At 34.4% G+C, this 130,594-nt stretch overlaps 2 protein-coding genes and 1 long non-coding RNA gene across 6 annotated transcripts; 1 reads left to right on the forward strand and 2 right to left on the reverse strand.

The window, feature by feature from the left end:
* Positions 1–18,818: 18,818 nt before the first annotated feature.
* LOC143233516 (insulin-like growth factor 2 mRNA-binding protein 1) lies at positions 18,819–80,814 on the reverse strand. Of its 3 annotated transcripts, XR_013018198.1 has the most exons (15): positions 80,470–80,814; positions 74,872–74,929; positions 41,198–41,304; positions 38,626–38,692; positions 37,067–37,231; positions 35,218–35,304; positions 34,414–34,456; positions 33,911–34,005; positions 30,761–30,877; positions 29,782–30,217; positions 25,568–25,654; positions 24,520–24,648; positions 23,827–23,940; positions 23,094–23,203; positions 18,819–21,546 (listed from the first exon to the last, which is right to left on the reverse strand). XR_013018198.1 is itself a non-coding variant. In XM_076469815.1 (14 exons), the coding sequence occupies exons 1-14, from the start codon at positions 80,645–80,647 to the stop codon at positions 21,442–21,444; spliced, it is 1,788 nt and encodes a 595-aa protein (XP_076325930.1). In that variant the 5' UTR covers positions 80,648–80,812; the 3' UTR covers positions 18,819–21,441. The 3 variants fall into 3 exon arrangements, 2 of the variants coding, with proteins under 2 accessions (XP_076325930.1, XP_076325931.1); XM_076469815.1 differs by lacking the exon at positions 23,094–23,203 and having other exon boundaries at positions 80,470–80,812; XM_076469816.1 differs by lacking the exons at positions 23,094–23,203; positions 74,872–74,929; positions 80,470–80,814 and adding an exon at positions 48,086–48,237.
* A 37,526-nt stretch (positions 80,815–118,340) lies between these two features.
* Positions 118,341–122,581, forward strand: LOC143233518 (uncharacterized). Its single transcript, XR_013018199.1, has 2 exons — positions 118,341–118,397; positions 121,727–122,581. It is a non-coding gene; the product is annotated as an uncharacterized LOC143233518 (long non-coding RNA).
* A 195-nt stretch (positions 122,582–122,776) lies between these two features.
* Positions 122,777–129,892, reverse strand: LOC143233517 (ADP-ribosylation factor 1-like). Of its 2 annotated transcripts, none has more exons than XM_076469817.1 (5): positions 129,763–129,892; positions 128,274–128,446; positions 127,422–127,532; positions 124,968–125,092; positions 122,777–123,580 (listed from the first exon to the last, which is right to left on the reverse strand). In XM_076469817.1, exons 2-5 carry the CDS (start codon positions 128,419–128,421, stop codon positions 123,419–123,421), a joined length of 546 nt encoding a protein of 181 aa, XP_076325932.1. In that variant the 5' UTR covers positions 128,422–128,446; positions 129,763–129,892; the 3' UTR covers positions 122,777–123,418. The 2 variants fall into 2 exon arrangements, with proteins under 2 accessions (XP_076325932.1, XP_076325933.1); XM_076469818.1 differs by having other exon boundaries at positions 129,720–129,812.
* Between the last annotated feature and the right edge of the window lie 702 nt (positions 129,893–130,594).

A 130,594-nucleotide genomic window follows, 5' to 3' on the forward strand; every position in this document is an offset into this window, starting at 1 on the left:
AATCAGTGAACGAGATATTTTTGTTCTAACACAACGCAATCAGTGAACGAGATATTTTTGTTATAACACAACACAGTCACTGAACGAGATATTTTTGTTATAACACAATACAGTAACTGAACGAGATATTTTTGTTCTAACACAACACAATCAGTGAACGAGATATTTTTGTTATAACACAATACAGTCAGTGAACGAGATATTTTTGTTCTAACACAACACAATCAGTGAACGAGATATTTTTGTTATAACACAACACAGTCAATGAACGAGATACTTTTGTTCTAACACAACACAATCAGTGAACGAGATATTTTTGTTCTAACACAACACAATCAGTGAACGAGATATTTTTGTTCTAACACAACACAGTCAGTGAACGAGATATTTTTGTTCTAACACAACACAATCAGTGAACGAGATATTTTTGTTCTAACACAACACAATCAGTGAACGAGATATTTTTGTTCTAACACAACACAGTCAGTGAACGAGGTATTTTTGTTCTAACACAACACAATCAGTGAACGAGATATTTTTGTTATAACACAATACAGTCAGTAAACGAGGTATTTTTGTTATAACACAACACAATCAGTGAACGAGATATTTTTGTTCTAACACAACACAGTCAGTGAACGAGATATTTTTGTTCTAACACAACACAATCAGTGAACGAGATACTTTTGTTATAACACAATACAGTCAGTGAACGAGATATTTTTGTTCTAACACAACACAATCAGTGAACGAGATATTTTGTTCTAACACAACACAATCAGTGAACGAGATATTTTTGTTCTAACACAACACAGTCAGTGAACGAGGTATTTTTGTTCTAACACAACACAATCAGTGAACGAGATATTTTTGTTATAACACAATACAGTCAGTAAACGAGGTATTTTTGTTATAACACAACACAATCAGTGAACGAGATATTTTTGTTCTAACACAACACAGTCAGTGAACGAGATATTTTTGTTCTAACACAACACAATCAGTGAACGAGATATTTTTGTTCTAACACAACACAATCAGTGAACGAGATATTTTTGTTCTAACACAACACAATCAGTGAACGAGATATTTTTGTTCTAACACAACACAATCAGTGAACGAGATATTTTTGTTATAACACAACACAGTCAGTGAACGAGATATTTTTGTTCTAACACAACACAATCAGTGAACGAGATATTTTTGTTCTAACACAACACAATCAGTGAACGAGATATTTTTGTTCTAACACAACACAATCAGTGAACGAGATATTTTTGTTATAACACAACACAGTCAGCGAACGAGATATTTTTGTTCTAACACAACACAATCAGTGAACGAGATATTTTTGTTCTAACACAACACAATCAGTGAACGAGATATTTTTGTTCTAACACAATACAGTCAGTGAACGAGATATTTTTGTTCTAACACAACACAATCAGTGAACGAGATATTTTTGTTCTAACACAACACAATCAGTGAACGAGATATTTTTGTTCTAACACAACACAGTCAGTGAACGAGGTATTTTGTTCTAACACAACACAATCAGTGAACGAGATATTTTTGTTATAACACAATACAGTCAGTGAACGAGGTATTTTTGTTATAACACAACACAATCAGTGAACGAGATATTTTTGTTCTAACACAACACAGTCAGTGAACGAGATATTTTTGTTCTAACACAACACAATCAGTGAACGAGATATTTTTGTTCTAACACAACACAATCAGTGAACGAGATATTTTTGTTCTAACACAACACAATCAGTGAACGAGATATTTTTGTTCTAACACAACACAATCAGTGAACGAGATATTTTTGTTATAACACAACACAGTCAGTGAACGAGATATTTTTGTTATAACACAACACAGTCAGTGAACGAGATATTTTTGTTATAACACAACACAGTCAGTGAACGAGATATTTTTGTTATAACACAACACAGTCAGTGAACGAGGTATTTTTGTTCTAACACAACACAATCAGTGAACGAGATATTTTTGTTCTAACACAACACAATCAGTGAACGAGGTATTTTTGTTATATAAGACAACACAGTCAGTGAACGAGATATTTTTGTTATAACACAACACAATCAGTGAACGAGATATTTTTGTTATAACACAACACAGTCAGTGAACGAGATATTTTTGTTCTGACACAACACAATCAGTGAACGAGATATTTTTGTTATAACACAACACAGTCAGTGAACGAGATATTTTTGTTATAACACAACACAGTCAGTGAACGAGGTATTTTTGTTCTAACACAACACAATCAGTGAACGAGATATTTTTGTTCTAACACAACCTTCTGGCTAGTCGAGTTAGTGGCCTGGATTATCTCTGTAATGAAGTTCTAAATTTCGGAGTTACTGAGACAGGATCCGAAATTGTACGAAATTACAATTTTTTTCTCGCTTTATTCTGTTGGTGCATTACAAAAACGACAGTCATTTCCTTAGGCTTGTTTTATCACTGGATAGTAAAACAAAAAGTAAGGAATGACCGACATATTAACCATTTAAGTAAACGTCATCAGTCCTTTCCAGAAAGACATTTACCTATCTTCCTATGTAATTAGTTAAGCCACTTCAGCGATAACAAGTAATTAATCCTGTCGTTTTTTAAAATATCTAGATTTTTGTAATTATTATGGGAAATCCATTAATAATTATTTATGAATAGTATAAAGTAATAGTTTTAATTCACAAATTGTAAAAAGTTTAGTGTTTTGTTCGATCGACATTTAATGAAAAGCGTTTCAAGAATATGCTTGTATACTTCCTGATATCGACCGAATCCTTATGAATGAAACCTGAGTAAAAAGCTAATTCCAAGAACTTGCCTCTATCTTTCTGCGCTAGTGCTGCCACCTACAATCACAGAATGAAACTTTGCTTTCAAAGATGTTATTTTCTATAAATCAACTTGCCAATTAGAACGTTTTCGTGAGGCTTAATTTTCATAGCTCGCCCTTTTGGCGTTATAATGTGATGGCCAATCTATCATTTCATTCTGAAAGAGTAGTCCAAGAGTTGGCGGTGGGTGGCGTTGACTATCTCGTTTTCTTCTAGTCTATCTCTTCAGAATTAGTGACGGCTAGCGCAAATATCATTTGAGTAGCTTTGCGTGAAATTTAAGAGAGATACCTTTAGTGTTAAGGTTATTAGCTGTAGTACCCAATGATCTGTTATCGGTATTAAGTTAAATTAGATCACTTGTGTAGCTGTGTTGTTGTATTAAAGTTGGACTAGACGGCGTCTTGTGCAGCTGTCTCATTGTTAATCCTATTTACACAGATCAGTGATTTCTCTCTGCAGTCTTACACCGGTTGTTCCTGAAACGTATTGTATGACTACAACTAAGAACGTGAATGACGAATTTTCTGTTTCGTTTGTTTCACTATTAGTGTACTTTCAGTGAGTTCCTGCTTCTTAAACATACTAGAACGAAACGGTCTGCTTAGTTAGTCCTCTATGTACTTACATCGATTGCTGAGTTAGATGAAAACACGTGTCACTTCATTACACTGGGAGATTTTAACGTTGCCGTAGTAACAAACAGAAGCACAGCTAAGGTGAGTTGGTTACGGTTATATTCAGTTCACTGAGTTCCGAATTACCGTCGCCATAGTAACAAACAGAAGCACAGCTAAGGTGAGTTGGTTACGGTTATATTCAGTTCACTGAGTTCCGAATTACCGTCGCCATAGTAACAAACAGAAGCACAGCTAAGGTGAGTTGGTTACGGTTATATTCAGTTCACTGAGTTCCGAATTATCGTCGCCATAGTAACAAGGTAAGTTGGTTACGGTTATTCTTGGTGACGAGAAACCTACTTGAAATAAAAATGTATCTCAGAACGGCTGGGATGAATATTAACACTTTTATTGATTAGGATTGTTTTGTTTGTTTGTTTTGGAATTTCGCACAAAGCTACTCGAGGGCTATCTGTGCTAGCCGTCCCTAATTTAGCAGTGTAAGACTAGAGGGAAGGCAGCATCACTACCCACCGCCAACTCTTGGGCTACTCTTTTACCAACGAATAGTGGGATTGATCGTAACATTATAACGCCCCCACGGCTGAAAGGGCGAGCATGTTTGGCGCGACTGGGATGCGAACCCGCGACCCTCGGATTACGAGTCGCACGCCTTAACACGCTTGGCCATGCCGGGACTATTGATAAGGAGTGAACAACGTTTGACCTTCGAAGGTCGTCTTCAGATTAAGAAAGAGTTTTGCAGATGACGGTTATATTCAGTTCCCAGAGTTCCCAGATCACGAGAACCACAATGTGGAAATTAATTTCATAATGAATCCAATTGGACCTCATATTCGACAGAAATGTCCTGTTACATTTTTCTTGAGGTATAAATACATCCAGATGTCATAACCAGTTTACCTAACAAGCGCCATCGAAGTTTTCTGTTTGATCCTAATAAAGTATGTTTAGTGAATAAACGGTCAGCTTGTGGGCTTTAATGCTGAAAATAGGGGTTTGATCACGCAGCAGACAGTGTATATAGTTTTTAGTGTCATCTGGGGTTCGATTCCCCACGATTTATTGAGTGCATATAGTTTATTGTGTCACCTTACCCTACAACAAACAGGTTATAATAATAAACTATCTAATTACATGTCCACTTGTGTCAGTATCAACTCTAATTGTCGTGTGGTTTTTGCACCAAGAAAACAACATTAGATAAAAACAAAGATTCAAGTAATTAATGGATAGTTTTACGCAGCTGTGTTATATTTATTATTACGTCATTACGCGAGCACGGGAATGGTGAGAATCAAGTGTGGGCAGGAACTATTGTTACAATACCGCGTGCCACATGACGAAACATGCTAACACTGCTCATGTTTCTTCACACGTGTAGTTCACGCCTCGTAAATTAATTGCGTTCAAATTAAACTGTGGGACATAAAGGATTATCGATTAACTTTTTTCGCATTGTCTTTTTATTGTTACTTCGTACATTAGCTTAACCCTACAGTTCGGGGCTGGAATCTCACGGTGGACACAGCGCAGAAAGCCCATGATGAAGCTATGCGATCAAATAAGATGAAGTGTGAAACATTATCTTATTATGAAACCTTGGATTTGTACAAGCAATGCTGTGAATAGCCGAACTGTTGGTCCTGAGTTTGGAAATTCTCGAAGTGTGAATATTTAGACAACTAAATTGAACTTTTGAAAATATAGAGCATTTAGTAGTTCTGAGAGAGAACTGATCACAATGAAATGTAGAGTACAAGTGTACTGAAAATATAGAGCATTTAGTAGTTCTGAGAGAGAACTGATCACAATGAAATGTAGAGTACAAGTGTACTGAAAATATAGAGCATTTAGTAGTTCTGAGAGAGAACTGATCACAATGAAATGTAGAGTACAAGTGTACTGAAAATATAGAGCATTTAGTAGTTCTGAGAGAGAGCTGATCACAATGGAATGTACAGTACAACTGGTACCAAATTATTAATTAAATAGATCAATTACAAGTACATCGCTTTGTTTCTACAAGATCAGAAAGAACTTACACTGAGAAGTATCAATATTCGAGATAAGTCAACATACTGAATGTAACCATATGTTGAATATCTATGTGATGAACCTGCATACCGGATGTAACCTTCTGTTGAACGTCTATGTGGTGAGCCTATATGCCGGAATGTAACCATCTGTTGAACATTTGTGGGATGTGCACCATACCGGATTTAAACATTTGTGGTTTAAGCCTACATACCAGATGTAACATTCTGTTGAACATCTCTGGGGTGATCCTAACATGCCATATGTAACCACCTGTTGAACATCTATGTGTTGAGCCTGCATGCCGGGACGTTAAACTGTGTGAACTAATTGTAGGCCAAATTAACCTGAATACAGGCTAATTTAGGGTTACCTTATACAAACATAATAAGTGTGTACTTCAGTTGTGGTTGAAATAGAGGCTGTTCGTGGGTTAACCTTAAGATCATTGTACCCCCCTCCAGTTGTTATTAGCAACTTCTGAATTGACAATATAAACAATTACATAACCCGATATTTTAACAACTCCCAGTATTAGTAAATTTGTAGACTTTCCATTTCTTTGCATTAAATTAATACAAAAACAGTAAGAGAAAGTAAACCATATTTTTAAACACACCCATGAAATGTATTTTGTGGACGGTTTTGTCTCATATTCTTACACTTCAGACTCAAGATGATAAGGCTTATCTCTTAAGCTGTTTTATTCGATGAAACTGGTTATGTGATAAACGTCTCTCGAATTTTTTTTTTTTAAGTTAATGGTCCGTTACGAGGTTATAAGAATAAACGTTCTTTCCTCAATAATACAATTTTGTAGCAGTTGTTACCAGTGCTATACAGTTTCCTAATGTAATAAACTCTGGCTGTGGCTACTCGTTACCCGCAGTTGTGGAGCCGTCTAGCCTCCTTTCTTTGTTAGTATTGTTCCGCGTGACGAATAATAGATCGTTAAGTTTAATATCTCTGTCATCAGTGAGTGCACGTGAGAGTCAGTAGAGAGCAGTAAAACCACAAGTTACCGTATTCCACAAAAGGTTTAGATCCGTTCTCCCGTCTCTTCTTGTTTGTCTTCTGTTGTTTATTACATTTAGTCTGGAAAGAAGTACTAGCGGTCATAAATGTCGAAACAATAATTATGAAACAACTATCCCAGGATGCTTTCCTTAAACAACAAATTAAGTAGTGAACTGCATAACTGCTGTTTTTGTACCAAGTGCAGAGAAGATAAGAAAAGTGCACCCTGGCTATGTTAAGGAATTTTCAAAGGTGAAAAATCACGGATTGAAATGTGTACCATATTGCAACGTCCATCAGGGGTCACTGGTCATTGTTTCACGTATTTATTTAAATTGTTTGTCGATTTTCATTTTGAGATGGAAATTAGACCATTTTTAGTTTTGTTATCTTTGTTAAACAACAAAATGGGCTAGCTGTGCTGTGCCCACCACAAGTATCTAAACCTGGTTTCTGGTTATATCGTTCTTGAAACTTACCAATGTGCCATTAGAGGGGTTGGGAAAAGATTCGTGACTTTTTAGCTGTTCGGTATTTACATGCAAAAATGAAATTCCACAAAATTCAATTCCCTACTACGCGTTGAACGAGAAATACACAAAATTGTTAGAATAGCTCCTGTTATGGAGTGGCCAGATGGTTAGGGCGCGCAACTCCAACTCGAAGGGTCAAGGGTTCGAATACCTCTCCCACAGGTAGCCCTCGTATTGCTTTGCGCGAAGTTCAAAAACAAACAAATTCTTAGTTAAATCAATGGTTTTCTTACTTTTATTTTCCTCACTCACACTTTATTGTAATTCTAAGAAACTAAAACCTGGTATCTTCCTGTTTAAGTTTTTATCTACGATTATGTCTTCCTAACATGATGTAGGTTTAGTGCTTACCGTGTCTCAGAAAACGTGTATCTCAGGGTTCTAGGTTCACCTTCTGCATGACCTTTAACTGTACATTGTTCTCATGTTTCATATATTCTTCATTTCTGCACAGTCACGTGCATGTCACACTTACAACCTGGACGGCACGTCATGTAATACATGCTGAAAGACCAGGTAAGCACCTCATCAGTCAGAAATACTCTATGTTTAACCGAATAGCGCTATGACAATTGAAAGCGCATAGAGCATTTAGAGACTCGAACCTTAAGCTTCCGACACACAAGCCAATCATGATGGTTGCTCACCAACGCTCCTGTACTTACATTTCCAGCACTGTAACGTAGTGATGTTATAATGTCCAAACTTAACATTCCTATAAATGCTTAGTGCGTTACTATCTCTTACATTCACCCCGCAAAGCTAACACAGCCCACCATCATCATTGCACATACCTAGTATGAGTCTCTTGAGGGAAAATGTAGAAATTCATCGACTAGTTGATCCTTTGTATCTGATTGATTCGTTTTCCTTGTAATGATATTTGTAACTATTGAAAATGCTAGCACAAAAGTTCTTTCATTTCAGGTAGGTTACGACAGATGAGGGAAACCAGTCCCAAGTGCATCAGACACAGGCTTGTCAGTGGTTGCTAGGTTAAACATATTAAAGGAACACCATTGAGAGTATCTAACGTGGTACATATTTATTCAACAGTTTTCATTTATGTCTCCTGACACTATTATATAGTTTTGCTTTTGAATTTCAGGCAAAAGTACACGAGAGCTATCTGCACTAGCGTACCTAATTTAGCAGTGTAAGACTAGATGGAAGGTAGCTAGTCATCATCATCCACAGCCAACTCTTGGGCTACTCTTTTACGAACGAATAGTGGGATTGACCGTAACTTTATAACACCCTACGGCTGAAAGGGCGAGCATAGTTGTTGTGGCGGAGATTCAAACCCGCGACTCTCAGATTACGAGTCGATTGCCTTAACCACCTGGCCATGCCGGGCCGGTTAAGTACCATCTGAGATAAGATTCATAACACTGTACTTGTTAGCCTCATCGGTGTTATGTAGTTGTCTTTGTCGTACAACACGGCGTTGGTTGGGTGTTACAACATGTAGGGTGTGATTTGTCTGCTTAGCCTTGGACAGATTCGTTTAAGAATGCAAAATATTATTAACTCAGGTGTCATATTAGACTTAGAAATTTTTTTTAAAATTCCATTTACATCTTTTCATGACAAATTCACCCATGATCTCTCCTCTGCCACATACACACTGTTATGTTCTATAGCTTATTTGAAAATAGCCGGAAATTTTAATTATAATTTAGAAGTTAACTGAATGTCGATATGTATTAAATTTATGACATTTGCCAACAAGTGATGTCGAGAAAACCCACTTGTAAAGAAATATATATGTAAAAACGGCTCGTTTGGGTTGAGAAAATATTATAGTATAGACCTTAGTTTGGCAAAGACTAGTAACAAAATATGACATTCCAGTTAATACCAAATTTATTCAAAAACCAGGCAAAAAATTGAGGTCTATACTATGTAAAAACTACACTGACAAACACCACACCAACATTATTTATAAAATACAATGTGATAACTGCCACAACTTCTATAATGGAGAAAAAGTAGAAAATTGGAAACCAGATTCAAAGAACACAAAAAGTCATCTTCACACGTTTTCGAACACTGCAAGTCAAATAAACACAACATAACCATAGTAAACACTCAAATACTAAATAAAGAAACAAACATAAACAAACGCAAAATTAAAGAAGCCTTACTTATACAACAACTTAAACCTAAAATAAACCTATACAAAGGAACACCTTTATATCTATATTAAAAAATAATATAATAAATAATATAAAATTATATATTCAAACATCTAAGCCCGCCCTCTACATTACGACACTCAGTTACACAACCCCTTTCAAACATGTGGTCAGCTTCCGGTCAGTAACCTCTCTCTTTGTGAACCTGACGATGACTCGAAACGTTGTTCACTCCTCTACGCAAAAAAAAAAAAAATTCTCAACCCAAACGAGCCGTTTTTACATATATATTTGTCAACAAGATTGATACTCTCAGTTTTATTTCTTAATACATATATTTTAATATACAAAGAACAATATAATTTATAGTAATTGTTACTACAAGTAGTTGCTACAAATAATGATTTATATATAGAAGTTTTACAAACTTACAAACAGTACTGATCTTCTATATGGTCTGAAACTGAATATTTTATCTACGGTTCACAATGAGTGAATTAATTCTATGTTGATACACAGGTACACTTCACTTAACGGGAAGCCAGCTAGCTTCTTTTTTCACACATGAGCTTTTTGTGCTAAAGTTATGTGATATCTACATAGAAATATTAACGTTTGAAGTTAATTTTTAACGTGAACACCATTTTATGCTCATATAGACCAAACAGCCATTTCAGAGACCCTTAAAGTTCATGTATAATAATTTCAAATTTTGAAGTACTGACCATAAGGAGGTCAGTAATATTTACTGACAAAATAGTGTTAATCGGCTGGTAGATCTATACAATATGATTATCATTTGACCGCAGCTGAAAATATAGAGAGCATTAAACCTTGTACCTTTAGGTCCGTAGTCCAGCACAGTAACCATTATACCGCATAAAGCCCATTCTTAAGTACAGAAATATTTTGAGATGCGTAAACATATACTTTGCTAAGTATCATGTGCTTGGTTTTAATGGATGATGATATACAACTTTACAATGTATTTGGTCATGTCTTATGTTGTTATGTGGTTTTATGATAGATGAAATATACTCACTCATAGATTGTACAACCATACAATACAATTATAAGTGTGGTGTTAATCTTTTTATAGAAGCACCTTGTAGTGTTATAAGTGGGTTACTTATGAAACTTTATTCTAAAGTGTCTTCACATATATGCCACTCTGCTGTGCCTGAAATCTTGTCTCAACCTAATTCCTTGATAAAAGAGGTGAGCAAAGTTTCAGGTGTGTCAGTGTTGCAAGAATTCGTTTTACATGAGTCATCATGTGAGATTGACAGAACAACATGAATCAAAGAATTGAGTCAACGTGTGGGGTTGACAGGACGACATGAATCAAAGAATTGAGTCGACGTTGACATGTGGGGTTGACAGGACAACATAAATCAAAGAATCGAGTCGACGTCGACATGTGGGGTTGACAGGACCACATGAATCAAAGTGTTGAGTCAACATGTGAGGTTGACAGAATGATTTCATCTGTGTACAATTTTTCTGAAGTGATCTTATAATGATGAGATAGACAAGACATCATAACAGTGGTTTGTGTATTCTGTGTGTATTTTGACACATGGAAAAATATATAAATTTATGCTGTAGGTTAATTTTATGTTAACTCCATTTTGTGAACCATTTTAATCAGAATCAGTAATATATTTTTGAAGGAAAATATTTTCATATAAAAATATGAAGCTATTTTATACTGCTACAATAAACATCCCATAATTCATCTGTTGTTACATTATTCACACTTTTGTTTCCCCTGATGGTGTTACAATAGCCATATGAATGTCACACATGTTGTCGATATCATAATCATTTATACGTCACTTACATACTTTCAAAGATTTCCATTATTAAAAAAACCACACCAAAAAACAGTTTTATATAACTGCTAAAAGTGATAACTTTAGTAGAAGATGGAATTTGTTGAAAAGTTTCTGAAATATTAAAAGATTGTCAGAGATTGGAATCTTAAAATATAGAAAAAATTGAAGCATTACAAAACTCATATTAAATCTATTAAAAACAAATGCCTTATCCAAAATTTTGTTTTTTACTAGTTATCCAAAAGTTTATAATATACCTGCTTCTAGAAAGCTCCTGTAAATATTAAACAGCTTCCCGAAGGAACTTTTAGTCCACTGTAGTTCTCTTACTCCTCTTAAAGATTCTAATGGCTTTATCTCTAAACACTACTTTCAAGTACTGTACAGAAATATTCCTATTGGAAAAATTATTCTGAATATTATTAATTGCTGTCCTTGGAAGTCCTATAAGTGATATAAGTTTGCCCTAAAATAAGTCAATATTTTGTCTTAACAAATAACTACTACTATGTCCATGATTTATTTTCTATGTTAATAAATTACGCTACTGTCTTTGGTTAATTAAGCAACTTTAGTTTCAGATCAGAGTGAATAACTTCTTCATTGGGTTTACACAACTTCAAAGAAGGAAAACATACACGGAGGTTTAAGGTTAACCATTATTCCCAACATTAAAACACACACGGAGGTTTGAGGTTAACCATTATTCCCAACATTAGAACATTCACTGAGGTTTAAGGTTAACCATTATTCCCAACATTAAAACATTCACTGAGGTTTAAGGTTAACCATTATTCCCAACATTAAAACATACACTGAGGTTTAAGGTTAACCATTATTCCCAACATTAAAACATACACTGAGGTTTAAGGTTACCCATTATTCCCAACATTAAAGCATACACTGAGGTTTAAGGTTAACCATTATTCCCAACATTATAATAAAATGCACAAAAAGTGATGAGAATTGCTATAAGTAATTTGTAATCACAAAACGTTGGTTCTCAAGTGAGAGCTCTCTTCTGTTTAGAGGGCTGTGCTTTCCATAAGCACTGAGCACTCATCTATTTTTATTTGTGTTGTTTTCATAATAAAGATAGCTTTTCACTTCATGTTCACATGATGTTGGTCTCAATAAGAAATTATGATTTACTTTCACCTAACATCTTCTCCCATTACTGTGATTAACATCCTAATCTAAAGGTTTAAGAACTGACAAAATTGAATACCTCAAAGTATTTCAGTTATTTTTAAGAAATGTCGTACTGATAGCTACTTGCAGCTGTACATCTGAAGGATTGTCTCAACCTGTATTTTTAACCAGGTGAGCAAAGTTTCAGGTGTGCTTATAGCAGGTACTAGTCCACCCTATCTTTGTTCCACTGTAATAACAGCAAATCATTCATATTATATATAAAAAATAATGATATTTGATCTGTTTACTGAAAACATTTAATGGAACATGTGCTAAAATAAACAACATTCAACTTGCTGCATAAACAATAGTTGTTTTCAAATAAGATATAAAAATGTTTCTTATTTTCACATTTTACTATGAGGAGCATCCGTGTATGTGTTAATCACAAAACTATTTGTCACTGTCCCTCATACTGACCAGAGAGAAGACAGCCATTAACAGCACACCATCCATGCTAATGATTCACTGCTACTCTTATAATGTACTCAAAGCTTAATGTACAGAAAATATTTTGTGGAATCACACAGATTAGAATTTTGCTCGATAGTTCTCAAATCTAGAGCTATGCTACGGGCTTAGTCTCCACCCCTACAGACTGGATACCATGGGATCAGCCTGCACCTCCTACAGACTGGATAAACAGATAATACAGGAGCACTGTGTACCCAATATAGTTTTGTTTTTGTCTGTTTGTTTACGGAATTTCGCACAAAGCTACTGTGTTAGCAGTGTAAGACGAGAGGGAAGGCAGCTAGTCCACCACCACCGCCAACTCTGGTAGTTGAAAGATTGTTATCTTTATATCGGTTGTGTTCCTGCCATATCATCTGGTAGTTGAAAACAAATCGGTAAAATTGTTAGATTTATATAGTTGTGTTCCAACTACATCTGGTACTTGAAAGATTGTTATCTTTATATAGTTGTGTTCCTGCTACATCTGGTACTTGAAAGATTAATTGTTATCTTTGTAAAATTGTGTTCCGACTACATCTGGTAGTTGAAAGATTAATTGTTATATTTATGTAATTGGGTTCCTGCTACATCTGGTAGTTAAAAGTTTAATTGTTATCTTTATATAGTTGTGTTCCTGCTACATCTGGTAGTTGAAAGATTGTTATCTTTATATAGTTGTGTTCCTACTACATCTGGTAGTTGAAAGATTGTTATCTTTATATAGTTGTGTTTCTGCTACATCTGGTAGTTGAAAGATTAATTGTTATCTGTATATAGCTGCGTTCATGCTACATCTGGTACTTTAAAGATTAATTGTTGTCTTTATATAGTTGCGTTCCTGCTACATCTGTTAGTTAAGAGATTAATTATTATCTTTATATAATTGCGTTCCTGCTGCATCTGGTAGTTGAAAGATTATTTGTTATCTTTATAAGTTGTGTTCCTGCTGCATCTGGTCGTTGAAAGATGTTATCTTTATAAAGTTGTGTTCCTACTACATCTGGTAGTTGAAAGATTAATTGTTACCTTTATGTAGTTGCGTTCCTGGTACATCTGGTACTAGAAAGATTAATTATCTTTATGTAGTTGCGTTCCTGCTACTTGAAAATGAACTGTTTTCTTTATTAAGTTGTGTTCTTGCTACATCTGGTAGTTGAAAGATTGTTATCTCTATACAGTTACGTTCCTGCTACATCTGGTAGTTGAAAGATTGTTATCTCTATACAGTTACATTCCTGCTACATCTGGTAGTTGAAAGATTGTTATCTTTATATAGTTACATTCCTGCTACATCTGGTAGTTGAAAGGTAAATTGTTATCTTTATATAGTTGTATTCTTGCTACATCTGGTAGTTGAAAGATTGTTATCTTTATATAGTTACATTCCTGCTACATCTGGTTGTTGAAAGGTAAATTGTTATCTTTACATAGTTGCGTTCCTGCTACATCTGGTAGTTGAAAGATTAATTGTTATCTGTATATAGTTGTGTTCCTGTTATCTCTGTTAGTTGAAAGATTGTTATGTATATACTAGTTTTGCTGCATGAAACGATACTTTAGCATTTTTAAGTTTGTTTGTTTGTTTTTTGGAATTTCGCACAAAGCTACTCGAGGGCTATCTGTGCTAGCCGTCCCTAATTTAGCAGTGTAAGACTAGAGGGAAGGCAGCTAGTCATCACCACCCACCGCCAACTCTTGGGCTACTCTTTTACCAACGAATAGTGGGATTGACCGTCACATTATACACCCCCACGGTTGGGAGGGCGAGCATGTTTAGCGCGACGCAGGCGCGAACCCGCGACCCGCGGATTACGAGTCGCACGCCTTATGCGCTCGGCCATGCCAGGCCTAGCATTTTTAAGAAAAAGGAAAATGAATTTGATCCTTTCTGTATATTCTGTGCTGCATCAAATCTGATTATTTTTATTTGAATGCCATCAACCTGTTTCTTATCAATTTGGTTTCTATTTGTCAGATTATAGATTGAAGGAATAAAACTGACTGATTCCCAGAGGTAGAAGTGTTAATCTTCTTAAAATATGTTTTTAAAAAATACTCTGCAGGACATAATTTGAACTGAACATTATAGACAATTGGGTTTTAATTAATTGTTATATGAAAATGGAAGGTTAACACCTTTTTGTAATCATTTCTTTAAAATGTTGCCCGTTTTAAGTGAGAAACAAATATAACATTTTAAAACAGTGCCCGTTTCTTTGTGAGACACAAAGACAACTTTGTTGTTTATTTACCCAATCACTTATAGTTTTCTAAAGTATCTTTAATACATTAGTGGTGTTTATTTAAATCAATAATCAGAAACTGAAAACATTTTTCAAATAATACATTATTCAGTGTTATCTTTGCCAGAATCTGCAGTTTTTCTTTTTCCAAACTCTTTGCGCTATTCAAGTTAATATTTATACAGAAGCTTTACAACCATTTTTCTATATAGAATATGTTCAACTGACTGTGCAATGAATACCACTTCTAGAAACACAAATTAAGTTTAGAAATGGTAATCACAATAAATAAACATATGCAAGTTGAAGAGGCGTGAGTGTAGATTTTTTATGTAACTTTGAAGAACATTCACCTAACTCGAACATTTCTTCTTTTGTCTCACAGTGCTTCTGAACAAAGGTGAAGTTTACAGAATTTTTAAACTATTACAAACCATTATTCTTGCCTAATACGAAGAGAAGTTGGACATTAACATGAAAGGCTCATTACGGCCACAGAGAGAGCTATTACTAATTTCGCTGTTATAAAACTTTAGCAAGATATACATCATGAGTTTTAGCCTTACATGCAGATTAGTATGGTCTCTAAGGAGAACATTCACAGTTAAACAGCTTTAAACATTTCTCTGGTTAGATATAACTACAAGTGATAGCCGAGTTGATCATGCTATAGGATCTAACCTTACACTTTGATTGAATGCAATAACCACGGGTTTTGTGGGGAGATTTTACTTAGTAACTGATGCGGCATAGGGCATTTGAGTGACAAAGGTACATGTTTGTAAACGCATTTAATTGTATTCCTCAGGAATGTTTTACAAACAGGTTAAGGATACTTTAAAAAGATATGATATAGGAATTAAAACCTCAAAATATATGGGTTATGGATTGAATTTATGGTGGGAGACTTCCCCTGCCCTATGGAGAAAAATAAAACTACACTGTTACACTCTTAACAAACACTGACACGTTCCCCTGCCGATTATTTGAAATACCACTTAAACTTTTAAAAGGAATTTAAAATGTTGATACCTATTAACATACAGAATCGAACTCTTTCTTTGTTCTTTATCATGAATCATAAAAGAAAATTCAAACACTATAATAGTCCTTTGTGCTGCTACAAATATATCCAACATTTATAAATATTCTTTTCGAAAATAGCTAGTTTATACTAAAACCTTGAACATATGTTTTATATAAATATTGATAATAAAAGTTATTTCAACGTGTGGTAACGAATTCAGAAACAATCCTTCCTTAGCTTAACAAATCTTTAGATAACATTTGTATTTTGCATAAGATAAAATTATTAAAAGCTTTTGTATGGAAGTTTGTAGCAGTAGAAAGTTTACGGGATCACAGTGCTAAATCCAGAAGTTTGATTCCCTACAGTGGCCATAGTGCCGAGATCACATCAGGTAACTTTGCTCTAAAACAACATTTTTGGTAAACTTAAGCAAGTTCTTGAAACAGAAACTTGGATTACTTGGAAATTATTATGTAGCAACAAATATAACTGTACGAAATGTTTGTGGAATGAAAATAACAAATAATTGAAGGTGCAGCATTATCTCAAAGTCTAAAGCTGACGAAAGGAAAACTGGAGAACAACATTTTGGCTAAACTTACTACTTTAATTACCAATTGGAACCAAACAACCTGAATCAAGTTTCTTTTATTATCAGTGAGAGAAGGTTTTGAAGTTTTCTATCTTTTCACATTTGTCGGCCATTTCCAAGCCCAGTTTTATAGAACCAAGTGCTTTCACCTTGATATAGTCACATTATAACATGCATTTTAAACGTTTCTAAGTAACTTTTAAGGATTTCTTCAAACCATAATTCAAAATAACTGTACTTCTTTATAAACACAACATTGCCACTATTTCAACTATGTGTGCAGTATTTTATTAAAGGAATATATGAAAATAAGTAATGGCCTAATCAGTTAGGCCTAACTTCCCACCATAAGACAAGCTCTTGAACAATTTAAGTTTTTAAAAAATATGACAAGTGTCTGCCATCAATTTTTGTTTACTAGAATAGATTACCAAAGTTCTGCGGTAAGCTTAATAATCATCTCTTTTTAAAAGCAACTAAATTTAAATTAGATTATCAGATTTATTCTTTTTTAATTATTTCATTCTCCGATTCTCATATTCCAAACTTTTTAAAATAATTTTCAGATTTGTATTTTTCTTCTTATGTTTGTGTTGAAAGAGTATTTGGTAGAGAATATCCACATACTGTTCATTCAGCAAGCGCGAATTAGACGAAAAACAGATACTGTTCTACGGAACATCAAGAAACAGGATTATGGGGCTAAAGGGCAAAAATTGCCTCCAAATTTTTTAGTCAAATAAAAACAAGTAACAGGTTCACATCCTTTGAAACCATCGTAATATGCGTTAAAAGTTTCAAGTCGAGGTTGTTTTTTTCTTGTAACTATGACGGTCGCACACACAGGCTCTTATTATTATACATAAATGACTTGAAATTACAAAAACCAAATACTGTAACTTTCACTTTTTATTGTAATTTCATTCATGTGTGACATACATCTAACTACAATTTATTAGTCTTTAAACTTGCCTGTAGTTCAGTCAACCAACAATCAAATTCCTCACAAAATATTTAGAGTGAGTGAAATTTAACTTGTACAAAATACGCGAACTGTTGATGGTGTGGCACATTTCAAAATTCATACATCAACTGCAGTAACTAGTTTGTATTTTCTGTAGTTAATATCATTAATTTAATATAAACATAGCCCATTAAAACCAGACATTTTACGTTTTTAAAGTAAACAAAATAATCCTTGGATGGGGCAACCGAGTACCCATGGTCTTATAATGTATTTAGGTCAATCTTGTGAACAAAACTTTCAGTTTCTAAGATAAAAATAACATTGGTGTGATACATTACTACTATTATTTTCAATTTAAAAAGATGGTTTAAAACAGTATTTAAAATGTAAAAATGCTCCTCATTCGGAATATTTAAACGAAGTCATAAGTAATTAATTTATGTTTTTTGCTACTTTTTTTTCAAATTAAAATATTTGTTAAACTACTTTGGTATCTGGATGTTTCGGCTAAAAAGAAAACAACATTCTGAAATGGGTGAAACATCTCCAAAAGAACTTTCACCGAAGAAAGAAGAGCCACCTGTGGACAATAAAATAAAAACTGTAGAATGGTGCAGAAGAAAAGTGGTCATTAAAAAGTTTATTCACTTTGGGTAATAATAAGAAAGAAAGCTTTAATTGGACTGTCCTATATTAATGATTTGTTGTTAAGACTTAAGACTAAATTGTACGTTAAGCCTAACTTTTTCTTTTGTTATTTAGGCCCGGTCATTCGTTAGTAAAAGAGTAGCTCACGGTGGTGGTGATGACTAGCTGCCCTCCCTCTAGTCGTACATTGTTAAATTAGGGACGGCTAGTGCAGATAGCCCTCGTGTAGCTTTGCGCGAAATTAAAAAACAAAACAAAAACAAGACAAGTATCAGTCACCTATTACTTAGTTAGACATTGTGAAGAGATGGAAATCGAGACCAAATTTGTTTCCAATGTTAAAACTTTCAATTTTCACTTCATTGAATATTAAGAACACTACTTGGCAGGACTCCAAGTTATTGAATTGTCATTAAAAATGTAGAATTTAAGTATTATACGTACAAATATTTTAAGACTATATCATCTTAAACCTAGTAGGTATTTTGGTATTTATTACGTCGTTCAACAACAAAAGTTTTTTTGTGATCTCTGAAGAAATGTTAGAAGCATGTCTCTGCTTTCGTATTATTATTTTGATAATAAATCACAGAAACATTGACACCTTTACTTATAATAATTTAATTTCTCCATACAAAAGGTGTACACGTACGTAGGGTATGAAAGTCATGCCAGTAATTAACAACCTTTATTCTGTCTATCTGGCAGACTCAGTACAGAGAAACTGATGCGATATTATGTAGCAGACTCTTCTCAGTCACAGAGAGTTGAAAGAAACCAAAACAGTTACAAAACGATGAAAGGTTGTGTCAGCCATAAATGTTTTACTCTGGAGTTTTAATGTAAGGACTTCCGAGGTCTTGATTTCATCAACAACAGGTAGCAGAATGCAGTTACCCGTGTTTGAATCAACGTATCACATGGGGTTATGGCACAAAACCAGCTTATCAAACTATAGGTTATCCATAACACTGATTTCAGACTTTAGTCCTTAAGTAAGCTTTTCACAACCAGTCACAAGAACATTTCAAACTGTAAGAACTTAAAAAAAAAAAATGCAATTTGTAATTTATAAATCAGTAAATTTTCTGAATATTTTTCAACACATCAGAAACGTTATGTTATAATGTGAACTGTACAGCCACCATATTTTAATTACATATAACTAAGTGTGAACCATTAAAGTTCTGCTATCTAAATGACATCTTTTTGTCACAAACAGAGCTTTTAATCATTTAAATTCATCATTTTCTAACTTTTGAAAACAAGCTAACTCAATAAAATGCAACTAATTTTTCAGACATAACTGAACAAAACCAGTAAGAACTACACAGATTGTCAGTCCCTTTTCAGTGGGTATAATTTTCTTTACCGTCATTCAGCCTGCAATCATGAACACAAAAAAACACACAAAACTATTTCCACATCTATATACTAAACATGCAATTATTATTATTATTTTTTTTTATCTATTCCATATCCTAGTTCGATATTGTAGTTTTATATCTAACTTGTTTCTTCCTACAGGTGACAAACTAGGGAAATTATATCCAAGAATAACAGACTGATCAAGGAATTGGGAAACAGTTTTCAACAACAGCTGAAATTACCTGTGGCCCATTTTTAAGGCAGATCCAATCTGATTGATTTCTAATAAAAATAATATTCAAAGTACTTGGTTTTTCAAGACCTTCCAATGCTTTAGCCGTTTGAATTGTAAAACTATATATTCTGCAAATAACAATGATAGGCTAAAAGCCAGTGTGTGTAATATGAATGATCAGATACTGGGTAAACCATTTATATTATCACTTAATTATGTCCTTCATACTTCAACTGTTAGAGCAAGGTATTGTTAACTGATTCTTTAACTTCAGGTAACCACTCGGAGTTGGCTCTATACTTATTATGTAGTCTTCAGTCGTAGCATGATTCTAATTTCAGTAACACTGGCTAGACAGGGCACGACTCACACAAGCCACACTTGAAATAGAAACGTCAAAACAAATGAGGTAGTAGGCATTTTGGGAAGCCAGTCTAACAAGAAATAAAGATGGCTGCTTCTTCAGTCAACTGGACTTTTCTTCATTTGCTCAAGTCAACTGTTATTAAGCTGTTAAAAAACTACAGATATCAAAAGAACGTTACCGTCTAATAGATCTTCTCAATTTTTGTACGAGTTGTAACAATTACAACTTTACACAGAAAAATGCCTTGGTTTCAGTAATTGGTGTAACCACCAATCATGATACAATTGATTATAGGGTTCATTCTTCTTACACACTTAGTAAATAATGTTCTATGAATCCCTGGAATTGTCTATAACACAAAAGAGACTTTTAAAAAGAACTGTATGACATCACTACTATTATACTAACTATATAAATCTTTTCAAGGCATCCAAAGTTGTACTTTATGGTTACCATCCATTCTCTGGTATACCTTACATTTCGGTTAACAACAAGTTCTCACCTACTTACGGCTTTGTTTGGTTTTAGGCATAACACATCCCAAGTGAAATTAACCATGTGAAACTGTGTTAATAATAGAAACAGAAAGCAGTAACAAGTTTGTTCTATTGTCACTAGCTTAGTAGAAGGTTACAAGAATTTTTGTCCCTTTTGAGCAGGTTTCTTTTATTAAAAAGAAAAAAGTAACTATTTCAACGAATTCTGACTATATCAATTCTTATTGGAGAAACTTGAATGTCATATGATATAAATGACCTGATTGGATGATTTGGCCACCAATGATGAGCATTTTGATAAAAGGTTAACAAAAGTTCCTCCAACAAGTAGCATATCAAAAATATATATAACAAAGACCACAAAATTCTTTCACAGTTATGGTCCTATGGAAATACTTTAACAAACTGAAAACGAAATAAAATATTATACCTTACCCCCCCCCCAAATTTCCACTTTCATCTTTAAATTTTTTCCTTAACTCAGTATTCACAGACGTTTTAAAAAGTGTCTAAACGTTTTTTAATGTAATGTTTAAGCCTGAAATAAATTTTGTGAACTGGGAAAAAAAACGTTTTTAAAACCAAACAAAGCACACTTGTGTGCCATCATAATAATGTTACTAATGAAATTCATGTGTTCCCCTCCACAATCGTTAAAAATACCCCCCCTCAAAAAAAAAAAATGTTTTCCCGTTTTCTTCCTGCCACTCCCTCTTTGGTTTAAAGTGAGGTGTAGCAACATTGCTATGGCATACAAAGAGTTAGTTGGTCTGGTTGGTATGAGGAGGTTGAGGTGGAGTTGTTATAAGCCCACGATATCCTGGCTGGCTGCGAGCTACCAGGGCTCGGATGTGGCACTGAGCAGCCTAAAATAAGTAAAGCAATCACCATTATTTTCAAAACTTTTATACTATTACTACACTAAAACTAAATGTTTTCTCAAGAATAAACCTTTACGTAAGATATACTTTCAGTAGTATACTGTAATTTCAACAAAATTAAATATCCCAAAACATTGTTGACATGATTGTAAAGGGACTCAAATTCTAAGGATAGTAAAAAAACAATCAGAAGCATTCAATTTTAAAACAAATAAAACAAAGCCAGTTTTCCATCTAGCTTAATGAAGAACCATACAACCATTTACCATTCTGTGGCTATAAGAATTTCAGCTAAACAGAATGAACATTTTACATAAATGAACAGAGTTAAACTCTTTCCCAACTAGTAACAAGTCAAAGGTCACATTATCAAGGGTTAAAAGGCCCTTTCATCATGTTTGTTGTTTTAGTAAATTTGGTATCAAATTATAGACTACAAATTAAAATTTTTGTCTTGTACATTATTTAATTTCTTAATTTATAGTAAAAAAAATCAAACAAACACACCTAAACATCAAATTTTGTTTGTCATGTGGCATATTGAATGCAGCATTGGTTCAAATTACGTTTGTGATGTTAGAATACAAAGTCTATAGTTTTGTACAAATCAGAAACTCAAGTTGCCGATATCGACAAGCTAGAATGTGAAATATATAATTGCTGAGCTATCGCTATATTTAGTGAATCAAACACAGTGGTCCCCTCACTCACTTTTGTATTTTTGGAAATGGCCCCTTATACTCACTTCTAAATAACCAACTGAAAAGCTCAATGTCCCCTTAGCAATTTCTTTCAGTCACTTTCAGACATAATGGTGTCTTCGATCATGTAATTTATAATTTTGTTGGTTATTCAATGTATACATAAAACCTAAACAAATTATTTCGTTTCACATCATCTACATTTGAAACTTAAGGTTTAGCTAGTTACAACAGCTGAGTACAAAAGCCATAACTAGAAGAAATAATTGTTTCCTTTATATTTTTTGATTTTACGTTTTAAGAAAAATAAGCTTGTAAATCTTAATCCATATACACATGGAATGTATATTAACAGAATTGTGATCGTATTTTATTAAATACTAGTCCACTAAAACACAGCCAAGATTGTTTACTTTGTAAAACTGACCTTTAGTCTTTAGTGGACTAGCATTTTGTAATATAGTCACATTTCATTTATCACACACATTATATATGTATATAGATTATTAATATTCAGAAATAAATTATGAAACTTGTTTTTCTTAAAATAGAGAACAATAAATAAAGTAAAGCAAACAATTATCTCTTTTCACTACTACCTTTGTACTCAGTTGTTGATGGACATAGATTGCTATGCCTTTTAAAATTTGGCACATGGAAGATATAAAACTTATTTTTGTTAAGGTTTTATATACATAGTTGGATAACCAAAAAGTCATACAACATCACTGATACCGAAGAATTCAACTATAATTTATTAATCTTAGTAACTAAGTTTTTTTTTAATTTTATAAAATATGAAACTTCAAGTACACTAAAGATACAACTTACCTCCTTGTAAACTTGGATTGAAAGAATATGGAAGCCTTTTCAAAGATTAAAATGGCAGGAAGACCACTCTAGGGACATTCTAAGCTGTCACTGGTTATTCACATCATGTACTGAAGTAAGATTAAAAAAGGGACTGTTTCAAAAAAAAAAATATGGAAAAAGTTGAACAGGGCCACCATGTTTGATTCAGCACGTAAGCCATATCTCGGTAAAATAAAAAGGTTTGAGGTTCTTATTTTATATTCTAACTTGTTAATATTAGTAATTTGAATTCCTAATTTGTATTAAACTGTAGACTTAATATTTTGACATCACAAACGTCTAATTTTAAACAGTGCTGCATTCAACATACCATGTGACTCACTAGAACCTATATTTAGGTGTATTCTTTTAATATTTACTTTTAAATTAAGAAATTAACTCATATAATATTAAAGTTTGAATTATAATCTAAATCTATAAAATAATTCAATACAATTTTGAATGCAATTTAACAAATGCAATGACATGATCTTTGACCCCTGACCTGTCGCAATATGGTTAAAGAGGTAAGCCATCAACGTAACAAAGTTCAATAAATGTTATAAATACGTCTCAGGATTATAGGCTTGCAACAAGCATGAGGACACACACACACACAGTATTGGTCAACTTCCCAGAAGCCTTTAACTTTGGCAAAAACAAACCACACTCATTGAAGCTTATAAACAATAGATGATGTAGTAAGGCTAACCTGTGAGCTGTAAAAATCGCCAGTGATGTGGACGGCAGTTTCTTCTGCTTGGGAGTTTTGGCTCTCTTCTGGTAACTTTATCACTGCCTGAGTTATCCGCTGTATTTCACGAACCTTGAAAAACAGTTAACTACATAACTGCAATTGCTGGACACATACATTTTAAACTATCCAGTTTCTAAATTAACTATTTCTTGTACTTACATAAAAATAACAAGGTTGAAACTGTATGAATTAATGTGGTACAAATTAATAATATTTTTCAGTTCCTCCTGTCTTTCGGTTCACAATTTATTTAGTGTAAAACCAATAAAATAATAACAATTACCTACTTCACATCAATTTCGAAAGCCAAAAATAATTGTGTGAAAAGATTGCAGTAGTAGATTCATTATTGGCCCTCTACTTTCCCATTGAATCTCTTAGATTTGTTAAAGCGTTTTCAACCTAGTTATTTCTCAGGTTAAGTTGCATAATTGTTGTCCGAATAACTTAAGTTAAACGTGTTTTTATTCTAATATTATCTGTTCTTCTCAGATTTTACTCTAAATTTCTCTAAATGTTTACAGTGATCTGTTAAAACTTTAATCTTACTATACACAACCAGACTTTGTCAAACCTTATTTAGACAGTAAATTACACAAATGTGGCAGATAATAACTATAAATATTTCAATTTTTGAAAGCTACTCACTGTCTGGCCTCCCTTCCCAATAATACGACCAACTTGAGATGTGGGGACAAAGACTTCCACTCTTAGATGCGCCTCCTGGGGTCCAACAAAACCTTCACAGCTGACTTTCTTAAAGATCATGAACTGAGCCTGTAACATGAAATAATTGAAAACAAAACATTTATCTATAGAGAAAATCAGGTTTGAATCTGATAATAGCTTGTTATCTCTTCAGAAGTATAAGAGATACAACTTAAAATTTGAGGACCTTCAAGAAACCAGAATATATTTTAATTTGGGAGTTATAGAATTTGACACAAATTGCAGTAAATAAAGTTTTATACCTGTACACTTAAAAATATTAAATTTAACAGTTAAGTGCAATTTGTTAATAAATATACATGTCATGCATGTAAATATTGTAAAACAAAGCCTAAAGTTTGACTTAACCAAGTCACCATAAATTTATAGTGTTTACTGTCACCTGATGATATAATTTGGGGGGAGGGGATGTCAGTTTTAATATGGATAATGGTTCTTGTATATCTCAAATGCAAAATAAACATATTTATATAACACTTCTTCCTATGTAACCTGGGTTTCATATAACAGGATCTATAACATATCAAGGCATACGTGTCTGTTCATCTATTTCAGTGAAAGTTATTCTTTCAACTTCTAATTAATAAGCTAAACTTTTACTTTACTTCTATATTAATTAGCTGCATAAACTATTAAATAATAGCAAGATCAGTTAGCAAAGATTTGGGTTCATCTTGACTGAAGCTGTTGGGTAAGTCACTGAGCACTAAGAAAAAAACAGGTAAGTCATTAATCTCTAACCATGACTGTCTTGATTTAAGTGCTACTACTGTCATTAGTTTTCTCTCCATCCCTCACACTCACCGAGTGATTATTTACCGTCCTTCTCTGGTTTTACACCATATTCAAATTTGACATTTTTTACAGTTTACCCAACTTCAAGATAATTAATATTTCTTCTTGCTAAAACAACACTTGAGAAGAAAAGAATCAAACATCTCTCTACAAAGTACTGAAAGTTACTTACCTTCCACTGTGATTCAGGTGTCCCTAATATGGTTACTTTTCTCTCTGTTTGTTTTTCTAAAGGTTCATCTGTATTGGGTTGAGCAACCTTGACAGGATTAATAAATAGAATATGAAATTGGTGATGAAAAAATCCACTTGTAAAGAAAATTATACTTAAAAACGGCTGGTATGGGTAGAGAAGGCACTAATAGAGGAGCGAACAATGTTTCGACCTTCTTCAGTCATCGTCAGGTTCACAAAGAAAGGGTTACTGACCAGTAGCTGACCAAATTTGAAGGCAGTTGTAACCATTATATCTGAACTAGCATACCTTACACCACTATTAACAGTACACACTCATACGATCATAAAGAAACTAAGAAACTTAAACCAAAAAATTATCATAGAAGAGCGAACAACGATGACTGAAGAAGGTCGAAACGTTGTTCGCTCTTCTATGAAAAAGTGTTTCTCAGCCCAAACGAGCCGTTTTTGCATATAAATTTCTCAACAAGTGGGTTTCTCGTCATCACTGAAAAAATTATCAACAGAAGAAATGACATCTATTTCATTCAACAATGTAGAAAGGAACAACTAACCCCTAACTTTGTAAAGGTAAAACTATCAAAAAATTTTCATCAATACACAAACATTATCCAAAACTTACAGAAAAAACTACTTAAAGCCACACTGAACACGAAATACTAAAAACTACATGACTTACAGAAACAAAAAATGAACCTAGACCATCAACTGGCATGTTGCATTAAACCAGAGATTTACAGACTTATGTCAATGAAACATAAACCAAATCAACACTAGGAATGACAGGAACAAACAGATCTGCCACAACAAAAACTAGAAAAACTAAGATGCAAACAACAGAAAAGACACCAACATGACGGTTCTATGACATTTCACAGCTGCAATTTTGCAGACTCTTGGCAGCCAACATCACAATAGAACTTAGTTGTTCATTTCCTTAAATTTTACATGTTCAAAATTTTTAACTTCTAACAAGATATTTTAATTTCATTTCTATCATTATGTATTTTCACAAATGTTTAAGCGACAAGATACATGTTACAGAGTAATACCGAGTTTATCAGAATACCCGAGTTGATGAGAAAGAAACAGAGACTAGCTCACGTGCTGGTAATTATCCTCCAAACATAATATGATAAATGTATCATCTAACCTGCCCTAAGTGGTTCACCAATAAATCTTAGTGCACATACTACTAAAAATTGGGTTAAACGATGGCAGTGGACACACCATAGATAGCCCATTCAGTAGCTTTGTGTTAAATAAACAAACAAAACGACCGAGCTTATATACTGAGGTTCGACATTAGCAGTGTAGCTATCACAGCCCAGTCAACCACAAACAAAAATACAAACGTTCATCGACATTCTCGTAAACATAATTGTTTTAAACAGTCTGTTAACAAGAAATCACAGAAACAATGGATTGATTATAAATTATGTAACATGAAGACTATTATGTTAATAACATTATGAAGTGATGAAAACTATAATACGAATAACATTATCAAGCAATGAAAAGTATGATATTAATAGCATTATTAATATCATAGTTTTCATCATTAGATAATGTTATTAGTATCATAGTTCATGTAAATACTCAGCTGGGTAATCATCTGCTGCCAATTTTCCTGGGTGCGAAATTGTCTGCTGCCAACGAGCTTGGCTGTCAAGAGTCGAGATACCAAACATAACAAACCATTGACTGACCTCGTAATTAACAGATCCGACTGACAATTAAACACAGATGAGATACATCTACTTAACAAAAGGACTTAACTTTGCAATAGTACCCTAGGTACATCCCTTAGAAATTAAAGCATGTTTAGAAGACCTAGCCAGGAGACTTGTGATACTTTCCACAGAAAACAAAAACAATCAACTGAAAGACAACTTCGACAATTCTATTGACATCCAACAGCCAAACTTCCCAGAAAAAAATTAAAAATTTGTATTTTCCAGAAAAACCTAAAAACATCTTAAACAATTTTTTTAAAGAATTTTCTCACAAAACCATCAACATAATTTCACAGAACAGAAATTTTAAAAAACTACCTTACAAAATGAGACATTAATTCCATTAAAAACCTAAAACAAGAAAAAAAAAAAATTCTAAAAACAAATAAAGGAAATGCTATAGTCATATTGAACACGAATGAATACATCCAAAAAATGACAAACATTCTATCAGACACAAAGAAATTTAAACCAACACACAAATCAAACAAAGACACATAAAATGCAACTAAACAAAATACTACTAAAAATGATAAAAGCCAACACAATTTCAAAAACACTTTATTCCTACCTATGCAAGACCGACTCACGCACACCACAAATATACGGCATCCCCAAACTTCATAAACCCAGACTGTCCATTATAACTAATAATGTCCACAAATGAATCGTTTAATTACAATCTTGGTAAATACATAGCATGAGCATTCTCCAAATGTAACATCAGCCAGCTCATTCATCAAAGACTCTTTTAATTTCAAATCTAACCTTAATCAACTTAATCATAAAGCCTTAATGGCCAGTTTCAATGTCATACCCCTCTTTACAGAAGTCCCAAATACTGAAGCCTGCAAGATAGCTTTAGAACTCTATATCTGAGACCCTAACCCATCTATAGACATTCCCAGCAACCAATTAGCAACTGTCACAGAATTCACCACGATGAAGACAAACTTCATGTTCAACAACCACAACTATATACAAACAAATGGCCTAAGAATGGGCAATCCAGTGTCACCAGTTCTAGTCAATGTTTTTATGATACAAGTTGAAACACAAGCAATTAACACAACCTTACATCCACCACTATATTGGTACAGATATGTAGACGACACAATTGCAGGATTCACATTTACAGAACACAATTTTTTCAATGACATTAACTCTCTACATCCCAACATTAACTTCACATGTGAACAAGAAGAAAGCAATCAAATATCATTTCTTAACCTCAAAACTACAAGAACCGATACACAATTTAAAACAGGAATCCACCAAAAAAATCACCCATACTGGACTAGACGTTCCTTGGGACTTAGCACATGAAACAAAACAAAAAAACTCAACATACTAAGAAACCAAATAAACACTGCCATAAAACTATGCTCATCAGATAAAATTAATGACGAATTAGACAAAATAAAACAATACTTCATCAACATCAAAAAGTTTCCTCCAGAAACCATAGAAAACACACACACACACACCTTGACAAAAAGCAAAATCAATTAACAAAAGTAAATATATCCCATGAATTAAAAGAACACAAAACATATATTCCTGACATCAGCAGAAAAATAACCAACTGTTGGCAAAAACTAGTAACAAAATATGACATTCCAGTTAATACCAAATTTATTTAAAAACCAGGCATAAAACTGAGGTCTATACTATGTAAAAACTACACTGACAAACACCACACCAACATTATTTATAAAATACAATGAGATAACTGCCACGACTTCTATATTGGAGAAAAGTATAAAAAGGGAAACCAGATTCAAAGAACACAAAGTCACCTTCACACGTTTTCGAACACTGCAAATCAAATAAACACAACATAACCATAGAAAACATCAAAATACTAAATAAAGAAACAAACATAAACAAATGCAAAATTAAAGAAGCCTTACTTATACAACTCAAGCCCAAAATAAATCAATACAAAGAAATGCCTTTATACCTATATTAATAAATATATCCAACATCTAAGCACACCCTCTACATTCCTACACTCAATTACACTACTGCCTTCAAACAAGTGATCAGCTACCAGTCAGTAACCCTTTCTGTCTTTGTGAACCTTATGATGACTAAAGGAGGGCGAGCGTTTGCTCCTCTATTAGTGCTTTCTCTACCCATACCACCTGTTTTCAAATACATAAGAATATGAAATCAATAAGAAAAACCAACTGTGTTCTTATTACTACCTCATCTAACAGTTTCTGATAAAGAAAAGCATGTATACCTTAAACTACCAGATAATTACAACCACTGATTCTATTGTTCTGAACACCAAAGCTTACATGCAGATGAGAATAACTGGACAGAATCAAGCACGTAGTCCAGGATTAGAACTACTTAAACCAGTAGGTTTACAATGGTTCTCTCTCATGTAGCCAAATGAAACAACCTTATGTCTTACACTGACCAGAGAGAGAGTTCAACTAACCTTTATGCTGGCTCCAGAGGAGTTAATCATCTCCCTGATGCTTGAGCCTCCTGTACCAATGATGGCACCAACAGCAGAGTTTGGAATGTACAAGAACACCTGCTCCTTTACTGGGTCCAGCTGCTGTGAGGGCGGAGGTCCTGAAGAATAGTTCTTAGGCACGTAAGGAGGGGGAGTGTTATACATACCATAAGGTGGGGTTGCCGGTCCACCACGAGGAGTGAGAGGGTATCCAGGACCTCCCATAGTAGACATCATGGCCATGGGGTGGACCCCCGGAAACATGAACGTCTGGGGAGCCATAGCAGAAAGATCATTCTCATAGCTCTGGCGAAGCTTTGCACTTATCATCTGTTCAGCTTTAGAAATATTTTCTAGGTTACCCACAATGGTAATGGTTCGTTCCATGTTAAAACTAGTGACATCATGTACGCTACTGTTGAAGAACAAAATATAAAAATATAATGAACATCTTGATTTGTCAATTTAATATATGATCAAAAAATTTTTTTTTTCAATAAAGATATTTTTCCATCTGATTTGCAAAACAATCCAAGCTTTTCAAATTATGGTTACACTATAATACCAGAGTACAGTGGTGATGAAAAGCTGTAGTTGCATTACATTTTCATAACTTTCTGAAAAACATTGTGAAGTAAACTCCTGAAACAAGGCAAAAAATATCAGACAATCCATATTTTATTTCCCCCTTCCTATAAACCTTAGTTAAACTTGACAACTGTGCCATTCACAGAATAAAATATATGCCAGTTGTCTAGTTTCAAACTTTGCTCTCTTACCACATAGATGTTAAGATTCAGTATAAAAATAAAAGGAAATAAACAATACATTTTTAACAAACAAAAATAGCCAGTAAATTGTCAGCAGCAAAAATATTTAAAACATTATTAAAGTATTCATACTTACATACTATTCTCTACAAATACTTTAGATTTGGAGGTGATGAATTATAACTTACCTAGAAACGGTGATTTTTGTGTCTGTTTTCTCCATTATTCCTTTAATAGTGTTGCCGTTTTTACCAATAATACGGCCTATCAGGTTATTATGAGCCAATATTTTCAAAGGGATGTCACTAGAAAGATAGAAATATATGTGGATATTATATTATCTCTCAATTATTTCACTTTTCCTAAGGTAGTAACTTATGACAGTTTATTGTTTATACATTGATACAAATTAATATCACCACCTTATCAATATTAGCTTTGAAACTATTTCAACACAACCATTACAAATGCATTCACTATTTATACTTTCTATAATTTATGATAAAGGCCCAATGTTGGCACAGTACAGGTTCACAAAGTACACCGTATATAAAATATGATAAAGGCCCAATGTCAGCATGGTACAGGTTGACAAACTATACTGTATATAAAATATGATAAAAACCATGGTACTTGAATGCATTTGAAAGGTTAACCTATCTTCTCCAGGAGTAAATTGGGATTGCTAGTGTAATTGTATGAGTGATAGTTAAAAGGAATTGGTTATGCCATGAAAGTCATCCAGTCTTTCACAAAATGTTTAGTCTGTTATTTCATGTACTGTTGTAAGTGTTTTATTTCTGGTTCAATGTGATTTATGGTTATTGAAATGTTCTCTAAAAGAACATATTGATGGTTGGTTGCATTTAAGGGTGGGTCTATTATAATTCTTAACAAAGATGTTAACACTGATGGACAGTTACCATTTGACAGTCTTCTACAAGGAATGTGTTTCCTCTATACAAATACTCCACATAATGAAGGAATGGAAACTACAAATTATGCATTAAACCTTTCTAACTCAAAGTCTCAAACAGCAACTGCTCTTGCAAGTCTTTTATTGACACTGAACAACTTTGAATTCAATAACAAACAATACCTTCAAGTTCAGAGCACTGCAACAAGTACAAAAGTTACTTTCAATTATGCCAACATTTTTTATGGGTTATACTGAAAGCCAGTTTTAACACCTAAGTCCTGTACAACCTCATACAGCCTGTCCTGAGTCACTTAAAGAATTTATGATGCATACTAGCTCCTTTCACAAAACAACGAAGTTAACCAGATTAACATTCTCATTAGCATTAAAACAGGGTTCAAACCTAAAACTTAGAGAAATAAAACAAGCTTATTGGATTACCAATCTAAACGCTGTTAATGAGCATTTTATTACCATTACCTCACCCCCTGTGGATGAATCTTTACCAAATGTGGTATGGAGGTTCATTGGAAGATATATACAAAGTTTCCTTTTGCTATTTTTTATCACTACTTCACCCCTGTTCATGGATCTTAAAATTTGATATCGAGGCTTTAGCTTCGTACAGAAGTTTAGTATTTTTTCCCCCCTGATCTCACCTCCTGTGGATAGGTCTTCATCAAATTTGGTATAATAGTTCACTGGGTCAAATTTTCAGTTTAGCATTTTAGGTTTTTTTTTAGCACATTTTGCATTTCTTATCACTACACTTCACCCTCCTGTTGGTTGACCTTTACCAAATTTCGCAGGAAGGTTTGTTTAGTCCATGTAAAGATACGAGCAAATTTATGGTTTAGCACTGTGTTTGCAGGTTTTATGAGTGCTTTTGAATTTTTTATGATTATATATAAGAGAAAAAACCTTTTATGCCTCAAAATCGACTCTCATTAATCAAGTATTTACACAGCTTCCATCCAGGTAGTATTCAGGGACCCATTATCAACATAGAGATTTACAAAGGCTACTGTATACAACACACTGCAGAATCCATTAGATTGTGATTCCCTCATAAGTATTACATTTAAACACAAGCTGCCATTTGACTGGCTATGACATACTGTCAATTTCAGTTGTTTTCAGTGATAACATTTGAACAAAAGTTTGAGAGTAATAAATTACTCTCTCTTACACTACATGCAAAAAACTACACTATAAATCACACCTTACAGAACACACTTCACCATGGCACAGTCGAACCAACCCTCGACACCTTACAAAACACACTTCACCGTGGCACAGTCGAACCAACCCTCGACACCTTACAAAACACACTTCACCGTGGCACAGTCGAACCAACCCTCGACACCTTACAGACCTCACTTCACAGTGGCACAGTCGAACCAACCCTCACACCTTACAGACCTCACTTCACAGTGGCACAGTCGAACCAACCCTCACACCTTACAGACCTCACTTCACAGTGGCACAGTCGAACCAACCCTCACACCTTACAGACCTCACTTCACAGTGGCACAGTCAACCAACCCTCACACCTTACAGACCTCACTTCACAGTGGCACAGTCGAACCAACCCTCACACCTTACAGACCTCACTTCACAGTGGCACAGTCGAACCAACCCTCACACCTTACAGACCTCACTTCACAGTGGCACAGTCAACCAACCCTCACACCTTACAGACCTCACTTCACAGTGGCACAGTCGAACCAACCCTCACACCTTACAGACCTCACGCCACAGTGGCACAGTCGAACCAACCCTCACACCTTACAGACCTCACGCCACAGTGGCACAGTCGAACCAACCCTCACACCTTACAGACCTCACGTCACAGTGGCACAGTCGAACCAACCCTCACACCTTACAGACCTCACGTCACAGTGGCACAGTCGAACCAACCCTCACACCTTACAGACCTCACGTCACAGTGGCACAGTCGAACCAACCCTCACACCTTACAGACCTCACGTCACAGTGGCACAGTCGAACTAACCCTCACACCTTACAGACCTCACGTCACAGTGGAACAGTCAAACCAACCCTCACACCTTACAGACCTCACGCCACAGTGGAACAGTCGAACCAACCCTCACACCTTACAGACCTCACGTCACAGTGGCACAGTCGAACCAACCCTCACACCTTACAGACCTCACGTCACAGTGGCACAGTCGAACTAACCCTCACACCTTACAGACCTCACGTCACAGTGGAACAGTCGAACTAACCCTCACACCTTACAGACCTCACTTCACAGAGACAGTGAAACTAAACACTTCAACTTTTATAGAACTCACTTCACCAACAGTCCCAAGTTTTGTTTAACTAATATCCAATTATATTTTTATCATCTTATGAATATTTACTTCACTAAGTAAACTGATTCAACAAGTCTTACCCCCGGCTAGTACTTTCAGCTTCTTTCTGCATCACCTCCAAAATCTTCTGACAAGCTAAAGAACAGTTTTCTGGGTTTCCATATATAGTAATTACCTGAAGGAGTACAAGTTATAAATAAACAAACAAGGTACAAATAAGCAAAAAACCAAAATAACTTAATATTTACAAAATCTGGTTATAGCTAAAACATTTCTGAAATAATTACCAAAGATCATGAGAAACTTGTAAAAGCATGTTGGTTATCATGCTATAAGATACTGTAATCTTAAGATATTTCTTAGTATTTAATTATTAGTGTTACATTCCTGAACCATCTGTATTAGTTTATATATATAGTTTAATACAGATGTGTTAAGCATTGTGTGTGCACGTGTGTGTGTGGTTTTCTTTTGTTGCTTACTTCATACTATCTACATTATGGAAAAAAACTGGTTTGGTTTTTTATTGGAAAAAAAAAACAACTTGTAATAATGAGAAAAGACAAAAATGAGAGTTACTGACCTTTTCCAAGGAGCCGGCATTTTCTTTACGGTGTATATCAACCCTATTTAGAAACAAAAATAAATAAAAGGAAAATTATAATAATAATAAAATATTTCTTACACGCACGTTTCATAAAAACTTGAAAACTAACGACTCTTCGGTTTCTTCTAATTAACCCACTTATCTTCCTGTAAAGTTTTGTTTTTATACAACAACGTAACACATTTAACCCATATTTCCTTTTAAGTGCAAAAATCTATCTCAAGTTACGAGTCAATAACAATATCTATCAAATGTAGGTTAAGAGTCAATATTTAAACTTTTTTCCTAAGAAACTTCTCTTGATTAGGACACAATTATATCCCTTCCCATGTTGTTGTTGGTTCTTAAGCATAAAACTACACAATGGGATAACTATATTCTGTCTACCATGGAGAACTGAATCCCAGACTTTAATATCTTGCATCTGGAGGTTTACTACTGACCTATGGAAATCCACTACTCATTATTATTATTATTAAGAAACACAAGCAAAGTTCTAATAACTTTTTCAAAGTTGTAAACCCTAGTAAGAGGGGTACTAGTACTCTGTTAGAAAAATATTACGAGCCATTCTGCATTAATAAGGTTTAGCCATACAACAATTTACATGTTCAATAAAGTTGTAATTAACTTGTAAACAACGAATGTAATATTTGTTTGTTGTGAGCAGCCATTTGTAACTGACATCAACTTCAGTTCTTAGAGCTAATTAAATTTGTATATGCTAAACAGAATGTAAGATAACTTCAAAAATTTAGTAAATAAAATAGTTTTTCTCACCTGGCCCTTGACTGCTGAGTTATTTGTCTAATGGTACCACCAGCTCGCCCAATAATTGCACCAACCATGTCACTAAAGACAAGTATCCTAAAAAAAAAAGAAACATAAAAGTTCCTAATGTAACACTAGCTGGAAATACTTTTCACAAAATCATAGTTATAATAAATACACAAAGTGAAAAAAACGTGGGGTTTGTTCAGCAAAGAATATTCTAGAATAACCAACAATAAATTAATATTTCTCAACATTAGTTCACATCAAAAAAGACGATTCTTCTTTAATAAAATATGTCCAGAATAATTAATCTAACTTCAAGCACCTATTTATTAAATCCATTTTTTTATACAATAGTACTAAACTCTCAATATATGACACTAAAGTATGTTGTATTATTTGTAGTTTTATCAAACATTTAAATTTATCTAAGTAAGCTTCAAACTACAAGTGATGAATAACAAAAACGTTTTTTTTATATTTCAGTTTTTATCTTCCTTGAAGTTTTTTTCGATGCACATTTTGTCTTCCAGAGTTTCTGTTTGTTTGTTGTTAACTAAAGCTACACAATGGGCTACCTGTGCTCCATTCACCACAGGCATCAAAACAATTTTTAGTATTTACAAGTTCTTAGGCTTATAACTGATCCACCAAAGGGCTTTATTCAATAGACAATAATATTAGATTTTGGTTTGTTTGGAAGTTTGTGGAAAATTACACAAGAACTATCTGCATTATCTGTCCCTAATTTAGCAGTGAAAGACTAAAGGGAAGACAGCTAGTCATCACTAGCCACCAACCAACTCTTGAGCTACTCTTTTACCAATGAATAGTGTGATTAACTGTAACATTATAACACTGCAGTGGCTGAAGGGAGAAAACACGTTTGATGGGACAGGGATTCAAACCCATGACTCGCAGATCACGAGTAGAGTGCCACCTGGATATGCTGATGTTAGAAAAAACCAAGTTTAAAACAAATCTAAGCTAATCAAGGTAGTTAAGTTTTTATAACTCAGGCCATGCTCAGTTGATTAATCTTATCTCACCACTAAAACATGGAGATATTATTTATAACAGAATAATTATACAAAGATATAGGAGAATAAATATAACTAATTATAAATATTCCATCACTAAATGTATTACTTTAGTGCTTGCATGCTAACAAATAATTGTGGTTAATGTTGTATAGATACTGACCTTAACTTCATAAAACACAATATTTATGTCACAACTCAAGGTTAAAAATAGTTTCATACATTTCACAATAAATTGTTTATTCAACAGAAAAAGAAGTTATAAAGTATTAATTAAAATTCACAAAACAACAAAATAAAAGAACTATTCTGACAGTATCTTTAATATTGAGGAAATTCTCATCAAGTGCACTTTGACTAAAGTCGAGATTCTTGTAAGCTGCAATTGAGTGAGAAATATTGAGGAAGTGTTACTGACTCATGAATCAGTAAAGGCCATCTTATCAAATACATTTCATATATGAAATCTCATTATTGCTAATATTAAAAAAACCTGCCTGTCTTTTAAACAACAATCAATATAAAATTCCAATTTATGAAAACAAAACCTTATGTTGATAACTTCTCTTCAGGACTTCTACAACCTACTACATGTACATATTTATAGATCTAATACACTGCAAGCATACACTACTTTTTTTTTTATACAAGGAAATGTTATAGCCTTCTTGAACCAAGCTTTAAGTAGAACATCTGTAACATTTCTCATTTTTTATTAAATAGGTAACATTTTATCCTCCACCAGTAATCCTATGATACTAGAATAACTTTTAAAGTGCTTCCATTCTCACTGGAAATACAAAACTATGACTTACCGCAAAGGAAAATCTGTTGGGTGTAGAGGATTTGGTGAAGTCCCTGAGTAAGGATAGGGGCGGAAAGTGCCTCTATTTGTACTGCCCCCACGACTTTGTTCCATTACAAAATCTACTTTTAAATGAGAACTTTCAAATTCTAATCCGTTAAGTTCAGTGAAAGCTCTGTGGATTAAAAAAAAAATTCAAATATAAATTGTACCTAAGTTCATGCATTACAAATATTGTCTTAAAAATCATGATGGATTAATAACACTTGAAGCTATTCAATTTACTCAGTGGTTCCTATTCAGGTGCTACTAGTACTGAACATTCACTTTCTAAGGTAGGAGAGAAATAACAAAGTACTACCCAGAAATAACGTCACGCTCAAACACATGCACACAAGTAGTACTGTAATTAGGGAACAGATGACAAGAGCATATTTTCTCTTAAAATGAAACAGTCTAGTGCAGTGTTGTACTGATACAGTACACTGTGATTGGGTGTCAGCCAACCAAACCTGATAGAATCAATTCATCACAAGATTGCCTATACTTACATAATCTAAAACTTTTGGTGAACATGGTAGCTTCTGGAAAATAAATTACATGTGACAAACATGTACAGAAACTCCCCTCCAATTGACAGATCACAGCCCAACTTCATGTTTCAGTTAGTATTATACGAAAGACCCTGAACAGTGTATGTGAGACTGGTACTGTTAACAAGTGATGTAAAGTTTCTCAGAGTATCTTTTCTGGACAGAGATCCTATGAATGACCATAAGTACAGACTTTAAAAAAAATAAAATATACATTAGTCCACAATGGTTTCAGTGGACATGTAGCTACTGGTAATAACCAACAAAACAAAGATAATGAAACAGATATAAAACAGTAGGATGTTCAAACCTGGAAAGAAAAATGTTCTTTATAGACGAGTCCAAGATTGAACTGTTTGGAAATAACAAACAGTAGTTTGTTTGAAGGTAGACTGAAAGGTAGTGTAACAGTCAATGTAGTTCTGCTACAGTAGTGCACAGAGATAAAACACGTGGTGCTCTAATCCAAGGGTGTTGGGGACTGACAAAGTTAATGTTGAACATATAGAATTAAGTTCTGATCCACTATGCCATCAGGCACGGTTTCATCTTCACAATAACTCCAAGCATACACTAACTTAATGAAAACCTATTTGAAATATAAAGAGGCTGATGCAACACTTACAATGACGTCATGGCTTTCACAAAATCCCAACATCATCAAAACCATATTGGTTTATGCAGATGGTAAGGATGCTGTTATATGGCAACCAAACATCTTCAATAAAACCTGCTGTTATAGGATACTTAGAACATCCTTAACTAGTCACCTACTAATAAACTGTACAAATGAGTTAAGTACAATATTGAACTAATTGGCTCACATACCAAATATTAACATTATGCATAATGTATTAATTTATATCTGAATGCTTGTCAAATATGATTTACACTACACACACTGTCATGTGTTTCCATACTTATTACCAATACTTCATATAAACAACTTTAATAATATCACATTTATGCGACTTACCGATATGCCTGGTCTGAGGTGTCGTATCTTACAACAACGGTGAGAGAGTTCTCAGAGTCAGCCGGACCTGCACAAAGTAAAACTTTCGTATCTTACCAGGTCTTAATTTTCTCTCAACAGTTAATAATACTCGTTGTCAATTTCTGAAATTCAATTAAACCAATCATCAAGTAATTTATCCAAAAAAACATTAAAACTGAACTTGTTAATATTTTAGCCAATTAAAAAAGAAACTGCACAAAAGTTTCCCTCTCTCTCAAAACAACTCAAAACCAAATTATTCAAACATTAGCATTTCTTCTATGATACATTCAGGGTAATATTGGGTTGAGGAATAATTCGTGAGCGTTTTTTCAAGTTAAAAAAATATATTCATAAATGAAACGCTTTCGCAAAATATTTCATGTCATTTGGTAGATAATTTTTTGCTCTAATAGATGGTGTGTTTGATTTTCATATGTCTTTAATTTTTGCTTTCATTTTCAGCTCATTAAATGGAATGTCAAGTGGAGAAAATCGAGCATTTTCGACACCATCTGCTTTTGCATTTAATTTCTTGCAATTTCATTTCAAACAATGCATACTATATACCTAGGTATTACATGAAATAAAGTATCATAATAAATGTTTTGGGTGTAATGTGTTCATGCATTGAAGTATTGTATAGTCTTGCATGTAATGCTTGAATGAAATTATTTAAAAATGCTCACGAATTATTCCTCAACCTAATATATACTGATAATAGTATTTCTACAAACTTAGAGTAAAAGTAGTGGGGAATAAGTTAACCATGCTTCCGCATCTAATGCCAAAGAGGTGCTCAGCAGGTCAGATGGGACACAATAGATGTGGTTTGGTTTTCAATTTTGCACAAAGCTACATGAGAGCTATCTGCACTAGCCATCCCTAATTTAACAGTGTTAGACTACATCACCACCCACCGTCAACTCTTGGGCTACCCTTTTACCCCCAAATAGTGGGATTGACAGTCACATTATAATGCTCCCATGGTTGTAAGGGCAAGCATGTTTGGTGTGACAGGGATTCAAACCTACGATTACCCTTGGATTACGAGTCGAGTGCCTTAACCACCCGGCCATACTGGGCCCAATAGATATGGTAATAGTCTCAGCACAATGTTAACTGTTTATGGTTTTGCACAATTTGGTATCAACCATCACTTTACAATTTACTTTCACTGATTTTATTAAAAAGACTGTAGATGGTGGTAGATTGTTGTAAGTTTTAATTTCCTGTAATGAGAAATATATAAATGATGAGGCATGAATAAAACCCAGTTTTGATGGGGGTTTTTTCATTAGAAATTTTGAGTAGACAAACTGAACTCTAACTCAACCCTGCAAATTTTAAAAGAATGATTTTTGGAAGCTCACTTTTCCATTGCTTCATACAAAAAGACAACTAATACAGTTAAACACTATAAGTAGCATCCCATGTTAACTTTTGTGTGAAGCAAGTGCAATTATTTGTGATTTGATAGATATACACATTACAGGATTAATGTTAAAAATGTCCATTACTAACTTTACAATATCATAAATGATCACAGAACTGGCACAAACATTCACATCAATAATGAAAAAAATTCTTATCATCATGCTTGTGAAAATAACAAATGACTGTTGGTCTCTGTCCCAATGTTCTTAGGCATGCTGTAGTACACGATGGTCACAGTGTGGCCATCAATACTGATAACTGCCCAGGTCAGAAATGCTACCACTAATATTTTTCCCATGAATCTCAAAGCTGGACCCAGCTCCAATCACTCTCCAAATATATATACTTTTGTTTTTCCTGTGGCTACAGTGTGAAATATCATTTCTTTGTAATTATGACTTTTGGCCACATCTCATTTGACCACTACAAATGTTCCTGATTATTACTGTTTGGCAGAAATAAATGTGGAATGGGCTCTCCAACCTTTCAACTCTTAGTCTTACCACAAATCATAATCAAATCCCAAATAAACTGGATTAAACTGTGACTGTGGTTTTCTTCAGTGGTACAAGGGCATACCTCAGGAGCTAGCCCAAAGATTTATGGTTTCTCTGACTTAAATGTCAATCTTACAAAACTTGATGCTAACCATTTGAATACTTAATTGTCACTCACTACAAAACGTTGATTCAGCTAGAAAACTGAAGACAGCAGTTTATGGTAGACACATACAGTTGGACAGTGGTCATCTTGTCAATAATGGTTTACCCTGTTCAGGTCTCCAACTGTATTTGGGTGTGAAAGCAAATCCACATCTAGCTAACTATACTCCCTAAGACTTCTTGTAATCTAATCAAATTGTTTCTCACAAAGTCACAGTAAAATGTCTGTACATTTTTGTGTTCACCCAATTATTGAAACCACGTTTCCGTCTCTTTTACTTACCATTGAAATACACATACAAGTCCATAAAACTCTTATATGACTAGGGGGTGCTACTGACATTTCATAGCAGTAGTTGGGCTTAAATACAGATACTATCGCCACCTCTGTACAAATCCCACACATATAACAGTTTCTGACAAGTTAACTAATATTGTGCGTACCACAGTACCTCTATCACATTGCTGAACTTCGCCAAATGTTGCCAATAATTTTGTGATGTCGTCCCACTGAACATGGCTGGGAATGTTGCTAACCTGGACCTGGGTCGTGCGATTCCTGTATGAAACAAAGTTATCATAATTAATGTCATCTACTTTTTAAACAAGGGTTTGAAGTTTTAAATATAATTTTAAAAAACATTTTCAAAATCAAATAATAGGAAAACGCCATTTCGTCAACCACACTAGAATACTTCTCTTATAAACACGTGCAACATTAATACTGAGTAAAACGCCCAGGAATTCGTTTGAAGACAGTATAATTCGCAAATAAGAAAAAAAATTCATAATTCGAATAAAGTAACTTAAGTCTCTACAACTTATCTTAAAAAGAAACAAAATTCTGAAATTATACTTCGCGTATATTTCTTACTTTCAGACACTGCCCATTCAAAAACTGAGTCTTGTTTACAACAGAGACATCGTTTTAAAGAAACTCAAGTATTTGTAATTCAGTCGCTTGTCTGACCATTGCATTTTAAAATATCAAATTTAGATGTAAAGCTTCTTTCAAACTCTACTCATTATAACAAACCACTCTTATACATGTTATTTTCGGCCCGATGAAGTCTCGAGTTTCTTCGTGAAGCCTGATATCGACAATGTACACGTACGAAGCGCACAAACTGGTTTTCATGGGACCAACTATCTGAGAATTCACAATACACGTGTCATGATATTACGCTTGCGCAAACTCCCTAAGTAACGCGTTATCCTGATAGCTTTTAATACACGTGTAAAGCGATCCGTGCATGGGAAGAGGCAATGACTTAGTGCGAACCAAGGACGAAACTTCAGGCACCTGGTTAACTATCGCAGAATTTCCAACCTAGAAGTTGCTGCATAGAAGACCAATTCTCTGCATCTAACCAATTAACTTTCAGATTTTCAAACAACGGCGCCTAACGTCAAAGCGGAACTTTTGCAGTACACGATATCCACATCAGGTTTTCTTTTTAAACTAACAGTCTAAAACAGTAACACCTTGAACATAAACAAAAAATACTAAAGTTCAAAAATGATTTGCTGTATTCGAGTCCTCGTTTTTGCTGATGGTTTTACGCGTGTAACAGAATTAGAAACAATCAGTTTTATTATTGTAATGCTGGGTGAAAATAGCATGTCTTTCAATGGTTGATTTGGTTGGTCGATTAAAGAACTATTACCGTACTCCATAGTTGTGACTGAACGTAAGATACGGTTAGTTTTCACACATTAGCCAGCAAGGTCTCGCGAGTTTTTTTTTGTTTGTTTTAAAAAATATTATTTTATAGTCTATGAAATTACGTTCGTTTTTTGCTTCAACGTGGAAAGACGAAAAGCGTATGTCAACAATGATTTTTACAACACTTGCATCTAATTGGTTATGTTCGACCGAGATGCACTGATACGGCTGACTGCGTAGTTTCTACGCAAAAACTTTTTTTTTTAAATAAATCATACAAGTTTTCAGAATCGAGAAGGGAACACTGGACATGCAAGTACAATGGTCGTAAGCTTAAATTTGATTTACAGTGCGAGTCGTCATAATTGTTTGATTTTGTCACGGTTACTTGACTTCAAGTATACACACCAAACCAATATTATGTTTTATATAGATATTTATTAGAAACTAGTTGCACACCCGCTCAGAGCACAGGAAAAATATTGGGGGAAGAGGTCAGATCCGAACTTATCGGTGGGGAGTGACGTAGACGGTCAGATCCAAAATATTTAACATACCATGTTACTTCTGGAAGAAGGGGTCCTAAGGCTAAATGTCAAGTTTGAAGACAATCGGTAGATATAGAGATGTAAAACAGCTAGCCAATTGTGTGTTTTGTTGTTCTAACAGACGAATTACAAAGGTCTGAATGCAAGTTGTATCACTGTTTATGTCTATCAGTCATATTAATCTCTGTATTTATCAGAAATTTGCAATTTAACATTGACGAAATTTTCTGAGGATATTTTTCAGAAAAATAATCAGATTATCATTCTTAGCAAAGAAATTCCTATGTAAAGTATTAATGATTAGTTAATTAATTAAACTTGCAAACAAACGTACAAAATAATTAACTCGCCGAAACTCATTAACAAAACACCCTACGTACATTCTATTCAAGTTTTTTGTTTTTTTATAATATAGGTTATGAACCTTAAGAGTGCTTACAACTTTGAGGCGGCCATTATTTAAATTTAGATCAGAGGAGAAATTCCCGAATCAAAACACATGCCAAAAAATCGTAATTATTTCTCTAGTAAATTTGTGCTTCATCCAACAGAGCACAAGCGACGCTAAAACAGCAACCAAAATACGCATGTCACGACATACTGAAAAAAAGTTGGTATGTGAAACAAGAAAATATACCGCCAAAATCCACACCTCATACATACCGATTTATTCCAAATGCTGTTAAATAAAAGTTTTATCCACTGCGCCCATTTAAACCAGGAATTGCAGCTTTACTGAAAAAAATTGTTCAAGTCTACATTAAACTATACAATACTGTAATTATGATTCACTCTTATGCTGAACATTTAATAGTTTGCTCTACTTCAGATTATGTAAAGGTTAATCTATTTTGAGGTGTAGGGCTCTTATAACCTTGATATAAATAAGGTGGCAATCTAAGAGGCTGCAGACAATTATGTCCACAAATATTTATAAGCACCAGAAGTTTTGATTTTTGAAACAGAATAGTCGAATGTTGACAGAATGATTGTTATAATTGCATATTTTCCACATTTCTCTTTTTAAACAAAATGTTTAGTTAAAATTTATTTGCATATAACAATTTTAGGCTTATCGGTTTTCAAATATTTCATCGTCTTTCCGAACTTACATCGTACCATACACTTGTTAGACTTTTTTGTACGTGTTGAGGAGTGAATTTCATTTTTTTCACAGCCATGTATTCACAAACTGTGCAGGAATATTTTCTTCTTCAAATATAACTGAATAATTCTAACATTAAACATACATATAATGATAAAACAATATAACGCACATTAATTCAAATATTTATTATCAATAATTTCCGAGTAAAAGTAACAATAGGTGTATAATATGTCAACCACACCACATCTGCTGTATTAAATTTCGACGAGACATACCACAACTCCTCTGGCTAGATGCGATACGATAGTTACAGTAGTGGTTGCGACGCTATTTACGTTAGAAACCGCTTGACAACAACTGTTACTGTGGGAACTGGATTAATAAAGTTGGTGAAGTGTAATTTATATCAGATTTATTTACCGCTTAACTGAATGACGTTAATATTATATTTGTGCGATAAGTTATCTCTTCCTGGTTTCGCACTGCTGTCGGATTCTAACGAAACATTCAAAACACCACAGTCATATTTAATTTATGGACGAACTTTATATATTCAAAACAGGTAACACGAAGACAATTATATAATAAAAATACAACGAGTTATGTCTCAGTGAATAATTATCAGGTCTTCATCATCTGGCCTTACTATGCTCCCCAGAAGACCCCAGGGACGTTTACTAATCTCAGGTCCCAGATAAAGACAAGCGAATGGTTTCATTATTCTCTTCGGGGAATGTTTAGCCTCTCACCCAGGATTCATAGAAAAGGCTCTTCAATATTATCTTGATCTAATTATAATTAGCCTTTCAAACTAACACGTGGACATTTAGACTCGCATCTGATTGACGCTGACCACAGCTGTAAGGTACTAAAGATTATCTATAGCAAGTCTTCACATAAACACTTACTCACACTCTTGAACTTTAAGTAAAACAAACAAAAGAATGATACGATTCAAAATACTTCCAGCGACAAATAGTAGTAACGAAACGTGTTGGGCCGATAGTCCTTTAGTAATAGATAATGTATTTATGAGAAACGAACAAATTTTAACCACATCCTACACACTTTACTAAACAGATTAACCCCTAACTACGTTGTAAAATTATGACCTCTTTCTTCTAACGTTAATATTCCATTGAGATACAGTACGTCATATAAAGCCTACATACAAGTGGGAAAAAAACGTAAAAATGTATCAGAGGTCACAAACATACCGCGAAACAGCGAGATTTCCATGAATACATGAATACAAAAAAAAACAACAACAACAAACAATTTAATAAAAGTCTAGGGCATTCACTGTCCTATTATAACTATTTATAATCTAATTACACCGTTTATCAGTGTGGTTCACAAACTGCATCTTGTTCAATTATTTTTTTGTTAGCGAGTATTACATTTATCGTCTAAAACATTAATTTTCTATGTAAAATGCACACAGGAAACTCCACTGTTGGAGTTTTATTAAACATTGTGCGTGTTATTTTTATGTGATTAAAACCTACAATCAATAGCCATGGCTGCACCATTTTAGGGTTAACAAATATTATTGTTTTAGTGTTAGAAACAACTTCGGAGAAGTTGAAATAGTGGTTCTTCCTTCTGCTTCAAAACAAATATATCACTGTAAAGCTTTTATTTTAGAACAGAATAACAGATTGGGCTCGCAGCACACCACAACGACTTATAAAAAGTCCAACCTTACAACTGTTTAAATACGTACACATTAATCATGATACATCACAGCAGGGTCGTCTGCGCACGTTCTGGTAAGGTTAATGACATTCAAAGTAATTAAGAAAGAAGAGAAGGAACAGTTAATTGAATCCAAATATTGCCAAGAGTTGCGCGAACTCTTCCCCACGTGTGTATCAATACTTTGACCACCCCTTGTGGTACTGACTGATATAAAAAACGAATTTTTTTATCATTTTCTCAGCATCTCACTCAATAAGAGGAGCTGGCTGAGTTACAAATGTGGCTACAAAAGCGCCACCACCCGGAATAAAATAGCTTCAACGCTAAGCCACGTACCGATTTATCTAAACTGTGACCATCATAGGGAATCGAACCGTACACTTTAGCGTTTGAAGTTCTTAAAACTTAGCGTTGATCAACTGGAGGACCCCAGATTAAAAAAAAAAAAAAAAAAAAGATAATATGACGTTTACACAGACACACAATAATATATTTATGGTACTTTGACATTTACACACACGAAATTGCGCGAAATTAAAAAAAACAACAAAACAGGTGTCTGTTCAAAGTACATACTTTCTAATTACGAGAATATTCTTGCGACGAACATTTTAAAGCCAACATTTATTGTTAATTTTACGTGAAATAGCACGATAAATAAGGGTAAACTATGAAACAAATGGTAACAAACTTAAAATGTTATTCTACACAAGTATTCGTATTTAAGTTGCAGAATTTCAGGCAGTCCAAGTGATTATATAAACATTCGCGAGTATTGTATATAAATAACTTGCACTTAATTGAAAATATGAACTCAACACCGTTTTTGTTTGTATATAAACTAAAGACAATTGCATATTCTTCGACGTTCAAATGACTTTCACAGACGTCGAGTCAAAAATAAACACAATAGTTTTGAACAGAAACCTATTCTGGACTGAAAACACGACTGTAGCACAAACCCACGAGATCCTGCGCTAAAAACACGACTGTGACACAAACCTAAAAGTTCCTGCGCTAAAAACACGACTGACACAAACCTACAAGTTCCTGCGCTAAAAACACGACTGACACAAACCAACAAGTTCCTGCGCTAAAAACACGACTGACACAAACCTACAAGTTCCTGCGCTAAAAACACGACTGACACAAACCTACAAGTTCCTGCGCTAAAAAAACAACTGTGACACAAACCTACAAGTTCCTGCGCTAAAAAAACAACTGTGACACAAACCTACAAGTTCCTGCGCTAAAAACACGACTGTGACACAAACCTACAAGTTCCTGCGCTAAAAACACGACTGTGACACAAACGTCATTTTTACTATTTAATGTAATTACTTACCAAAACGTCCATACAACGACTAATTGATAAACAAAATTGTCCAGTAAGAGGTTTAGTGGTAGCAAGTATTCACATCGACTAATTCACATATACAAGACACGCGAGAAAGATAAAGGAAAATTAATAAATGATTACGTACATATTAATAGCCCGCGTTTCTGTAAATATATCTTGTTTGCTCAGCATTGAAATGCCCGTAACATACAGTCACATTCCCAGCTAACACTTTTACAGAGCAGTGACGTCATTAAAGGGCTATTCTCGCAACATTCTTACAAAATACCTGGCAAGGAACTAAAAATAATATATCTGGTACAACAGTGATTTAAAAAACAAACAAACTAACACTAAAGAACTTTGAACATTTGTTAAAAAAACAGCAAAAATATAGAAGTGAGATCTGTGTTAGCTCCTCCAGCCTTCGTAAGAAAGGAAAAACTTCTCCAAAAACACAACTAATAAACCAGAAGACTCGAACCACAACTTTTTTCGAAATTAAAACCCACATTTCAAACTGACAAAATACGTAAAGGCTAAAAATAGTTGCATTATAAAACTGTAACAAAGAAATTTAAACCTGTTCCTTGTACGCAAAAAAATCTCAAACGACGAACAAAGTCAATAAACGACACCAAATTTTTACTATTCAAGTATGTTCACTTTTAAAATGACATGATACAAATTACAAGTTCACATAATTTTCGACTGCCCCCCCCAGTGACACATCTGACAGCTTACAACGCTAGAAACCTGGTTTCGATACCTGTGGTGGGCATAGCACACACATTGCGTAGCTTTGTACTTAACTTTAAACAAGTACAAAAACAATTGTTCTGCTTTTATTATGAAATATATACACGCACACTATATGTACGCTGACGTCACAATTATATAAAACAACCTTAAGACTAACATATTCTGGTAATAAACATTATATAATGTATTACAAAGATAAATACAATAGAAACTTACAGTTTTATTTCTGGTTTTACTTCACTCGCCGTAACCAAATGTTCTTCACTGCGAGCGAGTTCTTTGCTATTTATCGTAAAGCTAGAACTCCATTGGAAGATCAAACGTGACATTCGCCCAGTCCAATCATATCATTTTGTTTAGCAAGGTAAGTGATTCGTGTAACTTCACTCGACGTCAAATGTGACGTTGGGCATTTTGAGTTGCCCCAGCAGTTACCGTGGCAACGTGACGTCAAACCACATTCAACAGAAATGCTTACATTTTGATGCGCGTCCTTATTTTGATAGTTGATGGTTTAAGATTAGGGGTTCACAAACTTTTCAGACCTGCAGAGCTTCCAGAAACAAAAAACATTTCGGAACCTTAACAAAAACACTAAAAATAGAAACAATCGGTCACTAGCACCAGATAGTTTACTTCAAACTTTTAGAATATAAATTTATTAAAATATCAATATTTAAATAAAAATGTTTACTTCTACTTGTTCAAAATTTTCTGTTTGTAAAATTTATATCAGTAAAGTACAGTGTACTTATTTATTTGGAGTTATGGTTGTTACCTGTAAGCGAAAATCATCATATTTAGCCTGTTTCCAAATTTGGTCTTTGTAGCTGTATACAGTGAAAATGTTTGCTCACAAAGATGTGTTGTTGGAAAACGCATCAAAATTTTCAAAGCTTATTTCAGGGTATTACATGACCATTTTAATCCAAAACTGTAATTTCTTCCTGCTAAAATGTTTTTAGGGTGTAACCAGTTGAAATTTCTATAAGCTGTTCTTTCTCTTTCAAAGACAAATCGTTGGTATTTGCAGAGTTAACAAAGGGATTTTGAACCCACAGTATTTTTTTTTAAATGAGGAGGGAAGTATTCCCCAATAGTTGTACATAAATCAGATATGTGATGCAAGACTCAAAATTTTGATTCTACACTCAAGGAAATTTCATTCATAAGTAAAAAAACCACCGAGATTTTCGAAGCAACCAAGTTCTTCCATAAGTATACATTCACCCTAAAGTTTTAGCTTACGTTGAAGCGCTTCTATTTCACTCTGAGCATTGAAGTATCTTACTCTGAATTGTAGCATTCATTTCATTCAGATGAGCAAATAAGTCCGAAAGATAATTCACTTTCTGTATCCAGCATTTGTTCCTTAAGTTGTATGCAAGTTCAAAATGGCATTCAGATAAAATGAAACCTATCTCCTCACGCAGTTCGTAAAACCGACCAAGCACTTTTCCTCAAGAAAGCCAGACTTCAGTATGAAGCAGCAAATGTTTATATAAACTTCCCATATCCTCACAGAATAAACTGAAGATACTCACATTGAGTGGTCTTGATTTCATAAAAATTTATTATTTTTTATGACATCACCCAACACCTTTTTAAGTCTTCTGACATTCGTTTCATTGCAGGTGCATGACGATGAAGACAGCAGTGAATATTCTCGATGTCCGAGTTCTATTTTGTATGTGTGCCACTGCGTTTGAAAATTTTCCAATAATAGCTGAAGCCCCATCAGTGCAAATACTTGAGTAAAGCTGCCATTGGATCTCATGTTCTTCCATAAATAAGTCGATCAGTTTAAATATTTCTTCGCCTGTTGTTTGAGTAGGCAAAGGTTTGCAAATTAGCATGTCTTCTTCAAAACTAGCTTCGCGAATATAGCGAACAAACACAAGTAACATCGCATAACCTGCGACAACGTTGGACTCGCTTTTACTCGTTTTATTAACTCAGTTAAGCTATTTGCTGACATATCCTTGATTCGCCGAGAAACCGAGTTGTCAGAAATAAGCACAGAGTCAATGTTAAGAAATTTCTCATCAATCGTGCACTCTACCAATTTTTTTGTGTATGGTTTTATCAAATCTTCTGCAATTGTATGAGTTTCACGGTAACTAACACGATATAAAGCAATAAGAGCACCTTTGTTGTCCTGATGGATAAACAAACGAAATGTAGCTTTCCTTGCATTTAATTATAAACACTTTCTTTTGAAATACTCGGAAGTTGATTTTTTTTTTTTAATTGGGAATGTTTGGTTTCTAGATGTCGTTTTAAGTTTGTTGGATGCAAACAATTGTTACTGAACACTGTTCCACATTCAACACACAACCCACTAGGTCCATCATTACCTGTCCATGTAAAACTATATTCAATAAAACTTTCATCATACTTTATTTCTTGTTTCGCTACTTCTTGCATCATCCTGCATTAAAATGCTTGCACACGACGATAACGCCGATGAATTGATATTAGGCCCAGGAAGATTTTTATTCGTATCAGATTTATTACTGATATTCAGCCACTTATCCATTATAAGGGTGACAGCTAATTATTAATTTATCTGAAAACGTATTCTTATATATCTGGCACTTGAAAAGTATTTTCACGGACACAAAAAGCTTCTTAATGAAAACTCGTTCAAGCACTTGAGTTTTATCATTATACAACATGTTGACCTAAGATCAGTGTTGTCATAATGACGTCAGAAATAAAGATTTGTGGATAAAAGGCAAGGCCGCTAGAATAATATTTTATAAATGAAAAGAGTAAATGTTATTTAATTATTTTTGTTTGAAAACATTTTTAAAAGCCAAATATCGAAATATAAGCCAGATCTGACGTGCGTCTAAATCTCGAAAGAAATGAAACATGACATCATGCGGGTGTATGACGTCATTTAACTCATTGGTTCCAAGTTTGTCTAAATTAAATTACAACGCATATAACCTAACCTAACAATTACCAATTATAATTGTCATAAATATAATTATACTTCATACATTTCGAAACTGAAACAACTGATACTGCATCTAATTGCATCACATGACGTCATGTTTCATTTTGTTCGAGCTTTAGCCGCTAATCCAGACCTGGCTTTCAAATGACAGTTGGCATCATCACACAGGGTTGACCGGTGTTTCATACGAAAAGAACTGACGCCATATCTACTAGCAACCAGTGGTGTCACTGTCGAAGTTAACTGAGATCGTATTAAACACTTTTACCGCGAAAATTTCCCCTAAGCTAAATAAAATCGTATGGCGTTATGCAGAATTAAATACTAAATGGCCCAATACGTGATAAACGTGTTGTATTAAAAATATTTTACTTTTTTTTGTACATCGAATTCTGATTCAATTTTACAGTTTTAGGAAAAAATATTAACATTCTAAAATTTCCTAGCGGAGCCCCAGATAACAATGGAGGATTCCAAGGGCTCCGCGGAACATAGTCTGAAAAACTATGGGTTAGATGAACCAAAAAAAAAATGTTCCTAAAAGTTATTCCATCATTCATAGTAGTATTTCTCATAACTTTCCTTTATCTTTCTGTTGGTATTTTGCTTTCCAATAAAACAGACGCAGGAGTAGAAAGAAACTGGTTCAGTTAAGAAATAATTTAAGATACGAGGGCTTGGCAAAATGAATAACGAATAACTTAAAAAGTTACAGTACACAGATGAAAATCTTTGCATGTGATGGAATAATAAATTCATGAGTCTGACGGTTAGGCTTAGTGATTACAGCACTCGATTCGTGGGTTGAAATCCAACCACCGAACATGCTCGCCCACCAGCTGCAAGGGAGTTAAATTGTGATTTTTCATTGGTATAAGAATAGCCCAATAGATGGCGACGGGTGGGGTTTATTAGGTGCCTTCACTCTTAAATTAGTAATGGCTAAGCGCATATAGCTCTGCGCAAAATCGAAAGTGTTAATTTAATATTTTCACTTATAAATATTAACGTATGTAATAAATTTTACAATATTCACATTACCAAACATATAACATAAGACCATAGTAATGGCAATATTATTTATGTCCACCTTAAAAGGGCAGAAGAAATATATTACAACTTGTAGAATCTATAAGACGAAGGCACCAAGTACTTTTTACTTATATAACGTTATTTTCTATACATCTCTATAAAACAAAAGCTTGGTGGACCTATTCTGGGAACGAAGATGAAAATTTTTAACAGAACAATTTCCTGTCTTTGCTCCTTATCGGATATCACAAAAACGTCTGCAATAAAATAACCAACTTGCTGTTCGGGTGACGTTAACTAAAAATCAGTAACACTTCAATAATTTGTAAAACAGAACTGTTCTAAGTATAGAAATAACACGATCGAATCGTACACTGATCTGTCTTCTTGGATTACTAATCAAACCTGGAAGAACGAGTTAGTCCATTCTTCAGCAGTAATACATTTTTGTAGACAAAGAAAATAAAACGATTCCTGGCGATTTAGGTCTTTCAGTAATTAAGGCTTAACTATTAATAACAAATGACAAAGATTGTTTACATATTAGTTTTAATCCAATATGTCTTCGGAATTCACTCTGATAACAAGACATGGATCTAAATCGAATTTACGCCTATAAAAAGACAGACGCATTGCCATCAATTGCCCACGGGATAGCAGCTAAACGTGATGTCACACTCCTGTGTGTATTAAAATCTTTCAATGATGTCTATCTAATGGCTAACTCGTCTTTTTTCTTGTCTGATCAAAGATGAATTTTTAAATTCTTTTTTATCAGATTCCCTCATTTTATCTTAATTTGGCGTGAGAGTTCAGACATTTGACACCGTGAGCTCCTCGATCAATAGAAGTGGTTCTATATTTACAGATTTCCATGTCAAACAAGTTCGTTCATCAAACAGAATTTCTGTTCAACAGTGCAACATCGAGTGAGGAAAACTAGTTGTCACAGACGAAACTTTTTTTAACATATAAGTTTTTCTTCGTCTACACATCTGAATCTGTGTAATTAACCCTTAAACGATGGCCATCATCAACTGATGCGACTACCTACAACATTTCCTCCCGTTTAAGGGTGAAGATACACGAGTCAGGGAATCTCTGGACCAATGTACGATAGATATCCTTGCAAATGTAACAATAGAATCCGTTATCCTAGTTGAATGGTGATTTGGACAATAATGAAAAGCAAGTAAATATAACATCTGCCACGTTACTGCTATCTTAATATTCAAAATTAAGTTAATTACACCCAAACAAACAATAGTAGAGTTTAACATATATGTAGAATAAAACGTACTATTTCAAACCTCCACACACTAACCCTAAGGCACAAATGTACTGGTGCTATTATAACGTAAATTTCTATATTCGATTCTTCCCAGTTTAAATGACTCAATTTTTCTCAACGTTATAACAAAATCACATGTGCGTAGTTCAGGTTTGGTATATAATTTTACATTTGAACAAATGCTGTCACAGAGCCTTACCTACATGCTTTATGTATAGTTCGATTCTTTTTTCTTTTTATACATATAGAACTCCAAATTATTAAGCCTAATGTTCTCTTTTTTTTTTGCAGTTCCATCATTTCTTTCACTTAGAATTATTACAGACATAATTAAATACTCATACATCCAGTATTACATATTAAAGTATGAAGTATGTGATTTTAGAAACAGGATTAAGGGTCTCGACTTTTAAGGTCAAGGTCAGTTGACCCAATCTCGCTTCTATCCCCTGTTTTACTCCCTGGCGGACTACAGCTTTAACACTTTCTGTAGAACAAGATATAACCGAATTTAAATAATGTAGGATGTCCGATCAAAGTTCTAAAACTACTTCTGTTACAGGTGCCAGTACAGAGGCAGAGAGTTTCACTGTGGTGTGTACAAAGTCCAAGTGATCTACCCTACCAACAAGCCATTTCTCCAGACCTTATTTATACCCGTGTTGCAAAAAACGGGTCAAAGACAGACGCATCTCTTGTCCTGTCGTAATAAAAAATTGAAACAAAAGAAAATCAACGTGTTTGCATCAAGTTTTGTGTGAAAAATGCTGAAGATAGAACAGAAATCCTTGAAATGTTAAGAACTGCCTGAAGATAGAACAGAAATCCTTGAAATGTTAAGAACTGCCTGAAGATAGAACAGAAATCCTTGAAATATTAAGAACTTCCTTTAGTGATGACTGTTTAAGTAAGGATGTTATTTATCAGTGGATGAAACGCTTCTAAGATGGCCAGGAATCGGTCAAAAATGACCAAGGTTCTGGGCGACCGTCGACATCGTCCACTGATGAAATGGTGACTAAGGTGAAAGAAAAAAAAAATTGAAATGATCGATGATTAACTATCCACAAAATTAATGATGAACTGGACATTTACTGTGGATAATGTCGGGCGATTTTAACTGAAAAACTCTGCACGAGTCGAGTGTCTGCAAAATTTGTTCCAAGGCTGTTGACCAAAAGCTTCATGATCGACAAGTGTGCGAGAATCTGAAAACGCTAGAAATTGATCCTAATTTCATCAACGTCATTATTACTAGTGATGAGTCATGGGTATACGGTTATGATTCTGAAACTAAACTTCAGTCATCCCAGTGGAAGTCTCTATCATCACCACGTCCGAAAAAAGCACGAAAGTTTCGATCCAATGTGAAGACAATGTTGATCGCGTTTTTTGGTGTTCGAGGTACTGTTCGTCATGAAGCCGTACCTCATGACCAGGTCTTTTATAGAGGTATTCATTTGCTTGAAGGAGAAAGTTAGAAGAAACCACCATGAGCTGTGGGATAATGGTCACTGGTTTCATCACCATGACAACGTGCCTTCAGACACTCCTGCGTCTGTTCAAGAATTTTTGGCAGAAAAAAGCAAACATTTCTGTCATGACCCTTCCATTATCATACTAGTGTTTGTAATTAAAAACAGATTCATGTCTTACCACTTATGTACTACTAATCTAGTTACATTAAATAAAATGAATACATAGGAGTAACAAACATGAGCTACTCACAATGAACAAGAACTACCAATCAGACAGCTACATACTTAGATCAAAGCTAAAAAAATCAACCTCCAAATCAACAGAGCTAGTTAAATATATTTTTGTTCCTATTTATAATGACTAGATTGGACTGTTAACAGCAGGGGTACCCAACTAATTAAAACAGGTGTTCATAGCTAGCAACACCACTTTATGAGTTTGAATGTACAAGTTAAATCATTTAGTATTGGAATAGAAAAGCCCCATGACTGACCAGATATTCCTTTTGGTTGGTTGCATATGTAAGACTACTAGCCTAAAAAAACTAACGTTTGATAGTTAACACAACAAACGAAGACCCACATGAAGAGATGTAGTGAAATGGTACATCAAGTTACTTCACCTAAACAAGTTAGCATGTATTTTCTGTAGGACTGTTCACTTAAATATCAACAAGGACCTACCAAAAGAACCCTTAAAAGCAATACTAAGTAGAAAAAAAAAAAAAAAAGGAAGAGGAAACACCACATGGAATACATTTTAATCATTAGTAGAACTACTAATAAACATTTTTTTTAAGGTTACCCCTGGCATAAAGCACCCATTTAAATAGAGGTAAGCTTTAAAAGCCATTTAGAATGGCTAGATCTTAGAAGCAGTGCCACCTTGAGAGTAAATGTTATTCATAAGTTTTCTAAGGTGTAAATAAATCACAATGAACATTAACCAAAACAAAACAAAGACTGATATCTAATAATTAAAGAATAAATCTTTGGTAGTCTCTCCTATATCATTTAATATTATATATAATACTCAAAACGAGCTACACAAAATTCCTTTTTCAAACAAATTTGCAAGTTTATGATAGCATACAATAGGCATTTGAAGTAACACCATAAAGAACTGCCTCCAATGGACAGGCCACATGCTCCGAATGAATGACAGCCGACTCCCAAAACAACTCCTGTGTGGTCAACTGAAAAATGTAAAATGACTGCGAGGAGGGCAGAAGAAGCAGTTCAAGGATGGCCTGAGGACAACACTCAAGAGCTACAACATGGATGTTAACAACTGGGAAACTCACTCACTACTGAACCACCTGGAGATCCCGTATCCATCAGGGAGCAGAATTGTTTGAGTCATCAAAAAGATAATATTTTGAAGACAAGCCAGAGAAGAGGAAACAATGCCAGCTACTATTGAAACCTGTCCTTCCCTCTGAACTGACCTGACCTCACTGCCAGAAGACCTGTGCAGCAAGGATTGGCTTCATTAGCCATTTCTGGACCCATGTATGAACTTGGAGGACCATCATTCTTGACCTCGAGGGATCGCCACGACAAGCATACAATGATTTTTTACATACTACAAAACAAACTAGTGAAAACAATTACGTTGCTCTGTAGAATTACCACCATAATTTTATCTCACTTTTGTACTTGAATGTAGTGTAACAAATGGAACCAAGGAGGTTCCATTCTCTCCAGAAGACAGTTCAGGTCATTTGTAATGCTAAGACTAAGAAGTCACAAATGTTTCTTAAATAAAGGTTTTCTTACCAAAAGGTAGATAAGTACAAATTAACTTTCACAACTACTGAAACACAAACTATTTTCATTAATAAATTTTTCACCACACAGGGGAAGAAGATATAAAAGTGAGATCATATGAAATCTTTCATTGCTTTCAACTTCATAGTTTATAATCATTACTGCTATTACTATTAGCATACACAATTCTAATTTAACACACAATGTTGTCTTTTCAAACTTCTGTGACAAGCTTACTTATTGTTGAAGTTATACTGCATGTGTAATTTTAGTGTGACACAAAATGTACTACACACAGTAAATAAATAATTCATTAAGGTATTTCCTATAACAAAAAGAACAAAACATTTATATTTTAGGAACTAATAGATTTTCAAGCACATTTATAGAGTAGAGGTCACCTGATCAAGTGCTTTCCAATGTGAAGGCCTTTGCGTTAACAATACATTCACATCAAGTCTTGCCAATAACTATGGATGGCTTCTTGTTTACTAGCCTTTCATAATAGTAGAGATATGATAAAAATCAAATTGAAAATTAGAACTTAAAGCCAGTATGTTTTCACATAATGAAATATAACAGTCTAATTGAGATAGCACACTTTCTCACACTCTAGTGAAACCTACCACAAACTAAACACGCTTTTACACATTAGATGTTAGAAAGAAAATTCTACACATCTGTAAGTAACCAACAACTTATATCTAATGGTGCTAACCAACCCAACTAGTAGTCCTTTTGTCTTTAAAACATTAAAATCATTTGTTTATTTGATTATGTTGTCTACAAAGACAATTAAATTTTACTTTTCAACTCGAAAGAGATACAAACACTAATACATATTGGTTTCATCACAGAGGTAATTAACATCAAACCTTCATATTGAACAGTTAACAAGGAACTTGTATACAAGTTTCACTTTATCAGTTACAGTTATTACAATAGAGCTACTTTATGTAAACAGTGTAGGTTGTAGGCTTCACCGCAGTAGAAATTCAAGTTCTTTGTTCAGATTGTTTCCACAAAAAAGTTTATATCAGTCAGACTCTCAGACCTCAAAGTGTGTGATTACTAAAATCTCCATGATACATAACTGTTCGTTATTCTCAGGTCCTACAGAATACGGTTATATCTGCATTTCTTACCTGGCTAGATGGGAGAAAGACCAAACTTGCAATTAAATGGAAACAGCATTTTATGTACTGAAAATGTAATAAATAAAACAGGCAAGCATTTCTCTCTAGATACTGGTGATGGATCTTAAATTATCAAAAACTGCAAAAAAGAATACATGAATTTGAGTGTACCAAGAAAATCAATGCCTATATACTTCTTAGAATAACATCAACTATTTCAGAATTAATTTGTCACCCATTTCATTTTGTCATCCCATAAATAACAATAGGAAAGGCCTAGCTTCCAGGTATTCCTTAACCTTCAAAATCCAATATTAATACTGAGAAATTCACACCTTGAAACAATTCAGACACCAAAACATAAAAACTAACTAAAGATTAGGATTCAACAGCTAGTATATCAATACACCTTAAACCTACTAATATGCATGAGAAATGTGTGTACAAATATTTATGAGCAATAAACTTTTTTTTAAACTAGAAGGAAAAATACCAACGATGATGCACATACCATAAGTGTAACACATGTTCTGGAACATTGCTATATAGAATCTTTACAAGAGGCTTAGCATCTAATGATTAATCTTATCAACAGCAATACTACTTACTAACACACCTTCTGTGAGCTGACAATAACGATGCTCCTATGTCTCAAATAGGGTTGCCATCTGCTAATTAAATGAATTATCAATTAATCAAATGACAGTTCATTATCTGATCAATGTCAACATTCATCAAATACTTGTACAAATTCTTCAAGCTGAACTGAACTTATCAACACATTTAAACATTTGTCAGAGAAAAATCGCTTCATAGGGTCATATAGGTTTAATTAACAAGTGATAGCTTAGGCTCAGCTGAAGGTAACTGCTGTGTGTTGACAATATATTGTACAATTACATTATCACAAGAAAAATACTTAATAAACTCTGTCTTCCATTTCTTTATGAAGGGCCTGGCATGGCCAAGCGTGTAAGGTGTGCAACTCCTCGTAATCTGAGGGTTGCGGGTTCGCGCTCGCGTCGCGCTAAACATGCTCGCCCTCCCAGCCGTGGGGCGTTATAATGTGCGGTCAATCCCACTATTCGCTGGTGAAAGAGTAGCCCAAGAGTTGGCGGTGAGTGGTGATGACTAGCTGCCTTCCCTCTAGTCTTACACTGCTAAATTAGGGACGGCTAGCACAGATAGCCCTCAAGTAGCTTTGTGCGAAATTCCAAAAACAAAAAACAAACAAAAACTTTATGAAGGAGATAACAGAAGACATGTGTAAGTACACAAGTTAATATCTAGGGTCATTCCATGTCATCTCATCCATATTTTGGAAAATTTTCCAGGTGAACCCTCAGAATGCCTTGAAAAAATTCACATGTGCTCATCTACCCATATAATGAAAAACTGCCAAAGATTAGATCAATATCTCTAATAGTTTCTGATTTACAGCCCTGTAAAATTTAATTTTTTGTTATTTTTTGCAAATTCATTTTCAGGCAACTTTGGCTGCTTAAAGCTGCAAGAGTAATGGTGGTAGAAGGCTGAAATTTGCTACACTGACTGAATTCAAAAATGGTCTCAAACCAAGTTTATCTCTCTCTCTTTCTCTCTCAGGATTTTCATTGTGAGGCTGTAAAATCACCTGAAAACCCAAAATCGTAAAAAACATTGGTTTATGTAATAAGCCATAGCTCTAAGACTTAATATGAGACAAAGCTGAATTTTGTTTTCAAATTTCCTATAACATATCAGTTGATAAATCAGCAATTGTTGTAACTAAAAGTGTATTAGATCTCCTGTAAAATAATGTAGTTGCATGCAACTTTTTATGATTTAGCTAAAAATAGCCCTACTTCAGGCCACAGTTTGACCATGTCACCAGTTATTCAGCCTTTTCAGATTTTTACCATATATTCTTACATCTCTGAATATGATCTACAAAAAAAAACAAAAATCAGGATGGTGTTTAACCTACTTTTTGAGTTATAATTTTTTAAAGTATTCTCTGACAATATGTTGTTTACTTGACACAAAAAACTTCAATTCAGGTGTGTTACTGTGTGTAAATATATCCATACAATTTTGAGATAATTCATGAATCCCATTGAAATATTCTAATCAGCCTTTACCATATATTGTTACATCTCTGAACATGATCTTCAAAAAAATGAAGGTTGTGAAAAATAATAAATTATCAAAATTTAAGCGTTTCTGATATGTACCATTGGTCAAAGGACAAACATTCAGGGCATTCAGTTCTTTTTTGTCAATCAGGAATCAGTCTTGCAGAATTGTGTAAAGTTTGATCTACTTGAGCACTATGAAACATACAAAACTGTGTCAGGTATTAGGTCACATCATAACTTTATTCTACCAACAAATTGTATATGAGAAGGCTGTCAGAAGATGATGTGTACACAGTTGTAACTGTTGGTAGTAGCAGTGAAAGTGATGCTGCAGCAGCTCAAATAGGGTCTAATGATAGCAATGACAATTATCAGCCAGGAAAATATGTGGTATGCATATACAATCATGAATGGTATATGGGAAACATAAAAGATAGATCAAACGAACACTCCAATGTGTTGGTGTCATTTATGAAGAAATCAAGAAATGAACTGTTCTCATAGCCTGCAAGGTCACGTAAAGATGAAAGCTGGATTCCTTTCCAACATATTCTTTGTCTGATACATGCACCTACCGTGCAAGGCAGTAGTGCTCCCAACTATGTTCTAAGTTAAAGTGACCTCAACATAATCAAACTCGAATTTCAGAAATTTATTCAAGCTGTATGAACACAGCAATGTTTATTTTATGTTGTTAAGGCTAATTTATCACCAAAGCAGTTTTTGAAACATTGCATTGTCATGATTATTTCAGTTTGGTGTGACTATAATCTTTCTCAGCTATCCCCTGTTGTAGCACTGTGCTTTTAGTGTCTGATTTACCTTTGCATTTATTATATTCTGAATCTTAAACTCAGCCATATCTGCATAACTGCAATGCATACACAATATATTTGCATTGCCATGTGATCTAACTAGTTATGCCAATAAACTTGTTCAGAAATGATTTAATTCTGTCTTGTTTCTTACATATTCATTATTTAACATTGTGAAAGGCTGGTTAGAATATTTCAGTGGCATTCATAAAATTCTGACAGGTATTTTTCAAAATTGTATGGATATATTTGCACACAGTAAATTGAAGTTTTTTTTTTGTCAAGTAAACAACGTATGGTCAGAAGATACTTTAAAAAATTATAACTCAAAAAGTAGGTTGAACACCATCTGAAAAGGCTGAATAACTGGTGACATGGTCAAACTGGCCTGAAGTAGGGCTATTTTTAGTTAAATCATAAAAAGTTGCATACAACTAAATATTTTTACAGGAGATCTAACAGACTTTTAATTACAACAATTGCTGATTTATCAATTGATATGTTATAGGAAATTTGAAAACAAATTTCAGCTTTGTCTCATTAAGTCTTAGAGCTATGGCTTATTACATAAACCAATGTTTTTCACAAATTTGGGTTTTCAGGTGAATTTACAGCCTCACTATGCAAATCCTAAGAGAGATAAACCTGGTTTGAAACCACTTTTGAATTCTGCGAGATTAATTCAGTCAGTGTAGCAAATTTCAGCCTTCTACCACCATTACTCTTGCAGCTTTATGCAGCCAAAGTTGCCCAAAAATGAATTTGCCAAAAATAACAAAAAATTAATTAAATTTTACAGGGCTGTAAATCAGAAACTATTAGAGATATTGATCTAATCTTTAGCAGTTTTTCATTATATGGGTAGATGAGCACATGTGAATTTTTTCAAGGCATTCTGTAGGGTTCACCTGCAGCCCCCTGGATGATTTGACATGGAATGACCCTCTATCAATCTCTTACTTCTCTAACATCATTTTAAAAGTAACTAAACTACTCCAAAACATAGTATGCCTACTAAATTTGATGGTAATGAGGAAACTCTTTGTAATAGTAAAGAGTGAAAATACATCCAAGAAAGCCACCAAGAGCTAGAAACACAAACCAAGTTGGCATTGCTACAGATTCATTAAAAGGATATTGCCTGACAAGAGTTGAAAAAGTTTTGTATCTGGTTTGCTCCTGCTGTCCACCATTCAATGACGTTAACTCACCAGCATCAATGAACTTCGCAACAGGTGATTGTCGAAAGAGAGCTGGGACAATCAAAATAATTCTGTTGTGACAGAACACAGTAATTGTAAAAACTGCTTGGAAAATTCTCAATGAGTGTCCATAGTTCCAGAGGTACTAACTGAGGTGGGGGGTGGGTGGAAGGTCGGTCAGCAGCTGCTCTCCTCAAGAGGTTTCATTAATAACATCAACTAAATGTTTCTTGTTCAAAAACTATTTGTTGTAAAGCAGCTAGAAAACAACCCATCTCACTACCTTTCAGTCCCTTCATGGGTCATGACCAACTGATTGGAAACTGCTGCATTATAAAAGACAACAAATTTTAATGTCCAATTTCAAATTGCTTCAGTCAGAAGCATAGAAGACTTGTATTGTATTTGATATGATGCATATAACATTCAACTAATTCTACTCAGAACTACAATTTATCAAAACATGAAAGCTCATAAAAATGTTCTTGTTCAATGTTCCTTTTATAAAAAAAAAATGTTCATAATTCAATGAGTCAGATGAAATAAAACTCCTTATTTAAAGTTCATAAACATAAACAGATTAAATAACTTAATTAAGTTAAATGTGTGCGTTTTCTTACAGCAAAGCCATATCAGGCTATCTGCTGTGCCCACCAGGGGAATAGAGCCCTTGATTTTAGTGTTGTAAATCCAAAGACTTACCGTTGTCCAGTTGGTTAATGTAATCCCACTTACTCAACATGTGACATCAAGTACTCGAGTAATACACCGACAAACAAGGCCAAATACCTTTATGCAAGTTTAATCATAATTAAAGTTAGACTGGTAAATGTCCGTTTTTGTTGTTGCTGGTTTTTGTATACAGAAAAACAACTTATGCAGTTAATTGAGGTTTCAACTTTATGTAAAACCACGTAATATAAATGCAGTATTTTCTATGAATCAACCAGCCGTTTTGACGCCACGCGTGAAAATGTCTTTCAAAAAGGGTCTGATCACCCATGGTTCGCTTCCAGTGAATCAAACATGTAAGGGAATTTCAGCGCACTAGTCAACAATTGCCACATATGGTGTGACCTAAATTCGGTTTCTAACTGCAGAAAATTACTAGTTAGTTACAAAGAATTGCGTTGATATTGCTGAAGAAACAGCAGAGATGGGTTTAATTCATACTTCATTAGTCGGTTATTCACAAGGGCTTAAATTTGAAACTTTAGTGTCTTCTTGTTTCTTAAACAGCTCAGGGTTGGACATAAGGCTTAGGCCTTGGTCTCACCACGTTCCTATACAAGACATTACAACTCGTTAACATACATAACACAAAACTATCAACACTATCGAGAAACGCAGCTGTCTTATTTGTTAGTAATAAAAAACACAAAACAAAAAACTCGACTGGTCACCAAGGCGACGCTTTACGTACATCTGACTCCGGAACTTGTACAATAAAATCGTGAAGCGGCCCTGTTTAGAAAAGAAAGTAAAAACGAAGGGTTAAGAAAGTTTACACAAACAACGAACTGCTATTCTATGAAAATGAGCGATCAGTTACAATATGTCAAATTTCAATAATAAACACATATGAAGCATATACATATATATATATATATTTAATTTCGCGAAAAGCTACATTAGGACTATCTGCACTAGCCATCCCTAATTTAGCAGTGTAAGATTAGAGGGAAGACAGGTGTTCATCACCCCCCACCGCTCACTATTGGGCTACTCTTTTAATAACAAATAGTGGAATTGACCGTCACATTATGACACCCACCCGGGTTAAAAGGGCGAGCAAGTTTGATGAGAAGGGGGTTCGGACCCGCGAACCTCAGATTACGAGTCGAGTACCCTAACCACGCGGCCATGCCTGGCGTACATACGAATCTCCCTGCCCGCAATTCTTAACATTGTACATAAGAGCACCCTTCGGATAGATAGATGTCCGTAATTTTGAGCTGACGGATAAAGGAAAGGCAGGTAGGCGATAGCACCAAAACCGCTAACTATTCGACTACTTGATGAAATAATGGAATTTTACTATTACTCCTCTAACGCATCCAAAGTCTTAAAATGCGGACAATTTCTGCAGCAAATCCCGAAGGAAAGGTTCACTTATAATAAACAAGTCACCACGAAAGGAATGGTACTTTCGAACACTTACACCTAACAGGAATAATCCCCCTAAGGAGGAAGCCTATATATTAGCAGATCTGATATACAAACTCAAAATGAAGTTAGCGGCTTCATAATAAACAAACAAAATCGGCAAATCACGTGATAAGTATTGGATTTCATTGGTCAACTTCTCACATTAGTATTTCTTCGACGAACAATATGCAAATATTTCTCTTCGCTTATATCAGATGACTGAATAGAGCTCTTGTTTGTGTTTAGCGTCAAATAAAATGTACTTTATAATTAAATTAATTAAAACACTTGTTTCTATTACAACTTCTGTAAACTTTGGTGAAACCGATCTTTTTAATCGACTGTTATCATACAATTATAATTTTTTTCTTTACACATATAAAGATATTTGCGTACTTTTACAACAATAGTCAAATAAACATTTTTGTACGCATTTATTTCAAGGTTGTTTTATATCATATTCACGCAAGTATAAATTCAGATTTTTCATGCATTACACGTGATTAAAAGCAGGGGCGTAGATCCTGGGGGGATGGGGGCTATGATGCATACAACCATCTACCACTACAGTTTGGTCTGTTGAATTGTTTTATTGCATCACAAGCCTACACATTATCGTGTTCTTACCAATTGAATTACATAATTAGGCTAGATATAGGCTTTTTCAGTAGCCGAAATGCACATCTTTAATATAGGCGTGTTTCTAAGCTTTTCGATCTAAGCGATAGTTTGTAAGTATCAGTCAGTAGGCCTAAGTATACATGCAAGTATCGTGACAACAAGATCACTCTGTGACTGCATGTTTACAGCTTTCAGGTTCACGTAATAAGAGATTACCAAGTTGCAAACTGAACATTCCACATAAGTGGTTGCAAAAATCTTCCCTCTCATCGGGCGTAAAAAATCTACGCCCCTGATTAAAAGCACTGTTATACAACAATGGTGTATCATAACCAACGGAAGACTTGGCCGTATAATCCTGTATTGTTGCACGTGATTAAAATTAGTGCTGTGTCATAACCAACGGAAGACATGGCCGTATAATCGTGTATTGTTGCACGTGATTAAAATCAATATTGTATCATAACCAACGGAAGACATGGCTGTATAATCGTGTATTGTTGCACGTGATTAAAATCAATGTTGTATCATAACCAGAAGTAGATGGAGGAATACAGTTTATCAATTTTAAGCAGAAAACATATTGAAAACAATTCGTAAGCTTGTCCCCCTTGATTGCGTGACCCCCTATAATTTCATACCATCCTCATGATAGGTCTCGTTTCATCTGCAAAAGTAACTGTCCGTTTCTGACCACATAACCCCAGCTGCGAGTCTTACGGGAAGTTACAACCACGATGTTCATGTTTAGATAATTCGTGTATCCTATTAAACAACACACGACCTTTTTCTATCTTGAAGTGTCCTTGCCTTGGATGCAATATGATGTGTGAGGGTGTTTTTATGTGAAGACTGACAACAACTTAAGGTAAAATGTTCCACGACTGTTGATGTGTCTAACATTGACTTTAGAGGTCACTTTTTATGTTGACATCATGCAGTTGTTATAATGGGTGCACCATGCCAGCCAGATTCTGGGTTAACCTCCTGCAAGGCGAATGATCAGCGACTGTTGCACAGTTTTTGTTTAATGATGTGACGAACAGAACATGTCAATATGGCATTGAAGAATGAATACAATAAAATAACTCCAAAACGACTTGTGGAAGGAAGTAAAATAGACAACTAATGTACAGATGGACAGTTTGTTGACCAGCATTCTACTGACCGACTTGCATCCAAAATCAACAAGGGGTTGTCTCAAATCTATCTACGTTCTCTCGACACCAGGGGTCAGAATAACTCAACACCCATTCCCATCCTCTATCCATACATATAATATTTATACTTCACGGAATGACCATCGGGTACACAAGTTCCGTTTTCTAATCTCTTTGTAAAATATCACGTTTGTTTACATTCACCTTTACCTGTACAGCACACATGTATTGCAGAGAAGACAGCTCTGCGAGTTTCGGGGAGAACAGTTAACTTTGGCCATTCTACCAACTGGTTTAACACTATTGACTGGAATAACTCGGAGGGCGGATTTAGTATCCATGTCTACGTTTCAATTCGTGTAACTGTCATTGAAACGGAACTCAAACACCTTGGAAAAACAAAACAAAAACAGACAAAATATTTTAATAAGAAAAACAACTTGTGAAAGTTCATTTCTCGACTGTAGCAACTGATACGTAGCGTAGCAACTGGTAACGCTTTTTATTTATCCCTCAACCACCCACCCAGCAAGACATAATGGGTGTGTTAAATTAACATTATTTGCTGAGTTATTTCTCAGTACAAACCTCTGTAGGTGACTCGCTTATATCAAAATTAACACACACTGATATGAACAAAACTGTTAACATAAACCCAACCAATACCCAGAATTAAACTATGATGTACAATGCTAACATCTTCCGCTGTGTATTCTTGTTCAAGCAAAATCTACTTATAGAGATGTATTACACTTATAACAGAAGGTTTTCACTTGAAGTTATCAGGGAAACATTAACACACCTAAATACTATCTATCCACTTTTATATATTACTGTTAAATTTACCTGAAACTAGAGTGAAAAACTTACACTGCCAGCAAAGCAAAGAGAAAGCAGTGCTATCCAACTATCCATAATATCCAGTCGCTACAAAACTTATAGATTGACAAATATTTTGTTTTTTGTACTGTGAGGGAGAGAATTTGTTTGTTTGTTGTATTTCGCTACACGAGAACTATCTGAGCTAGCCGTCCCTAATTTAATAGTGCAAGACTAGAGGGAAAGGCAGCTAGTCATCACCACCCACCGCCAACACTTGCACTACTCGTTTACCAACAAATAGTGGGATTGACCGTCACTTTACAACGTCCCGCGACCCTCGGATTACGAGTCGAACGCCTTAATCCACTTGGCCATGCCGAGCCATGGGAAAGAAAGAATCAGATATTCTAAATGCCAAACTTTACACTGATATACACTCCAAGCGTTGAATAGAGAGACTTGTTACAATAAAACTTAACGGTATATTAAAGTATACATTTCATCCAAAAACGTGTAATTCGAGAAAGTTTTGGTTACAAGTTGAATTTCAAGACAGTGCTAATAACTATTTTTATTGGATAATTATACAGAAACCTCAAGGGAAAACATTATATTGCAAGATTGTAACTTCCGTGACACACCAAAAACAGAAGGAAAATTAACACATATTCGGCTGATTTTATTAAATATTCCTCAAGGAGAAAATTCAAAGCTTGTTACAAACAATTTGCTCCCAAAAGTACATCATAAAACCGAACAACTCACTAACAGCAACCAAAGGAAACCATGTCAACAGAGTAAACAATATTTTAAATACGAAACTAATTTTCCCCACACTGATCCAAAAGAGCTCCGTCATTCAGCGTTTCATATTATTAACAAAAAAATAAAATAAATAAATAAATTGTACCATATGGTAGAAAATGGAGGCTTCAAATAATGCTATGTACTAAATGGTTTTTCTTTTACCTGGTGTTTGGCAGTAGTGATTAAAAAGTCATTAAACCGTGGTATGCTTCTATATTTTTAATTAACTTCACAATTAATTAAATTAAAAACTGCTTGTCAAACGAACTGATCAATACTTCAAGTTTTGTAATTTCCAAGAATCTTGAAACTCATAATGAATGTAGCAAGCTAAAAATAACCAACAGGCGATTTAAAATAGAATTTAAACAGCTTTACTGCTTGGGTGCAGAATTCTTTTTACTGAAAATAATAGCTCCCTCTATTAATTAGAATATTCTGTATTCGACTTTGGCAACAATAAAAACATATCCAAGTTTGTTTGTTTTTTTTTTATTAAGTTTTTCCATTTAAACACACACACAGTTTTACTATTTATTAATAATATTAAACCAAAACTAAATATGTCGTCCTCGTTTAATATTCAGTGAATATAATATGTGACGACGAATTATATCCATAATTAAATTAACAGCACTTCAAACAAAATATTAAAGAAAAATTCGCTGGTGGTTAATTTTTTTTTTTTTTTAGGAAATAATTTCTCGAGATTTTTTTTTAATAAGAACAATAAAAACTCGTTTTCATTCACAGGGATTGACTTCTGAATTTCGCGCAAAACTACACGAGGGCTATCTGCGCTTGCAGTCCCTAATTTTGCAGTGTAAGACTAGAAAGAAGGCAGCTAATCATTACCACCCACTGCCAACTCTTAGGCTACTCTTTTACCAACGAATAGTGGAATTGACCGTCACGTTATAACGCCCCCACGGCTGAAAGGGCGAGCATGTTCGGTGCGATTTAAATTCGAACCCGCGACCCTCAGATTACGAGTCGAGTGCCTTAACCACCTGGCCATGTTGGGCCCATTCACAGGGATGCTTTTCTCTTAGCATACGTGTGTGGGGTTAACTTTTCTCACGGAAATTTTCCATTTAAAATTAAAATGCTACAAACTAGGGGGAAACAGGATGTTAGAAAGCAATAACATTCACGAGCTAGGAAATAAACTGTATAATCGAGGAGCGTTCGGAGGAAGTCTCCACCACCTAGCTCCATCTTTTTACAGAGGGCAACCCCAAGCGAAAGCCAGCAAGACATCTGTGAGTAGGTTACTTATTTTTTGCTGGTACACTAAAAGTGAATAACAACCGGGAAAATAACATTGTAATAGATTAGCCGTGAAAGATTTCTACATGTTTTCTTACGTTAATATAAAGGGCAATTATAGACAACTATTCAAGAAACAAGTAGAACTAGTCTGAAGCACGAAAAAGTTGTTTTTACTGCACCGCACGTACATAGTTCCTGTAAACCCGATTACAAACCAGATAGGGTATGTAGAACAAAGGTCTACGTGTCCCACAAAACACACAAATGTAGAATGAATCTGAGGAATTTGCTTTAATTCAATATCAGACACGATGAATATAAAACCATTGGCTCTTCAGATTTGAAGGGAAAGGTATATAGTATATTACGTTCAGTATCCAAGCTCTTCATGTATATTTGACGTATTTATGGTTTTATTAATATTTGGTTAACCAGAACGTTAAATATGCCACCAACGAGATCACAGAATAATCACTATTTTGATGAATGCTGTCATGAAATAAAGCAGTGTTTAATATACGGGTTTAAGGTTTCTGGAATTTATTGTTATATCCTTCCTAGAGTGGGCATCCAAAGCTGACCGGCGGCCTGGTGTAACCATAGTAACAGTAACGTTATGTATGTGACTGATAGTACGAAATGGACAGGCTTATACTTTAGTTTGAAGTTTAAACGATCACAGGCTAAAAATATGTTACATTTAACTGAACAGAAAAAAAAAGAAAAATCAAAACAAACCACCTACTTGTCGCTTACAGACACTGGTTTGAAACAAGTAACTTTCTACACGTAAAACACAAAAAGTGACAAAGTTAGGTATGTTTCCATCACAAAGTGTATATAGTTCCCGTACTTAAGTTACACGATTGTCCACCGTACTGTCAGGAGGTAATGAAAAAAAAAATCTATATAACTCACGAAAAAATAATTAGGGTTGAACAATCTAAATTAACGTGTTTCTTGTGCAAGAAATAGGACAAAACGTTTCGGGTTAGTTTTTTTGTATACCCGACGATATAAAGATAACTCCCGATGTTATTAGAAAATACCTGAAACAGCGATTGATGCCTGGTACATAGAAGCCAGGACTTACAAAGAACAGAGAAATGTTAATATAATGACAAACCATATCAGCAAATAGAGTAACATACGTAATAACTGTTATTTCTGAAAAAAACAACTAAATAGGTTTCATTATTATATGTCTATAATCCCAGTCTGTTTCGTTGCTTTTGAATTTCGCGCAAAGTTACTCGAAGTCACGTTATAACGCTCCCACGGCTGAAAGGGCAAGCATGTTCGGTGCGATGGAAATTCGAACCCGGGACCCTCGGATTACGAGTCGAGTGCCTTAACCACCTGCCCATGCTGAGCCAGCACAGAAAGAAAAGTATATCTGCTATGTCCAGTGCCGATGAGGGCTCTCGTCAAATACCAGAGTTCATCACGCAGATTAGGATATAACTGACCGACAGAGCAATGGTTTAGCCATTATTAGCACAATCGATTTTTACAATGCGAACTATATTAGACAACTGATTTATAATTATAATAAATAAAATCGTTGACAAATCAGAGTAAAAATAATAGTTTCACATTTATAGAGGTTCTAACCCCAGTTTGACATACTTTTCAATATATTTAATGTAAGAATATCTCCAGTGGCTTAATAAGAAAATATACATGATCCACTATTCACAGATCATCACCCCCTTGTATCGAAGTGACAACGGCCCATCCTGAGAAGATTGTTTTTTTTACACGCGCCCCTCCATTCAAACTGTTACAGTCAAAAGGTACAATTACAAAAAATGACGAGTGACCTCGTGTACACCCCAGAGTGAAGCAGAGAAGACACGCGTCTGATTTTTTGTTGTTCCAGTTATCGTCAAAAGTAGTGCCATCTATTGGGATAGAACAGAAGTATTTTTCACATTAATGTTGAAGTTCGCTTTTCCTAAAATATTTTCCTTAAATAACGCCAGCGAAAACTTGAGTTTATTAAGCCATAGCTAGTCTAGTAACTTTAATATCAAAATCAAGTATAGCGTGATAAAGTTCTGAAACACCGAGAAACGGTTAAAATTAACATACAGGGATTGAAACAATGAACGTTTTCATCAAATTCCCCTCACTGTGACTACATATTCACTCTTAAAGGAATGTCATAAACATCTCGACATGCGACATTTTTTATATTATTTGTTTGTTTTTGAATTTCGTGCAAAACTACATAAGTGTAATGGGGATTCAAAACCGCGACCCCCAGATTAAAAGTCAAGAGCCCTATACAGCAGACCATGTCGGGTCTAATATCTCTCGTATCAGAGAAGTTAAACAATTGCATCAAGTTTATTTGCAACTTGTAGGGAGTTCGAGAAATACTTTTTATTTGGAAATATTATGGTTTGAATTAGTTTCAAAACATTAATATTCTGCCAAACATAGCTGAACGTTATTTAATTTTTAGGGAAGAAAAATTACGTCATATTATGCCATTTCTCATAGTATAAAGTAGTCGCCATTTTTGTTAAACTTCAACAGAAAACAAAATAAAAACTCCACTTTTATTAAGAAAAGGTTCGATTCGAGTTACCAGTGTGAATCTTTGCCAAGAAGTTAATGGTTAACTTTTACTAATACTTAGATATCGTCACATTATCATTGACCTTTAACACTTACTTCAAAATAATTTTACATCAGTGGTTCCCAACCAGGGGTGCTCGCACCCCTTGGGAATGCGAGATAACATTTGTTTTGTAAGTAAATAATTACTGTGAGGGGTGCAGGGCATAAAAAAGGTTGGAAACCACTGTTTTACATTTACTGCGGTATAACAATAACATACAGATCACTAAAACCAAATCATTCACTGGACCATTCAAGATATACCTAGCTCTTCCAGTTTAACCCCCACATACAACACCTCCTAATACTTGTCCAAGTTTCCCCTATAACAACTGACACAAACGCACAACGCCTCCTAATACTTGTCCAAGTTTCCCCTATAACAACTGACACAAACGCACAACGCCTCCTAATACTTGTCCAAGTTTCCCCTATAACAACTGACACAAACGCACAACGCCTCCTAATACTTGTCCAAGTTTCCCCTATAACAACTGACAAACGCACAACGCCTCCTAACGCTTATCTAAGTTTCAATTTAATCCACAATAGCACAATAGTTTCTAATATTTATTTAATTTCCAGTCTAAGCCATTATCAAAATACAGTCTGTCATTAGTAGTGTTAAGAATGTGGACAACTAATGAAAAGTTTACCTCACAAATACACATACGGAGTTGGGAATAGTAAAAAACACATCCAACAGTAATTTCAGGAGGAAAAATGCCATTAATGTTGATATATGTAAGGGCAGTTGAATATAACTTTTTATTACTGGGTGATAGGAAGCATCCCAGTCATTCATGGACTAAAGAGAATGTCACTGGACTTGGATGAGATCATGTGGAAGGACTCTTGGCACCACGAGAACCACCATCCAAAGTGCTGATGAACTGAATGCTGTTGCGTTGGAAAAGTGGGCCACATTACTAGGACCACACTACGTACGTGATGTACGACTTGTATTAGTTAGTGTACGAGGTGGCTTAAACAGCAGGATTGTTATAAGTTTTGTTTTTATTTTTGAAATTTGCACAAAGCTATTCGAGGGCTATCTGTGCTAGCCGTTCCTAATTTAGCAGTGTAAGACTAGAGGGAAGGCAGCTAGTCATCACCACCCATCTCAAACTCTTGGGCTTCTCTTTTACCAACGAATAGTGGGATTGATCATCACATTATAACGCCCCCACGGCTGAAAGGGCGAGCATGTTTGGCGCGACGGGGATGCGAACCCGCGATCCTCACATTACGAGTCGCACGCCTTAACACGCTTGGCCATGCCGGGCCATAAATGTTATAGGTACCAGTATCAATTGATGATGGCCGCTGGTCACTTACTGGACTAAATAAAAAAAAATGTTTTTAGTTAATGATAATAAAATATTTCATTCAAAATTAGCTCTTCCTACTTTACCATGATTCATAATAAAAAGAATTATCTTAGTTCTTGTCTTGGTGAAGCCGTAAACGTTGGTTGAAATAAAGTATATTTGATTATTATCTGGAGAGCAGATGTGGTATTTTAAGTCCTCACGACATTTATACGGATTTTATTTATTTGTTGACTACATTACGTAAAAACTCGTTACGCTGGTTATTTCATGCAATGGGAGGCGTCGGACATGGTGACGTAACTATGGGTGGGGCCAACCGTTTCCTTGGTGATTTGGTAAAAGATCATAATAAAATTGCACCCTTGGATCAGTTGAAAACGTACTGTTCAAAGAAGTTTAGTGACATATATGATGCATCTAGCATTTGGAATACTTTAAATGTTTTGAACATTTTCCAGCTACACCAATAGTTGGGCAAGGTTTTTCCTCAATAAAGAACAATAGTTAGGTTTTGTTATCATCCAACATCTACAAAATATTCAAATATTTTCAACCTCAACGATAGCAAGCAATAAATGGATAAATGTTCGTATTGTAAAGAAAATCCATGCATTTTGTACGAGTTTTTGTTAACGTTGTGATGGTAAAGGTTTATATTTCAAGGCAGTTTATAACTAAACGTGAATTTAAAGTAATTGAAACAGTTAGGTGACCTGCCTAGACTACACATATATGAAGGCAGGTAAACAGAGTTTTAAACGAAGCTGATGGCCGTGCGGAGCATTTCAACAACTGCGAGGTTAAATTAAAGTGGGTTACACAAAGTATTATGCAAAAAATGAGAAGTCAGTCGGCTTATGCGGTTAGAGAGAAATAGTCTAGAAAAACTTTCAGAACCTTGGTATATGGGTGAGTATTAAACCTCAGTGTTACGAGTTTAGATGCTCTAATTGCAAATAAAAAAAAACGAAATTCACATATAAATCCTCAGCAAATCCTGTCCGAGATGGGGCTGCTTGAGAGAACAGGTTCATTCTTCAATACTCTTCCATTTGTAATGCACAGTACCACCTACAGCCCCACCCCTCCTTATGTACTGCCCTACTCTTAATTTAAATTTAATTTAATCTTAATTTAATAGTTTTAAAAAATTCCCACACACGCATGTGTACAAGTTACTCTTAAATATATAAATAAGTCGATTTGTTTAACTGAAACATTTCAATCTCTGATACACGTGTTCGTAAATAGAACACCGACACCCAGTCAACCATTGAATACGTAGTTTACTAAGCCTTTAAAAGTCAACTTTAAAACAAAATATTAGTGAATGCTCTATATTAACAGAGACAGGAACAACATTTTTACCAAATGCAGCTGTCAAAGTAACTTCCAAACGTCAAATAAGCGAGACCTATTAACATTTGAATGAATCAGTAACAAATTGTTAATAGAAAATTTAGTTTTAAAACTGATCTTAATTAGTATTTCTATCTCTAAGATTATATTACATTGCTTGCTGTCTCGATAAATTCAAACACATCAGAGGATACAATTCTGTAGAAAACAAAAGTATTTCACCTTTAACTGGTGTGCATTTCTTTTATTATTATAGAAGCTACGCTGGAGTTAGCTCCAGCGTACATCACGTCATCACCAGTTAGTCTCAAGAGTATGCAAGAATATTAATGAAGGAGAAACTGATATATTAACAACAAAGATTCGATTATAAATACGAATGAGTTAGCAAGTTGGGTAAGTATGCAACACAAAGAACTCAGTTTGTACTGATAACTTGAAACTATTTGAAGTAATATAAAATGTTTATTACATTATTATAAAACCTGCCACTCGATCAAACAAATTTAAACCACCAGCACGTATTTATATTCCCACAAGAGTTTACCACATTGGGTTCTTTTCCTTTGCGATCAAAATAGTATAAATAGCATGAAACATCTCCACTAAATCTATGCGAAGAGCAAAAGAACAAAAAAAATATTTCATTAGGTCATTAATTATTGTTACTGTCAGATCAACTAGGATATTCTAACATAGTATTAAACATATTCGACGTCACAAAAGGCTAGACAACTGATTTCAGTTTCTGGTAGTTATTTTAGTTGCAGCTGTTACCAATATTCAAACAATAACTTAACGTGTTACGACCCCTAATCTTAACATGTTCTCTGATATTACACCTACATTGTTATTTAAGACGTATGCTTTCCTACATACAAATTAAGTAGCATAGTTTATTGCAATACTGTTGTTTAAGAAAATACACCATTTTCTACGATATCTAGTGCTAGTTGATACGTAGTTTCAACAAATCCTAAATTTAAAGAAACTAATGTATTTTTAATTTTAATTCTATTCTGGTAAGTTCTACTAAAATATTTACTTCTGGTCTTGAGGAATTGACGGTTCTACCAAAAGTTCCGAGTCCATAAACTTGAAACCTACAAAACAATAAAAAATAAAGGTAAAATAACACGTTACAAAGAAACTTACCCAATAATTGTAAAAATCAAGTTAGTTTTAAAAAGTTGAGGTTTAGGGATCACCGAGATTTAAAATATAATTCTATTTAACTTAATGTATTATTACAAAAATGACATTTGGATGTTCGATTCTTTTCGCTGTATTAACATTATATTCTAACTTTTGTTAGGCTAAATACCCATACAAAGTTTATTTGAAATATCCTCAAGAACAAACTAACGTAACTCGTCTAGTAACGTTTAATTCGTTTTGTTAATACTAAGGAACTAATATTAACACCACACGTATTTCCTTTTGTTAACAGTACATAAACTAAATTAGCACAGAAAACTTCATACATCAAAGTTAACCATGTTTAATTATTGACTAACTAGAAGTGGATAACCTCTACACCCGTTATCAAGAACAAAAATTTTGATGACATCAACTATAATGTAACTTGAACTAACTTCAGACATCCCCAAGGGGTGAGATATGAAGAGTTACAAGTTGTAATGATTATTACATTTTGGAAGTCAATAAAGGATAAGCCTAATTTGATACTGAATTATATATATGTATATATTATAAACACAGTTATACTTTAAGTATTTGAAATTAATCAGCAGTTTATCAGAAACTGTCTTCAACAAACAAGCGCCCTGACATATTTCCAGATGTTTCATTTCCGCTCGAGAATCCTTTAATGGAAATGTTTCTGTGAGCTTATCTTAGACCTTAGAAAATAAAAAAGTTTCAAAATGAATAAATTAAGAAATAAAGTGCTAGATTAATAATCGAAATGACGACAAAATGAACGTCAGTATTGTTAGATTTTGTCAAGAGAAAAGGATCTTCGTTTTTGAAAACTTTTGCTGCTGTTATCGAGTGGCTACTTCAAAGCTTCACGAAAAAAAAATGTCTCTGCTTACCACAGCGGAGATTAACAACGTCACAGCAATTGCTTATAGTTTCTCTTAACTTTCCAAGTGTAACAAACACAGATAAACTGATTAGTCCGCGATTACCGATTACAATACACGCACATTAATCCCTTTTGTTTAATCGCTGAAACAATACCGCAAGCTGACAATGCACGTGACGATATATTTCTAACAGTTTTAATTTGAATATTGGAAAAGCGATTATTAGAAAACTAATTTCTGGCTGGTCTAAGAATGCGTTCAGAGCTTACAAAATAAAATTATTCCCGATGTTACCAGACAAAAATATTTCAACCCTTTGATTACACTGAAAGTAAAGTAATTCTTTCTCAATAATAACAAATATCCATAAGTGGGGTAGATCAGTTGGTAAAACAACTGAATGGAGAGTTGTCTGCCAGAGATCAAGCCTTAGTAGAAACCAAATGGCAAAACACTGGTCTTGACCAGAATGGTAGTGTGAGCAGGTGGACCTTTTTTATTTTTAAGACCCTGGTCAGGACAGATCATTTTCTTCTGTTGTGGTTTAGTTGTGATAACTTTGAACTGCATACAAAAGTTAAACTTTCTGTGATATAACTTTTAATAGAAAATCATGAAACAGAGAAAAACCATGGTAACAAGATGATGTGATAAAGTTATTGTATGCACTTCATCCCCTAAAAGATCAGTTGATATATGTCTCAGAAAACTGACACAAGCCAGGTTCGAATCTCTGTACATGTAACATTGTGACTCATGAAAACTAGCATACATTTTGAAGTTGGATTCTTTCAGAAAAGGTGAAGACATGAAAGAACATTTTAACAGTTCTAAACAAATTTATTAGATGACCTTAGAAACAAGTTCTTATTTGGCAAGACTGTATGTAGCAATAACCGAGATAAATAAGGAACAGAAATATAAAAACGTAATGTTGTGAAGAGGGTAAGTCTTCAGGAAATGGATTCAATAAGAAAGAATACCACACAGAGCTTTCATTATGCTAGATACAAATCATCAGATTCACAACCAATTATGGGCATAGCAGAAATAATGTATACAATCACCTCGATATATTCCAAATTCACCAACAAAAAATGTGTTCTTAATGTAACATACTCCAAAAGATGTACCATTCAAAAATAGCTGGTTGTGTCTCAGTAACTTAAGACTGGAAGTTACCAGATTGAATGTGGACAACCCACACTTCCTCTCTCTGTGTAACTGTTTGAAGTATTGAAATGTTTCTACTGGACACCTGGTGAAATGTGATACCACCTTCCTTTGTTTTTAACATAACAGTGCCTTCTTAGTTATGTGATCAGTGTCTACTTCTTGCTACCACTGTTTTATCGTGATACCTCAACATGGATCAGGTTGCTATGTTAGTAATACAAGTATTGTTTTTACTGGCCATAAAATATGGCAACATTTAAACAGAACTCCATATCTCTCTACTGTAGATAAATGTATTACCTTCAAAGTAACTTCCAATTATTGCATTTTCTTACACAACACTTAGCGTGCGTGCATGTCTAAAAACATGTGCACACACACAAACAAAATGATTGAATAAATTACACTAAAACTAATTAACTGAATTATGTGATTAATATAACTGAACTCACACAATGATGAAATAAAAAAACTACCTTTTATTTTGGCTGCCAAGCTTCACAGAATAAATATTAAACAATCATTCTATTTGCTGTCTAGTTCTCTCAATATTTTTTTACAAGCCTACTCATGATTATTCTAACAAACAAACAATTAATATCTTAACCTATTTCTTTATTTATACAAAAATAATATACCATGACTTATATAATATTGGCAATATTCTTATTTTTAAAGGAGTTGCTAGAAGTTGTCATGGGATTTATAGTATTTATAATTTAGGATCTACAGTTTTATTTATATAGAGGAAAACTGTAGTTAGTTTAAAGAAGCTTTAAAAAATCAGTTGGAGAAACAAAATATTATAAATTAAAGATAACCTGGATTTATCAGAGGAAAGTCTTTCATCAGTCCATTTTTAAATGTTACTTTTGTGAACAATGGATAGGGTGTGAAGTTTGGATACTTAATTTCTAAAACTTCTAATAAAGTTAGTTTTGTAGGTGTTGGGAAAAGATTAATTGATTAGACTGTATGGTTGCTGGACACAAAGGCTGCTATTAACGAAGAGATCTCCCAACCAGCAAACAGTTTCCGGGTCTGTACCAAGATCTTTACATTAACAATATTTAATTGGTGAAGTTCACTAACAACAAACTTTTCCAGCTGTACCAAAGATTTCCAGCAACTACAGAATAACTTCAATTAAATTAAAAAGTCATACAGATTTTGGAGACAAATTTAAAGTAATTACAATATAAAATATGGGAATCAGAGGACAATTTGTATCCTACTTTCAACAGATGGGAAACCACTCTCAGCATAATTGAAGTGATGGATAAATCATAATATATTGAATTAGTTGATTAATTTATAGTAGTGAAGTTAATTAAATCTTCAGAGGCATTTACAGATACAAGTAAAAAATGTAACTATCTCTGAAAAGTAGGTTTATAGAGAGAACCTTGAAGAACCACATTGTTTCTTCCTATCCAAGTAGTGTTAGATCTGAAGTTGATGGTTGTTTATTTTTAACTTTAGAACTGTTGGTGGATTTCATTAAGCTTTAGGAAATGTTAAATTAATTATGTACCAAAGTTATCAAGGTATCCATAATTAAAAAACACAAAAATACCAGTATTTAAACCTACTATCTACTCCTGTCACATATTTTACATAACAAAATAAGCAATTTTACCGACCTCATTCCAAAGTTCACTAAAGTGAACACTGACACACACACAAAAAATTACTCTCTTTGATCGAGTATAAAACCCTCACTAGTAGTAAACAACATAACTGATTTGTAAGGTGTGTATTGACTGAAAAATGGCACAGAAATGTTGTACTTAGGTAACTGGCTGATATGCTTTAATAATCAAAATCTCTTCAGTATCAGTAACTGAAGACTGCATTACATTTATTTGGATTAATATCATTAGATTCATTAATATAAAAAATTGTTTCTTTTATAAATATCTTTCATGTAAATTCAACTTTCAAACATGAATGATTATAAAACATTATATTTACAGATACTTTACCACCTGCTGTGTGCAAATTATTTTTACTAGACAGAAAACTACCATCAGAGGTGATACAAATAATCTAATACACAATCAGAACATATTCTTGAATGTTCTTTTTTTCCCTTTATTTAAATTTTCAACCAATTTTTAATAAATTTGTACCATGTACTATTACTAGTAGTATACAAGCCTAAATTAACATCTATTAGACAAAATATTTCTTCTTCATCTAAAAATTTTACAGATGACTCAATTCAGGGGTGTTTGAAATTGTTAGGGTTATAAACTAACTTGCACTGAGAGAACTAGTCCAAATAAAGTTCTTATTCTACACCAAAATTAATTTCCAGTTAATTATAAACTTGTGGAAGAGGTTAATTTATGATGTGTTGTATGCAGTTAGAATGTAATAATGAAAATAAATGCAAGTGGATTTAAATTTTCATTGGTTGCATTCAAGATAAACCACTTTTATGTATACTTAATTCAAAGTAAAAAAGTTCGATTTTTTTTAAGTTGGATATTTATATTCACTTCTATTAAAAATGAATTGAAAATATTAAATTGTTTTCAGGTTTAACAGTATCTACTTTTGTGTTATAAAGGTCTAGAATTAGAAATATAAAAGTTTTTTTTATTTTGTCATTTTTATAGTACATATTAACACACTTTATAAACGTCTTATTAATTTACTATAACTAATAGCTTAACTATGTAAATTGTAAGGCTAACAGTTGAAACTCCACTAATCTTTAGCAGACGAAAATTAAAACTTCTTCTCACTGCCAATTGCTAGCAATTACATTACATTAAACCTAGAACTAGATGACAGATAACTATGTATTCAACTTGTTAATGAAGCTAGCTCATGATTGTACATTTCCTGAATCCAAACCCATAACTTCAGCACCATTTGTTCTTAAACAACTTGTGCTGTAATCAACTGTATAATTCATAATGTAACCATTCTCATTTATATAAATTTATAGTATTTATGATAAACACTGAGGACATAATGATGATATGGCCTAGCCTGTTCATAGGATATAGTCAAACAAGCACTGAGAAATTATTAGTAATATGATTTTCGTAGTTTCATAAGTGGCCTAAATATTAGAAAATAAACCACGCTATTTTTTAAATTCAACTTTCAGTTAGATTTACAAAAAACAAAAGTAAGGTTAAAATAACCGCAAGACTGGATGTTTGCGTCTGCATACACTACAGTTCTTAATTATAGAATTTCCACAAACTACTACCGACATGGTAAGCACGTGGTCATCTACCATCATAAAAATCACACTTCACACAGACGCCATTTTGAAATCATATCCACGATTTTGTAATTCCACTATTAAATCAAATTTTATTGTCATTACCGTGACGGTTGCCAAATGCTTTCCAAGCTATATTTTAAATATTTCATAAGAATTCGAATGTACTTACCATTCAGAACTTCAATAGCTTTTGCAGCGGCCTCTTCATCAAGGCATTCAACAAATGCATAACCGCCTTTTTTCACGAGAATGCTTTGAGGGTTAACTCCTGATTGCTCGTGAAATAGTTCACGTAAAGACTCTTCGTTCGTATCTTGTGGTAAGTTCCCAATGTACAGTTTATTCATTACCGCAGATTGTAGTACTGAGTAGAACTTACCTGTTTAATATTAAAATTAGAAAACTAAAATTCACAGAAACCTTAAATGTTGTGTAAAACCCAGAAAACAACTAATTACTCCTAATATAGAACCCCGCGTTACAACACAACCCCCAAATAATACAGCTACAATGTGCTTGCCAATTAGATCACGTGATACATATGGTTCCCGCCTTACTTTTCTACAAGTTGCTACTTTTCTAAAATCTATAACAGCTTTGGAAAATCTTTATAGGCAAATAGATAACTATAATAATTATGAGTACATGATTATCTGGAACTGATGCTAAAGGTAATAAACCCACCAATAATCTCCTATAATTAACGGAAAATCGTCTAGCCAATAACGGCAAAGAAACATATGACGTACCCGGTAGAATAGCCAATTGATATTTTAAAAAGTTCCACACTCGATATTATCTGAAAACGACAGTGTGTGGTGAAAAACAACTACAAGTTTTTACATATAACAGCAAAACAAATAAACTAGAAAATCTTATCGAATATAAAAATAAACGAGCAACACGTTTCGAACAAGTTTTCCCAACGGTTCCTAAAATATTAATTTCAGTATTAAATTTAACATTTCTCAGCTTCTAAACTCATTGTTTCCTTAAATAATCTGTTAAGTAGATCGAATACATAGCATAATGACTAGTTTATCATCAGAAAAATAGATTTTCCGAAAGGCATCATATGAATTAAAACGAAAATTTAAATGTGAATTTGTGATTCATGTCGGTGCATTTTACGGAAACGTCCCCCAGTGGCACAGCGGTATGTCTGCGAACTTACACCGTTAGAACCAGGTTTTGATACTAGTAGTGGGCAGAGCAACGATAGCCCATTGTGTAGCTTTGTGCTTAGTTCCACACAAATAATTAACAGAAGCACGAAATCTGTACATATTTACATCCAATATTTTCTTGTAAATTATAAGTAACAAATGTCTGGAACTCAGACCTTGTTAGCTGTTTAAAATTTACCTGGCATGATGCCGGTCTTTCAAAAGCATCTTCTATCTTCATACCTCTTGCCTTCTTTTAACACTTGGAAACGTCTTAAGATTTGGTTATGAAGAGCTCCCCAATATAGCATCGGTAAATTAAAACGCTACAAAATTAGTTTCGATACCCGTGATGGGTACAGCGTGGTTAGCTTATCGTGTGTCCCAACAACAAAGACACAGAGGTTACGTTGTAGCTAGCTGTACGTGTTCCATGATTTCCCACTTCTCTCTCTCTAGGTGTTTGGGAATATATATTTGTATACCCAGGAAAGTCAGGTACGCTAGACCTCTTCCTCCTTCCATTACTTAGTTGGAATGGACTGATTAATACATTTAGAGTAAATACAAAATAGCTGAAGTAATAGCATAACTTTAAATGTGGTCCTTTTCAGGGCAATGTCCATTTATATTGTTCTTTAATTTTTTATTTATTTTTATAAATAAGTCTAGAACGTAGGTAGCCTGTTTTATTTTAGCGCTATTTTATTATTATTATTTTAAATTTGATTTTATCTTAAAGATCTAATGTACAAGTTTAACGGGGAGAGGTGTTTAGGTCTCTCTTCATCATATATGCAATACCTGTCTTGTTCGCATAACAACTCATTTTTTCGCCGATTTTTATCAAAATATTTTATTGTACTATGTAGAAGCCTATCTGGTATTGTTTGTGTATTTGAGTAATTGTCCATGAACTTTGAGGAAATCGTTTTAGGTACTCTGTATGCTGATGTAATTAGTGTATTCTGTAATGTTTGGAGTTCAATGTGTTTGTTTGCTTGTTTGTTTTAAATTTCGCACAAAGCTACTCGAGGGCTGTCTCCGCTAGCCGTCCCTAATTTAGCAGGTGTAAGAATAGAGGGAAGGCAGTTAGTCATCACCACCCACCGCCAACTCTTGGGCTACTCTTTTATCAAGGAGTAGTGGGATTGACCTTCACATTATAACGCCCCCACGGCTAAAAGGGCGAGCATGGTGGATTTTTGTTTTGATTTGTGTGTCGGTTCTTGTAATTTTGAGGTTAAGAAATGATATTTGATTGCTTTCTTCCTGTTCACACGTGAAGTTAATGTTGGGATGTATAGAGTTAATGTGATTGGAAAAATTAAGTATGTGTTCTGTAGACCTGAATCCCGCAACCGTGTCATCTACATATCTGTACCAGTATAGTGGTGGATGTAATGCTGTGTTAATTGCTTGTGTTTCAACTTGTGTCATAAAAATATTGGCTAGAACTGGTGACACTGGGCTGCTCATGCTTAGGCCATTTGTTTGTATGTAGTTTGTGGTTGTTGAACATGAAGTTTGTCTTTATCGTGGTGAATTCTATGAGGGTTGCTAATTGGTTACTGGGAATGTCTATAATGTAAAATATTTTCTTAACCCAATCGAGCCGTTTTTGCATACAAATAAACGCCCTGTTTCAACTTATGGGTAACTGCTACCAGTCTTTTGTTTCAGATTTTCTTAACTTGGATAGAGGGACAACAAGATATGCAATGGAACCAAATCTATAATAAAAATGGACGGCATTAGGTTTGAAAAGCGAATAACATTTCAGCACTGACTGGCCCAGACAAGTATATTTTAGCAGTTTAATTACCCACAGTTCCCTGGGACGGTTAAAAGTAATAAATTACAAGTATCTGTAACCAAACAGCCTAGAAAAAAAAATTTTAGGAGACGCAAGAGATTAAATAGTTCTAAGTCACTAGTGACCTGCTAGAGGAAGACCTCCATTTTCGATATTTTTATTTAATGTTACGTAAGACACGCTTGCAATCTTATTATATTGCGAACCGAGACGTTTGTCTGAATGTTCGTCAGTTTCGCGTTTGAAAAGCTGTGCACGCAGACAAACCTCAACATCCACTTTTGAAATAACAATAGATTTGTTTGTTTTTTTAATTTCGCACAAAGCTACGCGAGGGCTATCTGTGCTAGCCGTCCCTAATTTAGCAGTGTAAGACTAGAGGGAAGGCAGCTAGTCATCACCACCCACCGCCAACTCTTGGGCTACTCTTTTACCAACGAATAGTGGGATTGACCGTAACATTATAACGCCCCCACGGGTGAAAGGGCGAGCATGTTTGGCCCGACAGGGATGTGAACCCGCGACCCTCAGATTACAAGTCGCTCGCCTTAACACGCTTGGCCATGCCGGGACCAGCTATGGTTATGAGTGAAACCTACAGTAAAACAAACACCATTAACGTTTTTAAAGTCCATGAAATAATTTAAAATGATGAGTTAACTTTTCCCATAATTGGAAATGAATATTTTTTTGCTAGATTAAATTATACTTTCCTCTTTACTTAGGACAGTTATTTTTCCTTGTATTAAATAATTACGTGTTGAACTATACAATTAACAGAAATCAGTATGTGGTATTTAAATTTATTACGATATTTTGTTTGTTTGTTTTTGAATTTCGCGCAAAGCTACCCGAGGGTTATCTGCGCTAGCCGTCCCTAATTTAGCAGTGTAAGACTAGAGAGAAGGCCAGCTAGTCATCACCACCTGCCGCCAACTCTTGGGCTACTCTTTTACCAACGAATAGTGGGATTGACCGTCACTTTATAACGCCCCCACGGCTAGGAGGGCGAGCATGTTTAGTGCGACCGAGATTCGAACCCGTGAACATAGTTTGTGTACTTGTTAGTGAAAAATTACAGTTAATATCCACTCACTTTGTTTCTTCCCCAAGGCCCAGCATGGCCAGGTGATTAAGGCGTTCAATTCGTAATCTGAGAGTCGTGGGTTCAAATCTCTGTCATATCAAACATGATCGCTCTTTCAGCCGTGGGGGCGTTATGATGTTACAGTCAATCCCACTATTCGTTAGTGAAAGAGGAGCCCAAGATTTGGCGGTGGGTGGTGATGACTAGCTGCCTTCCCTGTAGTCTTACACTGCTAAATTAGGTACAGCTAGCACAGATATCCCTCGAATAGCTTTGCGCGAAATTCAGACCACAAAAACAAACTTTTACCGATATTGTTTTCCATTCGTAAATTTAATAAACCTTCTGTTATTGTTCCTTTTGTGATTTTTGAATAAAAGATATGGCCTAGCGCGTAAGGCGTGCGATTCGTAATCCGAGGGTCGCGGGTTCGCGCCCGCGTCGCGCTAAACATGCTCGCCCTCCCAGCCGTGGGGTGTATAATGTGACGATCAATCCCACTATTCGTTGGTAAAGAGTAGCCCAAGAGTTGGCGGTGGGTGGTGATGACTAGCTGCCTTCCCTCTAGTCTTACACTGCTAAATTAGGGACGGCTAGCACAGATAGCCCTCGAGTAGCTTTGTGCGAAATTTCCAAACAAAAAAATAAAAGATATTAATTTGTCATTGTTATATGTGTGTTTTGTTATTATGCACAAAGCTATAAAAAGGGCTATTTGTGCTCTGCCCACCACAGGTATCGAAACTTTGTTTTTAGCAGTATAAGTCCGCAGACATATGAATGTGCCACTGGTTATATGTGTGAAGTTTTCGCGTTTCTTTACTTAACCAGCCTCTCCCTTCCCCCAATATTTCTGGTTGTGGCTTTGATAACCTGCCAATAAGTATAACGTTTTACAAGGTGTATTTTGACAAGAAGAATAGAAAATAAATTACTCTCTCCTTTTGAAAATTCAGTAAATACAAAAGGTGGCGTAGGTGTCACTGGCTTCACTCTCACAGCTCGTACAAAATAAAATTTAATAAAACCGTAAATAATAATATCTTGATTATTTTTAAATGTTTATTTAAGCTAATTTTGTATTCCAAAAATGTCTAAGCATTTAACAATTCATTCACGATACTAAGGAATAGTGTGGGTTTAGACTTTACATGAATAATTTAATAAGAAACCTACCAATAACACTGCATTTTCTATCTTCGTGAGTTCAGAACTAGTAAGAAATTTATAGGGCAATAGTTACTGAATTGGCGTCATGGTATATATAGAAGAGCACCATGACAACAGGGAAGTATTTATATTGACTTTCATTGGGAAAGAGGCCTAAACACCTCCGTGTTATCATGGTGATCTGTATAGATACCTATGACGTCACAATAGCTTATTCCACTTTACGCTTCCTACTCAATTCCAAAGAACGAAAGTAAGATTTAGGTAAACAAACATTAAAGTACTTTCAGCGATGTCCTAAAATAACGTGTTTGTTTGTATGTAATGGGATATCATACATTTTGGTATCAACTGATATCAGTCTACAGATAGGCTCTTGTTCTACAGACTTCCTTCTTTTAATAGAACCTGGTCATTAGGACACTCGACTCGCAATCTGAGGGTCGTAAGTTCGAATCCCCGTCGTCAAACATGCTCACCCTTTCAGCCGTGGAATCGGCTGAAGTATTTACGTTTAAATTGACTCTTAGAAGCGCTCGATTCGAAATCCGAGGATCACGGGCTCGAATCCTCGTAACAACAAACATGCTTACCCTTTCAGCCCTGGGAACGTTATAATGTGACAGTCAATCCACTATTCGTTGGTAAAAGAGTAGCCCAAGCGTTGGCGGTGGGCGGTGATGAGTAGGCGCCTTCCTTCCAGTCTTACACTGCTAAATTAGGGACGGCTAGCGCAGATAGCCCTCGTATAACCTTACGCGAAATTAAAATCAAACACTTTAATACTTTAGCTGTCCGCATAATGAGATGAAGTTAAATGCTTGCTACAAACAAATCTATCAGCTAATTAGACATACTACATTATTTCAACAATTGTTAGAATATGTTTTCGGCCGTAATTCCAATAATACCTCTGAAGGTACGGGTAGTTTAAAACAAAAATATAATTATAAATTAAATGTAATAAAAATGTAAGTATAAAGCATTGTATTCAACACTTCTGTGAAACTAACATTAAAAAAAAAAAAGTACAGATTAATCGCATTTAATAACACTGCCCTATTATTCCTCTGGGCCCGGCATGGCCAAGCGTGTTAAGGCGTGCGAGTCGTAATCTGAGGGTCGCGGGTTCGCATCCCGGTCGCGCTAAACATGCTCGCCCTTTCAGCCTTGGGGGCGTTATAATGTGACGGTCAATCCCACTATTCGTTGGTAAAAGAGTAGCCCAAGAGTTGGCGGTGGGTGGTGATGACTAGCTGCCTTCCCTCTACTCTTACACTGCTAAATTAGGGACGGCTAGCACAGATAGCCCTCCAGTAGCTTTGTGCGAAATTCAAAACAAACAAACAAACAAAATCATTCCCCCCTCCCCAGACCTAAATAAATCCGTGAATCTGTTTTTAAATCAGTAACAAACATCAGTCTAAAAGACACATAAAGCAGGTATGCACGTATCACCAATGATAAAGAAAGCGAGAAGGGTACAACCCATAGTTGTTGAACCTGTATCAATAAAAATGCGTCATAATTAGGGAAAAATTCCCACGAAGAAAGTACAAATATTCATTAAATGTAATCCAGAACTCAATTTGTAATTTGTCTTCCACACAACTGCGTACAGAAACACACACACATGCATACGAGGGCTGTTCAAAAAATACGCGGACTGTTTGAATTGCGCGGCTCCAGTTGGTTCCAGGGGAATTCGCTTGGTGTCGTTAGGTTCGCACAGATCAGCTGATTACGACGCCATTTCCCGATTGCAGATATCTTCATTTGTGTATTAGCTACGCGGTTTTAAGTGAAGTGCGATTTTGTCGTTTGGCGGATTTCAGAATGAATGACCTGAAGGAGCAACGACTTGCTGTGAAATTTTGTGTTAAACTTGGAAACTCTGCGATTGAAATTTTTCTATTCTTAACACGGCTTACGGTGATGTTGCTATGAAGCGTACGGCATGTTTCAAGTGGCATGAACGTTTTAAGGATGGTCGACAGTCCATTGAAGATGATGAGCGTCCTGGACGTCCTTCCACGTCCACTGACGACCCACACGTCAACAAAATCAACACCATGGTGCGGGCAAATCGACGTCTGACTGTCAGGGAGCTTGCTGAAGAGTGTGGGATATCAGTTGGATCTTGTTACGAGATTTTGACCGAAAAAATTGAAGATGGACCGCATTGCTGCGAAATTTGTGCCTCAGAACTCGTGAGTTTTTGGCCAAACACTCGATCACTGTTCTTCCCCACCCCCCTACTCACCTGACCTTGCTCCTTGAGATATTTTCTTGTTCCCCAAACTCAAAAGACCCTTGAAAGGAAGAAGATTTGAGACGATTCCTGAGATTAAGGCAAATGCGACGAAGGAGCTGGAGGACATTACAAAAGAAGCGTACCAGGACTGTTTCAACAAGTGGAAACACCGTTGGGATAAGTGTGTGCGTTGGGGAGGAGAGTACTTTGAAGGGGTCCCAGACCTGTAACTTCTAAATAAAGTACATTTTGTTTTATGACGTCAGTCCGCGTATTTTTTTGAACAGCCCTCGTATACATAACATTAGTATCTGTTTTAACAATGAACTTGGAGAATATGTTACACCAAATCATACATAAACAGACATGAAACATTAACTATAGTGTACTATAAGTGTTTCCATAGCAACTGCTTTTATTCGTACATTTGCTACAACTATGATTAATTACAGTCAGCTGTCTGTAACAGATCTGATTTATTTCCAGTTTTATCCCGCACTTCAGTTATACAAGATATAAACACCTAATTTGTAGCTTGTTTGTACAGTTTCACACAATGGGTTATTTACGTCATGGGAACTCGAAACCCAGAGCTTAAATTTCGTTAACCACGAGTCAACACGTGTGTAATATAGCATACGAGAATATATCCTGAAGCGACATTCGGATAATACTTTTGTTTCCACAAACAGCCGTTTTACGTATTCTTTCAACGTTACGTCTCGACATCGCTAGATGCTGCCTTAAGCATAATTTGAGTCGTGACTGAAATAATTCGCCGATGTCATAAAAGTAAACCATAATGAACGAGACTACGATAATGGTAGACTAACCTCTTCTAAGTTTATAAATAGGCTTAGCTATTGTAAAGGGTATTGAACACCAAAGGTTCAAGAATATTCTCAGTATACTTTTCCTTACGTTTCTATTATAGTGCATATCTTTCACATGCCTTTGACCTTTACTAAAAATAATAGGCTGTATCCTAATAGCTCATTAGGAAAAAATGAAGTTTTGAGCAGTAAGTACTATGCACCCAAACCCAGTGCTTTACAGACAATTTAAGCCTAAAACGTTGTTTTATACAAATTAAGAACAGATTTTTTGAAATACTGGTCTCTTTGTCTCTCAACATCAAAATCGTTCATTCCTTACGGTAAGTTACTCTGTAGGAAGTGAGTTCTAGTCTGAAAATCAGGTTTCGATACCCGTGGTTGGCACAGCATTGATAGTCCCTTGTGTAGTTTTGTGTTTAACTACAAAAAAAAACAAAAAACAAATACAATCACTAGTACTTAAAAATACACGTACATCTACAGTGGAAATACTCCCTTCCATTACACCCAATAATATTTTTAAACGATCCCAGTGGGGTGATTTTACATCCAGGAATTGTTCTCTGCTGTACCTTTGCTATTAGTTTTGATATTATATATGTATATTTCTTTTGTAGTACCCTGACGAGTCCGTCTCTACTTGTGCTTTTAACTCAATGTGGAGGACTTCACACTATTTTCAGGCTCAATGTAAAAGCGGAGAGGTAAGGAACATTTTCCTGAGGCTATCCGCCCAACAGGGGGCCCAATAGAGCAGTAAAATTGCGTACGGAGTGTATCGAATTAGTACGAAACACTTAAACAAACATCAACTGTACTTCAAACACTTATGCGTGCGCAAGGCATCATTCAGGTGTGGGGACTGTTCCCCAAGGCTCATGATAACTTTCAACGCTTTGTCTGTAGACTGTTATTACGTAAATAACAGCTTCTGTTTTTATTATTTGATAATTGAGTTACGTTGTCCAAAATATTAGGTTCCGTAAGCTACAGTTCCACAATGTTGGGTTCTGTGGGTTAAACTTTCCAGAATATTATGTTCTGTGAGCTAGTGTTTTGGTGCGATGTAATTGTTTGTCACTGTGTGCTCTCATTTTATATATTTCCATTTTTATTGGCTCAGCTGCAGACTAAATGTGATTAATGGTAATTCAGTCTAACATTTCTCTTTCTCTGGGCTGTAAACAGACTCACCAGTTTAATGTTTTTAAATATTGAATGTTCTAAAAAGTTATCTCGTGACTTGTGACTTTTGATTTCCCGTGCAAAGCTTCTTTAACTGTGCCCATTTGTTAATTGTTTTGGTCAACTTACTTCTTATGGTCAAGCAGAACTCTTCTCCACAGTAGCATATTTTAGTGAAAGTAAAGATAAACTTAGAAAATTCTAACTTCATCAGTTTTGTCTTGTACATTCTAAGCTCGACTCTCAAATAATTGTGAGAACTGTAGAATGTTATTTCTGGAGTTGAAAACTATTCAAGGAAATAATGGTTAGAGATATTTCAAGATAGAGAGTGAATGAGTAAAAGAGCCTTTAGTAAAGTGTTTATCCATAACATAGCTATCACTCTTATTGATTTACTTTAAGATGGTAAGTTAATTTTGTTTACGTCATTTGTAACGTAGGCCTACAATAATCTATGACAGTGTAGAAGTGTTGAAACTTATAAAACGTTAGGGGAAGAAAGTAAACGAATTGGTGATTGTTATATAGACTGGACATTAAAATTACTTTCACCAGATAATTTAAAAAATCTGTGTTACAACAATATATTGGTTTTTGAATTAATTCAGCCAATGAAGGAACAACGTTACAACAGTTAAAACAGTTTTTCTCTCGTAAGCTGTTGTGGCACATACAGTTACAATTGTTTGTCTGCAATTTTAAATTCGAATCTACTGTATATAGTTTTGTTGCCAAGCGACATAAATGAAAGAGACGTTTCCTAAAAGCAACTGACTTTTATATATATATTAGATTCAACATAGCTTGCACTTCGATGCTCGAAACGATGGTAATTATTGTGTTCCCTTTTACGCATGTTTAATGTAATAATACCCTATTTGTTTAACAACAGTGGAATCTTCCAGTTAGTCCTCGTGACGTACCATCTATTATTTCGATTTTCCTTCATGTTTTCACAATCATAAAAACAAACACTTTACGAACTGCAGACCAAACAAAGATCTATGGAGACCAGGAACTGCTATCATTGTTTTTAATTTTGTATAAAAATAATAAAAATAATACGTGGAAAAAGAATAGTAGAGATTCGTATGCTACGTTTTTATTTCAGGCAACAGTAGTCGAGTAGTAAAGCACATATCTTACGTCAAGTTGACCAAAGCTAATCACGCTAAATTTGTTTGTTTGTTTTTGAATTTCGCGCAAAGCTATACGAGGTCCGTCTGCATTAGCCGTCCCTAATTTAGCAGTGTAAGACTAGAGAGAAGGGGCAACTAATCATCACGACCCAACGCCAATTCTTGGGCTAATCATTTACCAACGAATAGTGGGATTGACCGAACATTGTAACGCCCCCACGGCTGAAAGGGCGAGCATGTTTGGTGTGACCGGGGATTCGAACCCGCGACCTTGCGATTACGAGTCGAGTGCCTTAACCATCTGGCCATGCCGGGCAAAATGTGTTTGTATTTTTAGGGTTGCCGCTAACAGATTTCGAATTGTATTTAATATCTTGAAAAATGCGCTCATTGTTGCGAAAAATTACTTTAAATTTATAAATATCTGAAAACTCCAAGAGAACTGGCTGAAGTTAGTTTAAAAACCGTAAAATAGTTTCAAAACTCCATCAATAAAACATAGAAGAACTAGCTGTGTTTATGTTTCAAAGTCGAAAAGGAAAATGATGACGAATTAAAAATTTGGTTGTTGATTTTTCAAAAACTAGAAACTATGAAAATCAGACATTTTAGAAACAAAATATTCTCAAAAAAAAAAAAAATAATTTCAAAAATCCACAAAAAAAAGGTCAGTAAATTAATACATCTAAGAATAGACGATGTTACATCTTAAGAAAGACTAGAAAACGAGAGTGAGGTAAGGAGAAATTACGATACAATATAATCCTAATGACGTATCCAGTTTTTCATGGTTTCACATTCTCGTCTGGAGCGCAGCCGACAGGAGTTGGAAATTACTCTGGTTAACAGCGACGCTTCATCACACCGAGACTACGTTAACAATGACAACGCTACGGAAACGTTTGAAATGTTCACAACGAACACGTTGGTACATATTGAGTCTAATTCTTGCAGTAAATATTGTGATAAAAATAAACACATAATAAATAATAATAAATAAAAAATAAATAATAATAAATAAAAAATAAATAATAAAAAATAAAGAATAAATAATAAAAATAAAAAATAAATAATAATAAATAATAACTAAATAATGATAAATAAATGAAAATAATAATAATTAATAAATAAAGTTATTAGTGAGCTGTTATGGAATACATTCACCTTTGTTCTCTTACAATTTTAGGATTAGTAATTTCAAAATATACTTCTGTTTTGGGCCCGGCATGGCCAAGCGCGTTAAGGCGTGCGACTCATAATCCGAGGGTCGCGGGTTCGAATCCCCGTCGCGCCAAACATGCTCGCCCTTTTAGCCGTGGGGGCGTTATAATGTGATGGTCAATCCCACTATTCGTTGGTAAAAGAGTAGCCCAAGAGTTGGCGGTGGGTGGTGATGACTAGCTGCCTTCCCTCTAGTCTTACACTGCAAAATTAGGGACGGCTAGCACAGATAGCCCTCGAGTAGCTTTGTGCGAAATTTAAAAACAAACAAAACAAAACTTGTGTGTCCACTAAAACTTAATATATTTGTTTGATTCATGGACACAGCTAATTCTTCATTACTGGTTTTAAGATATTTTGGTAGACCTGGGAGGGTCAGATTTTGGTTTCGTTTGGTTTGTCTTTTGCGTAAAACTACACTAAAGCTATCTGCAGTAGGCGTCCCTAGGTTATCAGAGAAAGATAAACAGAGGGAAGGCAGTTAATTAACACTGCCCACCGTCAACTTTTAGATTATTCTTTTACCAACAAATAGTGGGGTTGACCGTGATATTACAATGCTTCCACGGCTGAGAGGTGGATCATGTTCTGTGACGAGGATCAAACCTTCGGCTGTTTTATGTATATTTATTAAATTAAAAAATTAGACGTAACTTAATACTTGTTACAATTTTTTAATATAAAGAACTCGTACATGTAGTAACAAAAGATTTATCCTAGTTTATAATTTTTAAAGTATATCTTCTAGCATTATTACACGAACACTCCAATGTAAAGATTTTTTTAATTACAACATATATCTGTTCCTATTATTATATATATAAACACGAGAAAAGTATTTCTGTGGGAGGTAGGTTTAACAGGTTTTAAGATCGCCAGGTTACTTCTGTGTAAGTTCAACAGGTTGTAAGACTTCTAGGTTATTTTTATGTAGACTTGACAGGTTTTAAGAGCGCCAGGTTACTTCTGTGTAAGTTCAACAGGTTGTAAGACTTCTAGGTTATTTTTATGTAGACTTGACAGGTTTTAAGATCGCCAGGTTACTTCTGTGTAAGTTCAACAGGTTGTAAGACTTCTAGGTTATTTTTATGTAGACTTGACAGGTTTTAAGATCGCCAGGTTACTTCTGTGTAAGTTCAACAGGTTGTAAGACTTCTAGGTTATTTTTATGTAGACGTGACAGGTTTTAAGATCGCCAGGTTACTTCTGTGTAGGGTTAACAGGTTTTAAGACTGCTATATTATTTTTATGTAAATTTGAAAGGATTTAAGATCGCCAGGTTACTTCTGTGTAGGGTTAACAGGTTTTAAGACTGCTATATTATTTTTATGTAAATTTGAAAGGATTTAAGACCGCTAGGTTACTTCTGTGTAGGTGTAACAGGTTTTAATATCGCTAGACTATTTTTATTATAGGTTTCACAGGTTCTAAGATCACTAAGTTATTTCAGTGTAATTTCAACAGGTTTTAAGACCACTAAGTTATTTTTGTGTAGGTTCAACAGGCTGTAAGACTTCTAGGTCATTTTTATGTAGACTTGACAGGTTTTAAGATCACCTGGTTACTTCTGTGTAGGTTCAACAAGTTTTAACACCGCTACGTTTATCTTACAAGCACAATAATTTCATTAAAAAAAAAACGTGTATGAATTACAGGTTTCTCTCCTTCATGAACTTAAAAGACGTTGGAGCTCATCTCATATTAAACTATAGGAATTTCTGTTATTTTCGTTGGTAGTGGCAGTGTACTCATATTCTGGTTAAAAGCTGGTTATATTAGCTTAATGGTGAAGAATTCTATCATTCTAAGGTAGAATTATTCCAGGGAATAAAGAATGAAATGACGAAACGGAGGAAGTGACCGTGTCACATTCCTTTACTCACAAGTTTATGTCAGAGTTGTTGAATAGATGCTGTTTGTGTTTAAAGTTAAGTATCACTCTTCACCCGAACTCTGTTGAATGGATGTTGTTTGTGTTTGAAGTTAAGGAAAACTTTTCACACAGACTCTGTTGAATAGATTTTGTTTGTGTTTGAAGTTAAGGAAAACTTTTCGCACAGACTCTGTTGAATAGATTTTGTTTGTGTTTGAAGTTAAGGAAAACTTTTCACACAGACTCTGTTGAATAGATTTTGTTTGTGTTTGAAGTTAAGGAAAACTTTTCACACAGACTCTGTTGAATAGATTTTGTTTGTGTTTGAAGTTAAGGAAAACTTTTCACACAGACTCTGTTGAATAGATTTTGTTTGTGTTTGAAGTTAAGGAAAACTTTTCACACAGACTCTGTTGAATAGATTTTGTTTGTGTTTGAAGTTAAGGAAAACTTTTCACACAGACTCTGTTGAATAGATTTTGTTTGTGTTTGAAGTTAAGGAAAACTTTTCACACAGACTCTGTTAATAGATTTTGTTTGTGTTTGAAGTTAAGGAAAACTTTTCACACAGACTCTGTTGAATAGATTTTGTTTGTGTTTGAAGTTAAGGAAAACTTTTCACACAGACTCTGTTGAATAGATTTTGTTTGTGTTTGAAGTTAAGGAAAACTTTTCACACAGACTCTGTTGAATAGATTTTGTTTGTGTTTGAAGTTAAGGAAAACTTTTCACACAGACTCTGTTGAATAGATTTTGTTTGTGTTTGAAGTTAAGGAAAACTTTTCACACAGAATCTGTTGAATAGATTTTGTTTGTGTTTGAAGTTAAGGAAAACTTTTCACACAGACTCTGTTAATAGATGTTCTTTGTGTTTGAAGGTAAGTAACACTTTTTACTTAGACTCTGTTGAATAGATGTTTTTTGTGTTTAAAGTTAAGGAAAACTTTTGTCTAGACTCTGTTGAATAGATGTTGTTTGTGTTTAAAGTTAGGGAACACTTTTCGCCTAAACTCTGTTTTATTTGTTTGTTCATTTTTGAATTTTGTGCAAAGCTATTCGAGTGCAGTCTGTGCCAGTTTTCCGTAATTTCGAAGTGATACGCTAGAAGGAAGGCAGTCAATGAACATCACGCATGTGTTACTCTTGGGCCACTCTTTTTGAAAGAAGTAATAATATTGACCGCAACATTAAAAGACCATCTCAGCTGAAACAGAGTATGTTTGGTAACGGGGATTGGAGTCGTGATGTTTGGATGTAGAATGTCCCTCCAGATGATAAGACGTAATTATTCTAACTTTAGAACGTTCAAACTGAAGAGACAAATAAATATATATATATATATATACACACAAACAAAATGCAAGTCAGAAAAAAACGTTTCGCTTGGACAAACATTTTGGCATGACAGAAAGTATTTAAAAATTAACTAATCACTGCTCACTTTTATTTTACAAAGAAAAATAATGGCGAAAAATATATTTTGAAACCCGTCTTTGAACATGCTCGACCTTTCAGCTATGGGGGCGTTATAAGTGAGGGTCAATCCCACTCTTTATTGATAAAGAGTAGCTTTGTGCGAAATTAAAAACAAAGAAACAAAACAACAATAAAAATTAAACTCCATTATTTTTCATCATTTAATGTATCTAGTCTTGTTAATGCTTCAAAAATCCCCTTGGTGGACCCAGCAGATAGCCCGATGTGGCTTTGCTATGATAAAACACACACACACACACACACACACACATACACGCTTTATAAATAAACGAACTAAAATCACCTATCAACTGAATGTTTAAACTTGCTTAGAACAATGTAAGTTTAACAGGTATGGTATGTTTCAAACTGACAGAGAATGTTTAAACTTGATTAGAACAATTTAAGTTTAACAGCTATTGTATGTTTTAAACTGACAGGGAATGTTTAAACTTGATTAAAACAATGTAAATTTAACAGTTATTGCATGTTTCAAACTAACAGGAAATGTTTAAACTTTATTAGAACAATGTAAGTTTAACAGCTATTGTATGTTTCAAACTGACAGGGAATGTTTAAACTTGATTAGAACAGTGTAAGTTTAACAGCTATTGTATGTTTCAAACTGACAAGGAATGTTTAAACTTGATTAGAACAGTGTAAGTTTAACAGCTATTGTATGTTTCAAACTGACAGGGAATGTTTAAACTTGATTAGAACAGTGTAAGTTTAACAGCTATTGTATGTTTCAAACTGACAGGGAATGTCTAAACTTGATTAGAATAGTGTAAGTTTAACAGCTATTGTATGTTTCAAACTGACAGGGAATGTTTAAACTTGATTAGAACAGTGTAAGTTTAACAGCTATTGTATGTTTCAAACTGACAGGGAATGTTTAAACTTGATTAGAACAGTGTAAGTTTAACAGCTATTGTATGTTTCAAAGTAATAACTTCAACATTAACTTTATTTCAACATTTTAATATTATAACAAAGTTTCTTCATAATCAACATTTCCAATTACACACAAATAAATATTATGAGGTGATCCCACCCTTAAACACCTACATCTATTTGACCACAAGAAAAGCTTGGTTGTTTGAGAAACAATTCAACAACTTAGAATATTCTATTTAGAATATTCACCATTGTCTAAAGTGTCAACCTGTCAAGGCTGTTTGAGACTGACTCAGTAGACTGGGAGTAATTAACCACCAGGTTTTACACAATGTAAATAGGGTCAATATTGATTCCCTGAGGACTTTAACCATAGTTCATTGTGTCTACATATAAACCTTGGTTACGATTGGCCCACTAGGCTAGGAGAAGTTAGGATACAAATGAACAAATTTCGTCTTTATGTAGGTTAGACAGTTTAATTCTTCTATACATACCGTTTTTATTCGTTTATAAGACGATTCGCTTATAAGACGGGTCCCAACTTCACCTGAGAGATTGTCGATATTCTGTTTAGACTCGTTTATAAGACGAAGGAAGGAAAGCAGGTAACGAGAGAAAAGTGAAAAAAAATGGAAATTAATAGAAACCTAATTTTGGGTTTCGTATACGATATTTCGATTTCAGATTAGAAGGAGAAAAATAGAAGAGATAGAAAAGTGAAAATAAATGAATAAATCCAAACTCGGTGTCCAAGCGTTTAATGGAATTCATCAACTATTTTATTTACTGTATGATAAATATTCATATTTAAAACACATAACAAAGAACAATCTAACGCACAAAACTTATCACAACATATTTCAGTATCAAAGTACGTTTATGCTAACTTTTAAACCACATTTCTTCAAAGTATTAAAAGAGTTTACGCAAACTGCACTTTAATAGAACACAGCAAATCAGTATGCAAGTTATGAAATTCAAAAGCCTTCAAATTATTCGTTGTCGCTATCTCCAAACAGTTCATAAAACTGCTCCTCGGACAATCCATCATCGTAGAGGTCACATTCCTCCGTGTTCTCCTCCTGCTCTACGTCATCTCTGCCGCCGATAAACTCACTGAAAAGTTCATCATCCTCACTGCCGTCAATGGAATTCGAAATTCCGCATTTGAGGAACGATCTGAACTAAATTTATTTTGTATGTCTGTAGACCTCGCCTATAAGACGGGCCCCCCAATTTGAGCCCGAAATCTCGAGGAAAAATCCCCGTCTTATAAACGAGTAAACACGGTATTACAGATACTTTAAAACAATCCCTGTCACAACAAACATGCTCGCCCTTTCAGCCATGGGGGGCGTTATAATGTTACGGTTAATCCCACTGTTCGTTGATAAAAGAGTAGATCAAGAGTTGGCGGTGGTTAGTAATGCCTAACTGCCTTCCCTCTAGTCTTACACTGCTCAGTTGGAGACGGCTAGCACAGATAGCTCTTATGTAGCTTTGCGCGAAATTCGAAAACAAACAAACGATCTCCAACCGTACTGTCCCTCTGTGGAAAGCAGCAAGTATACGGATTTACAATGCTAAAATAAGAGGTTTGATTCTCCTTAGTGGATAGCCCGATGTGTATTTGCTTGAAAAGACACACGCACCAAACGTAATATACAAATGACATCACAAAAGCTATCATGGGGCAACCGAAAACTGATAATTTCAGTTGCCAACAGGAAATTCCAGCTTAAGTGGTGAACAGAGAATTAATTACCAGAAACACGTGATGCGATTTGATGAGTTGAATTCCAGAAATCTTCGTACTGATGTCACAACAGAAATAATGAGAAAACCACTTAAGGCAACACATTATCATACATGTGTTGTTTTAACATCTGATTCTGCTAAAAGTGGTATAAAAGTGTGGGGAATGTTTTTTAGTAGAAATTCAGTCATTGATCTGTGTAGAAGGAAGAAATACCCCTAGGATGAACGCTATTACCAGTCATGTTCACTCCTAATGGACAATAATGACAAGTCTTGGCTCTAGCTTTTCTTATTAAAATAGAGGACAATGAGACATATAGTAGGGCTAAATTTAAAATCAACATTATCTTGGGAGGGCATAACCTCTTTCTTCCTTCTAGCCTTGGCTCAGTGGATGGCACTGATTTTATTCGTCTTCCACAGTTAGTATAATCACCAGATCTGAGTTGGATTCAATATCTTTAATATGAGCTTTGTCGACACGTGTTATCTGACTTCAGATCAAGAAACTGTGGTTTAGTCGAATAAGAAATGTGTCAATAGCTTGTAGGGTCACATGTAATTAAGACGTTTCACTTTCCATCTACTGGTTGCAAGTTCGAATTTCGTCATGATGTGATGGTCAATCCTATTTTTCTTTGGTAAAAGAGTGGCCGAGGACTTATGCGGTAAAATGATGTTGACTAGATTTTTTACGTCTGATTTATCACTTCTAAACTAGAGAGAACCAATGTAGATAACCTTTGAATTTTAACAAAATAAACCGTTAAACAAATTAAAGAAGTAACATTTTTGTTCACATGTTTCAGATATGTTTTAAACCTTTTCCAATTTGAGGTTTAACTCTTCAATATACAGACGACGTAACACTACTAAAAACTTTCTCTCAGTGAACAAATGTTTTTCATGGAAGATGTTACGCGGCCTTCTGACTCGACAAGAAGAAAACTCAAAAACAGTAAAACCTCCTGAGGATAGAACAGGACAAAGTAATTAGGGTTAAGCGGTACTTTCCAAGTGTCTGATTACATAATGAGAAGCTGGTTCGCAAACAGCCCCAGTGAGCTGTTTTAACAAGAACAAGGAATTGACTGTTTTATCTTTCACACAGCAGAAACGTAGCTCCTTTTGTGTATGGAAATTAAGCATGGTAATTACAATTAATTAAGTGGTAATTAAGTGGTAATTACAAGCCAGTATAAAACGTTGCATTTTGTGTCCAGCTAAGGAAACATCCATCACATGTACTGACTGTAAACCAGTATAGAACGTAACGTTTTGTGTCTATAGCTAAGGAAACATCTATCACATGTACTGACTGTAAACCAGTATAGAACGTAACGTTTTGTGTCTAGCTAAGGAAACATCTATCACATGTACTGACTGTAATTAATTGTAGAATGCAGCGTTTCTTGTTAATGGTAGTACGTAATAGTAGAAATCCGTGAGGTTTCCAAATAATTCACGCGCCGAAGAAACCCAAACAGTAAAATTATCGCAATAAGATTTCTCTAATTTTCTTAACTGGTTTGTGAGCATGAGCTTTTGATATTCCAATAAATACAAATAGCTTTTTAATAAATGGTAAACATATTATGCACGTGCTTAAACATCTTTCCAACCCAACATACGACGCTACATATCGATAGATAAACACACTGCAGTTTCTTGTTTTTTTGCGGTTTTTTTTTAATTTCGCGCAGAGCTACTCGAGGGCTATCTGCGCTAGCCGTCCCTAATTTATTATTTTAAGACTAGAGGGAAGGCAGCTAGTTACCACCATCCACCGCCAACTCTTGGGTTACTCTTTTACCAACGAATAGTTGGATTGGTCGTCACATTATAAAGCCCCACGGCTGAAAGGGCGAACATGTTTGTTATACAGGTGTAACACAAAAAATATACAAACGAGAGTATTAAATATTATGAATTGTAAAGTGAAGTAGGGATCGTGTTACAAAATGTAATCTAACAAGAATTAAAACCGGGGTCACAACTTTATAAAATGTAATGACTATTTGGCAGATTTATAAATGAATCGATAGGTCACATTTTATAAATTTGTGATTTTGATTTCAATTCTTGTAAAAAGTATAGCTAGGAGGAATATGGCTATACTATAAGTTTAGGGACATTATGTTTATTTCATGGACATGTGTGTTTGATTAATCGTTAAATTAAGCTGAGAAATTAAAAAAAACAACTAATAAACCCTCTTCAATAAAACGAGAGACTGAAAACAAATAACATCATGTAAAGACAATGGCAAGGTTTGAAAGAACTGGAAACCATCAGTTACTCTAATCACACGTCTATATGATAAATAATAAATAAAATTAAAACTGAAATTTAACACTTTTGAAGTTTTATTATGATGTCAAATACAAGGCTCAAGATAATATAATATTATGCACTGCCATCTACTGACAAGAAAATGTACCCTTTAATCATGATGCCAGTCTATATACGTATCAACACTTTAAAAATTATCATCTTATCATAATTTCCCTTCCTCTGAGAAGTAATATAAATATAAAAACACTGTGGAACTGCTTAAAGCCAAATATAGTAATATATAATATATTAAAAAGATGTGTTTATATGGTATAAGATAATCCACATTCTTTGAAGAAAACAATTGATTGTCATTATACAAAAAAATCAAAAAAAAAATCCACCAGATAGTTTAAAAGAGGCCCCATGGGTTTTGTGTCATTCTTAAATTTTACAGATGATTGTTGAACATGGGGTTCAACCTGGGGTTTGGAGTGACTTCTAAAAATATTGCAATCCATTGCTTAACGTGTATCAATGGAGCTTGGACAGGAACATTACCAGATGTTGGAGCTGAGAGAGTTTCAATGAGACATACAAGTCTGACTTATCCACTCAGTGGCACGTGGTCAGTTCCTTGATGAATACATTTAGATGAGACTGTAACAGTTTAAAGACGTTCTACAACTTACTCTGAAGCTGCAATACCCCAGATCTGCCAATAGTTCAAAAAAATTTTTAAGATGGCAGTGATAACAAAACAACCGACATCGAGTTAAAAGAATGACAAAAAAATATGAAACATCAACCCAACGGAGATACTCTGCAGCTTCGTGGATAAGGGCTCCTATTGTTCTCGAAACAATAGAATACAGGTATTTGTGGTCATTCGTATGGTCAGCAAGGTTAAATATTTTAAACAAGGAAGATGTGATCAGAGGAACGATCTCTTTACCTCTACTGAAACACACGTACACATACACACACAAAACACGGAATCGTAGTAAGAGTGAATTAAGAGCGAAGTTCACTTGAGAATAACCGAACTTGAAGATATCATATGGGAGGAATACAACAAGTGAGAATAACTAAACTTGAAAAGACCATCTGGGATGAATACAATAAATGAGAATAACTGAACTTGAAGAAATCATATGGGATGAATACAACAAGTGAGGATAACCGAACTTGAAGAGAACATTTGGGATGAATACAACAAGTGAGAATAACTAAACTTAAGTTAAGAGACCATTTGGGATGAATACAACAAGTGAAAATAGCTGAACTTAAGAGACCATCTGGGATGAATACAACAGTGTTCATTGATTGAAAAGATTTACCAAAAAATAAAGTAGCCCAATATGGACATCCTGTAAGACTGTTTAACATTATTTCTAAATATTGTTTGTTTTGTTTGTAATTAAGAATAAAGATACACAATGGTTTACAGCGTTGTAACTCAGCAGATTTACAGCTGAAATCTGGGCGGAGTTTTACAGAATGAAATATTTATGTTAAACTGATTACAACTGCTAAGACTGCTAACACATTGGCCAAGGAAGAGGTAAAGATCATCTTATGTTAGATTAACTGGATGATAAAACTACATCTGAGTAAAGAATCTAAGAAGAAACAATATAGTAAACTACAATAGAGAGTTGGAGAACCACATCAAATGATGGAAGCTGATATCTTAAGTTTACTGAAAGAGTTCAATGACATAAATCATATATGGACGTTGATACAAATTAAAAACTGACAAATGAGAAACCAAATTAAGAGGATGTAACAGTGAAGTTAGTAAACAAGTTGCATCAAGATAAAAAGTCGAGACAAAATTGTTTTTGGTTTTAGATTTTTGGGAGAGCACTATGTGTCGAAATGGGTAAAATGTCATTGGGAATAAAGGAGAACACAGTAATAATTCTCCCTGTTCTGCATCTGAATGATACAAAGATGATGATGAGCCAGCTGCTTGTGTAACGTACAGAAGATAGGGGACCAAGATCTTCCACAATACAAGAAGCTCTGGGTTACATTTCGGGACCTGTCATCTGTACTCTCTACAGTTAACCAAAGAACGAAAATGAATTTGACACAATTTAAGTAATTATGCCATGCGCCTAGATACACCACGAGCACATCTGTGAAGATGACGATAGTCAGAACAATGACGAATGGCACAATGGCAGAGTATTTATAATACTGGTAGACTTCGATGTCAGGTACTAGTACGGTTACAAAGCGCGAAAAGAAAGTGATGTGTAAATTTCAAAATTGCTGGTAAGATGTAGCTGAAGTAATAAGATAAGTGAATAATCTTTTGTACATATTTCAAAGAGCAGATGAGTATCTGTGAAAATAAGACAGCTACAAAAGTCTCGAAAGTGGACGGGGAAACTTGAAACAAAGAGTTAGCAAAAATAATTAATCCCGAATCTGATCCTTACTCCAAAACAGTTGACAAATCTTCAGGATTCAACTTAAGAAAAAACAATATTGGTGTCAGGAGTGGAAACAGTTCTGATAAGGATGGTAACCCATTTTTCCAAACTCTACCTCATTATGGTGGATAACGGAAAGAAAAGACTCTCGCAAAGATTTAGTTATTGTAATACTTCACTCCATCTTGAAAAAAATTGTTATGTAATAGAGTTGGTACGTGTATATCTTAAAACACATAAATTAATGGAAAATTTCATAAATGTAGCATTTTCAGTATTTATTGGTTTTTGTTGGTGTGTAGTTAAGTTCAAGGCTACACAATAGGCTATCTGTGCTGTGTCCACTGCGAGTATTGAAATCCGAATTTACTGCTGAGTCACAAGAGGATAGCATCCTTAATAATGAAGTATATATGACACTTATGACGTCACATGTTCCCATTCCAATACAAGACACATTCATCTGTGTCGCCAATCGTATAAATTAAAACGGCATTCAGTATTGTATACTTATGTAAAACACGTGTCAAACACGTGTGATTGCTGCTATTTTTCTTGTATTTCGAAAATAGCCACGAATTTTGTTAACGGAGAAAATGGCATTATAGGCTTGAGGTGAGCTACAGAGATTGTTACAGAAAATTCTAAACTTAATACTTTACACTGGCGTATTGCACTGCTCTTATAATGTTAAGATGTGGTCTGGTCTGAGTTTATGTTAAGGATAATTATTCTTCGTAATAAACATGTTAATAGTGAGAAGAAATATTATTCTTTTTACTTCCTATTTTGTTAAATTGTGAAACGTACTTCGATTTGTTTATTCGCATATAATTAATAAAGCACACAGTTCTTGTTTTAAAGTAGTTAATATAATAATTGGGTCCGGTAATTAGCGCACTCTGCTCACAATCTGAGGGTTACGGGTTAGAATCCCCGTATAGGACTTGCTTGTCCTTACAGCCATAGAAACGTTATAATATTACGGTGAATTTCGCTATTCGTTGGTAAAGAAGTAATCCAGAATTTGGCGGTGGGTGGTATTAACTAGCTACCTTCTCTCTAGTCTATCACTGCCAAATGAAGGCGGGAAAACGCCGATAACCACCGAGAAACTTTGCATGAAATTCAAACCAAGCCTTACATTAACTTACAAGAAGCGAATTGATTTTTTTTTTTTACGTTTTATTATTATTATTTAGTAAGTGCTGAAGTAACCATACAAAAATGATAGTTTTAATTAACATGTGATGTAATGAACTTAAGCATTTTGTGATATTGTCATCTGAAACACAATGTTAAATTAGAATCAAGAGTAGAGATGTTTCAAACGGCGTTTTGTAATTCACATATTCTCCTGTAACATGACCTTCTCCCCTGACAGAAAAATGAAACGCTCCTTATCAATTATTAAGTTATAACGGTAGAAATGCGCAATGTTCAAATGTAGGGGGATTTACCACGTACGTTGCTATCTTTAGTGCACCAAATCGGGGCTCTCACTGAAATGTCGGATATTTTTATCACCAGCTTGGCAGTAACCCTATTTCAGAAAACAGAGCATACACCAGTTGGCTGAGCTTGTCGAACGGTGAACAGTAAGTAGGTTAGAAGTTTTAACTTCTAACAAAACTAAAAACCACATGGTCTAGACGTCATCACTGTTTTCGAGGAATCTGACAATAAACATAACTAATAGAAAGAAACAGCTAAACAGACCTTTCTGTTTTTAAAAATAATCTCACTACGTCACCAGAAATACGCAGTTGAAACTGAATATATTACCAAGAAGTACATTTTCCACCCCCAACAACCGTATAAGTTATAGGCGCCGATGAAACCATTTTAGAAAAAAAAAACATTTTCATGATGTCATTAATTATAAAAAATTCACAGTGACCAACAGTCTTACGGTTTTGGGTTAGAATCTCCGTCACCGAAAATACTCGTCCTTTTGGTAGTGTGTGTGTGTGTGGGGGGGGGTGCACTATGTGTTCTATATTTCATGTACAGCTACTCGAGGGCTGACAGCGCTTGTTTGTTTTTGTTTTTGAATTTCGCACAAAGCTACTCGAGGGCTATCTGTACTAGCCATTCCTAAAGAGAAGACAGCTAGCTAGTCGACAGCATAATTTAGTTGTGGTAATCTAAAGAGAAGAGAGCTAGCTAGTCGAAAGCATAATTCAGTTGTGGTAATCTAAAGAGAAGAGAGCTAGCTAGTCGACAGCATAATTTAGTTGTGGAAATCTAAAGATAAGAGAGCTAACTAGTCGACAGCATAATTTAGTTGTGGTAATCTAAAGAGAAGAGAGCTAGCTAGTCGACAGCATAATTTAGTTGTGATAACCTAAAGAGAAGAGAGCTAGCTAGTCGACAGCATAATTTAGTTGTGGAAATCTAAAGATAAGAGAGCTAACTAGTCGACAGCATAATTTAGTTGTGGTAATCTAAAGAGAAGAGAGCTAGCTAGTCGACAGCATAATTTAGTTGTGATAACCTAAAGAGAAGAGAGCTAGCTAGTCGACAGCATAATTTAGTTGTGATAACCTAAAGAGAAGAGAGCTAGCTAGTCGACAGCATAATTTAGTTGTGATAACCTAAAGAGAAGAGAGCTAGCTAGTCGACAGCATAATTTAGTTGTGGAAATCTAAAGATAAAAGAGCTAACTAGTCGACAGCATAATTTAGTTGTGGTAATCTAAAGAGAAGAGAGCTAGGTAGTCGACAGCATAATTTAGTTGTGGAAATCTAAAGATAAGAGAGCTAACTAGTCGACAGCATAATTTAGTTGTGGTAATCTAAAGAGAGAGAGCTAGCTAGTCGACAGCATAATTTAGTTGTGATAACCTAAAGAGAAGAGAGCTAGCTAGTCGACAGCATAATTTAGTTGTGGAAATCTAAAGATAAGAGAGCTAACTAGTCGACAGCATAATTTAGTTGTGGTAATCTAAAGAGAAGAGAGCTAGCTAGTCGACAGCATAATTTAGTTGTGATAACCTAAAGAGAAGAGAGCTAGCTAGTCGACAGCATAATTTAGTTGTGATAACCTAAAGAGAAGAGAGCTAGCTAGTCGACAGCATAATTTAGTTGTGATAACCTAAAGAGAAGAGAGCTAGCTAGTCGACAGCATAATTTAGTTGTGGAAATCTAAAGATAAAAGAGCTAACTAGTCGACAGCATAATTTAGTTGTGGTAATCTAAAGAGAAGAGAGCTAGCTAGTCGACAGCATAATTTAGTTGTGATAATCTAAAGAGAAGAGAGCTAACTAGTCGACAGCATAATTTAGTTGTGGAAATCTAAAGAGAAGAGAGCTAGCTAGTCGAAAGCATAATTCAGTTGTGGTAATCTAAAGAGAAGAGAGCTAGCTAGTCGACAGCATAATTTAGTTGTGGAAATCTAAAGATAAAAGAGCTAACTAGTCGACAGCATAATTTAGTTGTGGTAATCTAAAGAGAAGAGAGCTAGCTAGTCGACACCATAATTTAGTTGTGATAATCTAAAGAGAAGAGAGCTAACTAGTCGACAGCATAATTTAGTTGTGGAAATCTAAAGAGAAGAGAGCTAGGTAGTCGACAGCATAATTTAGTTGTGGTAATCTAAAGAGAAGACAGCTAGCTAGTGGACAGCATAATTTAGTTGTGGTAATCTAAAGAGAAGAGAGCTAGCTAGTCGAAAGCATAATTCAGTTGTGGAAATCTAAAGAGAAGAGAGCTAGCTAGTTGACAGCATAATTTAGTTGTGGAAATCTAAAGAGAAGAGAGCTAGGTAGTCGACAGCATAATTTAGTTGTGGTAATCTAAAGAGAAGAGAGCTAGGTAGTCGACAGCATAATTTAGTTGTGATAATCTAAAGAGAAGAGAGCTAGGTAGTCGACAGCATAATTTAGTTGTGATAATCTAAAGAGAAGAGAGCTCGGTAGTCGACAGCATAATTTAGTTGTGGAAATCTAAAGAGAAGAGAGCTAGGTAGTCGACAGCATAATTTAGTTGTGATAATCTAAAGAGAAGACAGCTAGCTAGTGGACAACATAATTTAGTTGTGGTAATCTAAAGAGAAGACAGCTAGCTAGTGGACAACATAATTTAGTTGTGGTAATCTAAAGAGAAGAGAGCTAGCTAGTCTAAAGCATAATTCAGTTGTGGAAATCTAAAGAGAAGAGTGCTAGCTAGTCTAAAGCATAATTTAGTTGTGGAAATCTAAAGAGAAGACAGCTAGCTAGTGGACAACATAATTTAGTTGTGGTAATCTAAAGAGAAGAGAGCTAGCTAGTCGACAGCATAATTTAGTTGTGGTAATCTAAAGAGAAGACAGCTAGCTAGTGGACAACATAATTTAGTTGTGGTAATCTAAAGAGAAGAGAGCTAGCTAGTCGACAGCATAATTTAGTTGTGATAATCTAAAGAGAAGACAGCTAGCTAGTGGACAACATAATTTAGTTGTGGTAATCTAAAGAGAAGACAGCTAGCTAGTGGACAACATAATTTAGTTGTGGTAATCTAAAGAGAAGACAGCTAGCTAATGCACAACATAATTCAGTTGTGGAAATCTAAAGAGAAGGGAGCTAGCTAGTCGACAGTATAATTTAGTTGTGGAAATCTAAAGATAAGAGAGCTAACTAGTCGACAGCATAATTTAGTTGTGGTAATCTAAAGAGAAGAGAGCTAGCTAGTCGACAGCATAATTTAGTTGTGATAACCTAAAGAGAAGAGAGCTAGCTAGTCGACAGCATAATTTAGTTGTGATAACCTAAAGAGAAGAGAGCTAGCTAGTCGACAGCATAATTTAGTTGTGATAACCTAAAGAGAAGAGAGCTAGCTAGTCGACAGCATAATTTAGTTGTGGAAATCTAAAGATAAAAGAGCTAACTAGTCGACAGCATAATTTAGTTGTGGTAATCTAAAGAGAAGAGAGCTAGCTAGTCGACAGCATAATTTAGTTGTGATAATCTAAAGAGAAGAGAGCTAACTAGTCGACAGCATAATTTAGTTGTGGAAATCTAAAGAGAAGAGAGCTAGCTAGTCGAAAGCATAATTCAGTTGTGGTAATCTAAAGAGAAGAGAGCTAGCTAGTCGACAGCATAATTTAGTTGTGGAAATCTAAAGATAAAAGAGCTAACTAGTCGACAGCATAATTTAGTTGTGGTAATCTAAAGAGAAGAGAGCTAGCTAGTCGACACCATAATTTAGTTGTGATAATCTAAAGAGAAGAGAGCTAACTAGTCGACAGCATAATTTAGTTGTGGAAATCTAAAGAGAAGAGAGCTAGGTAGTCGACAGCATAATTTAGTTGTGGTAATCTAAAGAGAAGACAGCTAGCTAGTGGACAGCATAATTTAGTTGTGGTAATCTAAAGAGAAGAGAGCTAGCTAGTCGAAAGCATAATTCAGTTGTGGAAATCTAAAGAGAAGAGAGCTAGCTAGTTGACAGCATAATTTAGTTGTGGAAATCTAAAGAGAAGAGAGCTAGGTAGTCGACAGCATAATTTAGTTGTGGTAATCTAAAGAGAAGAGAGCTAGGTAGTCGACAGCATAATTTAGTTGTGATAATCTAAAGAGAAGAGAGCTAGGTAGTCGACAGCATAATTTAGTTGTGATAATCTAAAGAGAAGAGAGCTCGGTAGTCGACAGCATAATTTAGTTGTGGAAATCTAAAGAGAAGAGAGCTAGGTAGTCGACAGCATAATTTAGTTGTGATAATCTAAAGAGAAGACAGCTAGCTAGTGGACAACATAATTTAGTTGTGGTAATCTAAAGAGAAGACAGCTAGCTAGTGGACAACATAATTTAGTTGTGGTAATCTAAAGAGAAGAGAGCTAGCTAGTCTAAAGCATAATTCAGTTGTGGAAATCTAAAGAGAAGAGAGCTAGCTAGTCGAAAGCATAATTTAGTTGTGGAAATCTAAAGAGAAGACAGCTAGCTAGTGGACAACATAATTTAGTTGTGGTAATCTAAAGAGAAGAGAGCTAGCTAGTCGACAGCATAATTTAGTTGTGGTAATCTAAAGAGAAGACAGCTAGCTAGTGGACAACATAATTTAGTTGTGGTAATCTAAAGAGAAGAGAGCTAGCTAGTCGACAGCATAATTTAGTTGTGATAATCTAAAGAGAAGACAGCTAGCTAGTGGACAACATAATTTAGTTGTGGTAATCTAAAGAGAAGACAGCTAGCTAGTGGACAACATAATTTAGTTGTGGTAATCTAAAGAGAAGACAGCTAGCTAGTGCACAACATAATTCAGTTGTGGAAATCTAAAGAGAAGAGAGCTAGCTAGTCGACAGTATAATTTAGTTGTGGAAATCTAAAGAGAAGAGAGCTAGCTAGTCGACAGCATAATTTAGTTGTGGTAATCTAAAGAGAAGAGAGCTAGCTAGTCGAAAGCATAATTCAGTTGTGGAAATCTAAAGAGAAGAGAGCTAGCTAGTCGACAGCATAATTTTGTTGTGGTAATCTAAAGAGAAGAGAGCTAGCTAGTCGAAAGCATAATTCAGTTGTGGAAATCTAAAGAGAAGAGAGCTAGCTAGTCGACAGCATAATTTAGTTGTGGAAATCTAAAGAGAAGAGAGCTAGGTAGTCGACAGCATAATTTAGTTGTGATAATCTAAAGAGAAGAGAGCTAGCTAGTCGACAGCATAATTTAGTTGTGGAAATCTAAAGAGAAGAGAGCTAGCTAGTGGACAACATAATTTAGTTGTGGTAATCTAAAGAGAAGACAGCTAGCTAGTGGACAGCATAATTTAGTTGTGATAATCTAAAGAGAAGACAGCTAGCTAGTGGACAACATAATTTAGTTGTGGTAATCTAAAGAGAAGACAGCTAGCTAGTGGACAACATAATTTAGTTGTGGTAATTTAAAGAGAAGACAGGTAGCTAGTGGACAACACTCACCGCCAACCTTTGCGTTGCTCTTTCACCAAAACAAACAAACGGATTTCAACTTACCGTCATATAACAATATATTAAGGATATATGCCTTTAAAATGGAAGGAAGTTACATATATTGACCTTAACAACTCGAGGATTGGTGCCCATGGTATTAATACTTTCATACAAGCTAACGGGCAAACTTCACCTATAACAACGACACTTGTAATATGGATCGTCCCGGTATTAATCCGATTCCAATACCCCTAGTGGCTCAGCGACACGTCAGCAGACTCAGAACGCTAAAAAAAGTTTCGATACACGTGGTGGGCAAAGCACAAATAGCCCATTCTGTAACTTGATACTTATCTACAAACAAACACATTAATCCAAATTTGAAAGAAATTTTTATTAAATGAAAGACAAGAAAAATAAAAGTTTTATTTTTTTGACATTTTGTGTAAACAGAAACGTTTTAACAAGTTATTATCGTTAAAGTATCACTTCTTGGATCGAGTTTATCAGCAGCATTTAACTAATTTAATTGTGGTAGATAATAAATGGGAATGTGGTGTCTTTTTCTCTCCCTTTTTCTCAAGGCCCGGCACGGCCACATGGTTAAGGGAATCGACTCGTAATCTGAGGGTCACGGATTCGAATGCCAGTCACACCAAACATACTCGCCCTTTCACCCGTGGGGGCATTATAATGATCGTTCAGTCCCACTATTCGTTGGTAAAAGAGTAGCCCAAGAGTTGGCGGTGGGAAGTGATGACTAGCTGCCTTCCCTCTAGTCTTACACTGCTAAATTTGGGACGGCTAGCCCTCGAATAGCTTTGTGCGAGATTCAAAACAAACAAAGTAGATAGCCTTCGTGTAGCTTTGCGCGAAATTCAAAAACAAACAAGCAAACACACACACAAAGATCGTATGGGTCACATGGCATCCCATGGATGTTGTCCGATTATTAGTTCCTTCCCAAAATACGGTGATTTAATGATAACTGATATCGTTTATATTATTTCTAAATAAGTTACAAGTTATAATAATGAGTGATATTTTAAACAAAAGATATAAAACCATTTATCATGAATAGTTATTGATTTTTTCACATAATTAATACTTGTTTATTAAGTAAAGAAGTTTTGATAACTTGTTATTTATCATCTTAATTAAATTTAAATGTGTAATAATAAAATGTAATAAACGGAACAAAACATCGGAAGTCTTGATATTAGTTCTGACACATTTGTATGTAGGAACTAATACTGTGTCCAATACCAACACTTCTGACAGCTTGTTCCTGATATTTATTGTTTTCTAACTAATGTACATGATACTGTATTATTTTGATGAAATTACCAAATGGTTAAAAATTATACATTTATCGTGTGTCAAGACTGCAAATTTGGCGGGAGCTACGTATCTCTGCTACGTGACACAAACAAAAACCGCGTAAGATGAAAAATTCCCGCTTTTACCCACATGAGACTGCTTCATGTCTACTGTGATGAACAAATCCGCGTGCTGTGCAACGGACCAGTTATATTCTAATGTAGGATCTTCAGAATACGTAGGCATATCACTAATTTTTGATAACATTTAAACAGACTGGTTTAGGAAAATATGTGTCCTGTACAAATTAGGGTTATGATAGTTTCTACGTCATTTCTGACATAATGTGAGAGTCAGTACTATTTCTTAAATTCTACTAAAACAAATATTGTCCATGTTTATTACTTTAAGTAGTACGTAACATATTCAAGAGACTTTCGGTAAGAATAAAATATTTTTGTGACCGTACAGTAAAAGAAAATGAACTTTATATCTTTTATTTGTTTTTCATATATTTTATTCAAGGCTAGATTATCTAGAAAAACTATTTTACCCAAAATATTTGGCTCGAAAAATTACTTCGTTTTTTTTTTTTTTCATTCTGTTTAATATAACTGAAACCTCTAGCACTTGTAGCCGTTTTCAAACTAAAAACAAACTTTTAATAGTTTAAAGTTGTAATTAAAACCATTTATATCGTTCCTTTAATCATAGTTTCAACATTTTCCGAGCGAACCGGAGTTTCACTGTGTCGGTATTTGGGTATTGATGTTAAATACCCAGGAGGGTCAGGTACATTTGACCTCTTCCTCCCTCCCGAACGATTATAGCGTCTATAGCGAGGGTTTTTTTTTTTATAGCTTTGGGCCAGAGTAAAAGTATAACATCATACTCAGGCCCATTTCAGGGCTCAGTCCATGCATGGACGAACAAGAAGTTTTTTTTTCCTTTTATTATTTCTCTTGTGTTTTTTTTCTTCATTTTTTATTTTTTTGTATTTTCATATATATATTTTTTTTGTATTTTTCTCCTTTCTCTTCATAGAGATAATGCTACTACTACTTGTAGTAACACACACACACACACACACACAAAAGTAATAATAATAATTATTATTTAATACTTGAATAATAATTCAATAAGAGAAAAAAGTAATAATGATTAAAAAAAAGAAAAATAATAATAATAATAATAATAAAAAAGAAACAAGGACTAAGTGTCTAGTGCATAGTGGCCAGCTTGTGTTACATTTCTTAAATATATGTTAAAAGGGGAGAGGTATTTAGGACCATTTACATCATGTACGTGATATCTGTCGAGATCACACATTAAGTCATTTTTATGCCAATTCTTATTGAAATATTTTAAAGAATTATGCAAGAGTCTTTCAGATATTGTGTCTATGTTTGCATACTTGTGCATGAATGTGGTTGAGGTGCTACGTGGTACTTTATATGCCGAAGTTAGCACTGAATTTTGTATACGTTGAAGTTTCTGTACATGTGTGGGTGCTATGTTAATTCAGGCAGGTGATGCATATTCTATTGTTGGTCTAATGTACGTTTTGTAGATTTTAAGTATGTTGTCTGGTGATGTTCCTTGGATTTTACCTGAAAGACTTCTTGCATAGTTTGCTCTTTTCCAGATTCGTATCAGTATATTTTTAATATGTGGTAACCACGTTAATTTTGAATCATAGGTTAGACCTAGAAATTTAGCAGAAGTAGCAGTCAGTAAAAGTGATCCATTCATATAGAGTTTTAGTGGATCTTTTTTCAGCTTATTCAGTCTGCTGAATAATATGACTTGGGTTTTTGGAATATTAATTTTGATTCTGTATTTCTGGCAGTATTCTTCGATGTTATTTAGGACTGGTTGTAGGTTCGTTGCTGCTATTGACGGAGTGGGGGCACTTTTCCAGACTGCTACATCGTCAGCGAACTGTGATGCATAACCTAAATTTAGGTCCGACAGAGGCATATTACTCACGTACATGATAAATAATATAGGGCTAACAACCCTTCCTGCGGGACTCCTGCTTCGGGTGAAAAGGACCCTGAGTGGGCCCCATTCACATCTACTTTACATATTCTGTTTTCCAACTTTACTCCACCTAAGAGTTTGTTTTTGAATTTCGCGCCAAGCTACACGAGGGCTATCTGCGCTAGCTGTCCCTAATTTAGCAGTGCAAGACTAGAGGGAAGGCTCCCATCACCAATTCTCGGGCTACTCTTTTACCAACGAATAGTGGGATTGACTGAATATTATAATACCTCCACGGCTGTTTGATGTGACGGGGATTCGAACCTGCGACACTTAGATTACGGTTCGAGCGCCTTAACCACCTGGTGCAACCAAGTGGCACAGCGGCATGTCTGTAGACTTACACTGCTAGAATTCGGGTTTGGATACTCGTGGTGGGCAGAGCACACTTTGTGTAGCTTTGTGCTTAATTCCAAACAAACAAATAACCACGTGGCCATGCCGGAACCATTCTAAGAGAACGAACTGACTTTGAAATCATTATATAAATACCCACAAGAAATGGTTCGATGTTTGCTTTTCTGATGAGTCAGGGCTAAGACGAATAAGAGATTGTATTTTTTACGCGCATGCGTCACTCGATACAAACACCGACGATTTTCTCTTGAGGTCTATGAACGTGTAGTAAAATAAATATCTGACGTACTTTTTACTTTTATTTCACCCTGACAGATTAGACCATAATATTTTGTCCTCAACATAGGTTTAACTGAAGGGGTTAACCCCAGGAACTTAGAAAAGAAAAGAAACAAAGTCTCTAGAGGTAAAACATGAATCGGAAATCCAAGCTCTATTGTATTACCAAATGTTTATGGTTCAGTTTTTTCTAATAGAAATGCTAGTCACTAATTAAAGACGCTGGCCCAAAATAAAGCGTCGACATGTTTGTTCATCTGTAACGACAATTTTGTCACGTGCACAATGTACGTTTGTGATAGATCGCACGTACCACGTTGAATAAAATATGACTGCTATAATTCCATTTATGTATTGACAGTGAGGAAAATGGAGAACAGTTTAAACAAAACTGTAATCAGTAGTGTGACCGATGTCGTTACATGTAAATATTAATAATGAATTTTCGTTTCAATTTACTAGCTCATGTTAGAATGTCAGTCACGTCCACGCTCGTATCTCACTAATATGGTTCGTGTGTTCGTCACTAAGCACAATGCTCCCTAATGAGCTCTTTGTGCTGTGCTCACCACGGGTATCGAAACCCGGTTTTAGTGCTATAAGCCCTTAGTACTTACCGTTGCACCGTTATGGAAGGGAGCGTTTCGTTTTTGTAAGTTGCTATCGAAGCTTCATCTTGACACTGTATAAATATTTCTGTGCTTTTAATTTCCTTCGTGCAATATTTTGAAAACAGTAGAAAGCTCCCAATCAAAACTGAGTACAGGACGAAGTTATTAAACGAAGACATAGATAATTAGATTGATAAATATACGTTTGAATCCATTTCTGAGCAAACGCAAAATATCGTGCTAAATGACATACCAGGTGCACTTTCAGGGTACATATTTCAATGCACTTTGATAATTAACATACACCTGCTTATCCTGCCATAAACAGTGTATCCACATTTTAATTACTAAACCCAAATATTACCGGAATGCAATACTTACTTTTAATACACCTGAGCCATCAGAAAGTTTATGTACTTTAAACCATTACTAAACAAACAGAAAGTAGTTCATATGACCTATTAGAATTTACATCACCATTAAACGATAATTTAAGAAACATAAAAATAGAAACAGAATCCTCTCCATACTGAGTTGTAGAAGTTAAATCATCATTAAACAGTAAGTTTAAAAACATAAACAGAAAACTGTTCATACTGCCTAGTAGAAGTTAAATCATGATTAAACAATAAGTTTAGAAACATAAACAGAATACTATCCGTAGTGACTAGTAGAAGTTAAATCATGATTAAACAATAAGTTTAGAAACATAAACAGAATACTATCCGTAGTGACTAGTAGAAGTTAAATCATCATTAAACAATAAGTTTAGAAATATAAACACACAAACAGAATACTGTCCGTAGTGACTAGTAGAAGTTAAATCATCATTAAACAATAAGTTTAGAAATATAAACACACAAACAGAATACTGTCCGTAGTGACTAGTAGAAGTTAAATCATCATTAAACAATAAGTTTAGAAATATAAACACACAAACAGAATACTGTCCGTAGTGACTAGAAGAAGTTAAATCATCATTAAACAATAAGTTTAGAAACATAAAAACAGAGACAGAATACTGTCCATACTAACTAGTAGAACTTAGATCATCATTAAACAGTATTTGTTTGTTTTGGAATTTCGCACAAAGCTACACGAGGGCTATCTGTGCTAGCCGTCCCTAATTTAGCAGTGTAAGACTAGAGGGAAGGCAGCTAGTCATCACCACCCACCGTCAACTCTTGGGCTACTCTTTTACCAACGAATAGTGGGATTGACCATCACATTATAACGCCCCCATGGCTGGGAGGGCGAGTATGTTTGGCGCGACTCGGGCGCGAACCCGCGACCCTCAGATTACGAGTCGCACTGCTTAACGCGCTAGGCCATGCCAGGCCCCTCATTAAACTGTAAGTTTAAAAACATAAAAATAGAAACAGAATACTGTCCGTAGTGACTAGTAGAAGTTAAATTATCATTAAACAATAAATTTAGAAAATAAAAGTTGTCCTTGTATATATTAAAACAAATGTTTGTAAAGTAAGATATTTTAACATTTGTTTATTTGATGATTTACACAGGTTATTTTTAAAAAAATATTACAGAGCATCATCACGTCGTTTCCGTCCATTTCGCCAGTCGTATTCCATCTGACAATCGTGTATCTTGAAAATAGCTCTGCTACGTAATTTAATTTGCAAAAGGTTTCTCGGTAACGTTGCCATGTCCGAAAGCGACGATTTCGTGAAGTGAATGATGGTTGAACGGATACGTCGTGGATGAATCTTGTGTGTATGTGACTTGTGTTGGTTTTCCATAACTTCGTTCTTGGTTATGTTCCAGTTGCCACTGCCCTCTGTGTTCGTGTATTATCACTTTCTTCAAAACGCCACACTTTGTTTACCAGAGATTTAGTCCAACTTGTTCAAATTTTCATCCTGATGGTTGGTTCTGGTTTCTCTGATTGAACCGCATTTCTTTGTTTCCCAAATTCCCGATCTGAACACGTCTCTACGATTTGTGGTTATTAATATTTTTATATTCTGTTACCTCCTATTCCCAGTCACTTCCATCTGATATCATGCTACTTATAAAAAACTAAAACAATGTTAGAACGTAGTTCTGGTTTATTTCGTTTCATCGCGACTTTATATTGTATGTGGCTGTTATGTGATTTGCTGACTTAAACATTCTAACAATAGTCATTCATTTGTCTTACAACAAGAGATAGAAAATTAAGACCTAATTAAGGATAACGAGAAATGACATAAGTAGAATTAAGACCAAAACTGAAGAAGGACAAAAAAGTTTGTTTTTATGTTCAACACAAAGATGTTCAGTGGGTTACCTGTGTGTGTGTGTGTTTTTCTTATAGCAAAGCCACATCGGGCTATTTGCCGAGCCCACCGAGAGGAATCGAACCCCTGATTTTAGTGTTGTAAATCCGTAGACTTACCGCTGTACTAGCGGGGGGGCAAGGGTTATCTGTGCTTTGTCCACCACGGGTATAGAAACCAGGTAAACATAAACGTTTACCTTGATAGATTTCGTTGGAAAATGAAATAATCAGAAACCCGTTAGTGAACTCTTGTAATTATTTATCAAAAGTTTTTTATAATTTTTCAGTATTCTAATACGAACTACAAATACAATAAATACGAAATGTTCAAGTTACAGAAATTTTGAAAAGTCAAAGTAACAATAAGAAAATTAAAGATTAGTTATACTCACGAAAAGTGCTTCGACAACAGCTTTCGAACTGAATTTCATTAGGTTACTAGACAATTTATTTTGTGATTTTAATCCTAGTGAGTACACAGACAAGACGTTTTCTAAGATTGTCATTCAGAGAATCTTGACTTGTGACTAACTCGGAACTTTGACATTTAGAGGAAGAGGACTTATTAATTCTTACCACTAGATGGCGAAAGCCACGTTTAAGAAAATTATTATCAAATGCGAGTTTTACTGTTTTTTTTAAGGTTGTGTCGTTATGAATTACCAAATGTAAAGCAGACTACGTTGTGTTTAAAAATTTCATATTCAATGCTATCAAAGTCTCTTTAGAAGAAATATTAAATATAATTTTTGTTTAATGTTTATTGCAAGTGTGTTATTCTTTATATTGAAAGAAAATAATCAATACGAATCTCTATTACCAAATTAGCATCACGATACGAAATAGAATTAAAAGTTGTAAAGAAAGTGTTATAGTTCAAAGGTCGTAGGAAATAAGCTGTAACAAATTTCATTTGGACGTGGAAATTTAATCGTTATTGTTATTTGTCCAACCTTTTCTTATCGCGCCTTGAGGAACAACACTCATTCAAGGATTAGAACAGTCTACTGTTGATTTATTCCGATTTAAAATGAAAAACAAAACGTACTCTTTTATTCTCTACGGTTGATACAGACAGTCTCTGTTCACTTTAAAGTTTACACGCGCTGTTATACAACCGATTAAGTGTACTGAAAAACGAAGATGGTTTAATGTCGAGTTAAATTCCTACTGAGTAAATTAGTCATATAAGAAATGTTTTGACCCATAGTAACCGGTCGTCTTTAGGATACGTTGCATTGTGGATAACTCCTTACTGATGACGTCAACACTCGTTTTTATTCGAGGTGTGAGTGAAATCAAATTCAGAACATATTTGTTTGTTTAGAAATTGTTTATATAAAAGTTAAAATGTCGCAGTAGGTTTTAAAAATATTCTCTGGTTTTGGGGAAGGTACAGAAACTTTATTGAACTCCTGTTATGGAAAAAAATAGCCAAAGTAGTTGGATACGTTCATTGTTTTTCTCTATCACTGCTAAATTAGGGAAAGCTAACTCAAATAGTCTTGAAGAAAGTTTCCTCGAAAAGTCAACGCACCAATACTTACAATCTATTAAACAATTTGTTATTCATATAATCCTTTATGGGTGGCCACTCAGTGTGTTAGAGACAAATTTACGGATTAATAACGCTATGGTGCAGTTTTGGACAAAAACAAACTTATTTTTTTACACAGATGCTTAACCATCTTGCGGTAAAACCAATGCATGTGAAAAAAATGAAGGACAATGTAAGTTGATATACTTTCTTTGCTACTTTTAGCGATGATATTCTGTTCTACATTCTTGGAAAAAATACCCTAAAATGGATTAACGTTTTACAGTGTATCCAAACCGTATGAACGGGTGCGATTTAATTTTTCGAAAATGAATTAATTGAGTTTTCTTATATATGTTCATACTACAAATATATATATAGTTTAAGAACACCGTACTTTAGTTAATTGAATCTTGTCGTTTTGTTGTTAAGCGCAAAGCTACAGAATTAGTTGTGTGTGCTGTGGGTATCAAACCCAGATTTTTAGTTTTAAAAGCCTTCAGACTCACTGTTGAGCCACTAGGAGGTGCTTGTTTACATTATCATAAGTACTGCTGCGTGAAACTCTACATGACTGCTTGTTACGCTTATAAATTGTTGTTTGCTTATTTGTCGGTATATCAGCAAAATGGGCTTGCTTATTCGTTTTTGTCTGTGCGTTATGCCAGTAATCTTTGCGGAAAAAGCCTCCAAAACTTTGGAAATTATCCAGTTCTTTACGTAAAATTTTACAAGTGCTTGTGATGATTTGAAAAACACGAAGCATTAATTTTTTTTTTTAAATTACGAATATTCGAAATAATAATGATGCGAAACTTTAAAAGCTGAAACAAAGCTCTAAGGGTGTTAACGTTTGTAAAATATATAGTGCACATTCAAATTTCCCGTTATTATAATGAGTTGAAGAGTTTATAAGGCTTATGTTCTACAACGAAGTAAACGGTGTGGATTTTATTAAAACGTTCTAAAATCTTGTTCAAAATGGTAAACATAACATTTACCAAATCTTATGTTATATAAAGGTTTAAAATATACAATATTTTCTTCTGGTCGACGCTTTTCATGAAAACAGAAAAAAAAAAAGTACGTTAGAAAACATAGACAGTTTTTAAGTTTCGTCTTTTTAATCAGGTGCGTCATCTTGTAACCATAATGTTATCCTTTACATTTGGTGCTTATATGCATAACTAATATAAAATTATTTGAAAAACAGATTTTTTAATTAGTTAATCCCCTGGTATAAGTTCTAGATCCTTATTATCTATGTTGTGAACTTTTTTTTTTTTTTTACAAATTGATGAAGAATGGTTATAATTATTTGCAGTTGTTACAAGACGTTAGTACTAGGCCTATTATCATGGACGGCGCGTATGAAAGGCGTAGTTTCTGCATATTGGTGAAGATATTTTTTTCTAACCGTCTGAGGGGCACTCCTCTTGAACATCTATCATGAAAACAAAGCCTCCCTAAACAAAATGTCCTTTACAGAGAATTATCTTCATCAACCCCAAAATATTATCCAGTATATGTGACAGCCTACCCGAAGAAGAATCAGCGCCGCATATTATATATTTTTTACATTTTAAATTTAGTCCCTAAGGGTGTGTGTGTGTTTTTCTTATAGCAAAGCCATATAGGGCTATTTGCTGAGCCCACCAAGGGGAATCGAACCCCTGATTTTAGCGTTGTAAATCCGTAGGCTTACCGTTATATTAGCAGTCCCCAACGGAGTTCAAAGATTTAAAAGAGTGTATCATAATACTATGTGTAATACAATATATCGTGGCTGAAATAGTATTAATATATACTCTTCAAAGCAGTGTTAAAATATAATAGGTCAAATACGAGTACTATGATAAGTATGTATTCCGTTGTTGTTGTTTTTCTAACTGAAACAACTCCTTCGACATATTACGCTAACTTGAATACAATTAAATGAAATTTTGTAGAGGTGGAACATACTTATTCATATATTTATAAAATTATAGTTCTTTTAATATCCAAGATCATTTTCAGAGTGCCATAACCTAATATTGTCCTCTGATAGGTCAGCGGGAAGTTTACGAATTTTCAACTCTAAAATTTGGGGCTCGATGGGCTAATAACAGTTATCCCGTTGCGTTGTTTTGTGCTGAAACACACCACAAACTAAATACATAGATGAACTCTGTCATGATGCGAAGTTTTACAAAATGTTAATAGTAACGACGAATGAATGCTACTTTTAATCTATGAATTTAAAAAAAGCGAATAAAGGATGGTAATCTCATCAAAACATTTGTTTTCAGACGAAGTGAAAATTAAAATCGTTCAAAGATACTAAATTATGTCGATTCTCTAATTCTTCAGATAATTTACCTACGATTTGGAAATACCTTACGTAAAAGTAATGGTGATTATTTACGTTATAATCAATGAAGGTAAATAATATCGAAATTAAAATAACTAATATTAACCACGACGGAGCGTGGTAGGCCATGCAAGCAGAGCTACATACTTGATTAGGCTACTACTTATATCTAACCTAAATCACGTTTTTAGCTAAAAACAAGAACACTATCTTTACCTTATGTTACCCTGCCATGTTCTAGTAAAACGCATAGTTAAATCTAACGCTTCCTTTTTCATTGATTTTTAAGAGTTCTATTCAAGATCAACTAATCATACTGTAATAAGACATTTCAAGAAAAACTGAGTCAAGTAGAAACGTTTTAAGGATACAAACATCTTTGATTTATATTCTAAATGAATGGGCGGAAAGTGATTGAACAATTACGAGATGTTTAACTACCCCTTTATTCACCAGCACTTGAAACTTACTTATGTAACAATTACCGAATCCTAAAATACACGAATTATAAAGAGGGATCTCAGAAAACTTTCCACAATGCCAGAAATGAACACTTTTATCAGCCTCGCACATGCCCCTTTACGTTTACATCAGGAGAAAGTTAGCGGGAAGTTTTTTACTTTATATAATAGATATATCTAAAATATTATTTTCAGACACTAGAAGGAGCCACAGGCAAAGTACTTCATCATTCCCTAGCGCAATGAAAGTAATTTATCACTTCCTAGTTTATAGAAATATTGAAATCAGTTTTCTAAAGTTCACATCACTTTCACAACGATCAAAATAACAGATGTATCTGAAAAAATTGGTAAATTTAAATATCTACAAAACTTTCATAAAGTTAGTAAACAAAAAGATGCATGACGAAAGCAACACCACCACACACCTTATTAAGCCTAACCCCAGCAATAAGCGAACTGTTAGTTGGTTGAATAATTTTCACGCAGTTATATATATATATACTCTTCAAAGCAGTGTTAAAATATAATAGGTCAAATACGAGTACTATGATATGTATTCTGTTGTTGTTTTTCTAACTGAAACAACTCCTTCGACATATTACGCTAACTTGAATACAATTAAATGTTAGTTGATTGAATAATTTTCACGCAAAGTTATCTGTTCACTGCCCATTACAATGACAAAAGCTGATTTTTTTTTTTTAACAGTTCCAAGGTTATCACAGAGCTACCTGGAATCCAAATTAGAAGGAAACCATATCTTGCCTGACCAACTCTTAGTATTTGTAGCGTTCTCATAAACCCAGCTTTACATTCATAGTCGGAGCACGTCAACCAGATACTTTAATTCTGAAATGAACTTTTTCATATAAATTACTATTTTTTTTTTATAAATACCTAGCGAATGTATGCGGAGACGTTTCAGTTCTTTCAGGATATCTGCAAGTATTTCGTTTTCCCCAGTAAACGAATTCTACATTACAGCCAATGCTTCTAGGGTATATAACATTAGCGCTTAAATATAACAAACTAATTTAAGTTTTCTTTAGTCAGTTCGACGACCAGACCTTTCTTGAAATACTTCAAAAACTGAGCTGCGGATTTAACCTAGTAGTGTGTGTTAAATAACTTTTTATAAAGTTGACACATAAGAACACTTATATTTACATACACATTCGTAGACGATGTCCAAATGGAAAAGATAAAATGTGGGTTTCTTCATTACGAAAAACCCATTTGAAATAAAAATATCTCAGAACGGCTGGTATGGGTATTAACACTTGTTGATAAGGAGAGAAATCAATAAAAGTGTTAATACCCATACCAGCCGTTCTGAGACACAAAATGTGGATTTGTGTGTGTAACATGTTGCTAGTAACACGTCATCAAACAATCTTTGTTAACATGGGGAACCAATGTTAAATTTAGTTTTAAAATACCATAATTTAAGAGGAGTGCACCTCCTCCCCAAATAAATCTAGGCATATTGATCATATATTTTTCAGTTTTTATATATAAACTTTTGTATCATTTAATAATAATAATAAAAAACTATAAACACTATTACGTTTGATTTGTTTGAATGATCATTCACATGGTTTTATATTTAACATGTATTCATTACATACGAGCTTGCCAGTCTTGAATAAGGGACAATTTAGGAGGTTTCAAATCCACTCACAGTAATGTTTCTAGAAATGATCACAGCTTGCTATATTCTCAAACTTATTTTAATAATTTAAAAACTAGCCAGAGTCATCCATGTTTGTAATGTTTTATTATTTCTGATGTACAGACAGAACAAAGAATTAATACCACACACTAATTCAGACTACACTGTCAACAAGTGACTCCCACATGGATCACCTTCAGTCACACCAGTGAGAACAGTGCTTTTGTAAGTAAGAAGCTGTGAAAAACAAAACAGTGGTGACTTTATACACATTCGTAGAACTAAGTGAATGACTTGTTTTTCTCAGCTATATACAACATTATCTGAATCACCATTTGTGAAACGAATAAAATACGTAGTTCGCCAGCTGACCAACACGGCAACTAGTACTTACACACTTCTTTCCTTATCCAAACTGGTACATTTCCTTGGAATGTAATGGGTAAGCTAATTATAACAATAAAATACTACAAAGTCTTAGTTCTGGAATAATGAAAAACTAATGTTCTATAACCAGGGCTGCAAGAAATGCCAAACCTGCCCAGCTGGATAAACTGTGAGCAAGTGAAAGTCAGTGTAAACTGAATTTAATGTAGTGTGCCTATGTCAATCTTTCTTTGTTAAATACAATATTTTCAATGGTTTTGACAAGATGTCAAGGTTAAATCCCATGCTGGATAGAAGTGTTCTTTGTATGGAAAACAAAAAGTAACTGAGCTGATGGATCTTTACTTTGGGTTCTTCAATTGGTTAGAGAGCCAGTCAAGTCCTTCATACAATCCATCTCCACTGGTAGCACATGTGGCCTGGATGTACCAGTTCCGGTTCCTCAGCGAATGAAGGCCTAGCTTGTCTGTAATTTCTGCTGCATTCATGGCATTTGGAAGATCCTAAAAACATACAAAGAATAAAATAAGTTACTCAAAATGTTTTAAACTAAAGTTTCTCAACAGATCATTTGGCAAACCTTACATTCCAATAAACACAACTTTTCATATTCTATACTCATATGTTTACGGTCTTCCAGTGGTGTCTTTTGACACCAACATTTAACAAATAACTAAACTGGGCAAATTACAGGCTGAAATTCATTGAAAAAAGTTAATTTTACAAAATCTTTCTTGTAAATGTGTTATACAGAACAGTTTTTTCCACTTAACAACCAAAGATCTTTACTTTGCAACTGACAATTTTCATGTGATGCTCACCGTGACAATGGTTGGTTTGAAGACTGATATGTGACAGCTATATTTAAGAATTATTCTGCATTTTAAATAAAGAGAGAAGAAAATATATTTCGATGAATAAACATTTTCTTCAAGAAATTATGGACTATTACTTTTTTGCGAGCAACTATACAGGTTTCAAAGGTTAAGGTTCTAAAAAACAGGATGCTGGCTTATTTACTAGTTCATATTTCTCAGACACTGAAATAAGTACGTTTATATTCACATTCACTAATAAAAATGTTCCACTAAGTGGCCAATGCTAAATTTTAGCTGGTTGCTGAAAAATTATAAACTGTCATTCATATAAGTCAGGTAAAGATTACATAATCAATGCAAAGTTTGTGATTTGTTCTCTAACACTTGGTGTACATAATTTGTTTGAAGTTAAGCACAGAGCTACACAGCTGGCTATCTGTGCTACTGGAGAGGGGCTATATAATATGATAAAACAATTTAATTCTAAGGGCTAAACATGAAAACCTACTGATCAGTGAAGATTAAAATATTTTATTACATGACAATTTACAAAAATTGTAAAACAAATAAATACTTTCTAATGTATTAAACTAATCTAAATTCAGATTAACTGAGAAGTTCATCAAATTGTAACTAAAAACATGTTCTGATAGTGACTGTTAATTTCTAATAGAGAAGCACTTTCACAACTGATTATAGAAATTATCAAATTTAATTTTATATAAATAAGCCATAACATGCAACCTCATCCAAACTATGAAATTTACAGTTAACCTAAACTTAAACACTTGCTTTAGTCAGACAGAACTCACTTTCAGTAATTTACAGTGTAAAAATTTAAACACTTGCTTTAGTCAGATTTCTTACTTTTATTAGTAAATTAGAGTGTAAAAAATGGAGTTAACACATACTTTCATCTAACAGACTTCTCATTTCTACTAGTAAAATAGTTTTGGAAGATACATTTCATAAGAAAAAAAACATTTTAACATAGAAATTAGATAATTTTGAAATGTCAGTTGAATGTATCTATCATACTTGTCATGTATATGAACATGAAATGTAACTTAACCTGTTTATTGGCAAAAATCAGAAGAACAGCATCTCTGAGTTCATCTTCACCCAACATCCTCATCAACTCTTCCCTAGCTTCTCCGATTCGTTCTCTGTCATTACTGTCCACTACAAATATAAGACCTGAAACCAAGAAATAAGCTTGTGTGAAACGTTAAGGGTCTTTTAAGTTTCCTTACATATATTCTGTTTCATGTCATTAAAAGCCTACATAAACTGTACCCACATATGTATGACACATCTACATTTAGGTAATATTTGAACTTTTCTTGACCTTTCTTCTCAAATCATTTAATGCTTTGAAACTAGTCTTAACCCTCATAGAATATATAAATAAAACAGTGAAATGTAAAGGGGGACAAACACAAGGGGTCAGGGTTTTTTTTAGATTTGAATGAACACTGAAAATAGTGTAAATGGGGTTTTAAAAGTTAACAATTATTACTCCCCTGTGGATAACTCTACTGGCATTTAAAAAGGATTTGATACCAACACAGCCAGTAACAATCCTAATGCTAATAATAAATAAATATATCTTTTATTGCACACTTAATACATTACCTATTTATATTAAAAAAACAACAACAAAGAAACCGACTTCCTAAGTCAAGCTTGCCAATTACTGTATGTTTTATGTACGTACTGGTGGTTTTTCATTAAATAACTTTTCAGAGTTATAGAAAAAAACTCACCTAAACAATATGCACTTTATTTCTCTTCACTACACAACTTCACAAGAACATGTAGCAGTAGGAGAACCAGTTTCTAATATTATCTTCATTTTAAGGTGTAACTAGTGCATGTGATGCACAATAAATCATTGCTATCATAAGAAAGGCCATGCTAGCACCCATAAGTGGTGATAGTCAACTAATTATGGGAGTAGCATGAAGGGGTAAAATGAAATTTTGTTGGCTCACTCCCATTTGGTTAAATATTTCATATTGGAGGATATATGAGCATAGAGACAAGCAGAATACCACTACCATACTCTCAACTGAAGGGTTTTATAACTATTCCTATGTTTTGTTTGTATTTTACTAATCCATTCAGAAGGATGTCTTCATGGTCCACCACTCCAGCAACTGGAGAGTGCAAGGAGGGGTTGGTGGAGAGTCTGGACAACACCCAAGACAGTGCATTGAGTGACCATGAAACTTTATTTTTAAAAGCAAAACACACTGATTTATTCAATATATGGCATGGAAGAGATGGGCACCACTGATTCCTGCATTACCCATGTAGACATGGGTGAGTACGATCCATTGTAATAAATTAACAAGTTCTGTAGCAGGGTGGAAATATGAAATAATTTCACTCAAGAATAATAAGTTACAAATATTACTATTGTATAATAGAGTAAACCTGTTGAGAGAAATTAATACAAAGATATGGAAAAATATTAAAACAGAACACTTGAAGAGAGCACAAAAAACTAAACATGAGTATTGGTAAACAAGAAGTGACAGTTTGGTAGAATTGAACAGAATATACCAACAAGTGACAGGAAAGCACGTTGCATTGTTGTTAGTAAACAGTTATTGCATGATGATTTACAAAAGAAATTATTTGGAATTGGTCAATTCCAACTGAGGGGAGAAAAAAAAAAGAAAAAGGCTTATGGTATGCAATTTTTTTTTTTTTTGCAAAAATTGGAAATCACTGAACAAGAATAGCTATTTATATGAGCAGAGGTAATGTACCACATCAGAATGAAGACTACGACAAAACAATGATAAATCAGTTTTTCTGAAATGAACAAAAAAAATAATCATGAAATGGTAAATACATTTTGAAATGTCTGTCCAGCTTTGCCAATATACCAACAAAAATATTAAACAATGTCCTAATACACCCATTACACAATGCAATAATTATCATACAAGATGTCAAAATTAAGTGGAAATAACTTATATTTAAGGCATTTCTTTAGGACTTTTATTATGGGAGACAGGGATACTCATAGGTAATGAAATTCTAGTCACTCAACACAGGGATACTCGTAGGTAATGAAATTCTAGTCACTCAACATGACAGTTGAGAAATATAGTACTGGTGCATGACATTATCAGTAAACATGACAGGTAACAAATGTATTATATATACCAGTACTTCTCAGCCACTAACTAGTGGGCTGTAAGAAGGCTTAAGATTCAATGATATATTTTTTTAATTATACAAAAGAGTAAACTATATAATAGAAATTACATAATACCTCACAAAATACAAACTTTAAATTAATGTCATGTGCATGGATTCAGCACAGCAACTAGGAAAACACTTCCACGTGTCATATTTCTATAATTTTCTGCAGTGGGCCACTATAAATTTCAGAGGTAAAGAATTACTGACTTGTACATAAAGCAGGTAATTTCATTACATTAACAGGAAGTTAACAATACATACACACATACAGTGGAAACTAGAATGTTTTAAAAGATGTATTACATACCTTGTGTATTCTGAAAATAGTGACGCCACAGAGGCCTAATCTTATCTTGACCACCAACATCCCACACAGTGAAGCTTATATTCTTGTATTCTACTGTTTCAACATTAAATCCTAAAGGATCCATAAAAACACATTACTTCTTCAGATACACTTACAACTGTCTAAGAAAAGATCTCACACAAAAGAAATATTACAACACGAGGAAGTTTCAATCTATTGCAATTACTGAGATACAACTATGCTATATACAGTAGAATGCTTTCTATGATTTTATAAAAAGCTGTTTCTAAGTTCTTGAACTAAATATGCAGTATTACCAAGTGTTTATTTAGCTCAAAACATGACAACTAGGATTCACTATGTAACACAAATTTTGTTCCTGGATAGTATGTGTTATTTCTTAATTACTTATGTTGCAAAAGTATAGAAAATGACCATTATTCTCTTCAAACTTTGCTTTTGTGACCTGGATAATGAAATTTAAAATTAACCTATTTTCTATGTAAAAATGGGCAAATTTTCATTTGCATAAGGTGTGAATAAAACAACATATGAATCAAGATTTATACGCATTTATACTAAAGTCATACAAAAATGTTTAGAAGTGAGTAGTTTTTTGAGATTTGCAACTGTAATGTAAATCACTTACACGTATCAGAACCCAAATATAGTCTCCCATCATGTTTTTGTTATATATTTCCAGGTCACAAAAGCAAAGTTTGAAGAGAAGAATAGGTCTTTTCCATTTACTTTAGGCATAAGTAATTGGGAAATAACACTTTCTGCCCAGGAACAAGAAAAAGTAAAAATTTTGTTACATAGCATTATGAAACCATCAAATATAAATATTACCTATAGTTGGAATAGTGGTAACAATTTCTCCTAACTTCAACTTGTATAAAATTGTTGTTTTCCCGGCAGCGTCAAGCCCGACCATCAGGATACGCATTTCTTTCTTCCCAAAAAGGCCTTTGAATAGATTAGCAAATATGTTCCCCATTTTCTGGACCTGGCCACCTTTAACCCTTTAAAAGATCAATACATTATTTGAATAAAGTTACTCATTATTACACTAAAATAAACTGAAATCTAGTCCACAACAAGATACCAAAATTTGTTATCAAGTTTAAATGTTCTTCTCAACAAATTTCTTAAATATATGAGAAAAACAAATACGAGAATACACAAACTGGAGAAAAATATTCATATACTAAGTGTTGGGTTTTGTCACTGAAACAACAGTTATCAGACAGTAGCCAGACACGGCAAAATTACAGAAGTATTTGAGGTCTTCATTAAGGATACAAGAAAATCTAATTTTGAAACAATATCAGCCAATGTTTCTTATAATATTAACCTCATGTTTTCCTTTTAGTCTGAAATTGATGGGTCAAGTGATATCTTTATCAGATTTAACCATTAAAAAACACAAGAACATGTGTTACTGTGATTACAAAAACATATCCATGAGATTGGCATGTACACACCATCAATACAATATGCAGAGACAGTGTATGTTATGGAAATAAAGTGTTCCTTAGTTATACTAATCCTGACTGACTTGGTACATCAATGACAAACTAACTGAAACTGAGGGTTCCTAGTTATTACTATTTCCATTTACTTAAACTATCCAAGTAACCGAGATAGAACCACCAATCTTTCTTGCCTTTATTACAGTAAGGTCATTAAGGTTATCCATTACTGTATATCTAAAAGGAACATATCTGGTTGCCACCAACTTTTTAACTTGCACATACCACATACTGAGGGAAGCACTTCACTAGTCAATTAACAGGGCTTATCTCTTGAGGTCATTAATGTCACTTTGAATAACCACTATTACATTTGTATGAGCCAAGTGAAACTGGCAAAACAAACCAATTATTTTCTACATGCTTTAAAGAATTCATTTAAATTGTTCATCACAAAATTTGTATAGACTATAGTTATAATATCACGCCGCTTTACGTATATGAGAATTTCAATTACTAATATTTCAAGCTTTTTCTATTACGTACTGATAACAGTCTTTTATGTATGACGTAATAATTTAATACACAGTTTGGTTCAAATAAACGATTAACCTCCTAGGGCGTGTTAGGAGATCGTTAAGCCTATTGAAACTCCAACAATTTTAGGGCTAACAAAATCAACCACTCATGCCTTTTTTCATTTCACAAAGAGTTACCAACCGGTAGTAATAAAAATGAAGTTTACTTAATACCCGTAAGACACTGTAAAACATCACCTTCCTCACTCGGGATAATTAACGTACAACACATAAAAAATCATTACCGTACACTTTTTCTGCTCAAATTGCTCCTAGTTCATATCTCACCTGAAATTAAGAAACCGGCTACACGCAAGATGGCGCGATGTGGAGGAAACGAGGATTTACGAGAATCACTTCGTTTTGCCACGTCAGGCGAAACAACAAGATTTCAACATATCACGTGACATATATTTAAAATAATAATAGAATACAAATTTAACAATTAGACCGTATGGCTGGAGGAATGTAAATATTATTAATTTATGTATCCGTATAACATTAACAGCCTAAATATTCCGATTTTCTCATTTCCTTTTTAATAACATTCCAATATTAAAATTTTCTGAACTATCACAAGTTATTTAACCTTTCAATAATTATACTCATATTTATTTGTTGTACATAATTTAGTAACTTTTTAAAAATACTAAATACAGTAAAGTAGAAAAAAGGACAACAATCACCATTTTCACCTTATTTATATATACACAAAATTATTGTGTATTTTAAGGAAAATAACGATTTCCTAACAAACTCGCAAATACTAGCATATTCGACTGGATTGGTTTGTTTAGAATTTCACGCGGAGATATTCGAGGGCTATCTGTACTAGCTGTCCGTAATTTAGCAGTAATAGATCAGAGAGAAGGAGCTAGTCAGCACAAACTACTGCCAACTTTTGGACTACTTACCAACAAATAGTGGAGTTGAATGTTACATCATAACACCCTCAAGCTAAAAGGACAAGCATGTTCAGTGAAGGGATTCGAACTCTTTATTGCATATTGCGAGTCGAGCGCTTTAACCACGAAGTCAAACCAAGTTGCAAACAGGTATGCGTCACACGTGTATAAATGTAAATTTAGAAAAGAAATCTGGGATTAGATATGTGAGCATT

Source organism: Tachypleus tridentatus, chromosome 12 (genome assembly GCF_004210375.1).
Source record: "Tachypleus tridentatus isolate NWPU-2018 chromosome 12, ASM421037v1, whole genome shotgun sequence".
NCBI classification, from domain to species: Eukaryota; Metazoa; Arthropoda; class Merostomata; order Xiphosura; family Limulidae; genus Tachypleus; species Tachypleus tridentatus.

Excerpts from the sequence above, each read along its gene's own strand:
- LOC143233516 (XM_076469815.1), bottom strand. The coding sequence starts at position 80,647 with ATGAATAAACTGTACATTGGGAACTTACCACAAGATACGAACGAAGAG. Across the intron at positions 30,878-33,910 it reads GCTGAAAGTACTAGCCGGGG|TGACATCCCTTTGAAAATAT; the intron begins GTAAGACTTGTT and ends CTATCTTTCTAG. Across the intron at positions 24,649-25,567 it reads CACCTGAATCACAGTGGAAG|GCTCAGTTCATGATCTTTAA; the intron begins GTAAGTAACTTT and ends TTCATGTTACAG.
- LOC143233517 (XM_076469817.1), bottom strand. The coding sequence starts at position 128,421 with ATGGGGAACATATTTGCTAATCTATTCAAAGGCCTTTTTGGGAAGAAA. Across the intron at positions 127,533-128,273 it reads TACCACTATTCCAACTATAG|GATTTAATGTTGAAACAGTA; the intron begins GTAATATTTATA and ends TGGATCCTTTAG. Across the intron at positions 125,093-127,421 it reads CTATTTTCAGAATACACAAG|GTCTTATATTTGTAGTGGAC; the intron begins GTATGTAATACA and ends TCTTGGTTTCAG.